The sequence below is a fragment of the Blennius ocellaris genome, assembly GCF_963422515.1.
Source record: "Blennius ocellaris genome assembly, chromosome: 5".
NCBI classification, from domain to species: domain Eukaryota; kingdom Metazoa; phylum Chordata; class Actinopteri; order Blenniiformes; family Blenniidae; genus Blennius; species Blennius ocellaris.
Genome location: NC_137654.1, coordinates 901,105 through 1,045,283, shown reverse-complemented (window position 1 = coordinate 1,045,283; position 144,179 = coordinate 901,105). Strand labels below are relative to the sequence as shown.

Genomic DNA, 144,179 nt, shown 5'->3' with positions numbered 1-144,179 from the left:
CACACCTCCACCTCTAACTGAAGAGTCACACCTCCACCTCCAACTGAAGTGTCACACCTCCACCTCTAACTGAAGTGTCACACCTCCACCTCTAACTGAAGAGTCACACCTCCACCTCCAACTGAGGAGTCACACCTCCACCTCCAACTGAAGAGTCACACCTCCACCTCTAACTGAAGTGTCACACCTCCACCTCCAACTGAAGAGTCACACCTCCACCTCTAACTGAAGTGTCACACCTCCACCTCCAACTGAAGAGTCACACCTCCACCTCTAACTGAAGTGTCACACCTCCACCTCCAACTGAAGAGTCACACCTCCACCTCCAACTGTGTCACACCTCCACCTCTAACTGTGTCACACCTCCACCTCTAACTGAAGTGTCACACCTCCACCTCCACCTCCAACTGAAGAGTCACACCTCCACCTCCAACTGAGGAGTCACACCTCCACCTCCAACTGAGGAGTCACACCTCCACCTCCAACTGTGTCACACCTCCACCTCTAACTGTGTCACACCTCCACCTCTAACTGAAGTGTCACACCTCCACCTCTAACTGAAGAGTCACACCTCCACCTCCAACTGAGGAGTCACACCTCCACCTCCAACGGAAGAGTCACACCTCCACCTCCAACTGAAGTGTCACACCTCCACCTCCAACTGTGTCACACCTCCACCTCTAACTGAAGTGTCACACCTCCACCTCTAACTGAAGAGTCACACCTCCACCTCCAACTGAGGAGTCACACCTCCACCTCCAACTGAAGAGTCACACCTCCACCTCTAACTGAAGTGTCACACCTCCACCTCCAACTGAAGAGTCACACCTCCACCTCTAACTGAAGTGTCACACCTCCACCTCCAACTGAAGAGTCACACCTCCACCTCTAACTGAAGTGTCACACCTCCACCTCCAACTGAAGAGTCACACCTCCACCTCCAACTGTGTCACACCTCCACCTCCAACTGAAGAGTCACACCTCCACCTCCAACTGTGTCACACCTCCACCTCTAACTGTGTCACACCTCCACCTCTAACTGAAGTGTCACACCTCCACCTCCACCTCCAACTGAAGAGTCACACCTCCACCTCCAACTGAGGAGTCACACCTCCACCTCCAACTGAGGAGTCACACCTCCACCTCCAACTGTGTCACACCTCCACCTCTAACTGTGTCACACCTCCACCTCTAACTGAAGTGTCACACCTCCACCTCTAACTGAAGAGTCACACCTCCACCTCCAACTGAGGAGTCACACCTCCACCTCCAACGGAAGAGTCACACCTCCACCTCCAACTGAAGTGTCACACCTCCACCTCCAACTGTGTCACACCTCCACCTCTAACTGAAGTGTCACACCTCCACCTCTAACTGAAGAGTCACACCTCCACCTCCAACTGAGGAGTCACACCTCCACCTCCAACTGAAGAGTCACACCTCCACCTCTAACTGAAGTGTCACACCTCCACCTCCAACTGAAGAGTCACACCTCCACCTCTAACTGAAGTGTCACACCTCCACCTCCAACTGAAGAGTCACACCTCCACCTCTAACTGAAGTGTCACACCTCCACCTCCAACTGAAGAGTCACACCTCCACCTCCAACTGTGTCACACCTCCACCTCTAACTGAAGAGTCACACCTCCACCTCTAACTGAAGAGTCACACCTCCACCTCCAACTGAAGAGTCACACCTCCACCTCCAAATGAAGTGTCACACCTCCACCTCTAACTGAAGTGTCACACCTCCACCTCCACCTCCAACTGAAGTGTCACACCTCCACCTCTAACTGAAGTGTCACACCTCCACCTCTAACTGAAGAGTCACACCTCCACCTCCAACTGAAGAGTCACACCTCCACCTCCAACTGAAGAGTCACACCTCCACCTCCAACTGAAGGGTCACACCTCCACCTCTAACTGAAGTGTCACACCTCCACCTCCAACTGAAGTGTCACACCTCCACCTCCAACTGAAGAGTCACACCTCCACCTCTAACTGAAGTGTCACACCTCCACCTCTAACTGAAGAGTCACACCTCCACCTCCAACTGAAGAGTCACACCTCCACCTCCAACTGAAGAGTCACACCTCCACCTCCAACTGAAGGGTCACACCTCCACCTCTAACTGAAGTGTCACACCTCCACCTCCAACTGAGGTGTCACACCTCCACCTCCAACTGAAGTGTCACACCTCCACCTCCAACTGAAGAGTCACACCTCCACCTCTAACTGAAGTGTCACACCTCCACCTCTAACTGAAGAGTCACACCTCCACCTCCAACTGAAGTGTCACACCTCCACCTCTAACTGAAGAGTCACACCTCCACCTCCAACTGAAGAGTCACACCTCCACCTCCAACTGAAGAGTCACACCTCCACCTCAAACTGAAGTGTCACACCTCCACCTCCAACTGAAGTGTCACACCTCCACCTCTAACTGAAGTGTCACACCTCCACCTCTAACTGAAGAGTCACACCTCCACCTCAAACTGAAGTGTCACACCTCCACCTCCAACTGAAGTGTCACACCTCCACCTCTAACTGAAGAGTCACACCTCCACCTCCAACTGAAGAGTCACACCTCCACCTCCAACTGAAGTGTCACACCTCCACCTCCAACTGAAGAGTCACACCTCCACCTCTAACTGAAGTGTCACACCTCCACCTCAAACTGAAGTGTCACACCTCCACCTGCTGCTACAGCAGCTACACCCATATCTCCTCACTCCATCCATCTTCTCCCTCCTCTCCCTCCTCCCCCTCCTCACTCCATCCATCCTCCCCCTCTTCTCCCTCCTCCCCCTCCTCACTCCATCCATCTTCCCCCTCCTCCCCCTCCTCACTCCATCCCTCTTCTCCCTCCTCTCCCTCCTCCCCCTCCTCACTCCATCCATCCTCCCCCTCTTCTCCCTCCTCCCCCTCCTCACTCCATCCCTCTTCTCCCTCCTCTCCCTCCTCCCCCTCCTCACTCCATCCCTCTTCTCCCTCCTCTCCCTCCTCCCCCTCCTCACTCCATCCATCTTCTCCCTCCTCTCCTTCCTCTCCTTCCTCACTCCATCCATCTTCTCCCTCCTCCCCCTCCTCACTCCATCCATCTTCTCCCTCCTCCCCTTCCTCACTCCATCCATCTTCTCCTTCCTCACCTTCCTCACTCCATCCATCCTCCCCCTCTTCTCCCTCCTCCCCTTCCTCACTCCATCCATCTTCTCCTTCCTCCCCCTCCTCACTCCATCCATCTTCTCCCTCCTCTCCTTCCTCACCTTCCTCACTCCATCCATCTTCTCCCTCCTCCCCCTCCTCACTCCATCCATCTTCTCCCTCTTCTCCCTCCTCCCCCTCCTCACTCCATCCATCTTCCCCCTCTTCTCCCTCCTCCCCCTCCTCACTCCATCCCTCTTCTCCCTCCTCTCCCTCCTCCCCCTCCTCACTCCATCCATCTTCTCCCTCCTCTCCTTCCTCACTCCATCCATCTTCTCCCTCCTCTCCTTCCTCTCCTTCCTCACTCCATCCATCTTCTCCCTCCTCCCCCTCCTCACTCCATCCATCTTCTCCCTCCTCTCCTTCCTCACTCCATCCATCTTCTCCCTCCTCACCCTCCTCCCCCTCCTAACTCCATCCATCTTCTCCCTCCTCCCCCTCCTCACTCCATCCATCTTCTCCCTCCTCCCCCTCCTCACTCCATCCATCTTCTCCTTCCTCACCTTCCTCACTCCATCCATCTTCTCCCTCCTCCCCCTCCTCACTCCATCCATCTTCTCCCTCCTCTCCCTCCTCACCTTCCTCCCCCTCCTCACTCCATCCATCTTCTCCTTCCTCACCTTCCTCACTCCATCCATCTTCTCCCTCCTCCCCCTCCTCACTCCATCCATCTTCCCCCTCCTCTCCCTCCTCCCCCTCCTCACTCCATCCATCTTCCCCCTCCTCACCTTCCTCTCCCCTTCTCTGTCCTTTCCCTCCACTCCCTCCACTCCCTCTTCCCCCTCCTCTCCCTTCTCCTCCTCTCTCTCCTTTCCCTCCTCTGCCTCCTCACCCCATCCCTCTTTTCTTTCCTCACCCCCCCAATCTTTTCAAGGCCTTGAAAAGCTAATCCCATTCTACTGTAGTGAATGCCTTCCCTGAGTCCATGGAGAAAAGGTGTTGAAAACTGGTGTGGTCTGGGTATATAGTATGTATATATACTACTCTATGTAGTATACTAGGTAAGACTTTTTCCAGACGCTCAGCTGGTGTTTTGACTAACATTATGTAATCAGAGTTTAATAAAGGTGCTGGTCTGTTTGCTCTGCAGTCAAAGCGAGCTTCATTCGGTGTTCCTCACAGTAGAACCAGGTTCTACATGCCTGTTTAAGGTATCGAGAAATTATTTTGAGTTCAAGTATTCTGAAAGCGTAGCCCAGGGTGCAGAGGAGGCTAGCAATGGCGTAAGACAGGGTCTACTTAAAAACACAACAAATAATTTATATTGTGATGTACAGCAATCTTTGTATGTGCTTTCATTCATTTGAAAAGTTTGTAATGTTTGCTGTTGTTTTAAACACAAATAAATCTTAAACACCAACCTGTGGCTCCTTATTGGCCCTCAGAAAACACACTGCGTTAAGGTCTTACTGTGAGGCTCCACACCTCCTCCAGCACCGGAGCCTCCTGCAGGGAATCAACTAATTGATTGCTCCTCCTCTTCAGCCCTGCAGTGAGGAGGTCTGGTGCCAGAGGATTGTGTCTCTGTTCAGTCACCAGCTTCTCTCATGAGCTCCACGACTCCCTGCTTCCAGCTTCCAGCTTCCTCGGCCTCCCCGCCTCGCTGTGCAGCTCCTCCTGCTGCAGTCTCCTCGCCTGCTCACTCTGCATCCCAGAGTCTCCGTTCCCTCGTCTCCCAGGTCTTGCAATTTAAATAAACTATTGCTAATTGCACCTGCTCTGCTTCTGGGTTCCAGAAACTCCACACACCGGCTCTCAGCCGTAACACTTATAACATTATCTTACTCCTTTCACAATGTACGGGTTGGACACACGAGATCCCTCATTCTTGTAGCAATTAAATTAATAATAAATATTGTTTGTTTTTTTATTCTACTCGATGCATATAACTATTTGGTATTAATCCAAAAGGCTTAATGAAATTCAAGATATTTTTTATTTTAAAGGCTTTACTAAAACATATGTGATGCAAAATTTAGTGAAAAGTCTTAAAATCACAGATTCCATGTTGAATCTGCTCACATCCAAAAATGCAACAAATCATTAGTTTTTGGGGGGTAAATCTGCAGAAAAATGTCAAATTGTCACAGGATTTGCATGAAATAAATGTTTTTCTTGTACTTTTTCCACTCTGACAGTCAGTTTGTATATGTGTTGTACCAAAATGATGAGAATAAAAATCTAAATATTTCTTTTCACATTGGGCCAAATTACAAACAAATAAACAAACAAAACTAAACAGATGTCAAATTATCTGAAGTGAAGACAAAACCAAAAGAATCACATTGAAATAAAGTCAAAATTACAACAATACACTAAAATAGTTTGGACAGTGAAACATCACAATTCAAAGTAAAATGCTAAGACGAAGATGAAACTTTAAGTCTGAATATCTTACAATGTCAATCATACATTTGTGATTGATAAACAAATGTTGATAGTTAAGCTGCTTTTGCCAAATGATTGCTCTTTATGTGAAAACTCTTGCTGTGTGAATGTGAAAGAATGAAAAGCAGCAGTTATTGGTCAGATTCAGACCTTCTGAGGGATAAAGAGCTATTATGTCTTGTTAGATCACTTTAACTGTCTGAACAACATCATATTAGTTTGCAAAGTCCTTAGTTTGATGGTTTTAAGTTATTTTACAAAATTACAGCAATGAGGTCACGCTAGCTTTTCACTCAATTTCTAAGTCCCCTTTTCAAGCACATTTAGTGATTTCTATATTTCTTCTCATAACCTTATAAACAACAATAATAAATACATTAAAAAATATACTGCAAAAAGCTTTGTGCTGTATCTTTGGATGGGATATATAATTAATAATAATTTTACCACATAACACTAATGATTGATTTTAGATATGCATGCAAATATTTGTGAAATGTGAAATATCATAGTGTCCGGTTTGACTTGAAAGTAATTTCTATAAAGAGTTCAAATGCATTTTGAACATATCCTCTACACACCTGGATGTGCCAGTATAAAATGAAATACGGTGTACCTGTGGGTACACCGCTTTGGCCTGACACCAGTTCTGCAGTCTGCTGGCCTGGAAGGTTCCTTCATACTGAGAACAAGAACATATTAGCCCCGTCTCCACCGCACAAAAAGTACCAGCCTAGACGGGTTTAAACCGCTCCGGCTCGCGTGTCACCACATTAGTACAGCTGATCTGAAAGAGAGAAGAAGAATAGGGGTGGAGCTGGGGTCAACTCCCGTTCTATCAATCCAATCCGCTCTGGCCCTTTTAACAAATGCCAGTGCGTCTTCTCCTTCCTGGGGGCGATACTGACACTCTGCAATAGGAGCAAGAGAAACACCATATTAGGATCGATCCGCCCACCCGTAGCTCACAGACTCTCTCCACTGTCAGACAGGAAGTGCTCATTCAAAATAAAATGTGACAATTCAAAATAAAATGAGACAGAATGAAATGCTTGAGGAAAATTCAGAATGTGTTAATTAGTCAAAATCGCAACATTAAAAGCTACTTTCTTGAATGTAGTACAGTATATATCATTTTGACTTTTTTTTCTATATAGCACATGTAGCCTGAGTATTGATGCCAATAAATGATTGTATTGTAGCGACGACTGTGGAGTGAAGGGGCGGCGGCACAAAGGACCATGGGAAGTGCCTCTGGTAACTTTGTTTATGTGTTGCCTTAGTTGTAGTTCCGTGTTTTAGTTTTACTGTCTCAGTCAGTTATAGTTTGTATATTTGTGTCCGTTCTTACAGTTACAGTTTGTGTATCCATGTGTCTTTGTCTTACATGTGATTCATGTGCATTTTATGACACCCTGAGTCACCGGGGGGTTGAAACTGAGCGCACCCCTCCAAGCAACACATGTATGAGTGGTTCATATAAAGTAATTCATGAGTGTCCTGGTCCTGGTGTGTGCACAGCGGCACTGCAGTAGATTATGCTATTTCTGAATGTATAATATAGGAGCTTTTATGGCCACAAATGATTGTATAATATACAACTATGGTCATATTTGTGTGTGTGAGATGTAATTATATGTAGTGCTCCAGTCCCTCCTGGGCTGGGGCTTAACAACAATCAGTAATAGTATCTTCCATGCAGTATTTTTCATACGAGAATAAGTACTTGAACAGTTTATGATTATGATATGAAAAATCATTGATCTATACTCTGGCATTTTGGAATTTAATCTTTTATAAATTGTGTTGTTTATTTTAAACATGCGCAAAATCAAATAAACAGTTCATAATCAAAAGATATCTCACCTAACAAAGAAAAGAAAGAAGTATAACTTATCAAATCCCACCCCTATCCATAAATAAAAGAATGTTTGTTTGTATTGTATAAAGATGGGTGATATGTGCACTATCTCACAAAAGTGAGTACACCCCCACACAAGGCATTCCTTGTCCTCGAGGTCCGTAGTCCTCGCATCAACACAACTGACTGCAATGACTCGCTCATTATCAAGCTCTCTGCCGAGCCTCGTCATGATAACTCAGGTGTGTATGAGCAGGAAACATTGAAAACATGCAGGACTGCTGCCCTCCAGGACCAGGAATGCCTAACCCTGCCCCAGGCTCATTGAGCGTATGTGACATTGGGGATGGTGCAGACAACGATGGAATCCCGGCCGCATACTGTGAGTACAAATCAATAATTTAGCACTTTTTATAATTAGTGAGGCGATTGCTGGGTCTTCTATAAATATCATATTCCAGGTGTATGCAAAAATGTAAGTTGTTTTTAGTGCCGACTGATGGCTGGCAGTTGGTAATTACTGAAGCACAGGGCACAATGAAGGAGCCTGTGAGCCTGAGCTCAGGGTAGAATCCTTCACCGGCAGAAGTGCAGCAAGAGTCACTTCAAAAAACAACCAATTGTGAAAATGCACTACTAGCAACTGGTGAGTTGTCTGTATTCTCAGCACTTGTATTTGAATGTGTAGACTTTTCAGGTTCAGGTTCACATTGACACATTCTTTTACACATTAACAACACTAACTTCAGACAGACAGATTGAATTACAGACAGACTACGCTCCATAAACGTAGACAAATAGTTCTGCTACAATACTACCCCCATACACTGAGATCAGATCATTTAATGATCCTCTACTAATGATCATAATTAGTAGCAGACAGGAGAATATCCTAATTAATCATAGAAACAAATAAAAAGATCACCTCACAATTATCAAGGCCATGCACAGACCTCACTCTGCAAATCCTACTTTTGATCCACAGCAGGGGTCTCAAACTCAATTCACATGGGGGCCGCTGGTGGCAGAGTCTGAGTGAGGCTGGGCTCCATCAGGGATTCCACAATCAAAGTTGTACAAAAGATCCTCCAACATCATTAACAATTTTAAGGATTTCTTCTCAACATGATGTGTCCTGAATATAAATGAAACATTGAATGAAGAGCATGAACACTTTTTCTTAACATGGTTTCCCTTGCCTATTCCTTGCTGCCAGAAATTTGGCAGCACTTCTCCTCACATATTTGGGCCACATTTGTCTTGAGAGAGGAAGCAGTACAAAACCGCACAATATTACAAAATATTAGCTATAATGGAAATAATTCACTCGAGACATGGTTCATGTTAATGAGCCGGTCAAAAGATTTGGTTCATTTGTGAACGTCACAACTCCATCGCACTCCACCATCCGAGATCCGCTCCCTGAGAGGGCCGTTCTAATGTTATACTTTCATATCAAGGGGGGGCCACAAAATATAGTGTCATGGCCTGCGGGCTGGGCGCTTGAGACCCCTGTCTTAAAAATAAGCTTCTAGATCGAGAGGTTGATCAATGTTATCTGGTTTCATCGATAAATAGATTTGTGTATCATCTGCATAATGATCATGTATAAGTAATATGTTTTTGAAGTCTCCAGAGACTTTTTTGTATTTCAAATAAATGTTGTCCAAATCCGGGATAAACTCTTTTCCAGAGGTCCGTTTCACGAAGCAGGTTTAAGGATTACCCCAGGTTAATTAACACCGAGTTGAGGGAAATGCGGGGTTTTCCGTTTCACGACGGGAGGTAACTCAAACCAGAGGAAGCAGGGTAACTCAAGCCTGTTTCACGAAGCGATGTAACGTCAACTCTCGGTCAGTTACCGGGGCAACAGACGCTCCAGAACTAACCTGGTCGGGAGCAGGTTTTTGTCAGTGAACACAGAGTTTTGCTCTGGCTCCGCCCCCTTTCAGACGGACACGGGATTTCATTTCCTCATTCAGCGGGGGAGTTTTGGCGAAACAGTTCTGCAGTGCCTTATTCCAGAGGCAAATTAGACGTCAACTTTATTCCCTCAATGTGGAATGTGCTTTTGATAATGATCCGATTGATGGAGGCGCAGCATTACTTCGCCGAGAATTTAATATTCGCAGATAATATTCGCATCATCAGACCACGCATAGATGTACTGGCATTTGCAGACACCTTCCTTTTTGAGCGGTACCGTTTTACTGCCGAGACCATTATGTACATCCACAGTTTAATCGCTCTGTACATTAGCAACATCACCAGCTGAGCCTTGCCCTGACGTCATAGCAGATATTGTAAGTTGCGCTGCATTTCCTCGCAAATGGCAGAGCTGTTAGAGACACCATATGTCATCATCACTTCGGGGTCTGATCACCACCACCACCACCAAATAAAGACATGATGCACAATTCATTTGGTCTTTTTTAATTCCTACAAATACAAGAGCTAGTTTAGTTAATGTAGTTAGTAGTTAGCATAATTCACCTGGGACTGTACACCCACCCTTAACTTGTGCTCCAGTAGTTCAATTTACAGATCTGAATTTCCTTAGCAGTTTTTTCCATCTTCTGGGGCAGGTGGAGTCTATAGATCTGTTTTACAGATAACTGGGAGGACATAAGGAGGACATTCAATTATCACAGTTGGACATGAATTCCACAGAATGAACCTCTGGTGTTTACTGAACATCTGTCTCACTGTGTCAGTCCTTGCAGTGGATGTTGAGGGACCCTCCTGCTGCTGCCCAGCCAGGCCCTGTTAAAAATAATGTGTCAATACTTCAGTGTAGACAAAATATCACTCTTTATTCCACCACAATGTTTCAGAAATGTAAACGGGATGAGAACTATCATACCTCTACAGGCCTTTGTGGATCCTCCTCTGTAAAGGCAGCAGACAGGGTTTCCTCGTACTCTTCATCCTACATGAATATGTTTCAGTATATTTAAACTACCATTTTGCAAGATCTTTGGAGCGTTGCCTACTTACAAGGTCTGTTGTGGCATGAGGGGGTCCAGCAGGCAGAGAGCACCATCACAATCTGTTGGGTGACAAAAAAAAAAAAAAAAAAAAGACGTGATGGGGAAATAAAGATGAACAAAAATAGGCTTAAAGAGATATATATATGTCATGACCTCCACCTCTGGCTCTGCCTAGTGGCAGCATTTTTTCCCTTCCCCCTCCCTCCTTTCCTTTTTCCCAGGTGGGCATGTGCTGCATGTTGTGTGAGGTGTGGAGGAGTGCAGTGCTAATTTCCTGAGTGCTCTCACCTGCAGCAGTGTGTGGCTTCACCCAACAATACACCTTTTCCTCTATAAAGCTGGCATCAGATGAAGACTCGGCGTCGGGCTTATTCAGGTTGGAGGCCAGCTGGTCAGGTGGGAGTGTTGGTGGAGAGACGGACGCCGGTCGTGAGTTACTTCTGCATGATTTTCTGCATTAATACATCCTGTAGCCTACTTTGAGGTGACCGTTTGAATGGCCTCCTCCTCGGGAGGTAGCAGTAGTAGTGGGAACCGGGTAGTGACCAAAAAGCACGATAGATCGAGCTCCTTGCCTAAGAAAGGAGACAGAGTGCTCAAAATGTCTAAATCTGTGGAAGACTATAAAGTTTTGCTTAAGATCAAGGATCAAACTGCGGATGGGTTTAGAGCAGTGAACCCTTTGAAAATCGCAGAGTCACTGAAAGTCTTCGGTGAGGGGCTAGATGCGCGTGTCCTGTCAAATGGGGCAATTATTGTGATATGTAAATCAAAGGAACAAGTGGATAAAGTGAGCAAGGTCACAAAGATCGCCGGTAAAGAAGTGGTTGCTTCTCTTATTGAAAAAAGAGACATAGTGCAGGGTGTCGTGTATGGTGTGTGTGCTGACATTTCAGAGGTCGAAATAAAGGGTAACATCAGAGGCGGGATAGTGAGTGAGGTTAGGCGATTTAAAGCCCGTGAAGGAAGCAACCCCAATGCCCCAGTCTTGATCACATTCAGTGGCACTGTTTTATCGGAACGAGTATTTCTAGGATGCTTGTCATATCCAGTTAAAACTTATCAGAGGCCCCCAATATGGTGCTTTAAATGCCAACGCTTTGGACACATGGCTGCGTCGTGCAAAGGCAGCAGGCGATGTAGAAAGTGCGGAGGAGAGCATGATATTGGAGAGTGCACAGTGGACATTCCTAATTGCTGCAATTGCGGTGGCTGCCATGTGGTGTCCTCAAAAGAGTGTCAGCTTTATGCGAAGGCTAAGCAGGTATTGGTGGTAAGGGAACAACACAAAATCTCCTACGCAGAAGCTCTAAAGAAGGTAGAGGGCAAATCCACTCAGGCGGGAATGACTCCCCCGAGGGGAACAGTGGAAGTTACAGAACCACGTTGCTCCACAGATCATGATTTAATTACTGTGAGTAAGGAGTGTCTCCTGGCGTTTATTGTGGATGTTGTACATGGTTCTCGGAGCAAGGTTTCAAGGTCTGACTTAATTAAGTGCGTTGTACAATCTGCTGGCAGATTCTTGGGTCTAAGAGACTATGCTCCCCAGTCACTGTTCAACTATATGAGGGAGGGCCTCGAACCGCCAGTGGTATCTAGCCAGTCCTCGAGAGTAGATTGGGCAGGCACAGATGGGGCAGAAGGAACAAGTGACATGGAAGAGGGTGATCCCATCAAGGATTAGTTAATGGTCTGCATTCTGCAATGGAATGCTAGGAGTCTCATTGCAAATGGCCAGGAGATTAAAAAGTGTGTAAAGGATTTTGATGTGAAGCCGGATGTCGTGTGCGTGCAAGAGACTTGGTTGAAGCCATGTCTTGATTTTTCAATTCCTGGGTATGACTGCTTGCGTGAGGATCGAGGTGAAAGAAGAGGGGGTGGGTGTGCCACGTTTGTTAAAGTAGGGGTTCAGTATAAACGGTGTGAATGTGACGTCTCTCTAGAATGTTTAATCACTGAGGTGTGGAGCACTGAGGGGAAAATTGTTATTATACATTGTTATAATCCATGTAAACGTCTGGATTTAACAGAGCTAGAAGGGATGGCTGGTTACACTGACTCTTCAGTTGTTTGGGTGGGGGATTTTAACGCCCACAACCCCTTGTGGGGAAGTCAGGAGCGGGACACAAATGGCTCTGTGATTGAGGAGCTTCTAGACAGAGGTCATTTTGTTATTTTTAATGATGGTTCCCCCACTCGGATTGATATTAGCACAAATAAAACCTCTTGCCTTGACCTCACCTTTACAAGCCCGTCGCTAGCCAGGATAGCTGACTGGAGAGTCCTGGATAGTTCATTAGGTAGTGATCATTTTCCAGTAATGTCTATTTTTAATAAAACGCTAGCGACAGAACCATTGGGTAGACCTCTCCGACTAGACTTCACTCGGGCAGACTGGGACAAGTTTAGGGAGGGCACCAGGGCAGGGCTGGGTGATGTAAATAGCGATGGGTCTATAGATGAAATGGGGGACTCATTAGCAGCTTTGATCATGAGAGTTGCTTCAGAGACCATTCCCTATAAAAGGCAGCTTCCAGACAGAATTATTGTCCCATGGTGGAATGAGGAGTGCAGTATCGCTGTGAGAAATAGAAATAAAGCATTTAGAACCTTAAGAGAATATCCTATACAAGATAATGTAATTGAGTTCAAAAGGTGTAGAGGTGTGGCTCGGAAAGTCATAAAAGGGGCAAAGAAGACGTCTGGGAGGGCATTTTGTGGTACTTTGGGGCCTAAAACCCCAGTAAGACAAGTTTGGGCACAGAGTCATAGGATGGTCGGGAAAGGGGTTAATACCTCAGTTGCAGTATTAAAGGATGATGGCATAGAGGCTATCTCTAATAAAGAAAAGGCGGATATGTGTGTGAAGGTGTTTCAAGATGTTCATAATTCAATACTTTTAGAGGAAGAAAGTATTAGAATTAGAAGGGAGGTCGTGGAAGATAATAAGTGGAAGTTAACATGCACAGAGGGTAATGATAAATCATTTAACATGTATTTTTCCTTTAAGGAGCTCAAAGATGCCATAGAGGCCGGAGCAAACACCCCGCCAGGTCAAGATCAAATAAGTTATACGCTTCTGCAGCATTTGGATGACCCAGTGTTGGAAGATATCCTGGTCTTGTTTAATTATATTTGGGAGGCTGGGTCATTGCCAAAGACCTGGAAACATGCACTGGTGATTCCCATCTTGAAGCCTGGAAAGGACCCGTCCTCTCCATCGTCTTAAAGACCTATAGCCTTGACCGCGGTGCTCTGTAAGGTGATGGAGAGGATGGTTACAAATAGACTGATGTATTTTTTAGAAGTTAATTGTTCTTTTGTAAATTTTCAGAATGGCTTTAGAATTGGCCGAAACACAATGGACTCTGTTGCAGTGCTGGATCAAGATATTTGAAGAGCGATTATTAATAAGGAAGCAGTGGTGGCGGTTTTCATTGATATTGAGAAAGCCTATGACAGTATGTGGCGGGGGGGTCTGCTTTTTAAACTTTTTGATGCCGGCATTAGGGGCAGGATGTTCCATTGGATAAATAATTTTCTTAATGAGAGAACGAACCAGGTAAGGGTAGGGCATGATCTTTCAAGGATAGTTGCTATTTTGAATGGCACCCCACAGGGTTCAGTAATCAGTCCGGTTTTATTTAATGTGATGATAAATAATATTTTTCAAAGTGTGAGTCCAGCATTTGGAAAATCCCTCTTTGCAGATGATGGAGCCATTTGGCATAAAGGCAAGAGTATAGACTTTTTAATCAAGCAAACACAGAAAGCCTTGGGTCAAATAGAAAGCTGGGCAAACACATGGGGTTTTAAAATTTCTATATCAAAAAGTAAATATATGGTCTTTGGTCTCAAAAGGAAACTCCCTCGTCAAACTCTGCAGTTGTATGGGCGCCCAATAGAGAAGGCTAAAGAGTTCAGGTTTCTTGGTATGTGGCTGGATGAAAGGTTAACTTGGAGAATGCATATTGAAAAAACTATTGGCAAATGTGAGAAAATAATTAATGTTCTTCGCAGTTTGGCTGGCAGTGACTGGGGAGCAGATAGATCCACGCTCCATATGATCTATAGAGGAATGATAAGGCCAGTACTGGACTATGGCTGCTTTGTATTTGGTGCAGGGGCAAAAACTGTATTGGGAAAACTGGATGTAGTACAAGCAAAAGCCCTAAGAGTCTGTAGCGGAGCGTTTAAGACCACACCTATTCCTGCTCTGTTAGTTGAGATGGAGGAAACTCCCTTAAACCTTAGGAGACAAAAGTTGGGTCTCCAATACTGGGCTGGATTAGCTGGCCTATAGCATAACTCTGCGGCCAAGTGTCTCTTGGAAGATTGCTGGGAGTTTGTGAAGAGAGAGGATAAAGCCACATTTTTGAGATCCACCTGTCAGACAGCAAGTAGGATGGGGTTGGAGAAGGGAGGTGTGGTTGGAACAATGTGGTCTCCTGCCCCATTCTGGCTTTTACCAGAGCCTGAGGTCCAGCTGGACCTGGTGGGGCACGACAAGGGGCAGGTCAGGGCCCAAATTAATGAGTTTGTGTGTCTCAACAAGAATAGTGCACATCACATATTTATAGATGGGTCTAGGGATCCAGACTCAGGAAAGGCTGGATTTGGAGCTTACATAGTAAACAACAAAATTGGTAAAAGTATGCGAGTGTCCGATAATACAGCTGTGTTCACTACCGAGTTGCTAGCCATCTGGTGGGCACTAGATTGGGTTGAGAGAAACAACGGTGAAACATCTTACATCTACTCAGATTCATTGTCTGCTTTACAGGCTGTTTCTGCTGGTCCGTCCGGGGCTCAAGCAGACATCATCTTGGAGATTTTGTGTTGTCTTCGCCGGATAGAGTCAATGGGGTCTAGTGTTGTTTTGCTGGGTCCCAGCCCATTCAGGGGTAGCGGGGAACAAAGCAGCTGATACTTTGGCTAAACAGTCACTCCTCTGTAAAGAAGTAGAGTACAAAATCTGTGTGGGAAAACTTGAGTACTTAAGTATTATAAAAAGTTCGATGTATAAACAGTGGCAAGTAGAATGGGAGAAAGAGAGGAGACGAAGGCATTATTTTAATTGTCAGCCTCTGGTGAGGAATACCAGGCCCTTGTGGACATGTTGCCGGACAAGCCAAGTAAAGATAACTAGATTGAGACTGGGGCATTGTGGGCTTGCAGCATATTTAAAGATCCTTGGCAAACACCCTGATGGACTGTGTGCGTGTGGTCAGCTTGAGACAGTGCCTCATGTACTATTTACTTGTTCCCTACACTCTGCTGAAAGACAGGTTCTATACAAACGGTTAACAGATCTCTCGCTATCAGTGTTTTCAATAAAGTCATTATTTTCTTCAGGAGCGAGCTCGCGCTTGATAGATAAAGCAGTTATAACCTTCCTTCTCTCCACCAACATGTACTCACGAATCTAAAGTAAAGCAGTGTGACACCCTGAACGGTAGAGGCAGCATTACGCTTATGTTAGTGTACAGCCTGCCGGAACCTAAAGAAGAAGAAGAAGAAGACTCGGCGTCGGACCGTAGAACTACCAACAGTTAGTGGTACCCTGCTCTGCCTTGCCTCAGTCTGTGTGCCTCTGTGTTAAGTCTGCCTCTCTTCTGCTACAGTACCGGACCCACCCTGCTGCACCAAGCCCCTGCCTGTGACTCCGTTCTTGGCCCACTCCAACGGCTTCAGCACAACGCCACCTCCCGTGTCCTCCAGCGCCAGCCACGCCACTCCGCATTTGCCGCTTCATTCCAGGCAGTGTGCTCCTTAGTCTCCCGCTGGGTCCTTATAGTTTTGTTTGGGTTAAGTACCTGGGTAGTCATTAGTTCTGTCTTGCTAGAGTTTTGCTTTCCTTGGGATTTTGGTTTTGAGTTCTTTGCCTCATCACTTATTAATAAAGTGTTATGAGAGTATTCCTGATTGCCGTGTTTCTGTCCGCACCTGAGTCTCAGAGTGAACCGTGACAATATAGGCCTCGGCATATTATATATTATGAAGGAAGTGGTATCTTGAGGGGTGAGCTCTGAAGAGGAGCTCCTCCAGGGATTCCCTCAGCCACTGGCCTCCCAACATTCTGGCTTAGGGCTCCTCTTCCTCTGTAAAAGGTGGAGGTGCTGGGCCACCACCCGTTTTACAGGCATCTGCCTTCTTTCTGTTGGCTGAGTAAAGTCTGCGTTAGTTTAGCCTTAGTTATTTGACAGCACATGATATGGGTGAGAAGACATTTATGTGTTTGAAAACAGCATTATGTTGGGAATAAAACACCTCACAGTCAAATGGCCACTTGATATTTACTGTACAATGTCACACATGATCGAAATTACCTTAAGAAATGTATTGATTAACAATTAAATTGGCAGCGGTCTCACCCGATTGGACAATGTTTTTATATTTCATTTAAAAATGATTTCACTTCATTTTCATAAGTTTTTATATTTCACCTAAAAGAAATAAATTAATAAGCTACCATCCAAGCAGTATTCCCTTGCAATAATGTTGCGATGACAAAGACGTTTGAACTTACGCATTCACGTGAGCAGCAATCTTCTTCTCTGTTTAGCAGCCGCTGCGCTGTTGCATATTTTTTTTTTTTTTAAATATGTTCATATTCGCCATATGATGGGATCAATACTTCCTGCTCCACTGGCGTAAAAAACTCCGCCCTCCGCGTCTCAGTTGTCATGGTGACTGGTTGAATCGGGGCTCCATTGATGCGGTCTTTTTAGAGTCGTGGTGCACGCGCTTAACTCCAGGTGAAACTACTCTGACTTCATCAAACTGATCATAATCCGGTGTCGTGAAACCAAAAACTCCACATTTTCTGTCTCAGTGTAACTCAACTCAGAGCTCGGTGTTAAGCTCATGGCTTCTTAAACCTGCTTCGTGAAACGGACCCCAGGTCGATGATATTCTGTGATGTGAAACAAAATGTTCCTCTGAAAAACCTAAACCTGGGACAAGAAAATCCAACAATTCAAGGAGTTCCAGAAAAGTTATATGATTTTAAAGGCATTGTTTGAATATTCTCCTGTGTCCAGTTTGCAAACATGGAAAGGAGATTCTACTTTTGACTTGATTGAGAAGAAACAATCATTTGTTTTGAACATAACCACTTTTACTTTTAAAACTCAGACCAGTGCATTCTCTTAAACAAGAACATGGAGAGCACTGATGACATCTACATATTACGTATTTGTGATCGCACATGTGATTGGATCACCCAAAACGTCAGTTGTGAACGAGCCCAAAGAGAAAATATGACATACCATGACAGATGGACCAAGAGTAAGCAGCTCCGATTTTAACGGATTTACACCAGCCACTACTGCAATTCCTACATACAAGTGGCGATTCACAGCAATTCTATTTTGAGAAACTAGCATCACGCTGTAGTTCAGGTGTGTCTGATCCACAGAGCAGATGTGAAGCCCCCCCCCCCCCACCTGCTTGAGGGACTGCCAAGACTCAGTCAATACTGGTGAACATAAACAAAAGCCACAATCACACAGAGGTCCAAACTCAGAATGAGCTGGAAAGCAACTAAAAACAATTAGCCACATAAGCCATATTTAAAGTGTTAAAATTAACCGACAATGTGCCGAGGCCCCATGACAGGAAAACTCTACTCGCCTCAGAGTAGGGAGTGAGAAACCACATGCACGCAAGGACACGGACATTAGATACAAATAAGTAACTTTTATATGACATGGAAAGATACAAGCAGAATAGAGAGAAGTGAAAACTTGCCCAGCAACAGGATTAGGTCATGCCACTCGTGACGAAGCGAAGGGCAGATCCCAGGAGGAGAGGTAAAACAGACAGCCCTGCAGCAGTTTGGGGCTCTTGGGCCATTCGTTCTCTGCTCGTATACGTACGGTTCAGAGACGCAAGATCCATTCGTGGTGACCTGCTCCGAGAATCCGGGAAATTTCCTGTAAGGCTTGGTATTTACTCACTGTTTTAATAAACCTCATTGTTAATCCACACTCAAGGTTTGCTAAACTCACTCATTTTGTGTTCGTCCCCTTCCTCGGGAGCTGGACATCCCCTCCCTGGGGCAGCGGGCCCCGAAAGCGGACAAAAGGGAAACTAAAGAACCAACTCCTGGAGAATGATGCACATGGTTTACATGCGACTTAGTACTCTCAGGTGTAAACTGCTTTCCCTCTGAATATGATCAATTTAAGGTAGAAGATAATAATATATGTATGTAAATATGGTCATGTATTGTTTTGTGCTGTGTTTAAAACAACACTTGTAGGAAAATGTTTGTTTATTTATATACATATTTTGTTATTGCAGACAAATCTTTGTCATTATGCATCCACAAACTTTGCACAAATTAATGTGCACAGATCACGGCTCACTAAGGGGGCTTTTCCACCGGAAAGAACCAGGGGCTCGTTCAGAGCCAGGGCCAGAGTTAGCACCAGTTCTTTGTCTTTCCACCGCCAAAGGTGGTTCTTAACAGGAGATAAACCGGTGCTATGCTGGCTCTACTGTGAGGATCCACACCTCGCTCCAGCACCGGCTCCGCCTTCATTGACGCTCCTGCAGGTAATCAACTGATTGATTGCTCCCACTTCTTAAGCCCTGCAGGGAGGTGGGTCCGGTGCCAGAAGATTGTGTCCCTTGTCGGAGTAACATGTGTGAAGGCATTCCACGGCTTCCTCTACAAGCGTCCTCGGGCAGCCTCCTCACCGCGCAGCTCTCCCTGCTGTGCTCCTCGGCTTCCTCTACGAGCGTCCTCGGCCAGCCTCCTCGCCGTGCAGCACCTCCCTGCTGCCGTCCTTCTGCCTGCGTACTCTGCATCCTGGAGTCTCCACTTCCTCTTCTCCCAGGTCCTGGTTCACAATAAAACCACTGTTACTTGCACCTGCTCTGCTTCCTGGTCTGCTTCTGGGTTCAAGCCCCACGCACCGGCTCTCAGCCGTAACATCTACTTCTTTCCTGGGCCAGCAAGGAACCAGGCTGGAGCCAGACACGTCATCAGGTGGGGGCGGAGTGATCGCTACTCACCAGGCGAAAGAGAAAACTACAACAAATATCGAGCCCCGGAGTGGTAATCAAAAGAAAATAGAAATAAAGCGTGGTGTTGCAATCCCCCCCCTGATGGGCAAGGTGGGAAGAGCCTTTTGTGATGTGACGTGTGAGCGCGGTGTATTGTGGGTGGTCTGCAAGAGGTAAACAGAGAGCAGCGTGGTTGTGCCAGGAGAGAGAAACACAATACTTGTTAGTTTGGTTATAATATTATACCGTGTTGAGACGGGAATAAAAGCTGAGTTCGTCTATTGAGTCGCCGCCTCGCTCACTGGTTCTTCAGCGTGTTGACCCGGACCACTGGACGAAGGTTACCACTACGAGCCGAGGAATATTGGCGCGCTCCCAACTACGGTTCGGAGCGGGAAGCCAGAAAGGTAACACTGGGGGCTCGTCCGGGATTTAAACAAAGACTTAAGCCAGAATAAAAGCGGGGAAGAGTTACTTCAGACGGCCATTAGCAGGCGGCCAGTGCTCGGAGCCAGAGTTTGAGCTATCGCTATTGCTAGCACTCGGATGAAGAAGACTGTTGTGATGGAAACCCCAAACGTGAGTAAGAACCCATTCTTGATGGAAGCAAGAGACACTAATATGGACTCAGTTAATTGCATGAGTGGCCATTATAGCCGCGGCACTAATCCTTTCGCCACTAGCATGGAGCTAACGCTGGGCGGAGACGTAGCGATAATGCATGGCCGGATGCCGGCGTTTGACCCAGTTTTTCCCCCCATGCCACCGCCATCAGGGCCTACTAACCCATTCCTAACGCCCGTGGAACCACGATGTAATGCTGAGGGTGAGCAGCTGCATTCCCCTCAGCAAATCTGTGACTTTTTAAACAGTGCAGCAGCTCGTCCGGACGCAGCTTCACTTTATGGGCTACCAAATTGCCATGGTCAACCATTTGCCCTGCATGCCGCTAACCAGCTTGCTAATACGTCTACCCCTGCACGCTGTTCAGTCCAGAACCCTTTTGCCCCGTCCCAATCATTATATCCCTCGTTCATGGCCTCACCGTTTACACCCTGCATGCTCCCAACCGTGGAATGTTGTGGAGATATAAATTATGATGATAATGACTATGCACCACGTTGTGACCCTTATCAATGCAGCCAGTCGGCAGCGAGGAGGTCCAAGTCGGCACCACGTGTCCGGTCGTCGCTCTCAACTCCACGTGTTGAATTAATAGATGCTAGTGATGACGAATATTATGACTCCAGAGAGAGAATCCCAATTTTAAAGCCCGGTCATTTTGATGGGACTGGCTCCTGGAGGGACTTTATTCATCGGTTTGAAAGCTGTGCAAAGGCAAACTATTGGTCAGAGGCAACAATGGCGGTGCAGCTAAGGTTCAGCCTGACTGGTGCAGCTGGAGCTATCATCCATAAAAGCCCAAAATCTGACCGTTGGAGTTACCAAAGGATTGTGGCTGAAATAGGGAGTGCCTATGGGCCGTGCTCTAAGCATGCGGCTGCCATCAGCCTTGAACTGAGACAGAGGGTAAGGGGGCAGAATGAGGCCCTGCACCTTTTAAGGGATGATATCTACGAGAAGGTTTCTATTGTTTACGCAGACCATACAGAGCTGGAGCAGGATGCCATCAGTGTTGAAATCTTCACAAACGCCCTCGCTGATGCGGAGGTGGTGCAAAAACTACTGGAGCAACAGCCACGTACCCTGGCGAAAGCATATGACATCGCGCACAGCTATGAGGCCACCAGGAGGGCCGCTAGGATGGTTACACATTTTATGCAGCCTCGCCAACAGGGTTTTACCCATCAGAGGGCCAGGGCTGCCACAGTACGTGAGAACAGCAGCATACCATCTTGTGGAGAGCCGGTGGAGGTAGCTGTTTGGGCCATCGACTCGCCAGAGAGGACGCAAAGATATAACCAGCTGTGGCGCCAGAAGAAAGATGGCAATGTAAAAATGCGTATGGAAGATATCCAATGCCACAACTGTTCAGGTCTAGGGCATATGCAGAGAAACTGCCCTTTTCCCCGCCGTCCCAGGCAGCAAGCTCGGACCGTAAATAAACATCCGGCCACTGATGCGGGTACTGTAGTCACCTGTACGATGAACCAAGAGGATGATATGAATGTTAAAATATCAGTATTTGGACAGGAAATGTGTGCCCTGCTTGACTCCGGTGCTCGAAGGAATGTATTACCCCTCCATCTTTTTAACGCCATTCCCACAGAGTTCAGACCCCCGGTTGAACCATCTGTTGCACAGGTCCTGCAGGGCCTTGGGCCTGGTGGTTTGGCGGTACTGGGGGAAGTTCGTCTACCAGTCCAAGTAGGGAGCCGAACTCCAACTGTGAACTTCATCATGGCAGACACAGCAGCAAGCACAGAGGTCATCCTGGGGCATCCTTTCTTACGGCAGACAAACGCCCATCTGGACTATGGTCGGCATGAAATCACACTCCTCGGAGAAAAGATACCTCGGTTTAACCCAAGTGGTCAGCCTCAGGTGCACATCGTTAGGGTGGCCCGCACTACTGTGTTGGAGTCGGGATGTGAATATGTAGTTCCAGGCACCGCCCGCCTTCGCCGTGCTGCTGACAGAGACCTCATGCTGACACCGACCAGAGGTTTCATTGAAAGGCACCATGTCCTGGTGGCTCACATCATCGTACAGGCGCAGCGGTCCACAAGCATCCCCATCAGAGTCTTCAACCCTGGTACTTTACCTGTTACTTTGAAGAGGGGCGCCGTCGCAGGGATCCTGCAGCCAGCTACGGTATTGGAAAAAGTGGAGTCCCAACCACCAATGGCCCAATTGGGCCCTGAACCTATTGACTCTGTTTCTGTTTCTGTACCCAACCATCTGCAGGTGCTGTATAACGAGAGCTGTGCTAATCTGCACCAGGATGACCATGAAATGTTGGCCCGCCTGCTACGTACATACGGCGAGGTCTTCTCCACTGGGCCTACTGACCTGGGGCCTCATTTATAAACGTTGCGTACGCACAAAAGAATGCATACGCCACTCTCTATGCAAACCGTGGGATTTATATAAAGAGAACTTGACGGGAAAATGTGCGGTCCACCACGCCAACTCTGACCCATGCGTACGCACATAACTGGGGTAAGGAGAAACTGCGCCACCGATGGCAGAAGAAAGAAACGGGAGAAACTGTGTCAAACTGATCGTGTAAAATAAATAGTTATATGACCTCTCATATATGGACAGTTTATTTGCAAGAAATGGATAGTAAAAAATTACATTTCTACAATGAATAAACAAACATACTCCTTGGAGTGCGCACGGGAAACATAAGACAATAAGATAGTAAGACAACAGTAGGGCAAATTATGTTTACACTGATATGAATGCCGTGTAATATCCTATATAGCCCATTTCGTTTCATCTCCATTTTCAATGCATAACGCATAAAACACTTTGTAACTGTGTTTTGTTGCCATACAAATAAAGACTATAATTATCTTTTATTGTTAGTCTGAAGAACTGTTTATCAATCGGGGTAATTGTCACACGTGTAGCAGATACCACCTAACAGATGGGTATATAAAGACAGGTATTCACAATGCGTCATGGCGCACAATGGCTGCTTTGGCACTATTAGAAGATGTGGCAAACGGAAGGATACGGAGGGAACGGAACTTCCGAGACCAGCAAGATCCACTAGCCAACAGTGATGAGTGGCTGATGAGCCGTTTCCGACTCCCACGAGCTGTCCTCTTGGATCTATGTTCAGCATTGGGCCCAGCCTTAGAGAGGAGCACCCGCAGAAACCACGCCGTGCCAGTCCCGCTTCAAGTGCTCACAACACTCGGGTTTCTGGCAACGGGCACATTCCAGAGGGAATTGGCTGACAGGTCAGGGATATCCCAGCCAACCTTTAGCCGTGTTATGCCAGACGTGCTAGGAGGTATAATTGGGTTGTCTCATCAGTACATAAACTTTCCTTATACGGTGGGTGAACAGGCAAATAAAAAAGTGCAATTTGCAGCAATGTCCGGTTTCCCAAATGTAATCGGTGCAATTGACTGCACTCATGTTGCTATACGAGCACCGAGTGAGAATGAATTTGCTTTCATTAATCGTAAGCATTTTCATTCCCTCAATGTCCAACTCGTATGTGACGCGGACATGTTGCTTACAAATGTAGTGGCTCGGTGGCCCGGGTCAACCCATGATTCATTCATACTGAGACACAGCAGTGTTGGGCGCAGACTGGAGGCCGGCGCTGTACGTGATGGGTGGCTTCTAGGTACGGATAATTAATGTGGAAATCCTGAGACTTGCAATTTTGTACTAGTGTTTAACTCGTTCACCAACCTTGCAGGCGACAGTGGATACCCCCTCAAGCGATGGCTGCTCACCCCTTTTCCTAACCCACAAGGCGCAGAGGAGAGGACCTATAATCTGCGCCACCGCCAGGCGCGCAGTATTGTGGAGCGCACCATCGGGCTCCTGAAGGGAAGGTGGCGGTGTCTCGACAGCACAGGAGGAATGCTAGCCTACAAGCCCGAGAAGGTCTGCCGTATTGTCAGAGCGTGTGCTGTGCTGCATAACGTGGCAGAACTGAATACTGTGGCCTTGTCCCCCGACGCTGATCGTCTTGGCCCCGACTCAGACCCATATCCCCAGGCATTTGAGCCAAACGCTGCTGCCGTGCGCCAGCGTTTGGATGTGATTCGTCGTTTATGAAAAAACAGGTATGGAAACAAATTCCAAACAATCATTTATTGATAAACTCTTTGATGGTGGTGTTGAGCTCGGACAGGACATGTTTTATGTCCCGCAGTTCTCTAGCCACTTCATGTGTTGCCGCGACGGTGTCTCTCTGCGTCTGCAGGACTGCATCTGTGAGGACACGGCTGCTGGAGGGCTGGATGCACGAGGTGCAGTGGAGACGCTGGGCGCACACGGCTCAGCTGCGGCGTCACTGACCTCGCCTGGACCCGCAGCAACTACAAGAAATGTTGAATAAAGTCACTTGTTTTGTGAACGGAGTCTCAATCGTTTCTGTACATAAATGTGAACACAACCTTGGTTTACACTCATTTCAAATATGGGAATACAAATTGCATACCTTGGTCTTCTGCTTGTGGGCCGGCATCGGTGTCCCCCTCCACCTCCGTCACCACTCCACTCAGGAGGGATTCCCCGATGATCCCCGCCAGTTTTTCCTCCAGCGGGGTGAGCTCCGGATGGCCCGTTCCCCCGCCCGGGGCACAGACGCTCTGCCTGTGTGACGCCAGGCGCTTTTTTGTGTCTACTTTGATGTCGGACCACTTCTTCTTCACGTCAGCCACACTCCGACCTTCTGAGGCCACAGCATTGACACCATCCGCCACATGCTGCCACTCTACAGCCTTTTTGGCGTTGGTGACCCCAACACTGTGTCCACCAAATAATATCGCCTTCCTCTTCTCTACCTCCCCGACCAGAACTTCCACCTCACACTGGGTGAAAAATTGCGCTTCTTGGCTTTCCTTTCTGCTTTCGGCATGCTGTCAGTCGTGAATCAATATTCATGAGAGGCGTTTCTTTGAATATTTATAGGCCAATATGGGCGTGGTCTGACCCGCACACAGGTGCGCCACATTTAGAGTGGATTGTGATTTACAAAGGGAAATCGGCGTAGGACATGCGTGCGCACTGTTTTATAAATCAGGATATTTTTGTGCGTACGCACTTTCTGTGTTTCGTGCGTACGCCAATTTTGACGTCAATCCTACGCACAGTTTTATAAATGAGGCCCCTGGGCCGCACTGGCCTCGTGCAGCACGACATCCTCACAACCCCTGGCCCGCCTGTGAAACAACAACCACGCAGGATGGCTAGAGACAAGCAGGCTGCAGCAGACCAACAGCTGCAGCAGAGCCTGGACGCTTGTGTGGCCCAACCCAGTAACAGCAGCTGGGCTGCACCAATTGTTATGGTGAGGAAGAAAGACCAGACATCACGGCTATGTGTCGACTACAGGCCCTTAAATGAAAGAACAATAAAGGATGCTTATCCACTGCCCCGCATCCAGGACACCTTGGATACACTGTCTGCTTCCAGGTATTTCAGCACGCTGGATTTAACATCCGGGTACTGGCAGGTGGAGATGACGCCGAGAGCCCGAAAAGCAGCTTCTTTCTGTACCCGCGAGGGCCTGTTCGAATGGAATGTGATGCCTTTTGGACTGTGCAATGCGCCAGCCACATTCCAGAGGCTCATGGACCGCGTCCTGGCTGGGCTACAGTGGGAAACCTGTCTGGTGTACCTTGATGACATCATTGTCCTGGGGCGAGATGGCACTGAAATGGTGGAGCGGCTCAGTCAGGTATTTAACAGGCTACGCTCGGCCAATTTGAAACTTAAACCTTCCAACATCTGTTGCCTGTTCCGAGAGCGAGTTTCCTACCTGGGGCATGTCGTGTCCGCCGAAGGTGTCGCCACTGACCCCCGGAAGATCCAACAAGTGACAGAGTGGCCCACACTGCGGAACGTCTCCGAAGTACGGCAATTCGTCGGCCTGGCTTCGTACTATCGACGTTTTGTTAGAGATTTCGCCGCAGTTGCTAAGCCACTGCACGAACTCACCAAGAAGTATGCACGTTTTAACTGGACAAATGAATGCCAGCGGGCGTTCGAACAACTGAAAGATCGGTTGACGTCAGCTCCCGTGCTGGGTTATCCGCTCGACAGTGGTGAGTTGCTTCTTGACACGGATGCCAGTGATTATGGTATCGGAGCAGTCCTCTCCCAAGTACAGGAAGGTGAGGAGAGGGTGTTGGCTTATGGGAGCAGAAGGATGTCAACCACGGAGCAAAACTACTGCACCACCCAACGAGAACTGCTGGCAGCCGTTGAGTTCACTTCTCAGTTCCGACAGTACCTGCTAGGGAAATCATTCGTCATAAGGACCTACCACAGCAGCCTGCGCTGGTTGACTCGGTTGCGGGAGCCCCAGGGCCAGTTCGCTCGTTGGCTCGAGAAACTGGCAGAGTGCGGTTTTCAAGTGATTCATCGTCCAGGGGGACACCATCAGAACGCCGACGCGCTTTCCAGGAGGCCCTGTCCAACGCTCTGCACCTGTAAAATGCCGGAGCCTAACCTCAGTAACCAGTTTCAGGATAAAGGGATCCAGTGTAACATGGCTGGAAATCAGGTTGGAGAGTATGTCGGAAAGGGTCCTGTAGAGCAACCTCTAGTGGGGGTAGTAGTGCCCGATGAAAGCGTTGTCGAGCCTAAGTTTTCTCCAGTGGGGGTAGTGGACACATGTAGTAATGACAAAGCTGATTATCTGTCTTGTCCAAGTATCTACAGGGTGAGTGAGCCGGCCCAAACTAACTTGTTTGGCGGCTGGACCCAGGAGCAATTAATCAGTGCCCAAGAAGCGGATCAGGATAGAGCACCAGTGAAGAAGTGGATGGATGAGGGCGGTTGCAGGCCACCCTGGGCTGATGTAGCACCGTACAGCCCTGCCACAAAAGCCTACCGGTCACAGTGGAAGAGGTTGTACCTGAAAGATGGAGTTTTGCTCAGGAAGTTTTATTGCACAGATGGGAAGGTGTTCTATCCCCAGATCCTGCTGCCTCAAATGCATCGTGCTTCAGTTACAGAGCAACTGCATGATGGTCCAGTCGGTGGCCACTTTGGAGGAGAAAGAACCCTTGCACGTCTGAAAGCGAGGTACTACTGGTACAACATGAGGGACGATGTAACGCTGTGGTGCCGTACTTGCACCAGCTGTGCTGAAAAAGCCCGCCCGAAGAAAACACCTCAAGCTGCCATGGGCACCGTGCGAGTTGGTGCCCCCTTTGAACGGATCGCAGTCGATTTAATGGGACCGTTAAACGAAACCGAACGTCGCAACCGCTATATTATAGTGGTACAGGACTATTTTAGCAAATGGGTGGAGGCTTACCCTGTCCCCGATGAAAAAGCAATAACAGTAGCTGAAAAGATTGTTGCCGAGTGGGTGTGTCGTTACGGGGCGCCACGGTGCCTTCACAGCGACCAGGGAACTAAATTCGAGTCAGCTGTGTTCCAAGGAATGTGTGAGTTGCTGGGAATCGATAAGACACGTACCACGCCATTTCGTCCACAGTCAGACGGCCAAGTGGAACGCTTCAACGCCACCTTACAGAAGATCATAGCCACCACTGCAGAACGATGTCACTGGGACTGGGACATTATGACTCCATATGCGCTCATGGCTTACCGTGCCACCAAACACAGCTCCACGGGACTGACGCCTAATATGATGCTGTTCGGACGGGAAGTCACAGAGCCGGTGGATCTGGTTACCGGGTTGCCGCCTGGCGGAGACAATGCTCCTACTCCTCCATCTTATGTTGTGCTGCTTAGGGAACGACTGGCAATATCTCATCAGTTGGCGCGTATGGCGCTTGGAAAATCTATTGAACGCGCTAAACGCCAGTATGATAAAAATGTTTGCAGAGCCCAGTATCAGGTTGGGGATGCCGTGTGGTTCCTGGTCAAGGGCACAAAAAGAGTGAAAAATAAAGTGCGCAAGTTCCTGCCTTCCTATGAGGGGCCGTACTTCGTCGTGGGTGTACTGGACGATTTGGTTTACCGGATTAAACGAGGTCCGAGAACAAAGATGAAAGTCGTTCATCATGATAAGCTTAAAGCTTATCACTCCAGGACAGCGTTGGACAATGGCTGGGTCTTTAAGGAGGTTGAAATGCAGGCACTGGTAGAGGCCCCAACCCCGGTGCCAGGCCTCGGCTCTTCAAACATGGACATCAGTTCCCTCGACATTTGGGACACAGCCCCAGAGACGGAGGACCCCACAGTGGAAGCCATCCAAGGTCTCTTTTCCTCATCACCATCGTCGACAACTTCACCAAGTAGTGGGCCGTTTTCTGGCCAGCCTGCTGAGTTTTCACTGGACCAGACAGGAATCCAAGCTGCTCATCCAGTTTTGAACTCTACTCCTTTGCGTCGACCCCGGAGGGTCCGCAGAGCCCCTGTCAGGTTTGGTGACTGGATTGATCACTGAGTACACGTGCCTGAGGTTGGGTGCAGGCGGATCGCTGCCCTCAGAGAAAAAAAAAAGAGTTCCTGCATTGTGAAAACCAAAAGAGTTCCTGCATTGTAAAAAAAAAAAAAAAAAAAAAAAGTTCCTGCCTTTTGTAAACAGAAGAGTTCCAGAGTTGTATTATTACTAATGTATCTTGGCATTGTATGGTTGAATGCGTAGTTTCATGATAATGGCCTTGTAGTTTTGTTATAGCATCCGGACATGTTACTGCTAACTATGCTAGAGAGCAGGGGGTGAAAGAATTAATTCGTGTGTCACAGAATGGACCTGTTTGGGACTGCATAGTTTGATGGTGTAAGTGTTGCGTTGAGATGTGTGTTTATGTGTACTGGTGGGGGGGGAATGTGCAATATGCCTAAATTGATGTTTTATGGTTGCCGCCCCCTTATTTTCACTTTTCGCTAAAAGACGTCAAAGACTTTGGAAACTGTGGGTGATGTGCATATCCTTCTTGTGTACTGTACCATGATGCTGGAGGAATGTTAATGTTTTAATCATCCTCCAGAGTGGGGGTAGTGTTGCAATCCCCCCCCCTGGTGGCCAAGGTGGGAAGAGCCTATTGTGATGTGACGTGTGAGCGCGGTGTATTGTGGGTGGTCTGCAGGAGGTAAACAGAGAGCAGCGTGGTTGTGCCAGGAGAGAGAAACACAATACTTGTTAGTTTGGTTATAATATTATACCGTGTTGAGACGGGAATAAAAGCTGAGTTCGTCTATTGAGTCGCCGCCTCGCTCACTGGTTCTTCAGCGTGTTGACCCGGACCACTGGACGAAGGTTACCACTACGAGCCGAGGAATATTGGCGCGCTCCCAACTACGGTTTGGAGCGGGAAGCCAGAAAGGTAACAGTGGGAACGATGTAATAAGCCATTCCCTGAATTTAATAATTCGAGGGAACAAGATAATTTAATCCTTGCTCGCTTTGCCGCGGCTCTCGAGGTGCAGAGCTCCTCCACTGCGCTCTCAGCTGTGTGAGATATAGAACTTGGAAGTAGTTTTCCATTGTATTCACGCCTTTCATCGTAACATCATTGTGACTAACTTCATCTCCATGTCTTGTTTGGCGTTCTGACTGCAGGCTGAGGCGAAGCAGCCGCTGCACAATGCAGTGTGAGGCTGTGTTGCGCTCCGCTACGAGACACTCCAATATTATTTTGTAACCCACAGATATGTATAATGAAGCAATACTTTTGGTTCATCAATAACTAAAAAACAAACTACATATCACTGTAAATGAAAGCTTGGAGTTTTTAACCATAAAATGAGCCTTTTAATGGCTTCATGTGAAAGAGAATTTTAATCAGTGTGTGTTTCCGTAGGTTTCCATTATAAACGGCTGAAGAGCTGCGATCTATCATTCTACACCTCCATTCCTCTTGATGTTGAAGCTTTTGATTCAGACACATCCAGAAATAAAGTGAAAGAAGCAGAAATTCACTATGTAATGCCCAAATGTTGAAAAATAAGCCGAGAGCTCATTCATACATTATTTAAATGTCTTTCTCTCTGGCCACTCCGAGGCTCTGGACAGAGACGGCGTGAAAGAGCACCAACAGAGCGATGAGGAGACTGTTTTGTTTCTCTTAGGTCTGAATCCAAGGTTCAGGCCAGACTAGATGGAGCGACCTGGACCAAACAGATGAATACAGTCCGTCTCCTCGTTCTTCTATGAGTGCCGTCAGCGCTGATCGGTGAAATCAGTGACGTGTCACATTTTGGAGTGACGCAATGACGTGGCTCTCGCTTGGCTCCGTTAACGGAGGAAAGAGAATCAGTTTGTTGGCGGTGCTCATTTAAGACCCGGCCCTGAACTAGAACCTGGTTCTTTCTGGTGGAAAAGCCCTATAATGGTATCAGTGGGATCTCGTTGTAGTCGAGCCATCCTTGGTTAAAATGTGCAGAGGAAGTTGCCGTGGCGATGTGTTGGACCATAGCATGATGAGCGCCAAGCTTTTTTGGATGTCCATTTTTTGACAGTTTTCACATTTTTCATGCACGGGTCAAAATCCCTATTTGTATGTGTAAAATGTAACAATTAAAAAAAAAAAAAATATATATATATATATATATATAAAAAGGTGACTCCTGAAATTGGGCAACAGAGAGACAATGAGAATAAATGAAGTTACATGAAGTGGGCACCACAAGAAAGATTTTGTTCTACAAAAGAACTGACGATGACACAACTGCCGAATTACACAAATTACACATACAAGAAGAAGTGGAAACGAGAAAGGGTTAGAGTTGCTTAACAGAAGCACAAAAAAAGATCAAGTCGACTTCTTCCGAAAAAGCAAGCGACCTTCTCAAAGTGAATAATTATATTGTGCCTGGAGATCCCACCTCATCATCAGGGTGCAAACTGCATTAGTGTGTTTGGGTGTGTCCCATCATTTTAATTCTTGGCCCAAATGGAAGTAACACATGTGTTATGCTACTCGAGTACATTTCTTTGTTTCTCAAAGCACAATGTACCCCAGGGCTCTGCAACCTTTATGACCAAAGGAGATATTGTTTTAATCTTTTTCAGCAATTTGTAGACAATTTTAACATATCAGCTGTTTTAACCCTTTTGGCCACGTTTGAAGTAGTTTTTTGTGCTCTTAAACCCATCTTTATACTTTTTTTTCATTTAGAACTCCTCGTCACAAAGTTCTATTAGCAGAGTTTTGCTTTGGGGTTTTTCCCCATTTCTTGTGGTTTTAGCTGTTTTTCTACTGTTTTAACAATTCTATTAGCCCTTTTCAGACATAAATAGAACAAACATACATTAAAATGTTTGTTCTGAAAAGTTCACAGAGAGGCTGAAGTCATATGCATAGATTTAGAAATATTATGCAGAATTTCTTTTTCACTTTGCTTTGTCATAAAGTTTTTTCTTTCAATGGAATATTCCTGCTTTATATTATGTGCCCATAAAACTAATGATCTTCCCAGGTTTTTAATGAGTTTTGAGAAAACTTCTCTGGCCATATGTGTTTGCTGCTATCGAAGTATCTCAATTCAGCCTTACACTTTTTATTTTGTATATTTGATTGTGTAAACTTCCAGTTGTCTCCTGGTATGATCTATGCAGCATTCAGTCTTATCAAAAGTCGAATTTCTTCAAAAAAAAAACTTGAGTAGAAGAATCCTTTCTACGTTCTACTCTGAGCTACTAAACTCTTATGATTGAGTACAATTAAAGTATTTGTTATATTGCCTTAAACCTAGTTTAAATTTGGTTGGTTTATTCAATAAATTCTGACTCTGAAATGTTTCAGATTCTTGAAAATCGCAGTTGATAAAGCAATAACATACTTATGACATGGTGGTGAAACAAAAAAATTATTCAAATAGCACGATAGACATGCCTCAATCTACAGTTTTTTTTTTTTTTTAACTACTTTCGCTGTTTTGATGTGTGTTCACTGCATCTTGTCAATCTTGCCAATAAGCAGCCTTTTCTTTCAGCTAGTGCTCAAACCCAGTTTGGGATATATTTCCTGAAGTATCTGCCACCAGAAACCAATTGCACATCAGTGAAGAAGAAAAAAAAAGATCCTTGTGAAGGAGCATGCCAGCAGCATTATGCAGAAAAGCCTGAGATGAGAATCTTGGTGCTTGGTAGCTTAAATCTGACACCAGCATAAATGAATATGAAGGGATGAAATAGGATTAGCCCTATTTTGCTTTTGTCCAGGAATGTCTAACTCACTCGCTCTCCCTCCCTCTTTTCAGTTGTTATTTCTCTAAACAGTTATTTTCTGTTTGTGTTATCATGTCACTGTGTCGCTTTGTCCTGTCCTGCAGCCGTTTTTCTTTATTTCTGCAGCTGTTTTACGTGTCTTTTTGATTATGTTTGTGTTTCCCTTCCCTGCTGGGCATATTTGAACAGAAATAAAAGTGTTAACTTCATGTGTTTCTGCTGTGAAGGAATGTTCATCTTTTGTGCTTCCTGAAGCCACAACAAGCTGAGCTAATTGTCTCTAGTTCCAGCTTCTCCATTTATAATTCTATCGCTGTTATCTGTCACCCAGGTCAATGGAGAAGCAATAACACTGAGTCCCTGTTAACAATGGAGAAGTGTGTACTGCAGTGGTAGAAATACATACTGCACACTCCTCCGAGTAATACCCTTTTAATTAAAAACAACACGGAGAAATCGGTGGGCAATCTTCAGACGGATATAGTTGAGTTTGTATACAGAGAGAAGAGGGGGCCCTCTAGTGGTCGAGCTGCAGAAGTACCACTGTCTTCAATCTAATTCGATTAGAATGTTATTAATACGCGGTAATTTCAAGGCTGTTTTACTCCAACAATGGCACATAATCAAGTAGAGGTTCCCGTTTAACAGGAAAAATCAGACCCAGAAGAGGAGACTTTCTGCTGTTCGGTTAGATTATAAAAAGAGAAGAAAAGAGAGAGCCAGAGAGCAACAACAAAACAGACTAAATCCACGAGCTGCAGGCTCTTCATAAAAGTGAGAGATTTCCAGACACCAGGTTGGATGAACAAGCTGCAAAGAAAAAAACAAAACAACTTCAAAGTGAAGCAAATGAATTACAAAGTAGCAAGAAAAGCTAATGCAGGTGTGAAGCACACAAAGTGTGTTTGTCACATTTTCATTTGGGGACTTGTGAGTGTCCATTCTGTATCAGTTTGGGGGTGACTGTAGTTATTTAAATTAGACAGTAGGAGGCAGTGTGGCATAACAGTGACTCATCCAGCTGCGGTCACGGACTTCTGAGGAACAAACTCTCGCTAGGCTTCTTCAGTCTCCCTGTGGAGCTACGTGAAAACGGAAGTTCAACGCTGCATGACTCAGTCATGTCTACTGTTTTACAGGTTTGTAGAGTGTTTAAAACACATGAACTGTATATATGTATGTTAAGAAGAAGGTGAATGAATGTTTGGAGTGTATTAGTGGCGATCGTGTGTGATGAATATATATGAGTTTGTTGTACAAGTCTTTCCCACGTTCAGCTTGAGCAAAATGGCGGTGTACTAGTTCAATCTCTATCGTTGGCTCCCAGACATGCCCTCTTGTGTTGTGTTTATGTAATCAGTTACAGTGATTTACCCATTTGGTTATGGTGAAATGTCAATGTGAAATATCTTTGTGAATATGCTATTCAAATGCAGAGATTGTGTATGGATTTGAAAGTCGTCATCGTTGCAACAAAATGCGAGAGTATTGTTTGATTTATTGATCATTTATTGTTCACATATTAAAAGTCTGCCTGTGGAGCTACGTGAAAACGGATGTTCAACGCTGCATGACTCAGTCATTTCTACTGTTTTACAGAGTCCACAGATCGGACCTGTAACACAGAGCTGCAACCCTTACACCCCCCCCCCCCCCCCTTCCAAGAAAAACAAAAACCGATTGAGATGTGAACCACAGCAAAAATGACAAACATTAAATTAGCACAAAGTGACATAAACAAGACAATGACACATTTAGCATCTATTATAGAGCAAAAAAAAAAAGAGAGAAAATTTGTGTCCACCAACAAAACGACAAAAGGACAATCTGAAAAAGACAATAGATATCCACAAAGTGATTAAACAAGACCAAGAAGAAACATAAATCAGACATAAGGGTTTAAAATCAACCACTAGGACAAACAAAACAACCAGAAAGAGAAACAAAATGAACACAAAAGCACCAAAACACACAATAAAACAACAAATAGTGAAATAAACCAGAAAGATGACGGGGCCCTGCAGTTAAACTGAGATTTACAGAACATTGTGAGTCTCCACAGCTCTATTAGGATGCAGGACTGGCATTGCATGTTGTTTTTGGTAACAAGAACTGAGATTTACTCTGCATCACTGAACACCTCTATGTTCATCACACCTAGTTTGCATGGAACGTTTGCAAAGCATCCAGGGCACAGCAGCACACAGCAACACATGATGCAGATGTATTTGTTGGTCAGCGTGCATGCAGCATCGTGGAATCCGTTTGCATTTTTCACCAAGGTGAGGTGGAGCCAGTGATTTCTTGTGCCAAACTGGACCTGACTACCTCTACTTTGGTGTCTGCTCTCCGCTTTAGTGAGGATCAAATTTGAACGAATCGTTCAAAACCCGCGAGTCACTTTACTGAACAGTTACTCACGAGTTTTCACGTTCATTAACTCGTTCACTGAGTCATTCTTGCTATAGCCTCCTTGTAGCTGGGCCGCTGAGCACAGCAGCTTCCGGCTCCTGACATTCACATGCGGCAGTTTCAGCACACTGGAGTCAGCTTGTCGGTGTAGTTCAGCACGAATGACCGACTCCCCTCCCTTCAATCGTTCAGCTCACATGACCGACTCACCTCCGTTCAGTCGTTCAGCTCACATGACCGACTCACCTCCGTTCAGTCGTTCAGCTCACATGACCGACTCACCTCCGTTCAGTCGTTCAGCTCACATGACCGACTCACCTCCCTTCAATCGTTCAGCTCACATGACCGACTCACCTCCGTTCAGTCGTTCAGCTCACATGACCGAGTCACCTCGAAACTCGAAAGAGTCGTTCACTGAATCGGTCAGTAGCACTTCTGCCGTGTCGTTCACCTCATGAGCGGTGAGCGGTGAGTCCTCCCCCCCTCCCTCACCTGAAAATCTCCGAGTGACGGCGGAGAAAAAAAAAATACATTGTTTGTTTCACAAAGCTTGTAGCGATAAATACATGAATAATACATGGCTAAATACACAATAAACAATGTTAAAATACCACTGTAGCGTGCATTGTGTTACATTTAATATTGTCCCCTATAATTAGTTCTGCCCTATGAACGTCACATTATTTATTGATACTAGTAAAAAAAGAAAATCAGAATGTTGGAAGAAAAAAACCATAAAAACATATGTATACATTAATATATACTGTATATCTGCCATTCTGGATGCCAGGTATTTATTCAGTTTAATAATTTATCTAATTTATTTTCTGATTCAACTAAACCTCAAAAACAACACACATAATCTAGAATAAGGAGACCAGGATCACTAAAAACTAATGTGTACTTATTGTTTATTTTCCTCAGAAGTGTTTCAGCATTTTACTATGAATACATGATTCTCCCCCTGGTTCATGTCGCAGTTCAGCCTCCAGGTCCTGGAGCGGGTGGAAATAGTGCGCATGCGCAACTGAATCAAATGACTCAAATGACTCAGACAACCGATTCACTTGGATGAACGACTCAAAAACTCGTGAGTCCGTTCGAGGAGTCGGGTTTCTCATCACTACTTTGCTTCATGTGTGGCGGGGTCCCACTGGGTCTTCCTCTTTTGCTTTGCTGACGGGGGCCACTATTCGCAGGAAGCAGCCATATTCCATGTAGGTACTGACTCCCACCAACAGTGGCGCTGTGGTGTTGATTCGTATCAAAATGGCAAAACAAGATGGCGGCGGTCGTCCGGAAGCGGACATATTGTCGGACATTTTGGATTCTTCAATGACGACTTCTCTGCGTGTCTGTGTGCGTGTGTGATATTAACTCAGCGATAATAACTGCAAATAACATATTTCGAAAATAAATATTTTTCACATTTGCTGTTATGTGTCAGAAAATGTCAAAAATCTACTATTCAATGAGAATCTAATTGTTTGAATACAAGAAAATTACTATTTTTTTTAATCACACCCATATGGCTTTAAAATGATGACTTAACGGAGTTCCGTCTGTCTGCAAGTCTAACTTTAAATATTGCTCAATTTGAGAAAAAAGATGCGCAAAAAGCATCATCATGCATCATGATAATTCTGTTTTATGCGTAAATGTTGCGCAGTTTTGAGCAGACTAAAACATATTTCGGCAGTTCAGCCGTCACGTGACAGTAAGGGTGTTGTGTTTAAGTGCAGTAGTTAATTAGTTTGTCCAACGTATTTCCGATGCCAGAACACGTTTTAGACAGACTTTTATGCCATATTTCTATTCTTGAGACTTTTATTTCAACTTTTGCAGGCTGTGTACATTTTTGTTATATTTTATAGGCGATAGTCCTCCAAACAGAAACCACCCATCCTTGTTTTCGTTGGTTCTTGAAGGCAGCGAGACAGGAGCGAAGATGGCGTGCTGTGGGAACTGTTTTTGTTGTCAGTGTTGCTGCAGAGAAGGAGAGAGCCGGACACCAGAGGAGCTGGTGAGGACACACAGACCGAGGGCGGTTATGGTGGTCACAGAGAGTTTTCTAGGTTCACAGAAAGGTGGAGTGGTGAAAGCGGCAGACCTGCTCTACCCTCATCTTCATCATCATCTTACCTCCATGCACCACCAGCACCAGACCCTCTCATTCCTCCTCACGCTGACCCTGCATCACGGAGAGAGTTTGTCTTATATTGTGCAGGAGAGAATAATTTTAGATTTTCCCCTAAAAATTACACTTGATCCGGAGTGTCAACCATAAATCTTGCGTTCCAAAACAGGTCCGTCAGAAAGTTCAACCCGGTCCAGAGAGAAAACCTTCCAAACCACGTAAACCAGAAAACACTGACAACACATTACCGTGTGCCCTCTTGGGTCAGTTTTCTAGTTTACTGCAGCTTTTCTTTCCTTAATTTGGTTTTTATTTTGGCTGTTGAAATCTATTAACTAGAAAGGTGATACATTACATGCTGAAAGAGAACTGTAATAAAATAACACCATTTATTAATTATTGTTCATAAAATCCATTAAAACAATATCAGCTACAATTTTAGTCAAATAGTGACACTTAGCAACCTTAAAGGTTGAGGGTTGTTTTTTCCACACTTTGATTCAGTAAAAAGTAAGATTTGAACCAAGATCATGTGATTCTCCAATCACCCTTGTCAAATGTATCATAGCACAAACACTTGGTCTGGTTTGTATTTGGTGAAGAAGTCCTGTCTGTGTCCAAGTTGTGCTCCCTCCACAGAAAAATTAATTTTCATCGTCTTGTTATTTTATCCATCTTCAACATTTCCATTTTTGTCTCATTGCATGCTCGGCTTTTTGGCTGAAGTCATATTTGATCCTTTCAATTCTACTGAAGACTGAAACACTGACTGGAGAATTAACTTTCAAAATGTCTGAGCTTCAGTAATGACTTCATGAGATTGATCTCTGTGCCTTTCTTAACTGACAGAGGTGTATTTTGTTTCTTAATCCAGACAATCCTCGGGGAAATCAGAGACGAGGAAGATGACATTTTACCCAGAAAAGACTATGAGGTGAGGAACTGTTTGAGAAGAAAGCGAGTGATGTGTGGTTGTGTTCATGGTGACATGGGATGTGTTTATGCTTGAACAGAGTTTGGATTATGATCGCTGCATCAGCGAACCATATTTGGAGGTTTTGGAAGCGATGGACAGCAAAGTAAGACACACAACACAAAATCGCACACGCAACACTTATCATTCTGTAATAAGATATTACACTATTGAAGTGGCTTTAAACATTTTGATATATATTTACTACATCTAACACCTTAATAATACATAGAAGATTACAGCATATCTCGGGAAAACATGTTTTTTTGCACTTTGCATAAAAACAACATGTACAGTGGATATGAGAGAGTCAATGAGGATACACATTGCAGCCAATTTAGACATTATTAAATGTACAGAATCTTTGTATTATTTATTTGCTACCATATATAAATATATTATTCAATGTCAGTATTTCTATTTCTCTGTTGAACGTCAAATACATTTACCCCCCAAAAAACATTTTAAAACATTTGCACAGAAATTATTAAAAACTGTTTTCAATTAAAAAGATATTCAAACCATTTGGCTGACACTATAATGGCATTAAATCTAATATACAACATACATAACCAAAGGAAGAGGTTCAATCATTTATTTTAGGAATGCACCGATACTGATATCGGTATCAGTCTGATAGAAGTCATGAGTATTCGTACTCGTACTCATAAAATTGCTACCGATACCACAACACCAGTACCACTATACGGCAGCGCGCAGTTTCCAGCACTTGTGGGCAGTGAGGAGCGCACAGCTTGCTCAAAGCCATTTAAAATGTTAGAACGCCTTTGAGCAAGCTGTGCGCTATTTTTTCAGCTGTCTTTTTAGAAAAACGACTGTCCAAATAATGGTTGGAGCTTCACTGCCTAAAACAGTGCACCGAAATGGAGCTGCTGCTACTTAAACTGGGTTTGAGCAGCCAAAATAATGCCTGTGTTTAGTCTGTTCCACTGAGGGCCTCCATGGGAGTACAAGCTCATGAGAACCGGACCTAGTACAGGGCTCTGCTGTGAAGGTGGAGACATGCAGCGGTGTGTATAAGCATCAATTCAAAAAAAGGTAACTTTGAAGCAGCAGTGGCAAGGATTTAGGAATGGTGGCCTGCCACGCCAAAATGAATGTAGAGGAAACAATGGAGTTTCTGACAAATTTTTATTGAAACGACTTTTGTTAAAGTTGACATATCATGCAAAATTCCCTTTCTGATTGTTTTCCTACCATAATATGCATCCCCATACCTGAGAATGACACTCCAGAAGTGAAGAAAGTCTGTCGTCTCCTTTCTCTGGGCAAATCATTTCAGCCTCCTATGAATCAATATCATGATATTGATTCATAAATTGGTACCCTTTAAAGTGGAAAATATCATCTGTGATATAGGGAGTAGGTACCTAATTGTCCAGGGTACATTGATAAATGAAAAGATAAACATGATTAACATATATGCCCCAAACAATGACGACCCCAATTTCTTTGAACTTTTATTTTTATTAATTTCTTCTCTCCCAGAGAAGGCTCTCATAGCAGGGGATTTCCATTGCCTTTAGACCCTAAATTGGACCAGTCAACTGAGGTGGACTTCTCTCATATACAAAGTAGGAAGAAGCTGTTGCAGTATATAAAAAATTAGAATTTGTGTGACCCCTGGAGGAGATTGAGCTCAAATAAACTAGAATTCTTCTGTTATACTCCTCGATTTAAGTCATACTCACGTATAGATTATTTCCTGAATTCCAGCTCTATGTTCTCCTCTGTGATAGAACGTAGCTATAACAGCATACTCTTGTCAGACCACTCTCCTACTTAACCCTGCTGGGCCGGAAGTATTTTGTGCCGTTTTTCACAACAATTGATTTTTCCTTTATATCTCAAATATAAAATCCATAAACCTTGCCTTTGGTGTCACTTTGTTCATGACAACCTCATAAATGCACCTCTGAAGTATTGTCTTCAGTTTGGCATACTTTATTAACACAGTGGATCTAAAAACACCATAAAACTACAATTTTGGGTGATAAAAACTTAGATTTATTCACTAGAAAATTCACAGACATGCTCAACGAATCATTTGGTTTACTTGTGAAGTAAATCTAAACTATATTTTTCAAAAAATTATCAAAACAGGACTGAAAAAATAGTTATATACAAATATTTACAGTGAAATAGAAGCAATGCCTCAGGCGTTTTTGTAAAACTATTTACAAAAGGTCACATATAATGTCAGGTGGAGACAAATTATTTGTGCTACTCAAAAGAACAGTTTCTGTCCAACACAACACAGAGGGACACATCACACAAGGCATTTCCATGGAGTGTCTTTCCTTTTGTTGTGTTCCTGCAGGCAATGTTTAATTTTTTTAGCCTGCCTTTGGCTGTTGCGGTGGAGGCTGGAATGATGGAGGCTGGAATGATGGAGGCAGGGATGATGGAGGCTGGAATGATGGAGGCTGGAATGATGGAGGCAGGGATGATGGAGGCTGGAATGATGGAGGCAGGAATGATGGAGGCAGGGATGATGGAGGCAGGAATGGTGGAGGCTGGAATGATGGAGGCAGGGATGATGGAGGCTGGAATGATGGAGGCTGGAATGATGGAGGCAGGGATGATGGAGGCTGGAATGATGGAGGCAGGAATGATGGAGGCAGGGATGATGGAGGCAGGAATGGTGGAGGCTGGAATGATGGAGGCAGGGATGATGGAGGCAGGGATGATGGAGGCAGGGATGATGGAGGCAGGGATGATGGAGGCAGGAATGGTGGAGGCTGGAATGATGGAGGCAGGAATGATGGAGGCAGGGATGATGGAGGCAGGGATGATGGAGGCTGGAATGATGGAGGCAGGAATGATGGAGGCAGGGATGATGGAGGCAGGAATGGTGGAGGCTGGAATGATGGAGGCAGGGATGATGGAGGCAGGGATGATGGAGGCAGGGATGATGGAGGCAGGAATGTGGTCAGCTCTCCTGGTCTGGGGGACACCTGCTGCATCTGTGTCGCCAAGCTGACAGACCAGCTCCATCATGAAGTTTTTGTGGGACATTGGCTGCACCTCCTTCGCACTGCACAGCTCTCGATGAAGAATGTAAGCATTCGTTGTTGCAATGTTGAGGAAGTGGAGCAAAACAGTCTTGTACCACCGGGCAGTTTTGCAACGAGCTGATTAGTACTGCAGCAGCTGGTCTGACAAATCAACTCCACCCATGTGCTTGTTGTATTCTGTTATCGGTTTGGGGCAGGGGATGTTTCTCACCACCTAGTGTCCATCACTGTCCTTCACAGCAATCCCAGTCAGGTTGTATACAATGTAATGTAGTATGATAAAACAAATACCTGTACAGGTGTAAATCAACCAACACATGGAACAAGGATAAAAAGAGCAACATAAAGTTCGAGCTGATCTTACTTGCATTTCTCCTAACATAATCATATGACTACTCTTACTCTCATTAATACTGATAATTACACCTACCAAACATGTCCTACTGTCCAACCATGGTTTTTCACCCATGTGACAAAATGCAGTAATTCTGGACATAAACACAACTATGAAACTGCAGTGAGCAGGAGTGATAAATGAAGCTGTTCACAACTGTGAGTTGTCTGGACAGAGAAATGTAGCAGCAGAGATATGTGGACAGACTGTTTATTGATGTTGTGAAGTGTGATCTGGCTACTGTCTCGCAGTACCAATATTGCCATCTTTACAACTATGCTGCTCATTTGGTGATATGCGTGGACAAAACACCAGTATGCGCAGTGTTATCAGTGTTAATACAGTATGGAAAAAAAATACCGATAAGGGTCAATGTTAGCCTATATGTCCCTTAACACAGCAAAATTTACTTCCGTAAACGTAACTTCCTGTATGTTCAATCCACCGCATCACTTCCTGTGTGTCGCGTCTGTTTACGTCACTTCTGTGTGCGTCATTTCCGGCCATGCTTCCACCCTGCACCATTTCCAGATGGCGGTGACCGAGAAACAAGTATGGTGGTGCCTGCAACACCGCCATCTTCGATTTCCCCACTGGCATCTCTTGCCAAATCCAGCTTGTCCTTGATTGTCAGCCAGTTGAATATTCGATCATTCAAGCTACATTCAGAACCTGCTGGGATTCAGGGAGCTGGACTGGCGCTGCCCCACATGCCCATTTTGGGAAGAGGAGGAAGTGCTTCCTCTTCTTATACCATGTGCTATTGTTTACATTCTATCTGTCGCTAAGTTATGGAGAAACCCCATTCAACTTCAATGACAAAATGTAATTTTGTAGCGCTTCAGTGGACAGTGACAATAAAGGAATTCTGATTCTGATTAACTAAACCAATATGAACCAGAATCTGCCCCAGAAGGAGAAACTCCTGAAGAAGTTGTGACTCTGCTGCTGCAGCAGGATGTTTCAGAATGGTTAGTAAAACATATGTGTCTGAATATGTTAATCAGCTGCACTGAATATTTTGTTTACAAAGAAACGTGCTGTTTTAACAGCTAATAAATGACTATTCAGACCAGCCTGAATTACTATGCACTTATCTAACTATGTGCATGCTACACCAAGATTGGATCATTTAATTATCGTCTACTCATGATCTTAATTGGGAGCAGACAGGAGAATATCCTGAGCCCTCTTTTAATCATAGAAATAAATAAAAAGATTATTATGAAGCCCATACACAGACCTCAGACTCTGCAAAGCCTTCATTTGATCTACAGTCTCTATCAGCACAACTTTCCATATATAAACAATACCTCACAATAAACAACCCCCCCCCCAAAAAAACCAAACAAACAAAAAAAAAAAAAAACATGGCCTCAGCTGTTGCAAACTAACCAGCGTGGTACTTCAAAAAGTAATATAAAAGCATATAAATCAGAATATTTAACTGACACTTCCCACATTTGCTTTCTTAGAGGTTTTGCAGGAAATCCACTCTGCTCTGGCCGATGTTATGAAAACACTCCTCCGTGAAGTGCTGGGAGCGACATATAAAACTTTGTGAAGTCTTGTTGGTAGATTCCCATTAAAAATAAAATGAATCCACTGGATCTTCACAGGCTCAGATGAAGGCAGTAAAAATCGACTCCTCTGCTCGTTGATACAATTAATAATGGTGCATATCTCCTGTTTTGCTCATATCTTGCTTCCACTATAGCTGAACACCTGCAGCTGTCACGAGGTGAAAAAACGTAGCGCATGCGGAGCGTGCTGCTTGTGGGCGGGTCAAAGGGAGGGTCTATTTGGATTGGGTTTGACTAAAAACTGTGATGATGACACCAAGGGTTTGCTTTCCAATTCACTCGTTGGAGCACACACTTTACAAACGATTAAACAAGCCAGAGAACGAGATGACACACTTTCTTCACTTGTGGAGTGACATTTCCAGGTATGGGGATGCATGTTACTGTAGGAAAACCATTAGAATGTGAATTTTGCACGATATGTCCCTCGGCCTGTCACGATAACACATTTTGTTGGATGATAAATTGTCCCAGAAATTATTGCGATAAATGCTAATATTGCCATTTTGATTGCATTTTTCCACTAATATAATAATAATGGTATAATAATGCATGTACACATTTTTAAAGATAAATAAAGTTGTATTTCTTAATAATATTTAAAATTTGAATTGTATTATGAAAAAAGACATTGTAAATATCCCAAATACATAATCAAAACAGCCAGAAACAACAAATAAAGTGGACTGTCTCTTTTAACAAAAAATGCACTTGAATACAATCCACACATAACTGAAACAATAAATAAAGTATAAAGTCTCTGTAAATAAAATTGCACTTCAATATACACTGCTCAAAAAAATAAAGGGAACACTAAAATAACACATCCTAGATCTGAATGAATGAAATATTCCTATTAAATACTTTGTTCTTTACATAATTGATTGTGCTGACAACAAAATCACACAAAAATTATTAATGGAAATCTAGTTTATTAACCCATGGAGGTCTGGATTTGGAGTCACACTCAAAATTAAAGTGGAAAAACACTACAGGCTGACCCAACTTTGATGTAATGTCCTTAAAACAAGTCAAAATGAGGCTCAGTAGTGTGTGTGGCCTCCACGTGCCTGTAGGACCTCCCTACAATGCCTGGGCATACTACTGATGAGGTGGCGGATGGTCTCCTGAGGGATCTCCTCCCAGACCTGGACTAAAGCATCTACCAACTCCTGGACAGTCTGTGGTGCAACGTGGCGTTGGTGGGTGGAGCGAGTCCTGATGTCCCAGATGTGTTCAATTGGATTCAGGTCTGGGGACCGGGGGGGCCGGTCCATAGCATCAATGCTTTCATCTTGCATGAACTGCTGACACACTCCAGCCATATGAGGTCTAGCATTGTCTTGCATTAGGAGGACCCCAGGGCCAACTGCACCAGCATATGGTCTCACAAGGGGTCTGAGGATCTCATCTCGGTACCTAATGGCAGCACATGGAGGGCTGTGCAGCCCCCCAGAGAAATGCCACCCCACACCATTACTGACCCACTGCCAAAGCGGTCATGCTGGAGGAAGTTGCTGCAGCAGAACGTTCTCCACGGTGCTGGAGGAAGTTGCTGCAGCAGAACGTTCTCCACGGCAGCTCCAGACTCTGTCACGCCTGTCACATGTACTTAGTGTGAACCTGCTTTCATCTGTGAAGAACACAGGATGAATGTGGCGAATTTGCCAATCTTGGTGTTCTCTGGCAAATGCCAAACGTCCTGCACGGTGTTGGGCTGTAAGCACAACCCCCACCTGTGGGTTTTGTGGCCTGCTGGAGGTCATTTTGCAGGGCTCTGCCAGTGCTCCTCCTGTTCCTCCTTGCACAAAGGTGGAGGTAGCGGTCCTGCTGCTGGGTTGTTGCCCTCCTGAGGCCTCCTCCACGTCTCCTGATGTACTGGCCTGTCTCCTGGCAGCGCCGCCATGCTCTGGACACGACGCTGACAGACACAGCAAACCTTGCCACAGCTCGCATTGATGTGCCATCCTGTGTGAGCTGCACTTCTTGAGCCACTTGTATGGGTTGTAGACTCCGTCTCATGCTACCACTAGAGTGAAGCACCGCCAGCATCCAAAAGTGACCAAAACATCAGCCAGAAAGCAGAGGAACTGAGAAGTGGTCTGTCGTCACCACCTGCAGAACCACTTCTTTATTGGGGGGGTCTTGCTAATTGCCTATAATTTCCACCTGTTGTCTATTCCATTTGCACAACAGCATGTGAAACTGATTGTCAATCAGTGTTGCATCCTAAGTGGACAGTTTGATTTCACAGAAGTGTGATTGACTTGGAGTTGCATTGTGCTGTTTAAGTGTGCCATTTATTTTTTTGAGCACTGTATATTAAACATTAGGCTCCGACATTAAGATATTTAACAGTCAAAACTGTCAATCCAGTTAAGACCTTTGTAAACAAAAAGTGCACTTAAATGAAAACAACACACAACCAAAACCAATATATAAAATAGACCTTGCTGCTGATAAGAAAAAAAATAAACTGTTATATCTTTCAAAGCTCAGAATAACTTAATTAGTTCCTGGGTAAATTATTTAGCAAAGCAGAACAAATGGCACATTTTCCAGCACTATCGCATTACGAATGATTGGGACTATTTTCAGGGAGTTTAACGTGGAGGAGGACGCAGCTTCACGGAGGTGTGATTCGCCTGCTACAGCGTGGAGGAGCTGCTGTTCACTGTTTTGAAGTCAGTGCCGTTCTCCTCGGCAAGCTGGCGTTTTAAAAAGCTGACGTCTGGTGGCAGAGCGCCGCCTGGCTGGACAAGGCTTTGCAAACATCCATGTTGATGCTTCGTGGTGCTTTGAGCAGAAAATATGTCCAAACAGAGACATGTTGTCATGAAAAGTTGGATAGCTGCAATGCAACTTCCGTAGCCTCCTCGCTGGCTACAAGCTGTGGAATGGATTTCCTGACTCATTACTCCGTGAACTAAATGAAAGATTCGGACATGAAACCGGTTTTATATTAACCGGACCAAGGGTATTTTTTATAGGTAATGACCAACTGTCCGACTATCACTGCTCTGCTCCTCACGGGGCTCTCATGCTGCACTCGCGGTGTGCCAGGTGCCCTGCCTCCCCTACAAGAGTGACAGACCGGAGGGTTCACTCCTCATTACGCTAAGGAACCGAGAGGTGTCAGTCAAGACAGATACAGCGAAGTTCATTCATTATCCAGTATCTTTGGTAAATGGAAAATTATCGAGCCTGGCAAAATTATCGAGCTCATTTTAAATTATCGTGCAATTAATTGATTTATTGAATATCGTGACAGGCCTATATGTCCTCTGTAAGGCCAATCTGTGAAAACATTGCCTGACATTAAACCAGTCCGTGGCGCAAAAAGTGTTGGGGACCGCTGCTTTGGGAGACAAATTAAACCCTTCATTTAAAAACTGCATTTTCGTGTTTACTTGTGTTATCTTTGACTAATGTTTGAATTTGTTTGATGATCTGAACCATTTAAGTGTGGAAAACGTGCAAAAAAACAAGAAATCAGGAAGAGGGCAAATACATTTTTCACACCACTGTACATTCAGTAAAAAAAGTGGAAAGCAAATTAAATAACATTTTTGAAGTCTTCAATAACTTTAATGCTTTGATTGTTTCATCGTCATTTAGACTGAACTGAGCCATAAAGTTCCCAGAATACTTTAAAATCTGACTCTCTCTGTCTGTTTCACCAGATTCTTCACCACAGTTTCTGACATTACCCTGGTTTATTATCAATTCATTCATGTTTGGGATCATTGTATGTTTTATCTGTTATTGTTTTTTTATTTTTATCTTATCAAAAAACCCCAAATAAAACATGATGATCATCTATTAGGTATTGTAATTGGAATGTTTGTCTCTGTTTGTTGCTAATAGAAAGCTAAAAAGTACGAGGCCGTGCGATGGATGATGGTGTTTGCTATCGGGGTCACTGTTGGTCTGGTAAGTTCTTTATAGATGTCCTTGATTTAAAAAGAAAAACCTTCCTACTTGTTTATGTGTTTCTGCTGAAACGTCACTCTGCCCTTCTCCTTCAGGTGGGCTTGTTTGTGGATTTCTTTGTACGCCTCTTCACCAAAATCAAATTCACTGTGGTTGGTGATTGTATCCTTAATGTGTTTCCTTATATCTCTCAAAATGAATCAAGTTGGTTGAATTGCACTGAATTGAATATAACAGAAAGCCTCTCTTATTATCACTGTATTTGTAAAACAACAAATGTTCACCAACCATACTGCCACACAGCTCAGATACTTGCAACACTTCTGCTGATGAATGAGAGAAGTTTGTGTTAATCAGATTTGTATTCAAGTGTTAGTATAGATGAGTCAGTGTTTCTTCTAGGATTTTTTTCTGCAGTGGGGATAGGCTTCCCGCTGGGTGGGTGGACGGTGATCATTACACCACAATACCCTGTGTGTGTTAACAGTTTAAACTTGTCCATCCACACTGATTTGTCCACTCAGTACAGGATGTTCACTCTTTTTAAGATAGTTATTTTTTGTTTGCCTCAGCACTCACAAGCAGACCAGTCCGGCCTCTCCTCTCCCCTCCCCTCCCCTCCCTGTGTCTGATCATTCTCTGATCAGCCTGCTCAGACCCTCCGACGTTGTTCAACTCAATATGTTAAAAGTAATCGGGTATAAATGCTGACATTTCAGTTCTCTTTCATTGGTTGTGAATGCTGTTCTTTTTTCACAGAAAGTGTTGTTTTGATAAATGTGCTCATTTTACCTTGACTGAATGTGTGAAGCTATAGAAAGGTGCAGTGACAAAGGCTGTCTCATTCTGTCTCTGCTGGAACTTCTGGCTTTCAACATGACCTTCGGCTTCATTGCTAGTGTGCTCGTCCTCATTGAGGTGAGGCTACTCACATAAAGTACATCTTTTTACTATATTCCCATCTCAGGAAATCCTGCACGTCATCCAAAGATGTATTAGAAAGAATATGACCTGGAATATACAGTGGCTTGCAAAGGTATTCATACCCCTTGAACTTTTCCACATTTTGTCACATTACACGCCACAAACATAAATATATTTTATTGGAATTTTATGTGAAAGACCAACACAAAGTGTCACACAATTGTGAAGTACAAACAAAATTATACATGACTTAAAATTATTTTCACAAATAAAAAACTGAAAAGTGCAGCGTGCAAAAGTATTCAGCCCCCCCTGAGTCAATACTTTGTGGAACCGCCTTTTGCTGCAATTACAGCTGCAAGCCTTGATACATACCCCAAGTATGTATCTACCAGCTTTGCACATCTAGAGACTGAGATTTTTGCCCGTTCTTCTTTGCAAAACAGCTCAAGCTCAGTCAAATTAGATGGAGAGTGTTTGTGAACAGCGGTTATCAGATCTTGCCACAGATTCTTGATGGGATTTAGGGCGGGACTTTGACTGGGCCATTCTAACACATGAATTTGTTTTGTTTTAAACCATTCCATTGTAGCCCTGGCTTTATGTTTAGGATGGTGGTCCTGCTGGAAGCTAAACCTCTGCCCCAGTCTCAAGTCTTTATGTTTAGGATGGTTGTCCTGCTGGAAGGTGAACCTCCGCCCCAGTCTCAGGTCTTTATGTTTAGGATGGTTGTCCTGCTGGGAGCTGAACCTCTGCCCCAGTCTCAAGTCTTTATGTTTAGGATGGTTGTCCTGCTGGAAGCTAAACCTCCGCCCCAGTCTCAAGTCTTTATGTTTAGGATGGTTGTCCTGCTGGGAGCTGAACCTCTGCCCCAGTCTCAAGTCTTTATGTTTAGGATGGTTGTCCTGCTGGGAGCTGAACCTCTGCCCCAGTCTCAAGTCTTTATGTTTAGAATGGTTGTCCTGCTGGAAGCTAAACCTCTGCCCCAGTCTCAAGTCTTTATGTTTAGGATGGTTGTCCTGCTGGAAGCTGAACCTCCGCCCCAGTCTCAAGTCTTTATGTTTAGGATGGTTGTCCTGCTGGGAGCTAAACCTCCGCCCCAGTCTCAAGTCTTTATGTTTAGGATGGTTGTCCTGCTGGAAGCTAAACCTCCGCCCCAGTCTCAAGTCTTTATGTTTAGGATGGTTGTCCTGCTGGAAGCTAAACCTCCGCCCCAGTCTCAAGTCTTTATGTTTAGGATGGTTGTCCTGCTGGAAGGTGAACCTCCGCCCCAGTCTCAAGTCTTTATGTTTAGGATGGTTGTCCTCCTGGAAGGTGAACCTCCGCCCCAGTCTCAAGTCTTTATGTTTAGGATGGTTGTCCTGCTGGGAGCTGAACCTCCGCCCCAGTCTCAAGTATTTTGCAGACTCCAACAGGTTTTCTTGCCCTGTATTTGGCTCCATCCATCTTCCCATCAACTCTGACCAACTTCCCTGTCCCTGCTGAAGAGAAGCACCCAGAGCATGATGCTACCACCACCATGTTTGACAGTGGGGATGGTGTGTTCAGGTGATGTGCAGTGTTAGGTTTCCGCCACAAATAAGGTTTTGCATTTAGGCCAAAAAGTTCAATTTTGGTGTCATGTGACCAGAGCACCTTCTTCCACATGTTTGCTGTGTCCCCCACATGGTTTCTGGCAAACTGCAAACGGGACTTCTTATGGCTTTCTTCTTGCCACTCTTCCATAAAGGCCAGATTTGTGGAGTGCAGCCCAATAGTTGTCCTGTGGACAGATTCCCCCACCTGAGCTGTGGATCTCTGCAGTTGGTCCAGAGTCACCATGGGCCTCTTGGCTGCATCTCTGGTCACTGCTCTCCTTGTTCGGCCTGGAAGTTTAGCTGGACGGCCGTGTCTTGGTAGGTTTGCAGTTGTGCCATACTCTTTCCATTTCCGGATAATGGATTGAACAGTTCTCCGTGAGATGTTCAAAGCTTGGGAAATCTTTTTATCGCCTAACCTGCTTTAAACTTCTCCACAACTTTATCTCTGACCTGTCTGGCTCCTTGGACTTCATGGTCCTGTTTGCTCCCCAATATTCTCTTAACAAACCTCTGAGGCGTCACAGAACAGATGTATTTGTACTGAGATTAGATTACACACAGGTGGACTCTATTTAGTCATCAGGTCAACATTCAATCATTCAGCAGTCATCAGGCAACTTCTGAAGGCAATTGGTTGCACTCAGAGAAAAGGGGGCTGAATATTTTTGCACGCTGCACTTTCCAGTGTTTTATTTGTGAAAAAAAATTTAAGTCATATATATTCTTTGTACTTAACAATTGTGTGGCACTTTGTGATGGTCTTTCACATAAAATTCCAATAAAATATATTTATGTTTGTGTTGTGTAATGTGACAAAATGTGGAAAAGTTCAAGGGGTATGAATACTTTTGCAAGCCACTGTATTGTATTTATGTAAAACATTTCTTCCATCCTGTATATTGTATTAGTGTTAGCAAGGCAAACTATCCAGATCTTATCTTTACCTGCCAAATGTACATTTAGAAAATATAATGGAAAATAGGAGCAAATTAATATTTTGTGCAATCGGAATATTGAGGCACTATTTGAATTAGGACTTTTTCAAACATACTCCATTCATAAACAGTGTTGCCACAGTTACTTTAAAAACTAATCTGATTACTGATTATGAGTTACTCCTTTAAAAAGTAATTAGTTACTTCACCAATGCTCCCACAAGAAACTTGTCCTGCTCGATGCTACAATAGTAATGCAGTGACTTGGAGAAGTAACTTTAATCTGATATATGATTTGTCATATGAGAGTAACACATTACTAATTAACGCGTTATTAGCAGCGCTGTTCACAAATATCTAAATTTCCATGCAACACATTGAAAATGAATCAAATTAAGATAAAAATGCTTTCCACTGCAGATGTTTCAGAGAAATCTGTAGAAGAAAGTCACAGCCATAAATGTAGAGAATAACGGGACTGTCAGTTAAAGTTCATGCAGTAATCATACAATATAGCCTAAAACCCTAAGGTATCAAAATGTTACATCTAATTATTAGTATGTATATTTAGTAATATACTAGTAGATACTCTAAATGCTTCCAAATAATAATCTTAACTGCGGAGTGCTCTGTTTTTAAATATGTTAGGAGTTTGATCATTTAGAGGTTTTCAAATCCTGTTTTGTCTTTAATCACAACTAATGCACTAAATCTATTTCTAAAAACAGGCTATTCTCAAACTTAGAATATAATATAGAATAGACATTTATTTATCCCATGTGTGGGAAATTCACATGTTACAGTCGCAGCCTTAAGATAAAAAAATAAGAATATACATATTAAAATGGTACAGTAGAGAGTGTGGCGGAGGTAAGTCTAATAAATAACAAGAATTTGACTTGGGTTTAAAATACAACACTGAAAAAGGAAATAGTGACCTGTGCAAAAAGTGACATAGTTATTATTAAGTGACGATAGACTACTGTGTCCAGGTTATTGTTGGCTCAGGCTGGTGTTGTACAGCCTGATGACAGATGGGATGAAGGACCTGCAGTAGCAGTTCTTCTTGCATTGTGGGAACCGCAGTCTGTTGCTGAATGAGCTGCTCAGGGCTCCCACAGTCTCATGAAGGGGTTGAGTGGGGTTGTCCATGATGGATGTCAATTTGGCCAACATCCTCCACTCACCCACCTCTTTAATGGAGTCCAGGGGACAATCCAAGACTGAGCAGGCCCTTCTGACAAGCTTGTTCAGTCTCTTTCTGGCCCGCACTGCGAATCCACTGCCACAGCAGACCACAGCATAAAGGATGGCTGATGCCATCACAGAGTCATAGAAAGTCCTCAGCAGATTCCTGCACACCCCGAAGGGCCTCAGTCTTCTCAGTAGGTGGAGACGACTTTGGCCCTTCTTGTACAGTATGTCCATGTTGTGTGACCAGTCCAGTTTGTTGTTGAGGTGAACACCCAGGTACCTGTACTCCTCCACGATCTTGATGTCCAGGCCCTGGATGCTCACTGGTACAGGTTGTGGAGGTTTCCTTCTGAAGTCAGTCACCACCTTCCTTGTCTTTCCAGCATTGATGCACAGGTAGCTTTGTTCACACCAGCAGACAAAGGAGGTGATGACCTCCTGTATTCCTGGTCATCCACGTCTGACACACATCCGATGATGACTGAGTCTTTCTGGAGGTGGCAGAACTTGAGAACTTCTTGAGGTGGCAGCTGTCAGTATTGTGAGTGAAGTCTGATGTGTAGAGTGTGAACAGGAACGGAGACAGCACTGTACCCTGAGGAACCCCCGTGCTTCAGACAACCACATCAGACACACAGTCCCAGAGCCTCACATTCTGCAGCCTGTTGGTGAGGTCGTCAACGGTCCATGCAGCCAGGTGATGGTCGACTCCAGCTCCCACCAGCTTCCCCCTGAGCAGTTCTAGCTGGATTGTGTAGAACGCACTGGAGAAGTCAAAGAACATCACTCTCACAATGCACCCCGGTGTCCTCCAGGTGCGAAAGTGACCGGTGTAGCAGGTAGATGACACACCTACGCCTGGTCTGTATGCGAACTGCAGGGGGTCCATCTTGCTGTTCACCCGGTGTAGGAGGTGGGTGAGCACAATCGCCATGGTCTTCATGAGGTAAGAGGTCAGAGCTACTGGCCTGAAGTGGTTTGGCTCCCTGAGGTGCGAGGTCTTAGGAACAGACATGATGTTTTCCAGAGGAGTGGCATCCTCTCCAGGCTGAGGCTGAAGTTAAAGATGTGCATCATAATTTCACACAACTGGTCTACACACTCTTTAAGCAGTCTGTAGTGGATGCCAGCAGGGCCAGTGGCTTTCCTTGTCTTTGTTCCCCTCGGCTCCCTCCTCACCTGCTCCGTAGTAATGACTAAGCGGGGGATGGAGCCATGGTGGGACTCCTGCTGAGTGTGGTCAGAGTATGGTGATTCATCTGGCAGGGGGTGGAGGTGGAGGGGGTGACATGGTGTGAGGAGGCAGTCGTTAGTGACATGGGTGTCTCGGGGAGGTGGGACGTGTAGGTGTGATGGCACGGACAAAACAGGGCTCTGGTGGGTGGGAGAGGGTGGGCTGGTAGAGTCAAATCTGTTGAAAAACCGGTTCAACTTGTTGGCCCAGTCCTGGTCTCCAGATTCTGGGCACCTCCCGCTGACCTTGGTGTGGCCAGAGATGGGTTTCAAGCCCTTCCAAACCTCTCTGCGTTGCCCCCCTCGAGGCGCACCTCCAACTTCCTCCTGTAGCTGTCCTTGCCTCTCCTTGTCTCCCTCTCCAGCTTCCTGTTCACTCTTCTCAGCTCCTCGTTGCCTCCAGATCTAAAAACCCTCCTCTTCTGGTTAAACAGGGCTCTTAGTTCTGGTATTAGCCGTGGTTTGTTGTTGGGAAAACACCGTACCTTCCTAGTAGTAATGGTGTTTTCCACACAGAAATATTAACTTCTGTGACGCACGTGTTGATGTACGTGGTCAGGCTATTGATGTCATCCCCATGAGGTTCACGCAGCACATCCCAGTCCATTGTGTCGAAGCAGTCCCTCAGTGCCATGCTGGTCTCCTTAGACCAGCACCATACATCCTTCTTGGCAGGTGGTTGTTTATTCACCATTGGTATGTATACGAGGGACAGATGAACCACGTTGTGGTCAGAACGACCGAGCAGGGGAAGGGGTGATGAGCTGTATGCATCTTTGGTGTTTGCATACAGTAATTCCAAAGTTCTATTGTCTCTGATGTGACATTTCACATAGTGGGTGATGTTTGGGAGAATGGACGCATGATTGAAGTCACAGAAGATGAGGATGAGGGACTGGGGATGGGACGCCTGAAGCTTCGACGCTGTGGTGTGTAGGATCTCACAGGCTGCAGCAGCGTCAGCCAATGGAGGAATGTACACAGTTATAGCAATAATGTGAGAATTCCCTCGGTAGGTACTATGGACGTATGCTAACCGGTACCACCTCAATGTCCCTACTGCAGAGCTGCTCCTTCACCCTGATGTGTCCCGGGTTACACCACTTGTCATTCACGAACATCGCCAAGCCCCCTCCCTTCCTCTTACCACTTTCCTTCACTTTCCGTCCAGTGTGATGTGTATGTCTGGTGAAAGCTCATTCAGCCAAGTCTCTATGAAGCACATAAAGCTTCACTCCCGATACTCCCTCTGCAGCCTGGTTAGCACCGTTAGCTCATCCATCTTATTTAGGGAGAAATCTCACATTTCCCAGGATGACAGATGGTATACAGAGTTTGTACTGTATTTTCTTCTCACAGCGCATCTTTCCAGCTCTGCATCCAATTCTCCTTCTCCTTAGTTTGGTGTCTTTCTACAGGGAGTACCCCCGTGCGGCCCAGTGCTAACATCTGCTCCTGATTGTAAACAGCGGAGGCGTGGCTGAATGGGTTTGCTGATGTCCGTCAGAGCTTATACAATTGGCAGTTTTTTCTCAACCAAAGAAGAATTTCTTATATTTTTTATAATATTTCTGTGTTGCTCTGTTTTGCAGCAGGTGTAAACAGCTGTAAGCAGCAAACATTTCAGCTCCCAATGAGGTTTTGGCTGATTTAAAAGTCCCATATTATGCAAAATTTCCTATACTTTACTTTTACAATAATGTGTGTCCATAGCCTGTGTATGACGCCTCAGAAGTGATCTCCCTCGCTCGCTTGCTCCACTTCATAGTGAATACAGGCAAATCATGAAGATTTCCCTTCATGTTGTCACCAGGGGAAATAACCTTTGACCCTCCCACAGGTGGATGAGCTCTGCCCTCTTAAAGTATGACTGGGTCCAATTTCTTTTCTCCGCGCAAACACTACTGGAAAACAGACGTGGAGTAGGCGTGGACAGACACAGCTCATTAGCATTTAATCATAGAGACACAAAACAAGCCTGTTCTCAATAGATGTCATTAGAGGGACTTTCATGCTTCTGTCCTACTGTGTAGTACGTGCCGGATGGAGGTGGACCAGGACGGTACGCAAGACAAAGCACACACAGACCAAACTCTGTTGGAGGTCCAACCACTGAGAGTACTATAAAATGTAGGCAGGGTTGTGAATGACGCAGGTATGTGACGTCATCACGCAAAAGTACTTGCTGCACCAATGCGGATGTTGCTCCCACAGCTGAGGTGATGTGAAGCTGTCCATTCTCTGTGACAGAGTGCAAAATGTTCTCAATCTGAGCAGCACCGTCTCCCTGTCACTCCCTGCATCTAGTGGATGTTACCCCTGCGACTGATCTTGGGGTGAGTTGGTCTTTCCCCAGCACATGTCTTTCCTCCTCAGCCAGAGCCAAAAGCTGCCCTTTTCCACCTCCTCGTCCAGTTCTTTCTCTGCTTTTCTTAGCTTTCCTCGGTTCTCTCCTGCGTCCCTCAAGAGGCGAATGGTTGACTTCCCACGAAGCCTCAACATCCCACCTCAACAGGATAGACAGAGTGGTGTTCCAGCCAGCCTCTCGATACTCGGCAGCCAGTTCTGCATACTTGGCCTTCTTTCGTTCAAAGGCAGCCTCAATCCCATCCTCCTGTGCAATTGTGAGCTCGATGAGGTATGCCAGCCTTGCATTGGTCGACCAAACGACAACGTCAGGATGGAGGGATGTAGTGGTGATCTCTGTGAGGAACTAAAGTTGTCTGCCAAGGTCAACCCTCATGTCCCACTCCTGGTCAGGGAAAAAGGATCTTGCGCTTTCTCTTGTCCTGAAGTAGCTTCATCCCCTGCCTTCTGTGACAAAAATGTGTTTCACTGCCAGTGGTGACTTTTGGTTATCCTGGCGACACCTCTCCAGCACCTCGGCTCACTTCCTCAGAACTTGGTTGTGGCGCAACTTGTAACGCCCCTGAGAGAGTGCAATCTTGTAGCTTGACAGGGTGTGCTGGAGGCTTGCATTCTGGGCATTGCAGAGGTGCTAGCATTCCTCATTCCCAAACCACTGGTGGGTGTTGTGAGAACAGGGGATTGTGTCATCGGTAGCGTGAATGAGGAAGCTGAGTCTTGCCTGCGGAATCTACCACAGGTCTGACCAAGTTAGGTTTCGGTTGGTCACTCCCTCCCAAGTTTTCCAGCATCCTTGACGGCCCTGTGACACAGCCTTGATCTTTTGGCGCTCTTCCCCCATTTTCGTCACCTTCACCACAACTATATTTTTCCTCTTCTTGTGGTTGGCTTTAGACCAGAAGTGGGGGGCCTCTCCGCAGCCGAGTCCTGTTCTTCCTAGCTGGATCTTGTCAACAATCTCCTGATGCTGGAGTCTGTCGACGGCACGGTAGACTTCAACTTAAGTATTCCACTCTCGGCCTGTAGAGACTTTGATGTTAGCCTTTCTTACTGACTGGTTAGTGGATTCTCTCAGCTCAAGGATCAGCCTGAACTTCTCCTGCATATACCCCTGCCTCCAGGGGCAGTTGAAGCTTGTTTGTAAGCCATAATCATCACAGTTGCAAGAAATTTTATGTATTTCAATCTTTGTGTAATGATACATATAAAATAACAGTTTCACTTTCTTAAATGACTGTCAAGGAATATTGAACTTTTCATTATCTTATATTTTTTTTGTGATGCACCTGTACTTAAATTATTCTGCAGAGATTCGGGTAATACTTACAAATGTACGCTAAAATCTCTCTACACTGCAATAAAAGGGCCATAAAGATCATACATAAAACTCGAGTTATACAGAGCACACTAATCCACTATTCTCACAGACAAAAATATGAAAATTCATTTTTTCATCATTCATATTTCAAATTCACCGGTATGGCTCGGTTGGTAGAGCGGTTGTCTCCCAATCGGAAGATTGCAGGTTCGATCCCATCTCTGCCTGCCCACATGCCAAAGTGTCCTTGGGCAAGACACTGAACCCTGAACTGCCTGTGTGAATGCAGTGTGAGAGTGAATGGTTGGTGGTGGTCGGAGGGGCCAATGGCGCAAAATGGCAGCCTTGCTTCCGTCAGTCTGCCCCAGGGCTACAGACGTAGTTTACCAGTATGGAATAAATGAATAATGCAATGCAATGTAAAGCGTCTTTGAGTGCCTAGAAAAGCTCTATATAAAACCAGTGCATTATTATTTGGTTCAATTTGTGTTTGTTTACTTATTCAGTTCATTTACTTTCACTTGAAGCTGACATGTCCATAGAGACTATACTGAACTGTGGTTATAGGGCATCTAAAATAGAGAACAGCTGAAATGGCAAAAGAAAAAAAAGAACAACAACCTAAAAAATACTTTAGAGAGGTTTACAGTTCTAAATTGTCCTTGAAACTTGAAAAAGGAAAATGGCTCTTTGGGCCACATTTTGCAGACTTCAACACGCTCATTTAGTTTGAGAGTGAGAGATTGTTTCAGCATTGGCCTGAAACTGCTAAAGACACTAGACTCCCTGCTGCTCTGCATCAGATAGAAGAACTAAGAAACTGTAAATCCTCTTATTGATTTTGAGATTTTAGCTCCTGACCTCTCCAGTAGTCTGAAACTTAACGCAGAAATTCTCATCTTCCATTGTTGAACAGAGAAGCTGGTATTACCACAGCAGAGGCCTCGAAGCAGCTTTAGATTGTGTTTTGTTCCTTTTTTAAAGCAGTTGTGTGATCTTATTGCTAACCTACAGCATCATGAGCTAACCTGGTCTTTATGGTCCTTTAGCCAGTGGCTGCAGGTTCGGGGATCCCAGAAATCAAAAGTTACTTGAACGGTGTGAAGATTCCTGGGATTGTGCGTCTGCGAACGTTTCTGTGCAAGGCTACGGGGGTCCTCTTCAGTGTGGCTGCAGGTAAGGGGATTTTATTTTAAAGCTGCTGGCATCAGCATATATTTAGAATATAATAATAGAATAGAACTTTATTAATCCCCGGGGTAAATTATTGTTATTATTATTATCCAGGCTGGGAAAAAGTGAATCGACACGAACAACCAAATTTATCAACTCTGGGTGCTTCCATTCTTCTTGGGAACAGCCTCCACTGACCCACTTCCTGTGCTGCACTCTGAGCCAATCACAATGGACACCTGGTCTCTCAGCCAGGGTCCAGTTTGCAGTCACTTCCTTATTTACAGCTATGTTCAAAATAATAGCAGTGTTGTTAAAAAAGTGAATAAAGCTCAAAATCCTTATAATATTTATTATGTTCTTTCATTAGGAACGCTGCACATGGTATTGCACAACAAACCATGAAGAAAAAAGTATCAATATTTAATTACTTTACAGAATATGAAGGAAAAGGTGATATTTCTGTGTTCAAAAAAATAGCAGTGTCGGCATTTCTCATTACAAACTCAAATATTTACTAAATAAACTGAAAAAATATTAACATTTAGCAATCCTGACAATTAGTTAACTAATATTTCGTTGCATAACCCCTGTTTTTGATAACTGCTGCACATCTGTGCTGCATGGAGTCAACCAACCTCTGGCACCTCTGAACAGGAAGATTGGACAACCTTCCACCATTCCTCTGCATTTTTGGGTTTTGCCTCAGAAACAGCAAATTTAATGTCACACCACAAGTGCTCAATCAGATTAAGGTCCGGGGATTGGGCTGGCCACTCCAGAACCTCAATTTTGTTGGTCTGGAACCAAGATTTGGCTGCTTACTGGTATGTTTGGGGTCATTGTCCTGTTGAAACACCCATTTCAGGGGCATTTCACATTCGGCATAAGGCAGCATGACCTCCTCAAGTATTGTGATGTATCCAAATTGATCCATGATCCCTGGTATGTGATATAAAGGCCCGACACCATGGTAAGAGAAACAGCTTCAGAGTGTGCTGTGGCTTGTATTCAGGGTTTGGGGGTCGTCTGACAAACTGGATCCAAAAAGAACAATCTTACTTTCATCAGTCCACAAAATGTTTCTTCATTTCTCTAGAGGCCAGTCAACATGATGTTTGGCAAATGCAATCCTCTTCAGCACATGTCTTTTTTGCAGCAGTGGGACTTAGCGGGGGCTTCTTGCTGGTAGATTAGCCTCACATAGCGTCTTCTAATGGTCCCAGCACTCACAGGAACCGTCAGACCGTCTCTGATCTCCTGGAGCAGACCCTTGACTCAGTCTTTCCCATTCTGACTATCCTTCGGTCCATTCCAATGGTAGTCTTCCTTGGTTTGTCTTTCCATTTGAAAGCATTGGAGATCATTTTAGCTGAACAGCTGATCATTTCCTGCACTTTTTTATACGTTTTCCCCTCTCCAATCAACTTTTTAATCAAAGCACGCTTTTCTTCTGAACAATGTTCGGCACGACCCATCTTTCGTCAGTTTTCACAGAGAATTGCCTGCACAACATGTGCTGGCTTCATCCTTAAATAAGGGCCACCTGATTGACACCTGTTTCTTTCACATAATCAATGATCTCACTGATTGACACCTGTTTCTTTCACATAATCAATGATCTCACTGATTGACACCTGTTTCTTTCACATAATCAATGATCTCACAGATTGAACTCCACACTGCTATTTTTTTGAACATGCCCCTTTTATTTAATTAGTCAATTACACAGACCCAGGAGTATTCATATCATCAAAGTTGGGTCTGTTGGTTCCTCTGACTTTACTACACCTGCTGGTAAATTATTTTCCATTTATTATTATGTTTTATACCAAAAACAGTGATTTATCTGGTTAGTCATGTTGGACTGCTATTATTCTGAACATAGCTGTACATATCAACAGGCTATTGTTTTTTTCTTTTTTCTTTTCCCATGTCCTGTTCAGCAGCATGGGCAGACGATTTGATGTGATTGAGAGTGTTGGGATCTCACAAGACCACAGAAAGTTTGTTCATTCCTAGGGAAAGACAATTTTCACATGTCATGATACACAGTCATGACATATGAATTCTGACCCAGGAATGTGATTGACCATCACACCCAGTGGGGGGATCTTTTAACCCTCCCCCGTTTTCTGCTGAAAAGATGCTTCCCCCGTTCACTCAGCCAGTCACTGCTTGGTTGAAGCTCTCAGGATTCAACACCTTCAAAGCCACACACTTGCAACGAAAGCCTGAAAAAACCAGTCTTGCAAGTGAGTCTGGCAGCGAGCTTTCTCCTGTGAACACTGTTGGAAGAGCTGCTTCCCGGCAGCTCAGCTCACCCAGCGTTAGCATACAGCTAACACCAGAGGCCTGCAACCAGGGGCCTTCACTCCTCAACTCCTCTGCTCAGACCTTCCCAGGACCCAGAGACCAGCACCCAGAGTCTGATCTCCCATCAACCAAGGAAAACCAACCGGTTTCTCCAGGACGGGACCAGGGAAACGACGCCTCACAGAACTTCTTTGTGTTTTCCTGAACCAGCAAGAAAACCATCACAGACCTGAGCGACCAGCTCCTCAGTCTGGACAAAAGGAACAACCAGGAGCTGCAAAGAAGGACTCCTGAAACATCAACTTCATCTTCTTCTCCTCAGCCTGCAGAACCAGCAACCACAGTTAGCAGGAGGTGCTAACTACAGGAGAAGACACAATTACACACACGCACCTACACACACCCAGCTGTATATAGGTAGTTAGAATCTGTGCTTTATTTGTTTTCATTGTAAATAAATATAATTTTTGGAATCATACTTGCTGTGTTATTAATGTGCACAAAGGTGAATGAAATGTCGACCTCTTCTGTGTCAAGAACTCCAAAATCCTTCAAGCTTCATAGTTAATTCTGGTAATTGTAATTAATTTAACTATTCATTCAAATTCCTGATTAACTGTTTAGTATATCTTTTGAGACTGATATAACTGAATTGGCTATCATTTCCTGTTACGACAGGTGGAGCTCCGAGGTATCTGATACAGATTAAATTTCAATAACATTATTAATAACTATCTTTGATCATTATTAATAATTATCGATAGCCAACCACAACATAACTAGTGATCCTTATGAGGTAAGAAATCCCTACAAGGGCCTTCTGATATCAGAACAGTTATTGCTCTTGCATTAAGAGGAGACTAAGAGTCTCCCCATGTCGCTGCCTTTTTTAGAAGTTGGCATGGCTGCCGTACACGACCGGAGTGGAATGCTATGAGACGAGAAAAGAAAGAGAGAGAGAAAGAGAGAGGTGGTAGGGGGATGGGTGGGGGACAACATACAATACCCTTGATTACAAACCAATGCCAATTACAAACCCCGCCCCCTTTCCTTTACACTGCACAGGCATGCGGCTGCAAACAACAACAACAAACATGTCAGCTGTGTGGAACTTTAAGATCTCTGAGAGTGATGTAAAGTTTGCATCCTGCAACAGAAAAATACCTGGCGGGAGAAGCAAGTTAAAAGGCTGAAGCCTTTTAACTTCAACACAACAAACTTGATCCGACATTTAAAGAACAAACACTTGATGGATTATGGTGTGTTTTCAGATGGTGATTAACACAGCTCACGCTGGGCAACACTCGTCCTCATGAGCATGACAGTCAGAAGGCTCAGCAAATAACCAGGGAAATTATTGAATTCATGGGACGAGATGACCAGCCTCTCTCAGTGGTGGAAGACACCGGGTTCTGCCGGGTCTCTCATGTATAGCCCCGCTACGTGCTACCGGGACGTAAACATTACACAGACGTAGCCCTGCCAGAGCTCCACACAGTGTACTGTCACATTGAATGTCTCCTTAAAGGTCTCTCATACTCTGTAACTTTCACCAGTGATATATGGAGCTCGGACGTCAGTCCTGTGTCAATGCTGAGTTTAACAGTTCACTGGATTGATGCAGATTTAGACATTTCTTTTGTAAATTATAAGAAAGGTAAGCATAAAGATGATTTTTTTCTTTGACATTATTTGATTTAGGCAGTGTTGAGATATATTGCCTTGTATTTTTTTGATTCTTTTGCACTGTTTAGCCTGTTTAGAGCCTAAACATTTTCAACCTGTTAAAGATTGCATTACTGATAGCAGGTAATCTTAAGTGATTTTCAGTTGTTCTTTGCAAGGTTTTTGTATTTTTTCTCTTGAAAAAGTAAAACCATCCTTTTGTCTAAATTAAAGTGATTTTATCATTCCTTTTTTCCAAATCATCTATCCAGTGGCGCTCATCATAACTAAATTGAAAAATTTCAGCCAATCCATGTGATTGATAATGGTGATCGGCAGCGATTGGCGATTGGCAGCTGAGGAGCTCTATCTAGAGAGTAACATGATTTTGTAGATTAACAAACATGCATGCATACGCACACGTGCACACACACACACACACACAACTTAGGGGGAGGGGGATGGTTTTCACCCCCCAGACTGCCTGTCGGGCCCCCACCAGGCCACTACAAGATCCCATCCTCCACCAATCCAACAGTAAAAGGAAGGGAGAAACACAACCCATCCCCGCTCGGGAGCGCCATGCCTTTGCGAGCACACCCCCCGCACTCATCTCGGACTCACCGCTAAACTCCAGGACAGAGCCACCACCCCCCCACAGGGCTACATGGTGTATTTAATTATTGGGGACCGTGTCAACTCAAATTGTGCCAAATGATTTTTCCTACAAGCATTCTCTCCAATGTGATGTTGTTTCGAAATAAGTCTTTAAATAACTATATATTCATATTACTTTTGGAGCCAGTTCATGAAGATCGCCTTTTTTGCAAAGCTATGGGAGGCCAGGAGCATGAAGGACTCATTTTCTTCTCTTTTAATTTCTGTGGGTTCACCTAACAGGCAAAGTGCAGGTGATACTGGAATGGGGTGGCCCAAGCATTATGATAAGTCTTCACAGATCTTTTGCTAGAATGTTTGGACTGGTGTACACAGCCACAGTGCATGTAGATTGGTATCAGGGAGATCACAGTGTAGACAGGTATCAGGGAGATCACAGTGTAGTTACGAAGTTACGAAGGACCTTGTATTGTATGAGCTGTATATTGGTGGTTTTGCTCATTTTGAATGTACTTTTACAGCTTTATGACCAAAGCATTGGGTCTGTGTTGATGTTGAGATCTTCTTCCCATTTGGAGGTGGGAAGTGATATTAAGATATTTGAACATGACAAGATTGAAACGATATTAGAAAGTGGTTTTGGTGCTTCAGGAGGTTTGTCAGTGTCTGAGGTAAGTTTATAGTGATACCATATGTTTCTATTAGATCATTAAATGGAATAAAAGTTATTCTAAGTTTGTTATTCCTTTGTTTTGCCATCTTGGGAAGTTTATTGGTTTCTTTCTTCGCAGGATGTCAGGATTGTTCCAGATGGGTTTGAAGGGGATGAGTGAATATCCATTAATTTTAAGACATTCCCACCAAGCTGTCAGAGATGTGTTTATATTGATGCTTTTAAAGCAGCTGTGTTTTTTGAGAGGACTGGAGAAAGGAAGATCTCTGATTTGTAGAGCTTCACAGAATGTTTTTTCAATGTCTATCCAGCCTTCATCTAAGGGTTTCTGATTAATCTATTTTACAACAGAGTAATTTACTGGATAATAATAATAATTATTATTGTTGTGCCTTGTGCCGCGTGTGTTAACTGACCGAGATAAGCTCTCACATTTGGCATCCGAACCGCTAACTTGTGCCACCGTATCATCACTGGAGTTTGACTACATGTCTCAACATCCAGTTAAACTCCAGCGTTACAGTAATGATTTTGCCTCGATGAGACTACTTGCTCCGAGCGTCCCCCGCGCATGCTGGTGATGGACGTCTTGTTTATCTGGTCGCCAAGCAACCGCCGTGCCCTCAGAAAGAATGAGTCAAACACCCCTCATGGCTGTGTGGGTCATCGCAATCTCTCTTTACGCCCAGCTGGTGGTCACATTGAGTCATCACGCTCTCCCTCCATGCGCGCCCCTTGTGGTCACAGTCACCGCCCCGAACCAGACCCCTGCCTCCCTTCTGGCGTCCGTTCAAGATCATTACACCCACTCGCACTGACCCTCCAAGGTCAGCCGCCACCTGGTGGACACTTGTGGTCATTGTATCCCCACTCAGACTCCCAAGACACACACACAATCACACACACACACACACACACACACACCCTCTTTCTTTGTACATAGTGTTTGCTGTTTAGTAGATTAGATGTCCGTGTTAGATGCTGTTTGTTACTTGATTGTGTTGGTTTAATAAATAATTTCTGAATTATTTACGAATTAATGCATTTTTGGTTAATAAACACCTTTTAGCTGAATTGATCGATTCCTGGTAATTATTGTTGACAATTCACTGGTTTGTAGCAGTCTGTGCTCGAATCTCACACCTTTCTTGTTATTTAAGATTGTTATATTTTGCACAGGGTTAGATATTAACTAACTTAAATAACCTTTTGAAAAACGAGACTGATATTTGGTATTAGCTATTTCCAGTTTAGCTGGTGGTGCCCCAATTCCATTAGTATTTGACAAATAATCAATTGATTCAAATTAATAATTTTTCATTAATAATTTTTGATAATTTATTAACTTTTGAGTAATTACTCAATTACTCTAGGAGTTGTTAATGAGTAAATTACCATTTACTTCCATTAATAATAAAAAAATTTCCTAAATTACTTCCAATAATCTATTACTTTCAGTAATCTATTACTTACAATAATTTTTAATGCTAATTATCAACCATAAATCCCAACAAGTAGTCAGAGACACTGCGTGCTTTGAGCAGAGACTCCTCGGGAGCCACATGACCCAGCCCTGCAGACTGTGGTCGCTGGTCTCCTATGCCTCTCCACACAGGAGAGAAGAAACCTCAACAGCTACAGTTCAGAGACTCGTGAAGCAGAGATAAGGCAGCTGTTAAGCTATGTGAGGAACCCACATCTCAGGTAGAGCTCACCATTCCAGATGTGTTAGGCCACATTGCACTGCTCTACCAGTGCAAGGCCGAGCTGCAAGCTTTCGAAGCTCAAGAGCAGCTCTCTCAGCTGCAACTTTACAGTTCACAGCTGAGGATTAACTCCCGCCTGTGACAGGAGGTCCAGGTCAGGGACGATCAGGCTCCTTAAACGGAACCTATTGGGTTACAAACCCGAACTTCTGAGAAAGAAGTTAAAACAGACACATCATCTGATGGTTCATCAGAAGATGAGTTTCCAGTCAGATGGACAAAATACCCCAGATATGTGCATTCTTGAAGCTGTCCAGTCAGGTGGACAGCCTCCAGATCTCTACAGTCCTGAGGTGGTCCAGTCAGGTGGACCGCCTCCTCCAGATCTCTACAGTCCTGAGGTGGTCCAGTCAGGTGGACCGCCCACCACATGTGAGTACAGACTTGAAGCTGTCCCGTCAGGGGAACAGACAGCATCAAGCTTCTGAGACCAACAGGCCCGGGTTGGGAGTGGTCAGTGTCAACTTGTGATGGCTTAATTTATAGGCTAACTGGAAATAATAGTGAAAAAAATAGGTAGCAAAAAACATCCCGAGGGGTGGACCTGGCTCCCGGCCTATTTGTCTTATTTACACAATCAACTTTTGCAACATACATATTGTGAAAGACTGAATGAGCCACAATAAATTTTATGTGTTCACGCAATGAGCATTCAAGCTCTGCATGTCGGAGCCCGACTGACCTGGATTATCTTTACAACAGATCGCATTTCACTTCATTATTTCAACTTCACGCCATGTAGTGACAACAGGACAGAAGTCCAAAAATTTTTAAAAAAATACCCCAGTTGACAAACCTCTCTTGAAACCTCCAGACTGGAGTTAAAAGGTCCAAGAAGGGGGTCACGTGATGGCGGTGGTGTGAGCAGACGCTTTTTTGTAGCTCTCCGCCACTCGGTGGCAATTTATGGCTTATCCTGATAAAAATTTTTGGACGACATAGGCTTTCCAAAGAGTGTAGTAGGTTATGTCACTGGAAAACTTCTGGCCGGAGTCGTTTGACAGTATGGGAAGAACAAGAGGAAATAAAGACAAAAAGGACACGCAGTCTGGCGACGGAGGAGACGCACAAGATGGCGACCAGCCGCCACAGAACACCTGGGAAGGCGTCGATCCAGCTCTTGCCAAGGCATTTAATATAATGACTGCAAATATCGTTAAGGTGATTGATGAAAAACTCAGTCCCTTAACCGAGGCTGTCAACAAGGTCACCGCGGGACTTCAATCCGCGGTGAGCCGCCTGGAAAACGCTGAGGCTTGGCTGTTAGCCACGGAGAGCGCCGCTGCCGCATACGAGCCAAGGATTGTGTCCCTGGAAAAGCAGGTTGGCGCTCTGACGGAAAGTCTGGACATGGCCGAGAACTACAACAGGTGGCTTAACATTCGGCTTGTCGGTCTGGTGGAAGGCACAGAGACGGGTGATCCGGTGGAGTACTTTGAGACTTGGCTGCCCCGTGTCCTTAAAATGGAAACTAAAGCCGGCCGGATCAAGCTGGAAAGAGCGCACCGGACCCTCGCGCCGACTCCGGACCCGGATAGGAGACCCAGACCTGTGTTACTATGTTTCCACGCATTCAGAGACAAGCAGAGGGTGATGGAAGCTGCCCGACGACTCGGCCAGAATGGAGGTTTACAACATAACGGAGCCAGGATCTCATTGTTCAGTGATTTCTCCGCAGCGGTGACGAAAAGGCGCAGGGCATACGACACAGTGAAACAGCAGCTGCGGGAGCGGGGAATACCTTACGCCATGCTGTTCCCGGCCACTCTGCAGGTATCCCACGGAGGCTCCAAGAAAAAGTTTTCTGTCCCCGAGCAGGCTCGGGCTTTCACTGACTCCCTGCCTAAATGACTGCTACTGCACCGACTCATCACTGGGGGTGACTGATGCTCCTTTAATTCTAGCCTACAAATGATTATTTCAATTGTCTAAAGTTTATTATTTGCCTGTCACTGGGTGGCGAAGTGACTCTTTTTTGTTATTTTTCTTTATTGCACAACCAGTCTGCTTTCTGGTATGTGGTTGAAAAGTGTTGGTAGTGTGTGTAGCCCCTGTTTAATTGGGGATTGGCCCTTAAGGTTTCTGTTTTACTGGCTGCTGTTGCGCCAGTTTTGTGTGTTGTTTTTGTTTGGCTCAAAGTATGGCATTACATATAGAAAGAAAATTACTCAATTTGGTGTCGGCTCAACTGTTCTCATCCTTTTATGTAAAATGATTCCTAAATATGGGTAAGTTTGGTAATATTCATTCTTTTGACTGGTGTAGACTGAGAGTTGTGGACTGTATTTTCCACCTCGCTTTAATTTACTCAGCATTTATAGATCATGTCTAATCTTAATTATCTTAAAATCTGCTCCTGGAATGTTCGTGGTCTTCAAAAACCTGCTAAGAGGACAGCTATGTTATCCCTTTTAAAAAAGGAAGACATATCTATTGCTCTCCTACAAGAAACACACTTGGAGGACAAGGATATCAAGAAATTGCAGAGAGATTGGGTGGGGCAGGTATTTTCTGCATCATATTCCTCTTTCAGTAGGGGTGTTGCCATTCTGGTTAATAGGAAGCGAGCATTTAGAGGTCTCAATTGTGTTAGGGATAGTCAGGGTCGTTACATAATTATTAAAGGAGTGCTTCATGGTAAAGAGGTGACATTTATGAATGTATATTTTCCCCCAAGCCACTCCCCTGATTTTTTATCCAAATGTTTCACAGAATTCACAGAACTGATGTCTCATGACTCCATTATAGGAGGTGATTTTAACTGTCACCTTAATCCCTCCCTGGACAAACGTCCACCAGGCTCTCACCCTCCCTCAAGACAGGCAAGGTTCTCACCTCTGTTTGTCATGATGTTGGCTTCTTGGATGTGTGGAGGTCACTTCATCCCTCAGACCTAGGCTTTACTTTTTTTTCTAAATAAAAGTTACACAAGAAGTTACACAAGAATAGACCATTTTTTTCCCCTCATTGAACATGTCTAATGTTAAATCATGCGCGATAGGCAATATAATTCTATCAGACCACGCACCTATCTATCTTACTTATTCACTCTCGGAAGATCAAGTTTGTTTAAAGTATTGGACATTTCAACCCCTTCTCCTTAAAGATAACTAATTTCTCTCTTACTTTCTCTCTGAATTAAAAATATTCTATTCTATTAATTCAGCTTCTACAGAAAATCCCTCTGTTCTGTGGGAGACTTGCAAGTTGTATTCCCGCGGACTGGTCGTGTCATTTGCTGCATCAAAAAAACATCGTAAAAATGAATAGTACAAGCTCTTGGAGTGCAAATTGGCAGATTTGGAGAAAACACATGTCTCACGCCCAGATCCAGAGGTACTTGAAGAGACTCTTAATACTCGAACTGCACTTAACACCCTCCTCATTCAGGACTCTGAACGTTCTCTTAAATTTGCAAGACAGAAACTTTATGAGTGGGGAGACAAACCTGGAAAATACCTTGCCAATCTTGTAAAGAAAAGAGCCGACTCCCAAAATATTGTTTCTGTTTTAGACCCCAATGGTGCTAGATCATTTGATACTAAATCCATTAATAACCAGTTTGTGCTATTTTATTCTGATTTATATAAATCGGATCAACCTGATAATGCTCACATCCTCATGCAGCACTTTTTTGCAGATCTTAATCTTCCTAAAGCCACAAGGGAACAATGTTTGCAGCTTGACCAGAGAAGAAGCATTGTATGCTCTGAAAAACATGCCAACAGGAAAGGCTCTTGGGCCTGATGGATTCGGGTGTGAATTTGACAAAGAATTCAGTAATATTCTATTAGACCCATTACTATCTATGCTCAACCACTCTTATGAAAATGGGATACTTCCCCAATCACTTAGAGAAGCTAACATCTCTCTCATTCTCAAAAAAGGAAAATCTCCAGACTTGTGTTCATCCTATCGCCCGGTCGCATTGCTCAATTCCGACCAGAAATTGCTTTCTAAGATACTGGCACTGCGCTTGGAGAAGATCTTGCCTTGTATTATTGGAGCAGATCAAACCGGTTTCATCAAGGGTAGGAACTCAGTAGATAATATGAGAAGGCTCCTTAACATCATCCAACTAACCCAGAGCGGCAGGGACCCAGCCATTGTACTTTCTCTTGATGCTGAGAAAGCATTTAATCGTGTTGAGTGGCAGTACCTGTTCCATGCTCTTGGGGAATTTGGGTTAGGGGGTAACTTTGTCAGGTGGGTCAGGATCCTTTACAACTCACCAACGGCAGCGATCCTGACTAATGGGCTGAGATCTAACAACTTCCCCCTCCACCGTGGCAATAGACAGGGTGACCCACTTAGTCCCCTGCTTTTCCATATTGCTATTGAGCCACTAGCACAGGCAATAAGGCAGAATGTATTAATATCTGGTGTCTTTGTTGGCGATAGGGAGCATAAAATTACATTATATGCAGATGATGTACTAATTCACCTGTCCAACCCCCAAATATCTATTCCCTGCTTGATCGGGGTGATTTCATCTTTTGGAGTTTTTTCAGGATACAAAATTAACTTTGAAAAATCTGAAGCCATGCCCCTGGGCTCTTTAACATGTGCTTCCAGTATAATGATGTCCTTTCCATTTCGCTGGTCTCCTGCAGGTTTTGTCTATCTGGGAATTAGGATAACACCTGTACTGGATGATTTGTTTAAGTCCAATTTCCCTCCCCTATTGAATAATATAAAGGCGGATCTAGACCGTTGGGCCCCTCTTCCCCTCTCTTGGTTAGGTAGGGTTGCCCTTATTAAAATGAACATTCTACCCAGACTATTATACCCTTTCCAAATGATTCTGATTTTACTCTCAAATAAGGTTGTTAAAGTACTTGAAGGCTGGCTGAGCTCCTTTATTTGGAGCAAAAGGAAGCCCCGTCTTAAGTTGTGTCCTGTTTGGGGGCCCGCTCCCCCGAGGAGGGACTGCTCGCTCCCCGTGTAAGGAAAATGGAAAACCACAGTGAGTTGACGCCACCAAACATGAAACTTGAGAATGAAATCAACACATGGCGCGACCGTGGCTCAGGTGGTAGAGTGGTCGTCTTTCGGAGTGAGAGGTCGGAGGTTCGATCCCAGTCTACACTGGTCTATGTGTCGAAGTGTCCTTGGGCAAGACACTGAACCCTAAATTGCTCCCAGTGGTCGACTAGCGCCTTGCATGGCAGCTCTGTCCCATTGGTGTGTGAATGTGAGCGTGAATGGGTGAATGACTGATATGTGAAGCGCTTTGGGACTGCACTCAGTGTGGTTAGAAGACGCTATATAAATCTAGACCATTTACCATTTACCATTTACATGAGTGTTGATTACAAAGCAATCTACCTAAAAACACTTACAGAAATATTTCTGGGTTCAAAGAGCCTTGCACCACGGATGGATCTTGCTTCTCAGAACCAAAAAACCGGGCCCAAGCGAATACAGCGGAAGAAAATGGGAAAAGAGCCCCGGCTCAGAATTACTGCCTCCTTTTCTCTATCTCCTCCAAGGTCTTCCTCCTGTCCCCGCCCGTGCTTTTCCAGTCACGGGACATCAAAATGGAGGAGTAAGCTGGTTTGCACCTGTTCTTATCAATTTTAGCAGGCCCCAGCCAAGACAACTACAGCCCAAAAACAAAACAATTTTAACAGTTGGCAAAACTTCAAATGGCAGGTGCGGATGGTGGCCTTGATCTGCCAAATTTGAGACTCTATCAGCTGGCCTCACACCTTCGAACAATCTCAAACTGGTTTAGGAGTGATTCCAACTCTATATGGCTCAACATCGAGTCCTCCCTCTGTAAGTGCCCCCTTCTGAATTAGTTGTTTCTGAAGACCCCTGTCTCTATTAACAACTTTTGCACCAATCCTATTACTTTAAGTACAATTAAAGCGTGGAGGCTTGTTCGTGCTCTTGAAGGCCGTGCTCAGCTAACATCCCCCTCACTCCAATAACAAATAATCCAGACTTCCTGCCTGGTTGTAATGACCAGGGCTTTGTAGTCTGGAGAAAGCATGGGCTGATAAAACTAGGTGATTTGTTCAGAGGGGAGACACTGTCCTGCTTTCAACAACTGGAACAACAATTCAATCTGTTCTGTAAGGGCGATTTTTTCAGATTCTTACAGATTCTGGACTTTATAATTTAAATCACCACATTAAAAACCAATAACACCAAACCACCCCTATGGATACACACACGAGGAGCACGGAGACGTCGCCCGGTTTGGCGCAGCCGGGGCCTCACCCTGGAGCCAGGCCCGGGGTGGAGGCTCGCACGCGAGCGCCTGGTGGCCGCGTTCTTGCCCGCGGGACTCGGCCGGGCTCAGCCCGAAGGGACGACGCGGGCCCCTCCTCCTCACCCTCCTGTGGACCCACCACCCACAGAGGCTGCCGTAGGGGTCGGGTGCAGTGTGGATTGGGTGGCAGTCGACGGCAGGGGCCTCGACGACCCGATCCCCGGACACGGACTCTGGCTTTTGGGACATGGAATGTGACCTCGCTGGGGGGGAAGGAGCCCGAGCTTGTGAGGGAGGTTGAGAGATACCGCCTAGATATAGTCGGGCTCACCTCCACTCACAGCTTGGACTCTGGAACCCAGCTCCTCGACAGGGGCTGGATACTCCACTTCTCTGGAGTTGCCCGCGGTGTAAGGCGGCGGGCTGGAGTGGGCTTGCTTATTGCCCCACAGCTCAGCCGCCATGTGTTGGAGTTCACCCCGGTGAACGAGAGGGTTGCGTCCCTACGCCTACAAGTAGGGGACAGGTCTCTGACTGTTGTCTCGGCCTATGCACCGAACAGCAGTTCAGAGTACCCAACCTTCTTGGAGTCCCTGGGAGGGGTGCTGGATAGTGCCCCAACTGGGGACTCCATTGTTCTCCTGGGGGACTTCAACGCCCACGTGGGCAATGACAGCGAGACTTGGAAGGGGGTGATTGGGAGGAACGGCCTCCCCGATCTGAACCCGAGTGGTGTTCTGTTATTGGACTTCTGTGCTAGTCACAGATTGACGATAACGAACACCATGTTCGAGCACAGGGGTGTCCATAAGTGCACATGGCACCAGGACACCCTAGGCCGGAGGTCAATGATAGACTTTGTGGTCGTGTCATCTGATCTCCGGCCGTGTGTCTTGGACACTCGGGTAAAGAGAGGGGCAGAGCTGTCAACTGATCACCACCTGGTGGTGAGTTGGATGCGCTGGACTGGGAGGAGGCCGGATAGACTCGGCAGGCCCAAACGTGTTGTGAGGGTCTGCTGGGAACATCTGGCCGAGCCCTCCGTCCGCGCAGCCTTCAACTCCCACCTCCGGGAGAGCTTCTCACAGATCCCGAGGGAGGTTGGAGACATTGAGTCCGAGTGGACCATGTTCTCCACTTCCATTGTCGAAGCTGCTGCTCGGAGCTGTGGCCGCAGGGTCTCTGGCGCCTGTCGTGGCGGCAATCCCCGAACCCGGTGGTGGACACCGGAAGTAAGGGATGCCGTCAAGCTGAAGAAGGAGTCCTACCGGGCACTGTTAGCTCATAGGACTCCCGAGGCAATCGACAGGTACCGGCAGGCCAAGCGAGCTGCAGCCCGGGCTGTGGTGGAGGCAAAAACTCGGGTCTGGGAGGAGTTCGGAGAGGCCATGGAGGAGGACTTTCGGTCGGCCTCGAGGAAATTCTGGCAAACCGTCCGGCGCCTCAGGCGGGGGAAGCAGTTCTCCACCAACACTGTTTACAGTGGAAGTGGGGAGCTGTTGACCTCAACTGGGGATATTGTCGGGCGGTGGAAGGAATACTTCGAGGACCTCCTCAATCCCGCCACCACGTCTTCCATTGAGGAAGCAGAGACTGGGTTCTCAGAGGTGGACTCGTCCATTTCCCAAGCTGAAGTCACCGAGGTTGTTGTGAAGCTCCTCGGTGGCAAGGCACCGGGAGTGGATGAGATTCGCCCAGAGTTCCTTAAGTCTCTGGATGTGCAGGGACTGTCGTGGTTGACTCGTCTCTGCAACATCGCGTGGCGGGCGGGGACAGTACCTCTGGACTGGCAGACCGGGGTGGTGGTCCCTCTCTTTAAGAAGGGGGATCGGAGGGTGTGTTCCAACTACAGAGGGATCACACTCCTCAGCCTCCCCGGGAAAGTCTATTCCAGGGTACTGGAGAGGAGGGTCCGGCCGTTAGTCGAACCTCGGATCCAAGAGGAACAATGCGGTTTTCGTCCTGGTCGTGGAACACTGGACCAGCTCTATACCCTCCACCAGGTGCTTGAGGGTTCGTGGGAGTTCGCCCAACCAGTCCACATGTGTTTTGTGGATCTGGAGAAGGCGTTCGACCGCGTCCCCCGAGATGTCCTGTGGGGGGTGCTCCGGGAGTACGGAGTCCGGGGTCCCTTGTTGAGGGCTGTTCGGTCCTTGTATTCCCGGAGCAGGAGTCTGGTTCGCATTGCCGGCAGTAAGTCGGACCTGTTCCCTGTGCACGTTGGCCTCCGGCAGGGGTGTCCTTTATCACCGGTTCTGTTCATCATATATATGGACAGAATTTCTAGGCACAGCCGGGGGCCGGAGGGGGTCCGGTTTGGGGACCACAGAATCTCATCTCTGCTATTTGCGGATGATGTGGTTCTGTTGGCCCCATCAAGCCTGGACCTTCAGCGTGCACTGACACGGTTCGCAGCCGAGTGTGAAGCAGCTGGGATGAAGATCAGCACCTCTAAATCCGAGGCCATGGTTCTCGACCGGAAAAAGGTGGCTTGCCCCCTCCAGGTCGGTGGAGTGCCCTTGTCCCAAGTGGAGGAGTTTAAGTATCTTGGGGTCTTGTTCACGAGTGGGGGAAAGATGGAGCGTGAGATCGACAGGCGGATCGGTGCAGCGTCTGCAGTTATGCGGACGTTGTACCGGTCCGTCGTGGTGAAGAAGGAGCTGAGCCAAAAAGCGAAGCTCTCGATTTACCGGTCGATCTTCGTTCCTACCCTCACCTATGGTCATGAACTATGGGTCATGACCGAAAGAACGAGATCCCGGATACAAGCGGCTGAAATGAGCTTCCTCCGTAGGGTGGCTGGGCGCACCCTTAGAGATAGGGTGAGGAGCTCAGTCACCAGGGAGGAGCTCGGAGTAGAGCCGCTGCTCCTCCACATCGAGAGGAGCCAGCTGAGGTGGCTCGGGCATCTATTTCGGATGCCCCCCGGACGCCTCCCTAGGGAGGTGTTCCGGGCATGTCCCTCCGGTAGGAGGCCTCGGGGCAGACCCAGGACACGCTGGAGAGACTATGTCTCTCGGCTGGCCTGGGAACGCCTTGGGGTGCCACCGGAGGAGCTGGAGGAAGTGTCTGGGGCGAGGGAAGTCTGGGCAACTCTGCTTGGACTGCTGCCTCCGCGACCCGGCCCCGGATAAAGCGGTAGCCAATGGATGGATGGATGGATGGATGGATGGAACACCACTTCACATGTTGAAAAAGCGCTCTCTCTCTCTCCATAGATAGGAAGCATATCACAATCTTTTACAGAGCCCTGAACTTAAACTCACCTCTATCATCACAGCCCACAAGGCAAGCCTGGGAGAGGGATTTAAACATCACCATCGGCGAATTCCAGTGGCAAAATGTTTGGTCCAATGCTATGAATATTTCTGTGTGCAATCGGACCAGGTCAATATATAATATATATAAGGTGCACCGTATCCATATAACACCTGGCATTAAGACAAAATGGACCCCAACGTTTCACCACTGTGCTGGAAATGTAAATCTGAGATGGTTAGTTATGTTCACTGCATGTGGTCTTGTGTTAAATTGCAGCGATATTGGTCCAGCATTGTAAATGTACTGTGCTCTATTTTCAATATCCCAATCCAGCTGGACCCTAAGTGTCTCTTACTTGGTCTAACAGACAAAGGTATCACCAACAGAGATCACAAGAGGCTTTATAATATCCTGACCTTTGCTGCTCGGAAAAATATCCTATCTTTTTGGATTGGTGAGTCTGCCCCAACTTTAAGATCATGGCACACTATAATCAGGGACTGCATTCCAAGTGAACTAATTACCTGTATGTCTCACTCAAGATTGAATGCATTTTACAGAGTCTGGGATCTTTATTTACAACATGTTGGTCCTACTGTATCATCAACGCTTTTGCGGGGATTCCCGAGGTCAGCGTGATATGCTTTGTGTACAACCTGTTCATCTTCTTGTACTGGGATGTCTGTGTTCTGAGCTGATACCTTATGTGGTTACTGTCAACAATTGAGAAGTATCTTAATCTAGACAAATGTATATAGTGCTGTATGTGAGCTATTGTGTTGTTGTGTTTGTCGTTTGTTTGAAAATACAATAAAAATATTATAAAAAAAAAAAAAAAAAGGTCCAAGAAGAAAAAGAGCACTGTTATTCCAAAGCACAGACATGGTTCATACCACGCAGGCCTCAGGAAAACACCAAAGAACAGCCTGCTTGGATTGTCCAGCTGCTTCACACTGTTTTTCTGTCTGCTCAGGTCTGTTTGTGGGGAAAGAGGGTCCGATGATCCACAGTGGAGCCATTGTGGGAGCTGGACTTCCTCAGGTACACCTGCTCATCCTTCACTCACTAAACATTGATTTTATTCTTCCATTTAACAGTGAAACTCAGAGAACTCCCACCCTGATCTGACTTGGAGCAGTTCGTTTAATCAACTTTTTCTCATATGAAGAGAGAAAGAGGTCTGAGGCCAGGCTGGCTCAATGTAGAATAGTGTAGTATGTAAAATGTAGGAATAAAACCTGAGTGCCATGACAAACATCACATTTAAACTTAGTTTTTCTTTGTTGTGGTGCAGAACATACAAATTGTAAAAATGTCTACATTTTCACAAAACCCAACAATTACCACAGAAAATGACTCCAATCTCAACAAAAAAGCCCATTTTAATGAAACTGTCTGGTACAAAATACAATGAAATATTCAAGAGAACTTCAATAGTTGTTTGCTTGGTGGTTTGGCAGCTATTTTTGAGCCTCCTGTGGGCCGGTCTTGGCCCATGGGCCTCATATTTGACACTCGAGCTGTGTCTCAAAATGAACATTCACTTAGTTTCTTCTGATGGAAAAGAAAGTAAATGTGTTTGAATGACGTCTGAGTAAATTTATGTGCAGCAATGTGTGTTATATTCGTGTATTTGACTTGCTGAAGTCGTTTTTATTTTCCTTCCTCAGTTTCAGAGCATCACTTTCAAGAGTATCAAATTTGATTTTCCATACTTTCGAAGTGACAGGTATGGCAGTCAGGGCGAAGGTTGTCCTGTTAATACATCCTATTTCATGTTGAACGGTTTTTCTAATTTTGTCTTTCCCCTATGATGTTAATTTACTGGCAAAAATTTAAACACAAATAAAAGTTAATATTGTTTTTATTTTGCTCCATGAATGTATTTCTTATCTCAACTTCTTCTTGTTCCATTTCTTCTTCTCTTCCTCATCTTCCTCTTCCTTCAGGGACAAGCGGGACTTTGTGTCAGCTGGAGCAGCTGCAGGAGTTGCTGCAGCCTTCGGTGCACCAATTGGAGGAACTCTCTTCAGTCTGGAGGAAGGTTCCTCCTTCTGGAACCAGGCTCTGACCTGGAAAGTGGTAAGGGATATTTAATCTGTGGATATAGTAACATTATAACTACGTAAATAGTAATGATATAACTACGTAACTTTGCGATACAGAAGTAGAGCTTTAACCACCACCCTCTTGTAGATTGAAGGATTAAAAAGTAATTTGTATTTTTCTGGACTGAACATCCAAACATTTTGCTCTAGATTATAAAATAATCAGATAATCTGTTTGTTCATGAAGTAGTGCATTGAGTTTAGTAACAATAATTCAAAAATAATTAGGGGCTTTGTAATTGATTGCGTATTTTACTCACGGCCACACTGACACTAAACACACACAAAAACCTTTTATATCCAACATATGAACTATACTGTTCTCTCTGTGTGCTATGTCTGCTGTAGTGTTGACATAGATGAAACAGTCAGCCAAACTCTTTTGAGAGCCAGGGAAGTGAGCAGCCTTGCTACTTTAATGACCTGTTCCTGGTAAGTCACTGACAATCAGAGTTTAAGAAAAAAAACCCACCAAATCTCTGTTACAAAGATACAACACTGGTACACAGGTAAACATGAGGATAAACATGGCTAAACTAGCACATAGCAACAACTGGCACATGTAACTGTCATAACATAAACTGCCTACCTCAGTGCATATGCTAATTAGCATGGAAGCCAATTAGCACAGATGCTGATGAGCACAGATGCTACTTACTACTGATGCTAACGAATTATCTCATAAATTATTGTCATACGAGGTCAAAACACAGTCAAAACTTAGTTATTGCTCCTTCATGGATTGGGCACATGAAAACTGAACAAACAGGATGTGGGAAGAACTTATACAACTTTCACTGAATGTGTGTTATTACTTCCGGAGAATCACTTCCTGTGTCAAAATAAAGGCACTCTGGCAATGAACAATCAACAACATAAAATACATTCTGAACTCCAGGAAGTCTGAACCTATCAATTTACAATCTAATTTTTGAACATTTATTACTGAAGGCAGAACACTCCCTGTCTAGCATTGACTGATGTCACTTAACCACCGTCCACTCTCCTTTTACCTTCAGTCGACCCAAGCAAAACTACTTCAGAGACAGGTCCTATCTTTTTCCTGTGATATTGTCCTGACTTCTATTTTTCGGACCTTTCCATCATTGCTTGAGAATGTGGAGGTGACCACGCCCATTGACCACTAGGTGAGAGATTCAGTTTGATCAGCACCATGTCCCCGGTTTGCAGGTTTCAGCATTTGTTGTGCCACCTGCGATGTGGCTGAAGAGTGTGAAGGTATTCACTTCTCTATCATTTCCAAAACTCATTTGCCAACTGTTGGGATCTCACAAGACCACGGAAAGTTTGTTCATTTTTAGGGAAAGACAATTTTCATTTGTCATGATACACAGTCATGACATGTGAATTCGGACCCAGAAATGTGATTGACCATCACACCCGGGCGGGGGGACCTTTTGCCACGGCAGACCCATGCGTATCCTCACCCCCTTTCTGCTCAAAAGACACTTCCCCCATGCTCTCAGCCAGTCACTGATTGGGTGAAGCTCTCAGGATTTGACACCTTCAAATCCACAAACGTTCAATCAAAAGCCTTTGGAAGAGAGTCTTCAGGCAGTCTTGCAGAGAGTCTTGCCCCAAATCTTCTCCTGTGAACACCCGGGAGGAGCTGCGTCCCAGGAGCTCAGCTCATCCAACGTTAGCATACAGCTAACATCAGAGGCCTGCAACCAGAGGCCTGCAACCAGGGGCCTTCACTCCTCAACTCCTCTGCTGACCCGACCACGAGGTCAGACCTTCCCCTGAGCCAGAGACCAGCACCCAGAGTCTGATCCCCCATCAACCAGGGAAAACCAACCAGTTTCTCGAAGACGGGACCAGGGAAACGACGCCTCACAGAACTTCTTTGTGTTTTCCTCAACCAGCAGGAAAACCATCACAGACCTGAGCGACCAGCTCCTCAGTCTGGATAAAAGGAACAACCAGGAGCTGCAAAGAAGGACTCCTGAAACATCAACTTCATCTTCTTCTCCTCAGCCTGCAGAACCAGCAACCACAGTTAGCAGGAGATGCTAACTACAGGAGAAGACGCCAGCTTCCCTCCAGCAGGACAACAACTGAACTCCTTCAAGGAAGTGGGAACAACAACTGGGCTTTACCTGAGATTAGTTAAACCTGATGCTATGCATAGAACTGTTTAACTTTATGAAGATGTGTTGATACTATTACATTGATTGAGTTCTATAGATAATGATATTAGGAGCAGTTATCAACCTGTAAACTGTTAGCTCTGCCACAGACACAGGGTCTGCATGCTAATCTTTGCTTTACTAACTTGTTAACTCACAATCCTACACATATCACATCAAAGACAACATCACACAGTAACTGAACACCATCTGATGACTCCTGACGTTTTACAAAGCAAATCACATTCACATCAAGTCATTCTAAAAATGGTTCTTTAGCAGAGACACACAGGAAGCAGACGCTAAAGACTAGTTTCCATGTTCCATTGTTCTCCCAGCACATGGTGGAGACCCAGGACAGACTTCCTGCTCTCTGATAACCTCCATTTGGAATGTAGTATCTTGTGATCCGCCATCTTGTTTTGTAGTTCCATCACACATCTCACACACGCACTCCCACCTCTCAACTCCACCTCTCTCTCTCTCTCTCTCTCTCTCTCTCTCTCTTCATACACACACCATGCTGTATATAGGTAGTTAGAATCTGTGTTTTATTTGTTTTCATTGTAAATATATACAATTTTTGGAATCATACTTGCTGTGTTATTAATGAGCACAAAGGTGAATAAAATGTCAACCTCTTCTGTGTCATGAACTCCAAAATCCTTGAAGCTTTACTGTTAATTCTTGTATTTGTAAGTAATTTAACTATTAATTAAAATTCCTGATTAACTGTTTAGTATATCTTATGGGACTGATATAACTGAATTGGCTATCATTTCCTGTTAAGACAGGTGGTGCTCCGCGGTATCTGATACAGATCAGATAAAATTTTCAATAACATAATTAATAACTATCTTTGATCATTATTAATCATTATCGATAGCCAAATACAACATAAATGGTTCCTAGTGATCCTTATGAGGTAAGAAATCCCGACACAACGCTTTGCACTTGAACAGATCCTTTTCAGTGAAACCCTCAGCTAGAGCAGGCACACCTGATTTTTGAGTGACTCCAGCTTAGCTGGAGTCAAAAGCATCAGAGAAGTGGGATCGGAGGAAACTGGAACTAATGGTCTTGCAATGACAGTGGCAGACACCTCTGTCAGTAAAGTAGAAAAGGACCTCATGAGTCAGGTAGATATATTTGTTTTTCAGCAGCATGTGTTCCGGTATCCTGTGGGTTTTGCCAATCATGCATTCCCACGTGCCCCCATGTGGGATGCGTGTGGAGGATTGAACTCCCATGTTGTCAGGTATAGGCAGTGGTGTGCGGAGGGACCCAAGCGCAGACTCAAAGAGTTCCATAAAAAGCAGGTTTATTGCAGTCCAGGGAACACGAGGAAATGCAGGAGACACAAGGGCAACGAAAGGAGCGACAAGGAGACAAGTTGACCAGACATGTTGACAAGACAAACCGACAAAGACGACTTCGGGAGAGTAGTTTAAATACACAAGTAAGGGTTGGACACAGGTGGAAAACAACGATAGGAGCACACAGAGGGAGAAGGCCATTGGTTAATTTGAAACACAAGGTGAGACACAGGGGCAGACACAGGGCACCGGCGCCTGACGGCCCAAAGACAAGGGGTGTGGGGACTCCAAAGCCATGGAGGCCACGGGAAACTCGAAAGGCATCGCGGCAAGCTGCCCTCACTGCTCCCTCTGTTAACAGTGGCCCCTGGTGTTCTACCTTTACATGATGATGTCTCAAGCAGTTTTGTAACATGGCTTTGTTTTTGAAGAATGACTGGGTTTCTCACCTCAGGTTCCGTGGCAGTCGTCCACCAGTCTGCAAGAGACCGTCGCACATGAAAGGGTCGAGGTTCAGGATTGCACCTGATTTTGAGATGGCTCTGTTCTTTTTAAGTGCACCATACTCTTCTTGATATGCATCTTTTTGCACACATTGAAGTATGACTGACTTTGCTGTGCCCAGCTCTTCTGGAATACAAGATCTGTTGCACTTATGCCATCCTTTGCACTCTCAATTGTCTCACTTGAAATAATTGGCTTAATGGACCAAGAAAGACATAGCTCTCAGCAAAGACTGCCATGTGGAAAACCACTGAAACCACTCTTAGGTGAGTTTGTCTTCGAATGTATGGGTAGCCTGGAATCTCACATGTTTCAGACTGAAATGGCTTGTGTACAGTGTTGCCACAGTTACTTTAAAAAAAAAACCCTAATCTGATCAAGGATTACTAGTTACTCCTTTAAAAAGTAACTTAGTTACTTCAAGGATTACTTGTTTTTAAAAGTAACTAAGTTAGATTACAGGTTACTTTTTTAGTTACTTTCAGCAGCTGCCAACGCTACCCTCCATCGTCTAAACATAAAAATTAGAACCGGTTTTACCCAAAACTCTGCTGATCCCTGCCTCCTGCACCTGCACATGTTTGACTTTTGTCCTTCATTCTTTGTTGTATTTATATCTGACTCATGGTCTATGCGACTTTATTTGCCCCCCTCCCAGACAAATAAAGTATTTCATTCATTGACTAATTTAAAAAGAGGGGGGCTTATTGCAATGTCAAGGTTTATTGAAGACAATGGTTGGTTCCAATTCTTTTCTGTTACCTGAATCAGCTGATACCCCTGTTAGAACGGGTTGGCCTGCGATTGGCTGAGAGTGGAGAAGGGGGCAGGTCAGATGACTGCATGCCCTGTATGTGTATGTCTCAGTTCGACGGAGAACAGAGGAGCAGCTGGTTCTGTTTAAAAATAAAGCAGCTTTGCAGACAAGGAACTTGTCTTATTGGATGCTACAATAGTAACGTACAAAGCCCCGAAAGCAGTGGTCCCCAAACTATGGCCAGCGGTCCGGATATGGTCTGCCTCCACATGTGGCCCGGCCTCCTGAACAATACCAGAGACGCATTTTGATTTTTTTTCATATACAGTCAGGGCTCGACCTTAAGGCTTGCTCGAACGTCCGGGGCTAGTAAAAGCTTTGCTCGGGCAAATAAATCCTCTACCCAGCTTGCCTGAACGGACTAGTGGTTTTTTTGGCAATTATTTTTAAGTGTTTTTGGCAAAAATCACTTGGTATCGCCAACAGCTCATGCCACTGCTGGGGGCCACCATTTCTCGCCCCAATAGTGCGATCACGTGATTCTCACGTGAACACTGATGGGAAGACACTTGGCGACAATCTCGACCGCTATTTTTTCCCCGATTCGTGATCCCCATTCAGGTCAGTGATGTTGCGTCTTGCCTGTAAAACATGCATTTTGATTGGATAGCGTCGCATAATTCCTCAGGATTCCCTCGGGGAAACTCCCCATCGTCCGCCATTTTGAATTTTTAACTTAACCATAAACATTCAGATCGTCGCCCGAACGTATTAAAAACCCACTCGAATTCAATACATAAAAATAACTTCTACTAAAACAAGGTATTTTTGATTATTTTGACTTTCTAATCCTGAAGTTTCATAACTTTTTATGGTTCAGAAAAAAATTGAGTGAGCAGGAAGATGAAGAGGAACAGGGACAGGACTTCATTTGTTATTGACCAATATAATAGAGAACACTTTTTTCTGTGAAGAACTCAGAGAGGGTTATTTGGTTATTGTTTATTTCATTAATCGTGTTATTATTTATTTCCTGACGTTTTTTTCTGTGAAGAATCCGGGTGCACGCGGTGTGAGTAAAAGAGGGAGAAAAGAGAAGGAGAGTTCTGGTGAGAAAGTTCGGTTCTGATTCCCAGTTCTATCACACAGAGATCGGGGTGCAGCTCATCTGGATCTATGGTGTCTGAGGTAAATTAATGGAGTATCGTACTCATTGTGGTGTGTATGAATAAACAGATGGCAGCTTCATTGCTGGCTGCATTATCTGTGACACAGTAAACACATTGCATATATTGGCTTCAGGCTAATTTGACAACGCTGCCCAGACAAAAGCTCTCTCAGTGTTCGTCCGTGATGTGTTGTTCAATTCCATGAGGCCATGGTAACTTGTCTGTTGTGAGGTCTGGATTCAGCATCCCGAATCCGGAACCATTGGGCATTGCTTTCAGCTACAGCAGAGTGAAGCCCTGGGCAGAGGGGAGGAGAGACATTCACTGTGTTCCGAGGAACCCAAAAACAGAAGAAAAGTGAAAATATTTCTCACGGCTTTCTTAACTTGGCCATTCAGTTAGAATCTGGTCCTGGGGGATCCACGTGGCTCTTTGTGGCTCCATGCTGACCTGATCTGTTACGATCAATGTTTTTATCCAACTTAGAGATAACAGGGGCTTGCACCATTGGGGTTTTATACCTGACAGTCATCTTCAGGCACCCTGTGGCACCAGGCCCTGTCTTAACCAATCTCCTTGTCTCAGGTTCCAAGAGCAGCCTGCTCCTCTGGGTGTGACAGAGTTGGTAGAGACCCCTGGTGGTGAGGGGTGCACCTTACACCTTGATGTTTCTTTGTTCTCAAATACACATTTAAACATTTAAACCTTATCATTCTAAACATTACACATTTAACACATAAATACTTAGTAATGTGTTTACTCTGAAACTTAAAGCTTAAGCAGGCATTAGCTTCTTGCGACTCAGACTCTTCTGGTTAAATCTCCCTCTTCCCCTCACTGCACTTGCTTGGCCTATGTAATCAGTGCGATGGGTTTCTTTCTGAACCTATCCAACACTCCGAGGAGAGAGTGGTTTGTCGGGGCCCAAAAGTAGAGCGCTGTTTCGGGAGATGCCACTCAAGTTAACTACTACTCTGATTTGGCCCGTCTTCTGGGGGTGGTACACCCTGAAAATTGGCAAGTACCAACACTCCGCATTTTTGTGAAATGGTGTTGCTTCCTCTGCGCATACATTTTGTTGTGTTGGTCATCAAGGATTGCATACATCTTAACTGTGTATGTTCTCTTTGCTTGTGTGGGAACATTCGTACCAAGCATATTTTGCACACGGCTAAGCTGGAAGACTTTCACCACAAACTTCAGTGCATCTTGAAGTTACCTCTGGTGGGATGTTGTCATGATGCTGCGTGTTATGCTCCACCGCTGGAGAGCCGTTCATGGGGAGGTTGAGTCTGGATGCATCATGGTTGCAGAGCAACATCTGAAACACCCTCTGTATCCTCTCAGTAGCTCTTTGCATTCCATCAGAGGTTTCATTTCAGAAGCTCTACATTTGTCCAGGGGATGCGGTTTGTTGTGAAGTGGACAGTGCTTTGCTGGGTCACAGCTGTTTTTCTTACCTAATTCTTTTCTTTCCATGAGGCTTGCATCAACTGTTGTGTGCACCTCAGTCTTATGAACAGAGATAGATTACTTTGGCTGATCATGCTTGTGTGGGCCTTTCATTGCAATAAGGAGTACGGTCGATGTTCGACAGAATGAAGCTGGGGTCGTTTCTGGCCTTTGCCTGACAAAATCAGCGAAAAAAGAGGAAAGCAAACTCCATATTGTCCCTTGTAGTTTGAACTAACAGAAAGCCATTTGTCTTGTAGGTTTGGTGGCAACTTTTGGACAGTGGGGTTAATGCCTCGGGGTGTGTCCAGGTAACCAGGCAGGTACTCATCCTCTTTAGCTGATTGTAGCTCTCAGACGAGGTCACGAAGCTCTCTTAATTTGATATTCTCCCTTGAAGTGAGACAAGGGAAGTTGTCAAGCCATTTAAACATTGCACTCTCAATCACTTCGGGGGTGGCATAGCACTCCTGGAGTCTTGACCATGACAGCTGAATCCTCTTTATGTGTTCAGCCAATTTGTTAACAAGCCAATTTGTTAACAAGCCATCTTACAAGCAGGTCTATCTGGCAGTTAGCTCTAAACCCTGAATAATGTTGAAGAAGGAGGGTTGCCATGCTCTGAAGCTTTCAGGTTGATCATCAAATTTAGTGAGTAGTGACACGCTCTTTTCGGGCCAGATACTTAGCAAAGTCTATCATATGAGGGGCTGGAGCAACAGGTGAGTGGTCTGGATAGCTGCTGTGTTTGCATGATGAAGGGCCCTGATTCAGGGGTTCCCATTGCGGTGAATCTTTTACAAAGAGAGAGGTTGGTTGGTCTGGAGGGAGTGCATTGGTGTTAAAGCTGACTTGAGCTTGGTGTTCTAAATATGAGTCAACTTGACTACTTTTTGTTTTTGAAGAGATGCTGCTCTTTGTGCTGCACATGTCTTGACTCTCTCTCCCTGCTGCACCTTCTAAGATTTCAGCTTCTGTAACAGCAGCAGTAGCTGCTCTCTCCAGTTCACGCACTTGTAAATCTACTTAGAGAGTAGCTTTTTCTAAAACTTAGCTTTCTATTTTTTCAGTTCCAGCTCCCTGTGTGCAAATGTGACCCTGGTGCATGCAGCTTCAGCTGTAGCTCTGGCTCTTGTGGTGAATCACTTCCTGAGTCAAAATAAAGGTGCTGAGGAAAAGATGAACAATCATCAACAACATAAAATACATTCTGAACAACAGCAAGTCGGATCCTGTCAATTTACAATCTAATTATTGAACATTTATTATTGAAGGCCGAACACAATAATTTTTAATGTGTATGATATAACATTTACACAGAATTTTAAAAAAATGTTTCTTCAATAGTCAGTTTCAGTTAAAGTGTGAAACAGTCTACTTTTAAGGCGAGACTCAAAACGTTTCTATTTACTAAAGCAGTGGTTCCCAACCTTTTTTGACCAGTGTACCCCTTGAGCTGGTTTCCATGTGAAAAGTACCCCCTCTCTCGTGTGTGATTATTCGCCTTAATGTGTACTTATATTTAACCCTTTGTCTTTCTATCTATCCAACTGCTCATTTAAATAAAACAATTATTGTGAGTGTAAAAACATACCTTTTAATGAGACACTTGCGCTTGCTTGTCTTTCACAAGTCTTTCATAATTCCTTTTTTCACTGGGCTCCCCTGTGCCTGCGTCCGAGGCGACGGTAGCAGTAGTGGTAGCTGGACGTTTACTCCTGCCTAGCCATGCATCCATGTTTACAGTCGGTATGCAGCTAGAGATAGCTAGCTTCGCGAATCGTGCGCGCCCGCAGCAAGAACGTGAACCTTTTTTTTTTTTTTTTTAAAGCGCGCCACTTTATAGTCTTTTCATATTATGTGCATTGTAGTGTTACAATCACTGTGGACGAACTGCTACTCATGGAAAATAAACGTATGGCCTTACTAAAATTCATGATACAATACAATATAATATAGTATAAAAAAATTTTTTGTGTGTGTGGATACTGTAGGCTAATTTATAATCTTTCTGCGTACCCCCTGCAATACCCTCGCGTACCCCTAGGGGTCCGCGTACCCCCGGTTGGGAATCACTGTACTAAAGCTTACAGTTAGGGCTGTTTCAAAACATCTCCCACCCGGCCTCTCTCTACCTCTCTCTCTCCCCGCTACCTGAACCAAGGTCTGTTTCTCGCTGATTACCCAAATCAAGGTTTGTATCTCACCCCCAATCTATCTCTTTGTCTATTCTATCCTTTCATCTTCCCTATCCCCTTACCCCAACCGATCAGCAGAATGCCGCCACCTCTGAGTCTGGTTTCTGCAAAAGTTTCTTCCTGTGAGAGGGATTTTTTTTCCTTTCTACAGTTGCAAATAAATCGGCTTGCCCACATAGATTCATTGGGTTTTTCTCTTTTCTCTGTTAAAAGCACCTAGAAATGACTGTGTTGTATTTGGGGGGTATATATATATATATATGTGTGTGTGTGTGTGTGTGTATATATATATATATATATACACACACAGTGGGGAGAACAAGTATTTGATACACTGCTGCTTTTTAAAGTTGTCCCACTTACAAAGCATCTAGAGGTCTGTAATTTGTATCAAAGGTACTCTTCAACTGTGAGAGACAGAATCTAAAACAAAAATGCAGAAAATCACAGTGGATGATTTCTAAATAATTAATTTCCATTGTATTGCATGTCCTAAGTATTTGATACATCAGACAAATAGAACTCAATATTTGGTACAGAAACCTTTGTTTGCAATTACAGAGATCAGACATTTTCTGTAGTTCTTCACCAGTTTTGCACACACTACAGCTGGGATTTCGGCCCACTCCATACAGATCTTCTCCAGAGCGCTCAGGTTTCGTGGCGGTCGCTGGGCAACACGGACTTTCAGCTCTCTCCAAAGATTTTCTATTGGATTCAGGTCTGGAGACTGGCGAGGCCACTCCAGGACCTTGAGATGCTTCCTACGGAGCCACTCCTTAGTTGCGTTGGCTGTGTGTTTCGGGTCATTGTCATGCTGGAAGACCCAGCCACGACCCATCTTCAATGCTCTTACTGAGGGAAGGAGATTGTTGGCCAAGATCTCACGATACATGGCCCCATCCATCCTCCCCTCAATACGGTGCAGTTGCAGTTGCAAAAGTTGTCCCTTTGCAGAAAAGTATCCCCTGTTGTAGAATATCTAAGATCTGTTTGATTTCGGGCCTACATATTCACTGATATTTATGACATCTGTCAGGTCACTGCCCCCCAGGCCAGTTGCGTGTTGTTAGATTTGAGCCATTTGAGTAATCAACGTTGTTTTTACTGGTGGCGCCAGCAACTGGCCTCGGAGGATGAGATTACAGGGAAACAACTTTAGATACAAGGGGGAAGAGTTTGTCGGTGGGGGGCAGATTGTGCATGCCTGTGTGTGTGTGAGGATGGTTTGGGGAATGTGTCTTTGTCTGTCAGGTGTGGGAGCGCTCCGGCTTTACGTCTGAATAAATTCCACTCTGCATCTTAAGCCTTGAGTCTCAGTTTCATCTTTCCGAACCTCCGGCCATCACTGAAGAACAGAAAACAAATGCTCAACAGATTGGCGTCACGAACAGGATTTCAAGAGAACAACAAGCATGGTAAGAGCAAAATGTTTTATTCTGCCTTGCCATGTTATTGTTTGACGAAAACAAAGAACTAATTGAGTAAATGTTATGGATAATTGAAAATTGATTAAAGTGTTAAAAGTGAGGCCGTGAGTATGGAAGTTGAATAATTGGTTAATGAACAACAGTCGCACTCTGTTGGGATTTTGTTGGTGATTGATTATTGAAAGTTCCTCTCGGGACACTGACTGAAGTCTCCTCGCGCAGTTCGGGCAAGGACTCCTGAGAGATGCCCCAGTTGTGAGCGTTGCTAGCTGGGAGGTTTTGTGTGAATAACAGTTGTGAGCGTGCGGCTAGCTGGAGGGCTTGTGGAAGCCTCGTGTTCAATTGTCTGTCTTGTTTGTGTGAATTTATGTCCGATCTGCTCAGCACGTCACTCAACACTGTGGTGGGCTGGTGCAGGATCGATGAGTTTTATACCTGATCTCTGATAGGAGATCACTTTCTGTGAGCCTGTTGGTCTTGTCATTTTTTTGAGTGACGAGTTACGGGTGATCAGAAAGTCTTGAGGTCTTATCACTGCCGGCGAGCAGTAACAAAGTCTGTTATGAGAACAGCCCAAGCTGGCGCCACCAATGCTGGTGCCAGGACTGTGGAGTATTTAGGCGAGGACTCCACAGGAGGAGAAATTGGGATGCATACCATTCTCCATTAATACTGCAAATAATTCTTCACCAACGCACTAAAATTCACTATTGTTTGAAACTTTATTATTTAAAAAAAAAAAAAAAAAAGATGCTCTGGGAATTGTTGAGACGTGCAGCGTGTCTTGCTTTGTGTTGTTTTGTGTGTTGTTGCATGTAACCCCCGTTTTACTAACATTTTGTGAATTGTCTGTAAACATGGGTAACACACAGTCAAATCAGTCCACAAAAGAGTTGAAAAAGGTCAAAACATAAAGATTGGAAACACGAAAATGTCAAACAAGGCAAAAAATAAACGCAGTAAAGACGCACACACATTGAATGCAGATACAACTGACACACAAACTGAGCATGCAGACCCACAGGAGGTTTTGGAGAAAAAGTACAGCCGATCCACGCCAGCAGGGCTGATTGGCAGAACTAAAGGATGGCATCATGTGGTTCCGTTCACGGTGTTGATTAACTTGAGAACTGGAGGTTCTTGGCCCGTGGGAGGGTCATTTCTGGATTGTTTATTGGATTTGGCAGAGAGAGTTTTTCAGCCGTCCGTTGATTTATCTGCTTGGGATGCAAACTACATGTCTGAGTGTGTAACAGTTTGGAAACAAGTTGCTGGAAACATGAAATCAAATGAAAAACAATTTGACTGGGCAACTCCTGATCTAAAAAATATGATAGAGGAGGAGTCTGCAAAATGTAATGACAAACACATACCGATTCTGGAATCTGTGCTTCAAACACGATCTTTGGAAATGATAAAAATCATGAACAAACACCCTGATTGTGCTAAAAAGAGAGTTAAGGCTATGCTGTTTGGATGGTTGAAGCGCCAACCTGCAAACTTACAAACGACTGAACACATGCGACAAACTTTGGGATTGTGTAATCTGACGGTCTTTGACAGCGCAGCCGCCGAGCTGACGCATCCATTTGCGGTATCACCGGAGTGTTCACTATTTTCAAACAAGCAGGCATTGCAGTGTCCGCAATTGAGTGAGGGACAGATGCAGATGGAGGAGAGAGAGAACCAGGAAGCCGTTCAGAAGTTGCAGTGCGAAGTAGAAAAGGTACAGACAGAAAAGAGCAAGATCATGGACAGAGTAGAGGAATGCAGAAAAGACACTGAGTTTCTGTTAATGGCTGCCGCTGCCTCAGGTTTGTTTAATAAGTCAGGGAAGAGGTCCGGTCAGAGCGCAGGACATGGACAGAGTGCAGATTCAGGAAAAGCCAAGGGGCGGTCCAAAAAGGAGGAGTCACAGTCAGAGGAGGAAGAAGAAGGCGAATCAGAGGATGAGGGTGGTGACGGAGGGCTCTTCGCAGGAGCCTCAGCCCCCACCCTCCCTGTGAAAGATGAGAAGCCACAACAGGGAAAGAAAAAAGAGAAAGAGAAGCACATGGGGAAAACCGTAAAAACAACGTTGATTAAGGGGCTCAAATCTAACAACAACGTAACCGGCCTGGGGTGGCAGTGACCTGACAGGTGTCATAAATATCAGTGAATACGTAGGCCCGAAATCAAACAGATCTTAGATATTCTACAACATCCCCAAAGAATGATGTTTCCACCTCCATGCTTCACAGTTGGGATGGTGTTCTTGGAGTTGTACTCATCCTTCTTCTTTCTCCAAACACGGCGAGTGGAGTTTAGACCAAAAAGCTCCACTTTTGTCTCATCACACCACATGACCTTCTCGCATTCCTGGATCATCCAGATGGTCATTGGCATGCCCGTTAACCCATGAAAATCCTTAAATTCGCCGCGTCTTTTTATAAGCCGCAGGGTTTAAGGCTTGTGAAAAAATTTGCGTCTTATGATCCCGAAATTACAGTAGTTTCATGGCTAGAAAGTTACTTCATTATTGTCTTTATTACATCTAAATGGCCAAAGTTATCACATTATTGGTTAATAGATACACATGATGTGGTCTTCAAACTGGGTGTTATTAATTGTAAGTTTATATTGTAGGCACTTTGCTCTCCATCAAATCTTTCTGTTGCAGCCATGCATATCTTCTGAGTTATGCACAAACTGAAAGTACTCTGTGCTTGTGTGAGCATGAAACTCAGTGTTTGTGATCTTAAATCATTATCTCTATGTGCTGAGAAAAACAAAGTCAGATTTACCCTCAGCTATGATCTGTAAAATGGGTCCTTAATTTCTCCGTTTTATCTGCACGATCTTGTTTTTACGGCTTCTCGCTGTGTGTGGGGGTGAACTCTGATTGAATCTGTCTGTTTTATCTCCTGTTTCAGCTGTTCTGCTCCATGTCAGCAACTTTTATCCTCAACTTCTTCCGGTCGGGGATCAGCTTCAATAAGTGGGGCTCTTTCCAACTGCCTGGCCTGCTCAACTTCGGAGAGTTTAAAGTAAATACGGTTTTTCCTTCTTTTTTTTCAATCAGCAGATTTGTGTTTCTGCAGCACTCTGATTTACTTTGTTCTGCTACATGAGTTGCTGTAGTTTCTGCAGCAGTCTGATCTGATGTTGTCAGTGAATAGTTTTCTGTTCATGTGACAGTGTGAGAATATAATCTGAGTGATGTGTGACAATATAATCTGAATGGTGCGTGGTGGCCCCCTGTGGCTCCTCAGTGTTCAGATGGACATAAGAGCTGCCACCTGTGGACTGCGGTGGATCTGGCCTTCTTCATCCTGATGGGGGTGGTGGGGGGTCTGCTGGGCGCACTCTTCAACTGCATCAACAAGAGCATAGCCAAGTATCGCCTGCGACACATCCACCCGAAGGCTAAGTTCATCCGGTCAGTGCCTCCACTCAAACACAGCCATCTGTCTTCACAGCCTCCCCTTGGTTCTGACCCTCTTCTTCTTTCAGACTTCTGGAGAGTCTCCTGATCACCATGGTCACAACTGTGGTCGTATTTGCTGCTTCCATCCTTTTGGGTGAATGTCAGGAGCTTTCTTCTCCTTTAGCTCATAACAGCACGGTAACCAGAGCTCCTTTTTCATTATTCCATGCAAACTTCTTAAACATTCTCCCTTTCTTTTACTCAAACTCCAAGTGCTAAATGCTTTCTGTTGCTTGATGAAGGAAGGCACCTCACTAAAATACTTGCAAAAACAACTCTTTTTTGAGTATTTTTACATTTTTAAACTTCAATATCTTCAAATTATACAAATCTTCTGTTGAATTTCTGCAATGAGCATAGCTCATCATGGCCACTTTGGAGGCTACAGACAGAAGTGTAGAAGTTATTGAATGAGGTCACTTTCCTGATGGAAACTTAATCAGAGCTGTATCATGAAGTGCAGGTGCTGCTGCTGCTGTGTATCATCCAATTTAGAGTTACCATGTAATAATGTGAACACCAGGCTCCTGTAGAAACTGCTTGAATCTTACTTTCTAGACCTCGGGTCTGCAAACCGGAAGTTCTGGAGCAACATGTGACTCTTTGGCCCTTTTGTAATGGCTCACTGAAGCTTTCACTCGATGATACTGAAACAAACATTTTACTTTATTTAGACAACCGAGATATTTTGTAAATTATTTTTATTTTTTGGATTAAAAAAAAACTTTAAAGAAAGACACAGTAAGTAAAGTGTGAAAATTTTTCTTTAAATAAATTAGATTTCTCAAAAGGAATAAAAAGGTTAAAAAGAAAAAAAGAAACAAGCAAATGCTTACAAAAGAAATTAATTGGTTAAAATGGCTAAAATGTCCTATTTTCAAGTGGCATTGAGACTGTAACTCCTCCCTGTAAATAGTGTTTACTGTGTTTTGGTTAATTTAATCATTTCTATATTGATATTAGTCATTGTTAAGCCTTGTACATATAAATATTCAAAATGTTTCATTTAAAACTTTTTAAATTTTTATCCTGTCTTATTATATATTCAACTTTCTATTTATTCTGTGTGGAGCAAAGTTAAAGGAATTTTCCTCTGGGATTAAGAAAATATCTATTTGTTTCCAATTCTAATCTTTTCTATTCTATAATGCCAAGATTGTCTGAAAAAAAATGCTTGTGGAAGCTGGTGGAAAAACACAAAAGTGGCTCTTTTGGTCCTGAAAGTTGCAGACCCCTGTTCTAGATCCTTAGTGAAACACGATTCAAAAATTCAGATGCACATCATTGTTCTCATAATTAAAATGATTGCATTATAGTCTAATTTTATGTTTTCCAAGGCAGAAACTCAAACAAACCTGTAGCCAGATAGACTGAAGCATCACAAAATGCATTAGTTCTGTACAATTATGATAGATGCATTTTTGAAGACTTTGTCTGAACCATCAGCAGTCTTTTAAATATTTTTTTTACACATCCATGGATCTGAAAAATGTATTTCCACATTGGTCATAAAACTGAGAAAATGGTAAATCAACTGTTATTGGAAAGGTTTAGCCTCACCAATAACACATTAACAAGTGTTGAGATCTCACAAGACCACGGAAAGTTTGTTAATTTCTAAGGAAAGACTATTTTCATTTGTCATGATACACAGTCATGACATATGAATTCGGACGCAGGAATGTGGTTGACCATCACACCCAGTGGGGGGATCTTTTGCCACAGCAGACCCTCCCCCGCTTTCTGCTGAAAAGATGCTTCCCCCATGCACTCAGCCAGTCACTGATTGGTTGAAGCTCTCAGGATTCAACACCTTCGAATCCACACATTGCAACAAAAGCCTGCAAAAACAGGCCAGTCACTTGCCAGTCTTGCAAGTGAGTCTGGCAGCGAGCTTTGTCCTGTGAACACTGTGGGAAGAGCTGCTTCTCAGCAGTTCAGCTCACCCAGCATTAGCATACAGCTAACACCAGAGGCCTGCAACCAGGGGCCTTCACTCCTTAACTCCTCTGCTGACCCTACCACGAGGGTCAGACCTTCCCCGGACCAAGAGATCAGCGCCCAGAGTCTGATCTCCCATCAACCAAGGAAAACCAACCGGTTTCTCAGGACGGGACCAGGGAAACGACGCCTCACAGAACTTCTTTGTGTTTTCCTCAACCAGCAGGAAAACCATCACAGACCTGAGCGACCAGCTCCTCAGTCTGGACAAAAGGAACAACCAGGAGCTGTAAAGAAGGACTCCTGAAACATCAACTCCATCTTCTTCTCCTCAGCCTGCAGAACCAGCAACCACAGTTAGCAGGAGGTGCTAACTACAGGAGAAGACACCAGCTTCCCTCCAGCAGGACAACAACTGAACTCCTTCAAGGAAGTGGGAACAACAACTGGGCTTTACCTGAGATTAGTTGAACCTGAAGCTATGCATAGAACTATTTAACTTTTATGAAGATGTGTTGATTCTGTTACAGTGATTGAGTTATATAGATAATGATATTAGGAGCAGTTATCAACCAGTAAACCAATGTTAGCTCTGCCACAGACACAGGGTCTGCATGCTAATCTTTGCTTTACTAACTTGTTTCCCATGGTTCATTGTTGAGATGTTTGCTTCTAATCTTTCATAGGCAAACCGCCCTCGCCTGTAAAACTAAAGCAGACATAGAAAAGGAAGTAGAACTTTTAAAAGTGCAAAATGCTTCTCTCTTCCATGAAGCTGGAACAGCGAGTAGGAAAGCATTACACTACCTAAAAGATCTACACACAGCAGAGTTAGAACTCTGCTCACAAAGAGAACTGTTCAGGCTTAGATCAGAGAATCTAACCCCAGTCAGATCTTCCAGCCAATGTGACTCTGGTTTTTCAAATTCATCCTCTGTGGAAGAGGAGCAGGGATCCCCACAGATGGTGAAATCTGTCCCAACCGAGCCAATGTCTTTGGGACTCCAGTCATCTGCAACCTGTCTGTCAACAGACACAGTCAACAATGACTTGACTTCCCAGTTTTCCGACTCAGATTTTGAGGAGACAGTTAGATTATCTTCCAGATTCTTTGATCCAAGTCTCTCTCATCCAATTTCGGACTCCCAGGTCCACAGGAGAAGGGGGGTCAGCTGCTTCACAGCTCCCCCCGATACACCTCCCAGACCTGAGGTATGCGAGTCAAGCCATACCTTTTCAAATGCTAATTTGGTCCTGTCTTTATCAGAGAGGAAATCCAAGTTCCCTCGGTTTAAAGAGCTGACATTTTTATCAGAAGACATGCCAATATTTGATCCAGACAACTCTGATCAACATGTTGAGGATTATTTGAGAGAGTTAGACACTCATCTAGTTGATCTTCCACACACCAGTGACAGGGAAAGGATTCTCTTTTTGCAGAAAACCAGCTCACAAGCGGTCCATAAGTTTATCCAAACACAACCTCCCAGTGTGCAAGACAACTACACTCAGCTTCGCCAAGCGATGACGGACGAATTTTCTTCTGCCGTTGATGAAACCGACTGTATAGTTGCAGCTCTCCAAATTAAACATTCACGTCTTGAAAATCCCAGGGATTTTTATCAACGTTTGAGACACACGTACTTTCAGGGTAGAAACGCACCGGGCTTAGAAGAGAACCCAAAGCTCAAATCCATGTTCTTCCGTAACCTGCAACCTTCCATACGTGTTCACGTTGCACTCATGACACTTAAAGGTATTCCATCCATGCATGAGCTCAGGAAGATCACACAAGCAGTCTGGGACACTTCTGTCACTTCCAAAATCATTGCAAAACCATCTGAACCTGCCAGTTCCAATCCTACAGTGTCAAACAGATCTTCTCCCCCACAGCCCTCTCACAACAGGCGAGGGGGGGTGTGAAAAGACAACAGGGAACCCAGAAGCGTAACCACTGCATCCCACAGCTGTCTAGAGATGGTCATGCTCAGAACAGAAGCTGCAGAAGACCATACTGGGAGATTCTGACTTAAAACCAAGACGTGCACAGTGACCGGTCTGACAGCGACGCCCACTCTGACAGTTCTGACAGTTCCAGGCACAGTGAGGACTTCTCAGACAGGGACAACGCCTCCGACCGTCTCTCTGTCTCCCACAACCAGGAGCGTTACCGCCCGGAGCCCCGAACAAACCACAGACGGTCCAGAGCTCCTCATAGTCCATCCCTGCACTGACATCAACATAAATGCTAATCCAATGTAGCCACCTTGCTTCCTGCAGTTAGGCAGACTTGAGTTGTCAGCAGCAGCAGAAACTCCGTCCCTAAACAGTAATAGCAAGACACCTTGCTATTAACTTGGTAAGCCTAACTTCTGATTGGACCCAAAACACCACTGTCCACTTAACAAGTACACTTGGATTATATTTTGTGCACAACCTTGTCAGACACATAGCTAGTTTGAAACACTAGTTAGGACTCAGTATGACTTACACATAGTCATATACATGCATTTCCATGCAGCTCTCATCAAGGTGACACCTCTCCTCCTTCTCACCTTAACCCATTCTAACTACCAACCCTGTGTCTCACTAACACCTAGTGGGAAACAAGTTAGTTATTTCACATCATGCCAGTGTTATTGTGGTTTATCTGAATTGTGTTCCATAACCTGAAGGATTCTTTGTACTTCTCTTGCATAGCAGAGACAGATAGTACCAACAATGCCCAGTTGGTTACCAAATGTCCAGATGTTACCACATGAATGAACTGATGAATGAACTTTCTTATCTATGGCCTCAGAATCACACATCGAGTCTGCTTCTGAAGACACAAGGGGGATGTTGGGATCTCACAAGACCACGGAAAGTTTGTTCATTTCTAAGAAAACACAATTTTCGTTTGTCATGATACACAGTCATGACATATGAATTTGGACGCAGGAATGTGGTTGACCATCACACCCAGTGTGGGGGGCCTTTTGCCACAGCAGATCCTCCCCCGCTTTCTGTTGAAAAGAAATGCTCTCAGCCAGTCACTGATTGGTTGAAGCTCTCAGGATTCGACACCTTCGAATCCACAAACTTTCAACAAAAGCCTGAAAAAACCAGTCTTGCAGAGAGTCTTGCAGTGAGTATTCCCCGAGTAGGTGGGTTGCTGGAGGCAGCTCACCCAGCGTTAGCTACAGCTAACACCAGAGGCCTGCAACCAGGGGCCTTCACTCCTCAACTCCTCGGCTGACCCGACCACGAGGGTCAGACCTTCCCCGGACCAAGAGATCAGCGCCCAGAGTCTGATCTCCCATCAACCAAGGAAAACCAACCGGTTTCTCCAGGACGGAACCAGGGAAACGACGCCTCACAGAACTTCTTTGTGTTTTCCTCAACCAGCAAGAAAACCATCACGGACCTGAGTGACCAGCTCCTCAGTCTGGACAAAAGGGACAACCGGGAGCTGCAAAGAAGGACTCCTGAAACATCAACTCCATCTTCTTCTCCTCCGCCTGCAGAACCAGCAAACCACAGTTAGGAGGAGGTGCTACCTACAGGAGAAGACACCAGCTTCCCTTCAGCCAGGACAACTGAACTCTTCCAAGGAAGTGGGAACAACTGGGCTTTACCTGAGATTAGTTAAACCTGATGCTATGCATAGAACGGTTTAACTTTTATGAAGATGTGTTGATTCTGTTACAGTGATTGAGTTCTATAGATAATGATATTAGGAGCAGTTATCAACCTGTAAACCAACGTTAGCTCTGCCACAGACACAGGGTCTGCATGCTAATCTGCTTTACTAACTTGTTAACTCACAATCCTACACATATCACATCAAAGACAACATCACACAGTAACTGAACACCATCTGACGACTCCTGACGTTTTACAAAACAAGTCGCATTCACATCAACTCATTCTAGAAATGGTCCTTTAGCAGAGACACACAGGAAGCAGACGCTAAAGACTAGCTTCCATGTTCCATTGTTCTCCAGCACATGGTGGAGACCCAGGACAGACTTCCTGTTCTCTGATAACCTCCATTTGAATGTAGTTTCTTGTGATCCGCCATCTTGTTTTGTAGTTCCTTCACACGTCTCACGCACACTCCCTCCACCTCTCTCTCTCTTTCTCTCTCTCTCTCCACACACACACACACACAGCTACACACATTACGCTGTATATAGGTAGTTAGAATCTGTGTTTATTTGTTTTCATTGTAAATAAAAATAATTTTTGGAATTATACTTGCTGTGTTATTAATGAGCACAAAGGTGAATGAAATGTCGACCTCTTCTGTGTCAAGAACTCCAAAAGCCTTCAAGCTTTACTGTTAATTCTGGTAATTGTAATTAATTTAACTATTAATTCAAATTCCTGATTTACTGTTTAGTATATCTTATGAGACTGATAGAACTGAATTGGCTATCATTTCCTGTTAAGACAGGTGGTGCTCCGAGGTACTGATACAGATCAGATTACATTTCAATAACATAATTGATAACTATCTTTGATAATTATTAATCATTATTGATAGCCAACCACAACATAAATAGTGATCATTATGAGGTAAGAAATCCCTACAACTGATTTTACTCACTGCTCAAACTGCTCTTCAGCCAGTGTGGGGCCATATTGGAGATCCGAGGCCTAACAGTCCAGCATCAGGAAAGTCTTGCTTGAACTGCAGTTGCCAGTAGCTCATCAAGCTTGGCTACTGAGATTCGGTTTGCAGTGACTTCTTTCGAGTTATTTGTCTCCATTCCACCTCTGAGAGGTCCATTTACTGCCCAGCGTAATATTGTTCTCACGATGTATGGTCCGTCATCCACGCTGCTGATCACCTGTAGTGGCTCCATCGCCTTGGGAACATTTGCTCCGATGAACAATCCAACCTCTGCTTGGATAAGTGGGAAGTTTCACCTCTTTCAGATGAGGCCAGCTGTTAACATCTTCTTGACGTGGAATATTATCTTTGGTCACAGGGATGTCCTTTTGTGAATACACCTCGGAAAGTTTGATGAACTCGTCCTCTTCCAGGCTACTGATTTCTAGTCCGTTCACAATACATGTGTTCACAATGAGTACATTTCCCATTGTTCGCAACGAGATGCTTGCATTGCATCCCTTCATGTTTAGTAGGTTTATCAGTGACTCTGTAGCAAAAGTAGCCGAGCTACCTGGATCCAAGAAAGCATACGTTGTCACTGTCTTGGTTCCCTTTTGTGCCTTGAAACACACTGGAATGATTGAAAGAACACAATCTTCCTTACCGGCCCCAGTGACTCCAAAAGTTTCCATCATTTGTACAAGAGCACTAGATACAGATTGTTGCTCACAACTTTCTTTTACTGCTTCTTCCTGTGACTCTTTAATGTTCATGTGCAGCAGTGTAGGATGTAGTCGAGAGCAATCCTGACACTGAACTTTCTCTCTGTAGCTGCTACTCATGTGACCATGTGTCAAACACATAAAACACACACCTTTGCTTCTCAAGAAGTTGATCTTTTCCTTGTGTGGTTTGCTCTTGAGTTTTCTGCAGGCTGCGTTGCTCTCCTTTGCAATAAACACATGGCTTGCTGTTGGCGTCCACTATGAAAGGTTGAGTTTTTGATGTTGCTGGTTTGACATTTTCCATCTTGAATTTGATTTTGGTTCTGGGTGTAACAACTGCTGTTGTGAATAATTTCTTAGGCTTGAATGTTTCTGCATATTGCAGTCTTGGTTTCTATCAGACTGGGTCTTTAGCGCTTGTGCTGGTTTCTTTCAGGTTTCCATAGAGTGGATGTAATATATACTTGACTTGTTTGTTGACTAAGTCAACAAAATCCGTGAACCTTGCTCTTTTCTTTTCTTTTTCTTGCAGGTCACAGGCATACTTTCTCCAAGTTTCTTTGAGATTGTAAGGAAAATTGTTAGCCAGTGCCTTTATTTTAGCTGTGTTGTCCAAGTCTTCCATTTAGCTAACATCGTGTTGGAGCAGCCTGTGAGGAATAACGCAAAGGACTGAAGAGGAGCGCCATCTTCTGGCTTGATTATGGGCCAATCCAAAGCCTCCTTTATAAAATCACCATAAAATTCCATTTGCTTCGCTTTAGCATAGCCTACTGAAGGTTCCATGTGAATGCAGCTTTTAACCAGCTCATGCGCTTGGCCACTTGTGTACTGCAGCAAAAACTCTAGCCGATCATGGTTTTCACTGGTGCAGCCTTTAACTCCATGTTCAACAGATTTGATAAAGGATTTATATTTAAGTGGGCCACCCTTGAACGTTGGAATCAGGAAGTAATGAAGCTTTATGATTCCTCACAGGGTACTCTGTGACATTGGCTTGCTGAGTGATGGCTTGACATAGACTGTCAAGCACTGGTCCACCAGTGGCTTCCATTTTTGGTGCAGGTGACGCTCTTTATGGTGCTAATTATCATTATCGATAGCCAACCACAACATAAATAGTTATCCTTATGTGGTAAGAAATCCCTACACAAGTGAGCTTTTTTCTTTTTAAAGTTTCGATTTGACTCCTCAGTTTGAATGTAAATATCTTCATGGTGTCAATATTATCGATACACTCCTTGAACACAAATGGATATTTTCTGGTCGAAGCCTTTTTGCTTCTGTGGCAGAGAGGTGATTAAGCCCCAGATGTGTCAGGGTATATCAGGTATGCTGCCTCATCTCTCCTCTCATAAAGGAGGAGCCGTTGGACACGTAGGGGTGCCAGGCGGGCGATAACAAACAGACATGCAAATGACCCTGAAAGATACAGCAGTGTCTGGTGTTTGAGTAGTTGCAGAGACCCCTAAAACCCCTAAAAACAGGCTGATACTTGTTTTTGGTTTTTTTCCAAAACAGTTTTTATTAATTTTTATAACATAACACACAACAACAAAACAAAAAACAAATCACAATGCCCGTTCAGAAAGAATTAACAAAGGTAAAGTAAACATCACACTATTACTCATGCTCAAAGGTCTTTAACATACAACATGAAAGGCCCCCAGACACTCACAAAAACATTCTGTCTGCCCTTCAACACATAGGTGATCTTCTCCAATGGGAGTGTTGACAACATCTGCTGCCTCCACTGTTCCACAGAAGGTCCATGACTCTTCTTCCAAAATAATGATATACATCTCTTAGCATTCAACAGGCTTATATTTATAAGCATTTTTTCACTCTTTGTATATGTACATTTCTCTGGGTATAGACCAAATATGAATAGCCTTCGGTCCAATATAAATTTCTTAGAAATTTTTTTTTCAATGACACCTCTTATTTGTTCCCAAAATACTGCAATCTTCCTACAATACCACATGCAGTGAGCCAGTGTTCCCCTACAGCCGGTGCATTTTGGACATAGATCAGGAATGTTACCATTATATCTATGAAGATCTACCGGTGTTACATAGACTCGCATTAACCATTTAAACTGTATTAATCTGAGGTGTACATTAATACATGTGGTATGTGCAAAGTTACATGTAGCCCTCCACTCCTCCACAGATAAATCATTCCAAGCTTGGAGTCTCTGATACTTGTTTTTAAAGCACTGCCTGTGAAATCGAGCCTCTTCAGCACAAAGTGTTTCACCTGAACTGAGACTTACTCTCAAACACAACCATAACACATCAATAATAGAAATATACCAAAAACATTAATTCTGAGTCATTTTCACAACCTTTCTTAGTTGTTTTTCTTTTCCTTTGTCACATCAGTGTGATTATTTGATTTTGTGTCATTATTGTTGCAATTAGTTTCCACTAAAGCTGGACACCACAGTTCATATTCTTTCCCTTCAGTCTCTACATTTAACAATATTTGTGTGTATTTTCTCTTGCACATATTCTGCTTTCAGCCAACCAGCAGTGAAGACATTAATTCAACCATTCGTCAATACTTCTGCTCCAACAAGACATACAATGACATGGCGACGCTGTTCTTCAACCCACAGGAGGCTGCAATTCACCAGCTCTTCCACCAGGATGGTAAGATTATAATATACAGGACGACTGTCTCAGAAAATTAGAATATTGTGATAAAGTCCTTTATTTTCTGTAATGCAATTAAAAAAACAAAAATGTCATACATTCTGGATTCATTACACATCAACTGAAATATTGCAAGCCTTTTATCATTTTAATATTTCTGATTATGGCATACAGCTTAAGAAAACTCAAATATCCTATCTCAAAATATTAGAATATCATGAAAAAGTATAGTAGCAGGCCATTTAACTAATCACTTGAATCGTCTAATTAACTGGAAACACCTGCAAGGGTTTCCCTGAGCCTTTAAAAACACTCAGCTTGGTTCAGTAAACTAAATCACAAGTATGGGGAAGACTGCTGACCTGACTGCTGTCCAGAGGACCATCATTGACACCCTCCATCAGGAGGGTCAGACACAAAAAGACATTTCTAAAAGAGCAGGCTGTTCACAGAGTGCAGTTTCAAAGCACATTCACAAAAAGTCTGTTGGAAGGAGGAAATGTGGCAGGAAACGCTGCACAACCAAGAGAGAGGACCGCAGCCTTAACAGCATTGTTAAGCAGAGCCGCTTCCAGAATTTGGGGGAGCTTCAGAGACAGTGGACTGAAGCTGGAGTCCAGGTATCAAAAGCCACCGTTCACAGACGTGTCCAGGAAATGGGCTACAATAGCCGTATTCCCATGGTCAAGCCACTCCTGAACTCAAGACAACGGAAGAAGCGTCTGACTTGGGCTCTGGAAAAGAAGCACTGGACAGTTGCAGAGTGGTCCAGAGTCCTGCTTTCAGACCAAAGCAAGTTTTGTATTTCATTTGGAAGTCAAGGCGCTAGAGTCTGGAGGAAGGCTGGAGAGGAGCTTGAAATCCAGTGTGAAGTTCCCACAGTCAGCAATGTTTGGGAGCCATGTCAGCTGCTGGTGTTGGTCCACTGGGTTTCATCAAGTCCAGAGTCAATGCAGCCGTGTACCAAGAGATTTTAGAGCACTACATGCTTCCATCTGTTGAAAAGCTCTATGGAGATGATGATTTCATTTTCCAGCATGATCTGGCACCTGCCCACAGTGCCTGGTGTACTGACCATGGCATTACTGTCCTCCATTGGCCTGCCAACTCCCCTGACCTGAACCCCAGAGAGAATGTGTGGGGTATTGTGAAGAAGAAGCTGAAAGACACCAGACCCCATAATGCAAATGAGCTAAAGGCCGCTATTGAAGCATCCTGGGCCTCAGAACACCTCAGCAAGGCCACAGGCTGATTGCTTCCATGCCACGCCGCATTGATGCAGTCATCCGTGCAAAAGGATTCCCAACCAAGTACTGACTGCATTAATTGACATTTTCAAATGTTTGATTTTGTTTTGCTGTTATAAATCTTTTTTTTTACTTGGTCTGAGGAAATATTCAAATTTTTTGAGATAGGATTTTGAGTTTTCTTAAGCTGTATGCCATAATCAGCAATATTAAAATAATAAAATGCTTGCAATATTTCAGTTGATGAGTAATGAATCCAGAATGTATGACATTTTTGTTTTTTTAATTGCAATACAGAAAATAAAGGACTTTATCACAATAGTCTAATTTTCTGAGACAGTCCTCTATTTCTCTGATTACTTTATCTGCTTTATATAAATGAGGATTACAGTTCTGTCCATCTCAGACCTTTAACTACGAGAAACAAGCATGCAGACATTTTAGAGCCTCAGATCAACCAAATGAGCCTGTTTGGAGGTTGCTGGGGAATCCAGTGAAGAAAAGAATGTCTCATGCTCAATTGCTTTTCCTAAATTATCTCCTTTTGGATCACAAAATGACGTTAAATTCCACATTTTAAATCCATTGTGTCACATGAAGCTGCATTTTAATTATCATTTTTTTCTTATAAAAGAACATTTTAGTGAAACTGGTGACACCTTTATATATTCAAACATTAAGATTGATCTGACTGTCAACAAACAACGAACACTATTTGATAAGACATTGTTCTGCACAAATCTGGTGTATGTTTCCATCATAATTGTTGATCACTTATACTTCTCTATTTAAAATGCTCCCGCTCTAGTGCTGCTTAAACTCACCATTCAAGGCACCCATCCATCCATCCATCCATCCATCCATCTGTATGGCATTGCTGTTGCAGTACAGAGCCAGACCAAACCAGAGTTTCATTATGCCATTCGAGGAAAGGCAAATTTATTTAGAGAGCAGCATTGACCTCAGGCAATTCACAGTGCTGTTCAAGGAGTTGAAGGGATTAAGAATAAAAATAGTCTATTGTTTATCCAAAAGCCTGTGCAAATGATAAGGTTTTAGACCCTGATTTATAAGAAGGGAGTTTGTAAGCAGTCTTCAGGTGTTCAGGAAGTTTGTTCCATGGGTGAGGAGATAGGCTGCTTCGCCTAGTTTGCTTCTGACTCTGGGAAAACTTAATAAACCTCTTCCTGAAGACCTCAAAAGTCTGGATGTTTCCTATTCTACCAGTAAATCTGAGATGTACACTGAACAAAAATATAAATGCAACACTTTCGATCTTGCTCCCATTTTTCATGAGCTGAGCTCAAAGATGTAAAACATTTTCTATAAGCACAAAAGACCCATTTCTCTCAAATATTGTTCACAAATCTGTCTAAATTTGTTAGTGAGCAATTCTCCTTTGTCGAGATAATCCATCCCACTTCACAGGGGTGGCATATCAAGGTATTGATTAGACATCATGAATATTGCACAGGTGTACCTTAGAATGGCCATAATAAAAGGCCACTCTGAAATGCGCAGTTTTGCTTTATTGGGGAGGTGTCAGAAAACCAGTCAGTATCCGGTGTGACTACCATTTGCCTCATGCGGTGCAACACATCTCCTTCACATAGAGTTGATCAAGTTGTTGATTGTGGCCTGTGGAATGTTGGTCCACTCCCCTTCAATGCCTGTGCCAAGTTGCTGGATATTGGCAGGGAGTGGAACACGCTGTTGTATACACCGATTCAGAGTACCGTATTTTCCGCACTATAAGGCACCTAAATACCTCAAATTTCCTCAAAAGCTGCCAGTGCGCCTTATAACCCGGTGAGTCTTATATATGGAAGAATATAAGGAGAGAGGTGGCTGGCGTCCTGGTGCAGCCACAACAACCTGGAGCTGAACGCCCAGAAGACAGTGGAGATGATCGTGGACTTCAGGAAAGACACAGCCCCTCCGTCCCCCCTCACCATGACAGACTCCCCCACCCCCATCTCCATTGTGGACTCCTTCCGTTTCCTGGGTACCACCATCACCCAGGACCTCAAATGGGAGCCAACCATCAGCTCCCTCATCAAGAAGGCCCAGCAGAGGATGTTCTTCCTGCGGCAGCTGAGGAAACTTAAGCTGCCGACCAAGATGCTGGTGCAGTTCTACACGGCCATCATCGAGTCCATCCTCACCTCCTCCATCACAGTGTGGTACCCCGGGGCCACAGACCGGGACAAGTACCGACTGCAGCGCATTGTGCGTGCTGCTGAGAAGGTGATTGGCTGTCAGCTCCCATCTCTCCAAGTCCTGTTCATCTCCAGGACCCGGAGGCGTGTGGGTCGGATCACTGCTGACCCTTCTCACCCTGGACACGGACTATTCACCCCTCTCCCCTCAGGCAGGAGGCTGCGGTCTATCAAGACCCAGAGATCCCGCCACTTGAACAGTTTTTTCCCCACCGCCGTCAGACTCATGAACAATACAGAGACTTAATGACTCAGTACAGACTGTAACCTGCTCTATTGCACTAAGATCCACTGCACCACTTATCACTGTATCACTTTTTATCACTCCATCACCTTATGCACCGTAAGTAATTCCATCCTGTTGTCCTGCTGTTCTATGTCCATTGTTGCCGTGTACCATATTTTACCTCTTATTTTTAGCTTATTTATTTTTATATTCCTAAAGCCTTATAGCTTAAAGTTTTTAGCTTTTCTTTTATCTAAAACCGAGTGTATGTTTTTATGTTTAATGTTGCACATCTCACCAAGAAAAATTCCTAGTTTGTGAACCTGTTTACAAGCAATGGCAATAAAAAGGATTCTGATTCTGATTCTGATTCTGAATTGCTCTACTCTAGACTGCTATTTGACAGCTGAACAACCAGAAGCTTTTATTTTGACAACTCTAACTTCGCAACCAGATCTTCAGAGCGGACGACACTCCACACAACACATTCATCACTCATGGTTGCACAACAACATTCTAACAAACCAAAATAAACTACCGTATTTTCTGCACTATAAGGCACCAGAGTATAAGGCACACCTACATCAATTGACATAATTTACAACTTTGTTTGTATATAAGGCACACTGCATTATAAGGTGCATGCATAGACCAGTGGTCAGCAACCTTTATAGCTCAAAGCCATTAGGTTACATTTTCCACTGACTCTAACACCCAGAGAGGTGCACACACTTTATTTTGATAGTCCTACCTGCAGCCTATGCCAGGACGACACTACACACAAAACCTTCTTCACTGCTGGTTGACAACTTACAACTACCGGTAATAAACTAAACTACATGAACTAAGCAACAAAAACACAACACAACACAATTATTACCGACACCACAAACCAAATATAACCCCCAATAATTGCATTTAAAACACCACAAACAGCTGCAATGAATTATGGGAGTTTCTATCGGCTGCACTGAGGAGCTCAGGATGAATTTGTCGCTGCAAGGCATGATGGGACATCATGCCTTGCAGCGACAAATTCATGTTTTGTGTTGTTGGAGGTTATTGTGGGTTGTTGTTGGGCTTGGTGTTGTGTTGATTGTGTTTATGTGTTTTTGTTCCCCAGTTTAGGGAGTAATTATTTCATCTAGTTTATTTTGGTTTGTTAGAATGTTGGTGTGCAACCATGAGTGATGAAGGTGTTGTGTGGAGTGTCGTCCGCTCTGAAGATCCGGTTGAGAAGTTGGAGTTGTCAAAATAAAAGCTTCTGGTTGTTCAGCTGTCAAATAGCAGTCTGGAGTAGAGCAATTCTTCCATATATAAGGCGCACCGGGCTATAAGGCGCACTGGCAGCTTTTGAGAAAATTTGAGGTATTTAGGTGCCTTATAGTGCGGAAAATACGGTAGATGATATAATTACTCCCTAAACTGGGGAACAAAAACACAGCATAAACACAATCAACACAACACCAAGCCCAACAACAGCCCACAATAATCTCCAACAACACAAAACATGAATTCCCATCATGCCTTGCAGCGACCACCTCTGGACGGTAAGCTCCTCAGTGCAGCCGATAGCTGCAATGAATTATGGGAGTTTCTGTTTGTGGTGTTTTAAATGCAATTATTGGGGGTTATATTTGGTTTGTGGTGTCGGTAATAATTGTGTTGTGTTGTGTTTTTGTTGCTTAGTTCATGTAGTTTAGTTTATTACCGGTAGTTGTAAGTTGTCAACCAGCAGTGAAGAAGGTTTTGTGTGTAGTGTTGTCCTGGCATAGGCTGCAGGTAGGACTATCAAAATAAAATGCGTGCACCTCTCTGGGTGTTAGAATCAGTGGAAAATGTAACCTAATGGCTTTGAGCTATAAAGGTTATGACCACTGGTCTATTCCATGCGCCTTATAATGCGGTGTGCCTTATATATGAACAAAGTTGTAAATTATGTCAATCAATGTAGGTGCGCCTTATAATCCGGTGCGCCTTATAGTGCGGAAAATACGGTATCCCAAACATGCTCAATGGCTGACATGTCTGGTGACATGCTGGCCATGAAAGATCTGGGATGTTTTCAACTTCCAGGATTTGTGTCCAGATCCTTGCACCATGGGGGCCATGCATTATTATGCTGCAACACAAGGTGATAGTCAGAGATGATTGGCACAACAATGGGCCTCAGGATCTCGTCACTATATCTCTGTGCTTCATATCTTCAAAATGCCATCAATAAAATGCACCTGTGTTCATTGTCTAACATATGCTTACCCATACTATGGGCCACTACATCCACAACGTTGACATCAGCAAAGCGCTCACCCACACGACGCCACACAGTCTGTCTGCCATCTGCCCTGAACAGTGAAAACCAGGATTCATCCGTGAAGAGAACACTTCTTCAATGTGCCAGGTGCCATCCAATGTGAGCCTTTGCCCACTCAAGTTGGTTAAGATGAGGAACTGCAGTCATGTGGAGACCCCAATGAGGATGACGAACATGAAGAGGAGCTTCCCTGAGACGCTTTCTGACAGTTTGTGCAGACATTTCAGTTATGCAAAGTGATTATTGCAGCAGCTGTCTCAGACCATCATGGAGGTGAACACGCTGGATGTGGAAGGTCCTGGCCTGTGTGGTTACACATGGTCTGTGGTTGTGAGGCCAGTTAGCTGTATTGCCAAATTCTCTGAAACGCCTTTGGAGATGGCTTATGGTAGAGAAATGAACATTCAATTCACGGGCAACAGCTCTGGTGGAAATTCCTGCATTCAGCATGCCAATTGAACGCTCCCTAATAACTTGCGACATCTGTGGCATTGTGCTGTGTCATCAAATTGCACATTTCAGAGCCGCATTTTATTGTGGCCACCCGAAGGCGTACCTGTGCAATATTCATGCTGTTTAATCAGCATCTTGATGTGCCACACCTGCGAGGTGGAATGGATTATGTTGGCAAAGGAGAAGTGCTCGCGAACATTTAGACAGATTTGTGAACAATATTTGAGAGAAATAGTTATTTTGTGTATATAGAAAACATTTTAGATATTTGACTTCAGCTCACGAAAAATGGGAGCAAAAACAAAAGTGTTGCATTTATAGTTTTGTTCAGTAAATTTAGGCTTGAGAAAATTCTCAGGTTTATAGATCAGAAGTAAAATTTTGAAGTCAATCCTTTGACACACAGGCAGCCAGTGCAGAGATTGGAGCGTGGATATGATGTTCTCCACCCTCTTTGTATTGGTGTAATGTGATCCATCCTCTTTGTGTTGGTGTAATGGGCTCCCCTGGTGTTGGTGAGGACATGAACAAGTTTCTCAGAATCTGGTTAGGTCAGAAATCCTTTAATTCTTACAATATTTTTCAGATGGTAGTAACCTGATTTTGTTATTGTATTAATGTGGTTGTAAAATTGACCTCAGTGTTCTCCATGTTTAGTTGTAGAAAGTTCTGACGCATCCACTCAAAAATTTTATTTATGCACTTACGAAGCAGGTATGAGGGACTGTGGTCATTCATATAAAATTCGTGTCATCTGCATCATTATGACAGGAGATGTAATGTTCTATGTTTTGAGCCAGCAAGAGCATGTAGATGCGGAAGATATTTTCATTTGCTCAGATTCATAAGCGACACAACAGTCACAATCTTGCAAGTAAGTTTTAAACCAACTTAGTGCAGTGCCAGAAATTAAAAGATGAAAGGATGTTTCCGTGAACAAAAGTATTTCTTTGAAAATGTATCTTGTAGATGAATGTAAAATGTAGGAAAAACAAGAGTTGGAAAGAAGAGCAATAGCAAAGCGGGAAGCGAAGAGGACATGTCTGCACAGTAATTAATCCGGAAGCAGTATATTCACCAAAATTAAAGAATGTACTGATGCACATGATAATAAGTCTGTGTTGTTGTCCCCTCAGGTACCTTCAGCCCCATCACCTTGTCCATCTTCTTCCTCCTGTATTTCTTGTTGGCCTGTTGGACGTACGGTGTGTCTGTCCCCAGTGGTCTCTTTGTCCCCTCGCTGCTGTGTGGAGCTGCATTCGGACGGCTGGTTGCAAATATCCTCAAAGTGTAAGAGAAGAATTCTCTTCAAGCTTTCAACACTTTACCAACTCATACGACATGCAGGTAGAAATGCTACCACAAGGAGTGTGGGGTGATACAATGAGTGATCAATGTCCTGGAGGACCTCTGTTGGGAATAGGGTTAAGGTTAGGGGTTCCTGGGATCTTCTTCTTTTGATTAGCTTAAATTATTTTTATGGTCCCGGCACCCTGTTGGAACTCTTCAGAGGACTGTAAAAACACCTTATCACAAACATACCTGTTTTTGAGGGCCTAAATATACATGAAAAGTTGCAAAACATTAAGAACACATCAGATCTAGTGAACCATTTTTTTTTTTGGCAGAAAAACAGCACCACCTGCAGAAGTTTGAAGATTGTGCGCACAGATCTTGAATGTCTTTTGCCTTACACAGTCTTACCATCAACAGTCACATCATAGACAATTACTTGAGTTAAGTATGATGGTGTAACACGGCCTCTGCTACTATATTCTGTCAAATTTCATCTAAAATGTTCTGCAACATGTTTTCTCAAGCTCGAGATTTATCATGTTTGTGCAGACACAGTTGACAGCACATGGCATACTGTAACTATTCTTTTTGATCAAATGTAGGCCAGAGGTGCTCCGGCTCTAATAATTGGGTTGCTCTACAACTGCAACATAATTATCCCCCTGCTTTGTAGACAAGGTAAAACGACTGTTGGACATCTTTGAGCACCTTTGAACACTGAAATGTTGAGGAAGTGGACCATCAGTATGAATGTGCTGTAAGACTGGTTCATTTGGTCCTAATGGAACCTCAACATGTGGCATTTCTGACAGCGATTTGATAACTTGTGTTAGAGGTCGGTGTGGCTTGCGAAAAAGATGCTTTATTTGGCCAAGATAATTCTCTTTTTTTTCTTTTCTTTTTTTCTTCCCTTATCCTGTTCGGCAGCATGGGTAGAAAATACGATGTGATTGAAAGCCTTCTGATGTCACAACAGTTTTTACTCTTGCAACAGGAAGAGACTAAGAGTCTCCCCATGTAGCTGCCTTTATTAGAAGTTTGCATGGCTACCATACACGACCGGGAGGGAGGACGCTCAAAGAGAGAGAGGAGAGAGAGAGAGAGAGTGGGGGGTAGGGGGTTGGTGAGTGGAAACATACAATACTCTTGTTAGTGCTACATATATTATTTACAGTTATCACACTGATCCAAATATTTTCCAACTGTTATTAGATTAAACCAGCCTGCGCAGCTCTATCTAGACAGTAACATGATTTTCAAGATTAAACCAGCCTGCGCAGCTCTATCTAGACAGTAACATGATTTTCTGGATTAAACTAACTTGAGCAGTTCTATCAAGACAATGACATGATTTTCAAGCAAGAGTATAAATTAGCAAGTAGGCAATACAACAAAAAAACAACAACAATAACAAAAACAAAACAAAAACATAATTTTGATAATTGAAAGAATAGCAGAAGACAGGAAAAATCAGCAGCAAATGTCATCGACGAGAAGTGGAAGTGTGTGTGTGCATGTGTGTGCGTGTGCCACCAGGGCCGGACGCAGCACCTGGTGACCCCTCAGGCCCAGAGAGGCCCCGACAAACCACCCCGGAGAGCCATGCCCCAACCCGGGAAGCACCAGACAGAGAGCACAGAGAAGACCCCCCCCCCCGATACCAGCAGCAAAGCCTGCCGTACCCCCCTCAACCCGGCAGGACAGAGAAGGCCCCAGCCGCCGAGCCCCTGACGCTCGTGTGAAACGATTATCCGGCTCAACCCTAATAACACGTTTATGATGACGTCACGCAGACTCCCACATTGTCCAAATGAAATGAAAATAGTTTGTACTGCTTCCTTTTCTGACCTTATATCAACCTCAAGTTGTCTTTCGAGAGAATACAGGCATACGTTCCTACATTTCATATTTGCCTGTAGACAGGAGTTCATTACAGCTTCATATAAAATCAACAATAATGATAATAATAATATTAAAGCAACCAGAGCTCCGGTATTGGAATAATATTGGTATTGGCAGATATCCCCAAAAAAACGGATCGTGCATCTCTAGTCATGATTAATCTGATTAAAAATGTCAATGCAATTAATCTATTTACAGTGCAGAATGATTCCAAAGTCCCTGAAAAATCTTGACAACACATTACAGGAAGCTTGTACAAGTTGACTTGATGATCCAGTAGGGACAGTCAGAAAAACCAGGTGGATAAAGAAGATGCAGTTGGCCCTCTTGATTCAGAATTTGAGTATAAAAAATACCCAAGACGGAAAAGTCGACAGACATAAAGTATTATATACTACACATATCACACTCTGCAGGAAGGCATTCTCTTTTCATTGAATCACTTCCATCCTAAAAAACCAAATTAACAAGAAGCAAACGTAAGTCAGGACTGTTCTCAGCTGTAGCAACATTTTCAATAAGAAGCAGTCAGCTCTCCTGTAGGACAACGTCAACAAGTTAGTTTGTCTCCCACTCTGTTTACATGACAACATTTCATGTGACAAAACCTAATACATTTAAAAAAGGAATGTGTTTACATTACAGCAGCGGACACAGAGACAACGATGTCATTAATATGTCGGGCTACAGGAGGACGCTGTTGCTTGATTTTGTAATGAAACCACAGAGACTGTGCAGAGAACAATTCACGATAAACGTGAAGAGCACCCAAAATCTGTATGGACTGATGACGCATCGGATGCTATCAGGGGAAAGTCTCAACTATTAAACTACTGATATGGACGATAAAACTAGAATATGGACCACGTGCCATACCACTGCAGGGCGCCATGTTTCGCCGGATTAAAAACTGTGTATACAGTGGATCTGCACACTGACACCATGTAAACGGACACCACAAAAGTGAAGAAAGTTTTGTGGATACACTCCTAGTCGTTGTGTAAACGGGGCCTTAGTAGCTGGTGAGAAATGACAGGAACCCATTAATTTCAAAGGTTTGTTTTGAAAAACATGAACTCTTATAGGTGTTTCATAAACTTGTTAAGTGCATAGATATTCCTTTCTTTCTTCAATCTGTTTGCTTATGCAATTTTAAACGTGATTAACATAGATTAAAAATGTATCGATTACTCAAAGTACAGAAACCCTGATTGATCTGATTGAGCATTTTATTCGTCTGACAGCATCAATTCATGCATTTCAGTGACTTCTCTTTAAACGGTGATCACATGCTGATCTCACTGGTTCTGACGACCCGACTGGTGTTTCTTCTTCAGGAAACTGGGAATGGACATCTACTCTGGGACCTTTGCACTGATTGGAGCGGCGTCCTTCCTGGGAGGAGTTGTCCGGATGACAATTAGTCTGACCGTCATCCTCATCGAGTCCACCAATGAAATCACATACGGGCTTCCCATCATGATCACTCTCATGGTGCAGTGATACTCTTTCCCTCTTTTCCACTATTACCCCTGATATCAGTTTTAATTGTTCCTAAGTCACAATTTGAATCTGAAACGTTTAAAACATTTATCTTGATTCATCTGATTAAACTGTTTAGTTGAATGGCTCAAACTCATGTGATGTTAAATTTCCTCAATCTTCCAGAAAAATCTAAAAATCCTGGAATCATCATTTCATTAAACAGAAATCAATGAATGAAATAAAAATAAACAAAACTACAAACAGATCATTGTTTCGGTTATGTTGAATTTTTGATGCTTTCATGAGAATTCGACTTGACTGTTCATATGGCGGTTGCATTGAAAGACATCAGATACATATCTGATTTGGTACTTCATGTGATCGAGGCCTGGGTCTGGTGTGCAAAACTCTGAATTGCAGCATTCACCCTGTCACAAAACAGATGAGATATCGGTCACTTGTGAGCAGAAAATTGTAATTGACTCGCTTGCAGGGTGAACATTGCGAAAATGTGTTCTCTGTTTGTGATCAGGTTGCCAAATGGACAGGTGATTTCTTCAACAAGGGGATCTACGACATCCACATCCAACTGAAAGGAGTTCCTCTGCTGGAGTGGGAGACCGAGGTGGAAATGGATAAGTAAGACTGGCCGTTGGAGCTTGTTTGTCTTTGTGTTGTCGCAGCAAAGTGTTCCTTTGAAGAAGTGTCTCAGCAACACAAACCACAACATTTTGCGCACAAAACTATTTTGCATTGTTTTGTAACAGTACCAACATAGTGTGTTTAAATGTTTCATTTCAACGCTTAAAGATCTTGAACAAATGTGTTCAAACATTTAAAATCAAAGTCATGCTGTGAGACCGAGTTTGTAAAAACATACATGTTAAAAGCCGACTTTTCTTCCGGCTCTCGGTGAAGGCGGACGCTTCTCTCTTCTCTCCTCTCCCCCTCGTCTCCCCCGCTTGCTGCTCCCGTCCTGTACTGTCTCATGTCAGATCTAACAAGTGCCTCTCTTCACACCCCATCCGAATTTAACCGGAACCATGGAATTGATCAGCTGGTCTGTCAGTGATCGACCAAATTTTTACGACACGAAGAAAACTACTCTTCCTATGACCAAAGTCCCTTGTCTTGAGATATGCTGTTGAGATATGTTGTAAACTGTCTGTGCTAATGCTTCAATGGGCCTGACGTGGATTTTTTTTCCAATTACAGACTGTGCTCCTCAGAGCAGTCTGTAATCTGTCTTTTTTCCTCCTCTCCTCACTTCTTGTTGTCCTTCTTTCCCCCAAACTTCTATGTAATTTCGTTGTACCTGTTACAATGACAATAAATGCCATTCAATTCAATTCAATTCAATTCAAAAGGCAACATTCCACATTTTACTCTATTTGGCACCAGTTAAAATTAAAGGGGTCATATTATTCAGCTCACAAGACCCCATGGACACACTCACGAGGAGCAAGGTGACGTCGCCCGGTTTGGCGCAGCCGGGGCCACACCCTGGAGCCAGGCCCGGGGTGGTGGCTCGCACGCGAGCGCCTGGTGGCCGCGTTCTTGCCCGCGGGACTCGGCCGGGCTCAGCCCGAAGGGACGACGCGGGCCCCTCCTCCTCATCCTCCTGTGGACCCACCACCCACAGAGGCTGCCGTAGGGGTCGGGTGCAGTGTGGATTGGGTGGCAGTCGATGGCAGGGGCCTCGACGACCTGATCCCCGGACACGGACTCTGGCTTTTGGGACATGGAATGTGACCTCGCTGGGGGGGAAGGAGCCCGAGCTTGTGAGGGAGGCTGAGAGATACCGTCTAGATATAGTCGGGCTCACCTCCACTCACAGCTTGGACTCTGGAACCCAGCTCCTCGACAGGGGCTGGATACTCCACTTCTCTGGAGTTGCCCGCGGTGTAAGGCGGCGGGCTGGAGTGGGCTTGCTGATTGCCCCACAGCTCAGCCGCCATGTGTTGGAGTTCACCCCGGTGAACGAGAGGGTTGCGTCCCTACGTCTACAAGTAGGGGACAGTTCTCTGACTGTTGTCTTGGCCTATGCACCGAACAGCAGGTCAGAGTACCCAACCTTCTTGGAGTCCCTGGGAGGGGTGCTGGATAGTGCCCCAACTGGGGACTCCATTGTTCTCCTGGGGGACTTCAACGCCCACGTGGGCAATGACAGTGAGACTTGGAAGGGGGTGATTGGGAGGAACGGCCTCCCCGATCTGAACCCGAGAGGTGTTCTGTTATTGGACTTCTGTGCCAGTCACAGTTTGACGAAAACGAACACCATGTTCGAGCACAGGGGTGTCCATAAGTGCACGTGGCACCAGGACACCCTAGGCCGGAGGTCAATGATAGACTTTGTGGTCGTGTCATCTGATCTCTGGCCACGTGTCTTGGACACTCGGGTAAAGAGAGGGGCAGAGCTGTCAACTGATCACCACCTGGTGGTGAGTTGGATGCGCTGGACTGGGAGGAGGCTGGATAGACTCGGCAGGCCCAAACGTGTTATGAGGGTCTGCTGGGAACATCTGGCCGAGCCCTCCGTCCGCGCAGTCTTCAACTCCCACCTCCGGGAGAGCTTCTCACAGATCCCGAGGGAGGTTGGAGACATTGAGTCCGAGTGGACCATGTTCTCCACTTCCATTGTCGAAGCTGCTGCTCGGAGCTGTGGCCGCAGGGTCTCTGGCACCTGTCGTGGCGGCAATCCCCGAACCCGGTGGTGGCAACCGGAAGTAAGGGATGCCGTCAAGCTGAAGAAGGAGTCCTACCGGGCACTGTTAGCTCATAGGACTCCTGAGACAATCGACAGGTACCGGCAGGCCAAGCGAGCTGCAGCCCGGGCTGTGGTGGAGGCAAAAACTCGGGTCTGGGAGGAGTTCGGAGAGGCCATGGAGGAGGACTTTCGGTCGGCCTCGAGGAAATTCTGGCAAACCGTCCGGCGCCTCAGGCGGGGGAAGCAGTTCTCCACCAACACTGTTTACAGTGGAAGTGGGGAGCTGTTGACCTCAACTGGGGACATTGTTGGGCGGTGGAAGGAATACTTCGAGGACCTCCTCAATCCCACCACCACGTCTTCCATTGAGGAAGCAGAGGCTGGGTTCTCAGAGGTGGACTCGTCCATTTCCCAAGCTGAAGTCACCGAGGTTGTTGTGAAGCTCCTCGGTGGCAAGGCACCGGGAGTGGATGAGATTCGCCCAGAGTTCCTTAAGTCTCTGGATGTGCAGGGACTGTCGTGGCTGACTCGTCTCTGCAACATTGCGTGGCGGGCGGGGACAGTACCTCTGGACTGGCAGACCGGGGTGGTGATCCCGCTCTTCAAGACGGGGGATCGGAGGGTGTGTTCCAACTACAGAGGGATCACACTCCTCAGCCTCCCCGGGAAAGTCTATTCCAGGGTACTGAGAGGAGGGTCCGGCCGTTAGTCGAACCTCGGATCCAAGAGGAACAATGCGGTTTTCGTCCTGGTCGTGGAACACTGGACCAGCTCTATACCCTCCACCAGGTGCTTGAGGGTTCGTGGGAGTTCGCCCAACCAGTCCACATGTGTTTTGTGGATCTGGAGAAGGCGTTCGACCGCGTCCCCCGAGATGTCCTGTGGGGGGTGCTCCGGGAGTATGGAGTCCGGGGTCCCTTGTTGAGGGCTGTTCGGTCCTTGTATTCCCGGAGTAGGAGTTTGGTTCGCATTGCCGGCAGTAAGTCGGACCTGTTCCCAGTGCACGTTGGCCTCCGGCAGGGGTGTCCTTTATCACCGGTTCTGTTCATTACTTATATGGACAGAATTTCTAGGCACAGCCGGGGGCCGGAGGGGGTCCAGTTTGGGGACCACAGGATCTCATCTCTGCTATTTGCGGATGATGTGGTTCTGTTGGCCCCATCAAGCCTGGATCTCCAGCGTGCACTGACACGGTTCGCAGCCAAGTGTGAAGCAGCTGGGATGAAGATCAGCACCTCTAAATCCGAGGCCATGGTTCTCGACCGGAAAAAGGTGGCTTGCCCCCTCCAGGTCGGTGGAGTGCCCTTGTCCCAAGTGGAGGAGTTCAAGTATCTTGGGGTCTTGTTCACGAGTGGGGGAAAGATGGAGCGTGAGATCGACAGGCGGATCGGTGCAGCGTCTGCAGTTATGCGGACGTTGTATCGGTCCGTCGTGGTGAAGAAGGAGCTGAGCCAAAAAGCGAAGCTCTCGATTTACCGGTCGATCTTCGTTCCTACCCTCACCTATGGTCATGAACTATGGGTCATGACCGAAAGAACGAGATCCCGGATACAAGCGGCTGAAATGAGCTTCCTCCGTAGGGTGGCTGGGCGTACCCTTAGAGATAGGGTGAGGAGCTCAGTCACCCTTAGAGATAGGGTGAGGAGCTCAGTCACCCTTAGAGATAGGGTGAGGAGCCCAGTCACCAGGGAGGAGCTCGGAGTAGAGCCGCTGCTCCTCCACATTGAGAGGAGCCAGCTGAGGTGGCTCGGGCATCTATTTCGGATGCCCCCCGGACGCCTCCCTAGGGAGGTGTTCCGGGCATGTCCCTCCGGTAGGAGGCCTCGGGGCAGACCCAGGACACGCTGGAGGGACTATGTCTCTCGGCTGGCCTGGGAACGCCTTGGGGTGCCACCGGAGGAGCTGGAGGAAGTGTCTGGGGTGAGGGACGTCTGGGCAACTCTGCTCAGACTGCTGCCTCCGCGACCTGGCCCCGGATAAGCGGTAGCCAATGGATGGATGGATGGATATTATTCAGCTTTTCAACACTTTCACATGGTCTGGTTGGTCCAAAACATTGTTGGGACCATTATGTCCTCATATGGATCACTATTTATGTTTTGGTTGGCTATCGATAATGATTAATAATTATCAAAGATAGTTATTAATAATGTTGAAATTTAATCTGATCTGTATCAGATACCTCGGAGCACCACCTGTCGTAACAGGAAATGATAGCCAATTCAGTTCTATCAGTCTCATAAGATATACTAAACAGTTAATCAGGAATTTGAATTAATAGTTAAATTAATTACAATTACCAGAATTAACAGTAAAGCTTGAAGGATTTTGGAGTTCTTGACACAGAAGAGGTCGACATTTCATTCACCTTTGTGCACATTAATAAAACAGCAAGTATGATTCCAAAAATATATTTATTAACAATGAAAACAAATAAAACACAGATTCTAACTACCTATATACAGCTGGGTGTGTGTAGGTGCATGTGTGTGTGTGTGGAGAGAGAAAGAGAGAGAGAGAGTTGGAGGGAGTGTGTGTGTGTGACGTGTGATGGAACTACAAAACAAGATGGCGGATCACAAGAAACTACATTCCAAATGGAGGTTATCAGAGAGCAGGAGGTCTGTCCGGGGTCTCCACCATGTGCTGATAGCAATGGATCAATGGAAGCTAGCCTTAGCATCTGCTTCTGTGTGTCTCTGCTAAAGGACCATTTCTAGAATGAGTTTATGTGAATGCGATTTGTCTTGTAAAACGTCAGGAGTCATCAGATGGTATTCAGTTACTGTGTGATGTTGTCTTTGATGTGATATGTGTAGGATTGTGAGTTAACAAGTTAGTAAAGCAGATTAGCATGCAGACCCTGTGTCTGTGGCAGAGCTAACGTTGGTTTACAGGTTGATAACGGCTCCTAATATCATTATCATCAGGACGCGATCACTGTAACAGAATCAACACATCTTCATGAAAGTTAAACAGTTCTATGCATAGCATCAGGTTTAACTAATCTCAGGTAATGCCCAGTTGTTACCACTTCCTTGGAAGAGTTCAGTTGTCCTGCTGGAGGGAAGCTGGTGTCTTCTCCTGTAGTTAGCACCTCCTGCTAACTGTGGTTGCTGGTTCTGCAGGCTGAGGAGAGGAAGATGGAGTTGATGTTTCAGGAGCTGTCCTTCTTACAGCTCCTGGTTGTCCCGTTGTTCAGACTGAGGAGCTGGTCGCTCAGGTCCGTGATGGTTTTCCTGCTTGTTCAGGAAAAACACAAAGAAGCTCTGTGAGGGTCCCTGGTCCCGTCCTGGAGGAACCGGTTGGTTTCCCTGGAGAGCAGACTCTGGGTGCTGGTCTCTGGATCAGGGGAAGGTCTGACCCTCGTGGCCGGGTCAGCAGATGAGTTGAGGAGTGGAGGCCTCTGGTTGCCGGCCTCTCGTGTTAGCTGTGTGCTAACGCTGGATGAGCTGCTCTGCAGCAACCCACCTCCTTGGAGCTTGCTTTTGCAAGAGTCTCTGAATGGAGGCTGGGTGAAAGCCTTTTGTCCACGTGTGACTTCAGAGGTGTCGAAGCCTGAGAGCTTCAACCAATCAGTGACTGGCTGATTGCATGGGGGGAGAGTCTTGTGAGCAGAAAGGGGGGGGAGGAAGGTCTTGGAGAATGTCCCCCCCTTCCCCATTCTAGATGTGAAAGGCCATCACATTCCTGGGTCAGAATTCATGTCATGACTGCGTCTCATGACAAATGAATATTGTCTCTAACCAAAAAAATTAACCAACTTTCTGTGGTCCTGCAGATCCCAACAACATTGTCTTCAAAGTATATTGCCCCAATTCCAGCTTTTCCTTTATATTCATCCGTTTGAATATTGGATCATAGTAGTGCATTCAGAATCTGCTCTGTCTGTGTGAGCTGTACTGGCTACGCCCACACATGCCCAATTGGGAAGAGGAGGAAGTACTTCCTCTCGTGGTGCCATGTGCCAGAGCAGAGCTGCCTAATTGTGGGAGGAGTCAAAGAGAGGGCCTACCTTGATTGGGACTGGCTAAACCCCCAATGACACTATAGGGTTTGATTTCTGATTGGCTCGTTGGAGCAACACATTTTTTCAAAACTGACAAAGCAAAATTCCTTCAATTATAACCAGCTGTGGATTTTGCTATGGGCAAAGTGGGCAACTGCGGTGGGTCGGGGCATGTTTGCCGGGGGGGCAGCCAGGTCCGCCACGGATTATAACTCACATTAGACAGGCTGATATGGTACCTTCTTGAAATCAAATCAAATGAAATCAAACTTTATTTATAGAGCACTTTTCATACAATGAAACATGTAACACAAAGTGCTTCGCATAAAAGATTAAAAAGAAAATTTAAAAAGAAAACAGCACGAGCACACACACACAGCCACACCCCCACGTACACACAAACAGCGGGGGGCAGAGCCTTCGTTCCACGCTCACATCCAGGAGAGTTGAAGACAAAACACCAGCCTTGGCGACTGTGTGTCTGAGAGTCCGAAATGTAGATTAGGTTTGTTTTCGTTCAGGCGATTCAGCTTTATCTTTCGACATTGAGTGTCTCTGGTCTCCATGCGTCTCCAATTGTGGCAAGATTTTAGCTTCCCAACCGAGTTCGAATATCCTCCAAGATCGATCCAATTTCGCGTAAACGTTCAAGAGTCGTGACCTGCGTACTCTTGAGTTCGTTTATCACTTGAGTCTGAGCATTCTAAGCTCGGCACAGTCCTTCAGTAACGATAGGCAGCCTTCCCAATGCAGCTGCCAGCATCTTCTCAACTTTGCGATAGATCAGAAAGCCGCCAGCCCCAATCAGCAGCATACCTGCTATCATGCTATCATGTAGAGGTCCTCCACATCCTCGATGGAAAGAATGGCCAAACACAGGGACCTCCAGGAACCCCAGGAATCCAGCATGTATCCGGCTGCAAACATCCCATTGGGACATGCGGGCTCTCCTTTGCCCGATCTTCGTGTCGTAAAAATTTGGTTGATCGCATTTAGAGACCAGTTGATCAATTCCATGGTTCCGGTTAAATTCGGATGTGGGAGTGAAGAGAGGCTCTTATTAGATCAGACAAGAGACAGTACAGGACGGGAGCAGCAATCGGGGAAGACGAGGGGGAGAGGAGAAAAGAGAGAAGCGTCCGCCTTCGCAGAGAACCGGAAGAGAAGGTGCTGGGCCCAGTGCTGGGCTCCACCGCCGTGGCCAGAACGATCCCCAGGACGACGCCCCCCACAGGCAGACCAGACTCAGCTCCCAATGCGGAGAGCCTGTGTGAGGAGACACTGGAATAAAATAAATAGGAGCTAATAAAGTGAATCAATAAATGAAATTAAAAGATAAGAAAGTAAGAACTAAAAATAATCAACCAATAAAATAAAGAAATAGGAGCTTATAAAATGAATTCATAAATGAAGTTAAGGATTAAGATAAAACATTAACTATTAAAAAAAAAAAGGAATAACAAGTAAGTAAAATAGTCAGTGAATTAAATGCTAAATTAAAAAAGAAGGTTTTGAGCCTGCTTTTAAAAACACCAATAGTGTCTGCGGTCCTGATGCCTTCCAACAGGCTTTTCCACAAATGAGAGCCATAGTGACAGAACCTGGTCTTACCATAGGTCCTGGTCCTGGCAGAAAGAAACCCTAACAGACCGGTGCCAGGGGACCTCAGGGCCACGAGGGCTCAAATCGTAAAAGCAGGTCAGAAAGATAAGAAGGCCCAAGACCATTAAGACATTAAAAAACTAATAATACAATTTTAAAATCAATTCTGAAATGCATGGGGAGCCAATGCAGTGACTATAAAACAGGTGTAATGTGCTCCCATTTTCTGGTCTTCATTAGCACTCGTACTGCTGATTTTTGGGGGGAAGACCAGAAAGCAGGGCATTGCAATAGTCTAAGCGACTGGAGATAAAAGCATGCATCAGCACCTCCTGCTGGCCAGAGAGATAAATGGGCGGATTCTGGCTATGTTTTTCAAGTGATAAAATCCTGTTTTTGTTATGTTCTTAATATGGGGAATAAAATCCAGCTCAGAGCCAAAAAGAATGCACAGGTTTTTAACACACTGCAAGGTTTTCCAGTCCTGCAGTGATGGTAAAAGCTTCTCTCTCTGGACTTCAGGATCGATAATTAAAACCTCAGTTTTGTCCTAGTTGAGCTGGAGGAAGTTCTCTGCCATCCATGATTTAAAATCTAAAATACAGTTAAAAAGGGCATCTCATGGCCCTGTGTCATCAGCAGACACAGCAATGTACAGCTATGTATCATCAGCATGTGAAAGCTGATGCTATGTCTCCTGATGACATCCCCAAGCGGCAACATATAAAGATTAAAAAGTGTTTGACCTAAAATTGAACCTTGGGGAACTCCACACTTGATTCTATGGGTTCTTGAGGAGCAAGTATACATACTTCCTAGAATCTGAGAGACAGGAGGTAAACCAGTTAAGAACAGTGCTGGAGAGTCTTACCAGGGTTTGAAGTTTTTTTAACAAGATGTGGTGATCTACTCTGTCAAAGGCAGCGCTGAGATCCAGTAGTATCATGATGGAAAGCTTCTGAGCATCCATAGTATCCCTGAGGTCATTAACAATTCTCACTAGGGCTGTCTCAGTACTATGGTTCATCCTAAAACCAGACTGATTTCTCTCTAAAATATCAATTCTATTTAAAAAGTCATTTAGTTGGATTAAAACAGTTTATAGAAGAATTGTTTTTTTCATATTTGAAGAGATTTTGAATTGCTATAGTCTGCATCTGTCATTACTGCAACACTTTTGCTTTTGACGCAATTAAGCACACTTGCAAAAAATTCAGTCATCAGAATGTATTTTAAGTAGAGTATAGAGCTTTATTCCTCCCCAGGGGGAAACACAAACTTACAACAGCTCAAGGTAAAAGGTGCAGAACTTATAAAACTAAGGAATTAAAATATGTAAGCATCTAAACAAGAGCAAAAAAAGCACAAAAAATATAATATGTAAATGTAAAAATATAAAATAAAACAATCCAGTAAAAAGAAAAATCCTCTAAAATAGAGTGAATTGCCAGGATTGTTATACACACAGTGTGGATACGTAAAGAGCTGTGTACAGTGCAGGTGTAACGGTACATGTAGGACATTTACAGTGAGTTGTTAAATGTCCTAACAGCTGTTGGGATGAATGACTTGGTAGCGTTCTGTTTGACACTGCGGGTGTCGGAGCCTGCCGCTGAAGGAGCTGCTGAGCTCCTCCACTGTCGGGTGCAGTGGGTGGAGTGTGTTGTCCATGATGGAGGACATTCTGGTTAACATCCTCCTCTGTCCCACATCCTCCACCGAGTCCAGCGAGAAGCCCAGGGCAGAGCCGGCCCTCCTCCCTCAGTCTCTTCCTGTCCCGGTCCGTGCTGCCCGCTCCCCAACAGACCACAGCGTAATGGATGGCAGAGGACACCACAGAGTCATAGAAAGTCCGGAGCAGAGGTCTGCACATCCCGAAGGACCTCAGTCTCCTCAGGAGGTGGAGGCCACTTTGGCCCTTCTTGTACAGGGCGTTGGTGTGAGTAGTCCAGTTCAGTTTATTGTTGAGGTGAACACCCAGGTACTTGAAGTGGTCCACCAGCACGATGTCCGAGCCCTGGATGCTCACCGGTTGGTGTGGTGGGGTCTTTTTCCGGAAGTCGATCACCATCGCCCTCGTCTTTCCGGTGTTCAAGCACAGGAAGTTGCTCTCACACCAGTCCCCCCACAGCAGCGCCGGTCGGATGGTGTTGAAAGCACTGGAGAAGTCAAAGAACATGACCCTCACAGTGCACCCAGCAGCCTCCAGGTGAGTCAGCGCCCGGTGCTGCAGGTAGATGACGGCGTCATCCACCCCCATCTTTGGCCTGTAGGCGAACTGCAGCAGGTCCATCGCAGAGCTCACCGCCGTGCGAAGGTGTCGGAGGACCAGCCTCTCCATGGTTTTCATCAGGTGGGACGTCAGGGCGACGGGTCTGAAGTGGCTCGGCTCCTTAGCGTGCACCTTCTTGGGCACCGGAACCCACACCTTGGGCTGATCCCATCTGGTCCTGCAGCTTTCCTGATGTTCAGTCGCCTAAGTCCCCTTCTCACCTGCTCAGTTGTAACGGAGAGGAGGGGGTGAGGGGGTGTGGGCAGCTGGGGCTGTGGTGGTGTAGAGAGGTGGTTTGGAGGTGAGAACGGTTGGGGGATGGTGGCTGTGTCCACAGGAGAGCAGGCGTTTGAGGAGTGGGGGACAGTGGTGGAGGGGGGAGGGGGGCCCTGATCGAACCGGTTGAAGTACTGGTTCAGTTCATTGGCCCATCGCTGGTCGCCCCCTGCTGTGACCCTGGCTCCACTTTGCCCATGACCTGTGATGTTTTTCAGGCCTCTCCACACATCCCTCGTCTTGCTCAGCTCCAGCTGCTTCTCCAGCGTCCTCTTGTACACCTCCTTGGCCTCCCTGGTCACCTTCTTGAGTTCCCGCTGGACCTCTTTCAGCTCCTCTCTGTTCCCTGAAGCAAACACCCTCTTCTTCTTGTTCAGCAGAACTTGAAGTCGAGGGGTTACCCATGGCTTGGTGTTGGCAAAGCACCACACTTTGCGGGTTTTCGCGACGTTGCCCTCACAGAATTTAATGTAGTCCGTTGAATGGTCAGTGTAGGTGTTGATGTCATCACCATGAGAGAAAACATTCCAGATTGTAGTCTCGAAGCAGTCTCTCAGCCTCTCCTTGGCTTCATCATTCAACATCATTACAGTTCTTCTCTGTGCGGGCTGCCTCCTCACCACGGGTGTGTCTTCAGGTCGCAGATGTATCAGGTTGTGATCGGAGCGGCCGAGTGGGGGGAGGGGGGCGGAGGTGTACGCACCTTTTACATTTGCATATAAAATGTCCAGCATCTTGTTCTCCCGGGTGTGGCACTTCACGTACTGTGTGAACGTGGGGAAAATGGAGGAATATGCTCAAACATAAGCAATGCAAAATACATTTAATCTCCACACATGACTTTTTAGAATGATTTTGTTTCAAGATTTAAAAGGGGATAAAACACTGCTAGGAAAAAGCATCATCCCCCTGATCTTTTATCAAGTGATTTAAAACAATCACAGCAAGACAAAATGCTGTATGCAAACTCAATATAAGCCAGAATAAAAGCCACACAAGAAAAACAAAATGAAAAAGGAAAGTACAGAACACATTCAACCTGTAGCATCCCCAGGTGAGGCCTGATCCACACCTTGAGAATTGCGGACTGAGTGGAAGGCAGCAAGCAGAAAATCATTCTCATGTACCATCTTCAAGAGTTCTGAGGAAATCTTTGTGAACCGTGGTCACGTATGGATTGTGATATGAATGGTCGTTTCCAGGCTGACAGCCAGTGATATCATGGAGCCCAACCTGACTTACGTCTACCCTCACACCCGGGTTCAGTCTCTGGTCTGCATCCTGCGCACCACCGTGTACCATGCCTTCCCCGTGGTCACAGAGAACCGACAGAACGAGCAGGACTTCATGAAGGGCAACATCCTCATCAGCAACAACATCCGCTACAAGGTGAGTTTCTCACCCTGAAACCTCTGGACATGGGAGGGGGCCTTTAATGAGCTGATGACCAGCATGAAGCAAGGGAACCATCTACATTCACTTAAAGTCAGACACAGCTTTGTACATCTTATTAGACAAAAAGCAAAAAAAAAAAAAAAAACTCTGTTAATCCACAAATTAGTTTGTTGCATATTTATTACTTTACTTTCATTGTGTATATGTTCTATTTTATATTACTGGTATATTCGTATCATTTTGTTTTTCTTACCCTCGTACTTCTTGTGTTAACTGCTTCGGTTCCCACAACATCCAGAATAACCCCACTGGGACCAATAAAAGGATCTCTAATCTAATCCAATGCAGCTTTAACTTGAATTTGTACATTACAAGCTCTTCTTCTTTATTGTCTGAGCATGTTTTGATAAATATGATGATTTTCTTAAAACATTTTTGTATAAACTGTTTTAGGGCTTTACATCAGAAATGTATGTTCATCAGGATCCTCGCATCTGATCATGTTTCTGTGCAAGGTGCATTCAGGCTCACCATGTCAACATATTGATCCAATCAGATGAAGTCCTGCTGCCCTGGATTATATTTACTTCATTATTTCAAGATCACATCAGACATGTTGGTCACAGGAGCACAAAAATCAAACAAACAAGAACAAACGAAAGTTACATACGTAACTACAGTTCTATGAATCCAGGATGACCGCCAGATGCAATGCTTTAGTACTGGATGCCTACGTCTCATGTACACACTGGTCGAACACCTATACCAACAAAGTCACCTGTGACCCCTGCGTGACCCCCCGGAGTCTATAAGTTCTGGTGTCACCGGTGGATCTTTTCCTCAGGAATCTTCTTGCGAAACCATGGTGATTTCGAGTGACTGAACGCTCTAGCGGTCATCCGGGATTCATTGAACCGTACTTACGTATGTAACTTTCGTTCTGTTTCATTCCTGCTGACCGCCTGGGGCAGTGCTTTAACACTGTATGAGCAATGTCAACAGTGTCATGAGGAATCCGGATACGCACCTCACACACTGGATGCTGAAGGAGTGACAGCCAAGACCACTCTCAGAGGAGGGAGCACAGCCACGTTCACTCTGTAGAATCTGGTAAAGGTGTTCGGTGAGATCCACGAGGCTGCAGCACAGACCAACTCAATGGGTAATGAGAAGTCCATTGAGGTGGATACAGTCCTCATTGAGTGACATCTCACCCCAGATGGTGGGGTAGAGCACTGGCTGTGTAGGCCTGTGTAATGGCACCCCCACCTAGTGGGATAGCCTGCTTTGACCGGGCCCTTCCCTGCCTCGGGTCACCAAAGCAGACAAACAGCTGCTCGCATCGGCGTATGCTTGATGTGGCATTAATGTAAGTCTCCAGTCCCCGAACTGGGCACCCCTCCTGATGATAGGTCAACGCATGCCAAGCGCATCAGCTGGTTAACATATGAGAGCGACAAGACTTTTTGGATAAAAGCCATGTTTGGCCACAATGTGACCCCGCTCCCCCAAGGGTGCCACCTCAGACATGTGTCTTCCACTGACAGGGAATGGAGTTCACCAACTTGCTTAGTGGAGACAATAGCCAGGAGACACCCACTTGAGCTCCACTTGTGCCAAGGGTTCGAAGGGATGTCGACCCAGAACCAGGGGCAGATCCCATGCCGGAGCCCTCTGAATCCTTGGACCCTTAGGGCACCTTTTAGAAAGCAGGTCACCAACCGGTGGGAACCCACCATGGCCGAGGTCACCTGGGCATGTCTGCTGGAAATAGCAGCAACAAAGACCTTCAGCATGGAGAGTGGCCACTGTCCAGAAGGGACTGAAGGAAATCCAGGATAGCAGTCACTGGGAAGTGGACTGAGTCCAGCCGCCTGTCCACACACCAGACAGAGAACCTCCTGAACTTGCTCTCATATTGAGCTCGGGTGGATGTGCCAACGCGTTCAGGATGGTGGCTCTTACGGCATCGGTATACTCATTCAGAAGTGGGTCGGCCCCTGCAATGGCCAGGCCCACAGCGAGAGATGCCCAGGGTCTGGGTGCCAGATCTGACCCCCCAATTCGGAAATTGGGGGGTCAGATCAAAACTCCTGTCAAGGAGTGGCTGACGGTGACAGAGCCTGTACAGCAGGAGAAACCAGGTCCTCCTCGGCCACGAGAAGCCACAAGCAGCAAGCTGTGGCCCTGCTCTGAGACTCTATTTAGTGTTGGCATAATCAATGGCAGTGCTTCGTTAGCGTGAGCAGGAGCACTGCACGCTACTGTATCGAAATAAACAACAGCCGAAGCCATGATACAAAAGCAACAACTGAAGCTGTGAAAACACTGACCGGCTGTAAATTGCCTCATTAGCCTGAGCGGAAACACTGCTCCTCACTACGGACAAGCAACATAAAGCGATGGCCGAAACTGTGAAACCACTGACCGGGCTGTAAATCACCTCGTTAGCTCGAGTGTAAACACTTCTGTTAACTGCGGACAACATAAAGGGACAGCCGAAGCTGTGAAAAAACAAACCTGGGTTGCAACACCTCCTAAGCATGAGTGAAAAACACCGCTGTCAACAGTGTACAATCTCAACGTAAAGCACCAGCCAAAGCCGGGAAACACTGACGTGGGCTGCAATCGCTTCGTTCGCTCAAGCGAAGGCACTGCTGCTAACAGTGGCTATCCTATTGCCACGGTCAGTGTAACACACGGAAACAAACCGGTTGTATGATACCGTAGCGTCCTATTCAGCCCCTTGAGGGCGAACACAGGCTCACAGCTCCAACATATAAGGTCGCAGGGCTGCTGACACCGTGGCTCGTTCCGTAGTTTTCCTTTCCACGATCTTCACGGGACTAACGTCCAATCGACCATACGTGCGCAAGAAGATTTCAAGGAAAAGATCCACTGGTGACACTGGAACTTATACACTCTGGGGGGTCACGTGGGGGTCACAGGTGACTTTGTTGGTATAGGTGTTTGACCAGTGTGCACATGAGATGTAGATATCCAGTGCAAAAGCACCACCTCTGGCGGTCAGTATGGATGAACAAGAATTGGTTAAAACTGGGTCCAAGAAGAGAAAGACAAAGCACTGGAAGTATGAAAGATTAATACTCAACAACAGTTTGGCATGTTTTACTAAAGTCATTCTTTGTTATTATTCTTTATAATATAGATGAACTGTTAATGCTTAACTGTGACTGCTAATGACAGTTCTGTAGTTGTTTGTTAGTATTGGTATTTTAATTATTAAGTTTTGTCTTTTAATTTAACAAGAAGCCTTCTGTGTTTCTAATAGGTTTTGTCAGTGAACCATTGAATTGGACCCAGCACCTTTTCTATGATGTGTTAATTTATACATGATTCAGTATATCATGATCAATATATAAGCCTTCCTTCAGCTAAATTTATATTTTATACTTTCCATCACATATACTGTGTAGACCAGGGGTGAGCAATCCTGGTCCTGGAGGGCCACAGCCCTGCACGTTTTAGATGTCTCCTCACATCAATACAGCTGACAGCAATTAGTGGCTCCTTGTCAAGCTTTCTGCAGAGCCTCATCATGATAACAGGGGTGTTTGAGCAGGGAAACATCTAAAACATGCAGGACTGCGGCTCTCGAGGACCAGGATTGCCCACCCCGGTGTAGACAATAATGTCTTTGGTTAAAGTTACAGAATTTCACTGACATCAGAAGTGTTGTGAATTCTTCTGGAAAGCCTGTGTGTTTGACTTTCCTCCAGGTAAAGAATGAACAAAATAACTAACTAATCATACTATTTTAATCCCCTTGGGAAGATTTCTTTTTCCACATTGACCATTCTATTTCTAGGAGGTGGAGGGGGAGCCACATCACGGCGCTTGGGGAGCTGATTGGCATCAAGGGTGTTGCTTGGATTCCTTTGACTTTGTTGTATTGTCAGACTTGTTAGCTTGTCTTATTCCAAATGTAGAAGTCCAGTGTGGTTTCCCGAGCGGGTGAACAGTGGCGTCGCTGCCAATCCATGAAGTCGTACCCGTCCAGCGAATTAAGAAACGTTTGTGACGAGCAGAGTGCCATGACGAGACCAGCAGAGGACGGAGGGGATATGCTGCAGGTCATGTTAGAGAGGAGGTAATGCACGCACACACACACACACACACACACACACACACACACACACACACACACACACACACACACACACACACACACACACACACACACACACACACACACACACAGGACTTTAATAATATAATCTACCTGAACTTCACTGTGACTGTCACCCTATAGCTCCTCAAATACTTTATGCACCAAAAATCTAATACTTTTAACACCAAGTACCACCCCAGAAAATACTTGGCTCTCCAAGTACTGCCATAATGACCAACACTAAGCGTAGTAGGCCTAGTTGGAACTGTTGTGGGGGGGCCTGCATCACCACCCAAGAGACCCCGGCAAACCACCTTGGAGAGCCACACCCGGAAAGCACCAGACCGAGAGTGCAGAGAAGACCCCCAGGCAAGTGTGGCCCACAAGAGAAGGATAAAGGGCGCAGAGCCCCAGGCCTCAACCCAAGCCGCCAAGCCGGGACCAGCCGGAGCATGGACCCCAGGCTGCGCGGGCATAGTACCGCCCCTATCCCGGCGGCGAAGCTCGCCACACCACCGCCCACCGCCCACTCCCCCCCCAGAGAAGGCCCAGCCGCCGAGCCCCGGACCCACCCCTGGTGTCGCAGCTAGCACCCCCACCAGAAAAAGCAGGGAACCCAATCCCCAGGGCCCCAAAGCCCCACACCGGCCCGACGCCATCGAGTCCTCCATCGAGTGACGTTCTCTTCTATTGGGGAGTGTAGTTTAAGTGCACTAAGGGGGCTTTTTCACCAGAAAGAACCAGGGGCTCATTTGGGGCCAGGGCCAGAGTGAGCACCAGTTCTTTGTCTTTCCACCACCAAAGCCTTTTCTTTACAGGAACTAATTCAGTGCTACGCTGGCTCCACTTCTTTGTTGGGCCAGAGAGCTGCCGGGCTGGGGCCAAACGCGTCATCAGCTGGGGGTTGAGTTAACGCCGGAGTTATCGCTACTTACAAGGCAGAATAGATGTGAACCGTCTTTCTGAAAACTACAATGAACATGAAGCCCCGGAGTGGTTATCGAGAAAAAAATAAAAATAAAGCATGGGAACGATGTAACTAGTCGCTCTCTGAAGTTAATAATAGCAGGGAACGAGATCATTTAATCCTTTATCGTGGCACCGCAGCTGTCAAGGTACAGAGCTCCTCCACTGTGCTGTCAGCTGCTTGAGATATATAATTTAGAAGCAGTGCTAACTTCACATTCATGTCTTGTTTCGTGTTATGACCGCAGGCTGAGGCAATGCAGCCGCTCCGCAATACAATGTCTTGCAATACTGTGTTGCGCTCCGCTAAGAGACATCCACTATTTTCTACCACAGAACTTTGTAATGAAGCAATAATTTTGGTTCATCAGCAACTATAAAACAAACTACATACTACTGTAAATAAAAGCTTGGATTTTTAACTATAAAATTAGCCTTTTAATGGCTTCATGTGAAAGAGAACTTGATTCAGCGTGGGTTTACGTAGGCTTTAGAGCTGCGTTCTATCATTCTACACCTCCATTCCTGCTGATGCTGAAGCATTGGATTCAGAAACGTCCAGAAATAAAATGATAGGAGCAGAAATTCACTATGTAATGCCCAAATGTTGAAAAATAAACCCCAAGCACATTCACGCATTTTGTTTTTTCTCTCTCTCTGGCCACTCCGCGGCTCCGGACTGAAACAAGACGGACGTGATAAAACAACAATTGAGATAAGAGGATACACATTGTTTTCCGGCTCTTTGGTCTGCATCCGAGGTTCAGGTCAGACGAGATGGAGAGACCTGGTCCAAACCAATGAATACGGTCCATCTCCTTGTTCTTCTATGAGCGCTGTCAGCGCCAAATTTGTGACATTAGTGACGTATCACGTTTTGGAGTGACGCAATGACATGGCTTTCACTTGGCTCTTTTTTAACTGTGGAAAAAGAACCACTTCTTTGGCAGTGCTCATTTAAGAACTGGCCCTGGCACCAGCCCTGACTAGCTTCTACCCTGGTGGAAAAGCCCTAAAAGTCTGACAGCTTAGCTGATATGTTAATGCAGAGGTTTTTGATGTTTCCTGGTTTTAGTGGGGTATTTTGTGTGTGCTGAAACATCGAGTTAATAGGCAAGATGCTTGATTTATTCCAATTTTTAGAATATTCTGAAATTGCGGAGAATCTGTCTATTAACTGTATTGTTTCTGGAAGAGAGGTCTGTCTGTTTTGCAGGAAAAGTAATACATCATCTGCATAAAGGCATATTTTATGGGTTGCATTTGCTGTTCGTATTCCTTTTATGTTATTGTTCTGTCTAATGGCTGCTGCTAATGGTTCAATAAAAATTGCAAAGAGAGATGGTGAGAGTGGACACCCCTGCCTGGTGCCTCTCTCAAGATTGAAGCTTGAAGAAGTTTGACCATTCATTTTAACACAGGCACAGGGTGAGGTATTGAACACGTATTTGCCCAATAATGTTTCATCTAGTCTATAATCTATATAATATAGTCTAGTCTATATCATGAATAATAATCACACCAAAATCATAATCTCTTATGTTTTGTTATTAATAAAAAAAAATATTGACTTCATTTACAAGGCTCAGAATTCACAAAGTTCTCAAATTCACTGTCTCTATTTGTGACATGGGAATCACATTATGCACACTGTAGAGCAGTGGTTCCCAACCTTTTTTGACCAGTGTACCCCTTGAGCTGGTTTCCATGTGAAAAGTACCCCCTCTCTCGTGTGTGATTATTCGCCTTAATGTGTACTTATATTTAACCCTTTGTCTTTCTATCTATCCAACTGCTCATTTAAATAAAACAATTATTGTGAGTGTAAAAACATACCTTTTAATGAGACACTTGCGCTTGCTTGTCTTTCATAGGTCTTTCATAATTCCTTTTTTCACTGGGCTCCCCTGTGCCTGCGTCCGAGGCGACGGTAGCAGTAGCGGTAGCTGGACGTTTACTCCTGCCTAGCCATGCATCCATGTTTACAGTCGGTATGCAGCTAGAGTTAGCTAGCTTCGCGAATCGTGCGCGCCCCCAGCAAGAACGTGAACCTTTTTTTTTTTTTTAAAGCGCGCCACTTTATAGTCTTTTCATATTATGTGCATTGTAGTGTTGCAATCACTGTGGACGAACTGCTACTCATGGAAAATAAACGTATGGCCTTACTAAAATTCATGATATAATACAATATAATATAGTATTTTTTTTTTTTTTTGTGTGTGGATACTGTAGGCTAATTTATAATCTGTCTGCGTACCCCCTGCAATACCCTCGCGTACCCCTAGGGGTCCGTGTACCCCCGGTTGGGAATCACTGCTGTAGAGAACAGTTTCCCCTGCTGGTGGCATGTTGAAATGGAAAAAGTAAAAGGAATGAATGAATGTGTATGTTAGTAATACATATGAGCATATATTCTCCAGGGTAAATAGTTTTAATTCAAATGTTTGCAAATTTTAGTGATATATTCAACCAAATTCACACAACTGTGTCTGGATAGCCTATTAATGCATCTATTTACTTCACACCCCACACAAGCCTGAGCATTCTACTACCCCTGAAACAATACAACCAACCTCCCCCGAAAACATGTACAACCTTTTTTCTTTGCTAATAGAAATTCAACAAGCAGCTATTTGGGCAAAAGATAAAGCCCAGAAAAAAGCCTGGGCTCAGTTAAATGATCTATTTCTTCTACAGTTAATTATTTTTTAATGACAAGCGATAGATAGGATTTTAAATGCTGCAACCAAAAATACATTATTCAATCATGGTTTCAACACATTTAGAGTAAGTTATGACAATAATCACGAAAGACATTGTATTTCTATCAGTATATTCTATCAGTTCACATATATATGTGAACATGTGAGGAGAAAGTGCCCAGCTCATGTGTAACTGCTGTTTTGCTTCCACACTCACCCAGCAGTGTAGATTTACAACATAGGCACGACATGTTCAAAATCAACTTTAATGAATGTATTTGGTAACTAAACATCTAAATGTTATAGACATTGTAATCATCATTAAGAAAAATATTGAAGACATTTTACTTACTTGAATCTTGAGAAATCCAATGGAATAAGTCAAAGAGATGAGTCTGAAGATAAGTTTGCAGGTTGTGTGAGTTTGTGGCCTGAACACTGGACCTGTGTTTCTTTTCTTTTGGAAAAGAAACAACGAAACAAATGCTGTTTTTTTTTTGGGGGGGGTACCGAAACCTGATAGATAGATAGATAGATAGATAAATACTTTAATAATCTCCAAGAGAAATGTAGTTTTACAACATTGGGTCTTACTGGGTTATGTGGATAAAACAAATCTATTAGATGAAGCAAATCATGTTTGTCTACTTAAACAACTCCAAGGCAGATTGGAGTATTTTGTTTTTTCTGGTATTTCTTTGAGAGGTTTTAGTTATGAACTGGGTAAACAAACAATATTTCCTTGATGTGTTCAAAGACTGAAGCCTTCCTAGTTTTTTGTTACAAATTGTTATTCTGCCATATATATGAACGTTCTGTCTGTTTTAAACCAGTATGTTGTTCTCAGATCATAAATCTGTGCTCTGACCTGGACTTTGTGTACAGGCAGGCGCCATACCCAAACCTGTATCCAGACCAGTCTCCCAGTGAGGAGTGGACCATGGAGGAGCGCTTCAGGCCTCTCACCTTCCACGGACTCATCCTGCGCTCTCAGCTAGTCAACCTGCTTGTACGAGGTGTCTGCTACGCAGAGAACCAGTCGGTCAGTCACACATTCACATATCAACATGAACATCTGAAAAAGCTATATTCACACGGGATGTTCCTGCATCTCTAATGACAGAACACCATGCAGCTCAGACTGTCGTATGAAGAGATGACTGAAGACTATCCTCGGTACCCAGACATCCACGACCTGGACCTGGCCCTGCTCAACCCACGCATGATAGTGGTACAGCTCACCACACGTTTGCACTGCAGACTGGTAGCTGCCATCCCAGTGTGTTGAATAAAGATCTGTGTGTTCCTAGGATGTTACCCCCTACATGAACTCCTGCCCTTACACTGTTTCACCAAATACCCGCATCTCCCAAGTCTTCAACTTGTTCCGAACCATGGGCCTGCGACACCTCCCAGTGATCAACGCCACCGGGGAGGTGAGTCCTGAGGGAGGGTTCCACCATGCTCTTCTGATACAAACTCTTCATCATCACGTGTCTTTTTCAGATTGTTGGAATTATCACAAGACATAATCTGACCCACGAATTCTTGATGGCCAAACTGCAACAGCACTATGTCACGATCTGACCTGTGGACATCGTACCGAGCCTCATCCTTAACTTTGGAAAGGTTTTTAAGTATTTCTCTGTCTCTGATCTCATACAGCCATTTCTTTAACATCAAACTAACTCCCCGCTTTACAGAACATCCAAGATCTTGATTTGGTTTGAAAAGAAAAGGAAGGAAAATACTTTCTATTAAAGCTTTATTTCCCACATCAGACTTTAATGGAGACCATTAAAGATACATAATAAAGCGATACAAGTCCTCAGCTGTTCTTCGAGGTCTGATGTTGGGTTAAGTGACCAGTCAAAGTTCAGAGTGAGGACTAATTAGTCTGAGGGAGATGGAGCATGCTCGACCTGTACGAGGGAATCATTCTATTTCTAAATGTAGATCCTGTCAGGACTTTAAGCAAAGCTTGATCACATGTAGACTGCAGCAACCAGTGGTAAACATTTATTCATGAAATTAATAAATTTTTGTAATACATTTTTGTCATATTCACACACACACCACTGCTCAAGGACAGACAAAGATGGGAATCAAACCGACAACCCACTTCAGCTGTTCATGTTTTCTTCCTCTCCATCTCCTTTTGCTGGGAACCAGTTTAACTATTGATAATTTATCATTTTCTCACACAATCTTTAGTCAGGTTTTCACTTCGTCTATGTTTCAATGCACTGCACAGAGTGTCTGCTCTTGCTGCTTCTGTATTTTTGAGTTAAGTTTGACTTTTTTTAGTTTGACTTTGCTCTGGTGATTGTGTGAAAGTGACCTCATGTTTCTGCTCACAGGCCAAAGTCAAACTTCTCACACAGCATTTGTTCCTCACTTCTTGCATTCCCAGGACTTTTCTTTTCATTGTCACTGTTGCACATTTGTCATTTGTCGGTTTTAATTTAAGGTGTGATTACTGAGTTATAAATGCAGTAAAAGTAGACAGAGGTATCCTCGTGACCTGTGTGGACTTCTGCTTTTTGATCACAAGGTCATCTGTTGTCTTTTGTCCTGGTGACTATTAAACTGCCCGTTTTTGTTTAATCTAACGGATTTTTGAAGATTAACAGTAAAAATCCACCTTAAGAACACCTAAAATAACAGATATTTTGTGTTTGTAATGTTTTGAAATGGTTTTCAGGTCCAATCCTCTGGTACCTCATTCCAGTTATTTTCCTCAAATGTGAATTAAAGACAGTTCTTTGGTGTGAAGGCCTTTGTGTGTTCAAAGAAAGTGCAAAAGTACATATCTGTACAGAAAACTGATGTTAATAGTGCAATGCATGCTGTCTCTATTCTGTGTATTTATTTTTTCTTCTTGAAAATTATTTTTCAGTTTCTGACCAAAATGTTACCATTTGATTCCCCAACAAAAAGCAGCATTGTAGCCATGAATTAAAGCATTTTTTAGAGTTTAAACAGGTATCTGAACATGGCTTTATTAGGTTGGGGCTTGTTTTATTTTTTATTTCCTTAATTTTGAATTACATTTCAATAAGATCTTAGATTGTTTTGGTTTTTATAATGATTGTGTAATGCCATAAATGTTCAGTACAGAGAGGGACAATGTCTTTCCTATTTATTGTCCACCTGCTGTCAATAAATCAAACGTTTAAGCTCATTATCAGCACCCAAACAGAGAATACTTAAAATTGATTGCATTTCACTGCAGTGTGACCCACGTTATCGTCAACCTCCAACAGAGAGTGCAGACACTTCTTCTCCTTGTGATTTTGTTCAAGGTGAAATTTACCCTGCAATCCAAATTCTCCAAACAAAAGTATGTGAATCTCGTGGAATCTTGAATATCTGCGTTATTTTACAATAACATGTGATTTGACGTTCATTAACCAGTGACTCCTTTTTAACAGAGTCAGTAAAGCAACCCCAAACCATTACGTTTCTTCCACCGTGCTTCACTGTTTCATGCAGTATCACTTTTTACATCATACGTAGAGCTGCATGTTGTTGTCAAAATGTTCAATCTTATTTTGTCTGGACTAAATATTTTTCTTCTATTGACATGAAGCCTGCTCAATGTTACGAGATGTTTGCCCGTTTAGGACAGAGACACACACACACACACACACACACACACACACACACACACACACACACACACACACACACACACTGATTCATATAGGGACAGAAGAGACCCCCCCCCCCCCCCATGTTACATTTTAAAAGGCATTAAAACAATAGAAATTATAACAGGAGACGAACCCCTCTCAAAGGTGTCAGAAGAAAAGTTATGAAATATAGTGATTTGGTGCTTTTTCTCTAGGTAGCTTCCAGCGAGCAGATGTAGGGGAAAAAAACAACGCTGAAAACTTTGTGAACTCTGCTTTTACAACTCTATAACTTTTCCAATCGAACACAGTACAACAGTGGTGTTCGCGTTCAATTGAGAACCACAGTCTAGTATTGTTATTTATACTGTATTGGAAAAGCAGGACCCACATCATAAGATCTGGGGGAGGACAGAGAGGCTCCAGCAGCAGTAAATATTTCCAAAAGTTCCCATCGTTATTGTCAATGTAGATATTTTGACCTAAAGAATTTTGACAGGCTGATACTTTACATACTTAAAACACTTTAAACGGAGGCTATAGCTGGCACAAAAATCATTCGGAAATCTTCACTCTTCTAGTTACTTGTTGTTTAATTTAACTATATTTTGCTCATGTTATTTTTGCTGTCTGTAATATAATTAATTTGAGTTATGTGAATGTTTTTTGAATTGGACCATAGCTGTTCTCGATTTTATTTGTTTCCAGTCTTGACAGAACTTACTGTTGTTGTTAAGAGAACATTTTTCTTCTATTTGTATTTCCTGTCAGACAAGATGCAGAATGTGAGATTTAAAACAGTACGAGGGCCTGTGTAACCATACATCAAGAAGTTTGTTACTCTGCTCAAATGTCAAACTTTCAGTAAGACAAACAGTCTGTGCCTTTGTTTAAATAAAGGTTTAATGTTTCAGCTCACTTTGTGTGACTTGAGAGATCAGAAATGTGCTGGGAGGATTACTTATACACATTAATGAAAAGAAACCGGACAGATTAAATGTATGTATTCCTTTTAAAAGAAATAGTTCAGGAGCGGCACACAGTGATCATTTTTAGATGATGACAGAAGCAGAAAATGTTGTGGTATAAAGCAGCACTCCCCAACCTTTTTTGCACCATGGACCAGTTTAATGTGAGACAATATTTTCACAGACCGGTGTGGCGGATAAATACAACAAAATAAAAATGAATGATAAGACAAAATAAAATGATAAGGTCAACACACAAACTGTGGTATTTTGTAAATATAATAATACATGTGAATCCACTGTGTGGAAGTAAGTATGTCCTCATACTTACTTTTATGTTTTTTTATTTTCCTCTTTGCAAAGAAACTTTCCAAAGATGACTGTTTTTTACTCATTTTGCAAGCTTATGGGTTTAATATCAGTGCTAATGTATCACGTGATGGAGACAAGCGCGAGTCATAGACAGATGTAATGGAGAGTTCTGTCATTTTTCTAAATAAAAGATTGTTCAGACTCAAATAATTAATGAAACGTAAATAATGTAAGTTATTTTTTATTTTTAAGCATTCGATGAGCTGAAGGGTGGGGGGCAGTAGGTCATATTTATTTAAATGTAACAGTTACTTTCACACTCAAAGTTCATTATACACCGCCTTACTGAGATGTTAAAATGTGGTGAAGTAGTGCTCGTCACAGTGAAGTTCAGGTAGATAACATTATTAAAGTCCTCTGTGTGTGTGTGTGTGTGTGTGTGTGTGTGTGTGTGTGTGTGTGTGTGTGTGTGTGTGTGTGTGTGTGTGTGTGTGTGTGTGTGTGTGTGTGTGTGTGTGTGTGTGTGTGTGTGTGTGTGTGTGTGTGTGTGTGTGTGTGTGTGTGCGTGCGTGCGTGCATTACCTCCTCTCTAACATGACCTGCAGCATATCCTCTCCGCCCTCTGCTGGTCTCGTCATGGCGCTCTGCTCGTCACAGATGTTTCTTAAAGGAGTCATATCACACAACTTTTCAACACTTTCACATGGTTCTTATTTTTTCAAAAAACATTGTAACATTTGTATTCAAAGCTTTTTGCCCCAAATCCAGCTTGTCCTTGATTTTCACCTCTGCATCCTAGAAATAGGATGGTCAATGTGGAATAAGAAATCTTCTAACCATTCAGCGATTTGCAATACTGCAATACACTATTTCTAGGAGACTGAGACACCACCGAAAAATCTAAAACCCTTCAGTATGATAACTCCACACAAGAGGGTCTTTCACACAAGATTTCTTTCTCACCCCAGCTGATTCTGGATCTGTCTCCATTTGTTAACTGTTGTTCTGATTCCGTCACCTTCTCTCCTCCAGAGAAACTGGCCTACAACAATTCAGGCTTTTTGTAGGAAAAGCCAGAATGGCCTTTCCCCCGTGCACGTTTCAGCTCCAATCCTGGCGACGAGAGGGATGTTGGAATCCGACTCGAAGGACCAGATTGTCAGGAGAATTACCTGGTAAAAGCCTCAGGAGATTCTGTAAATACACAGGAAATCAGTCTGAGAATGATTGAAAAGTTGAAGACAAAGTCTATTAGAATATTCTTGCGAGACCAGACAAAATATCACCGTACAACCTGAGAGGGTATCCAGGAGATTAAGCCTGCAATTGAAGTTGAAGATCTGTTTTTTAAGGAACTGAATTGTTTTTGAAATATGTCAGGTGTATGAGGTGCATGTCTACTCCTAAGATGTTGAAGGTTACAAGAGTGGAATGGACATCACAGCATCCTGGGTCCCTGTTTGTTTACTTTGTAAATGACAAAACAAAGAGTGGTGTCACAGCACCCTCGGAACTTTGGACATTGTTCTTATCAGACAAAACAAATCTCTCCTAACAATAGTAAATATATGTATTGAGACACACCATTGTGTCTTCGTTCCTCCCCTCACCTATGGTCATGAACTATGGGTCATGACCGAAAGAACGAGATCCCGGATGCAAGCGGCTGAAATGAGCTTCCTCCGTAGGGTGGCTGGGCCTCACCCTTAGAGATAGGGTGAGGAGCTCAGTCACCCTTAGAGATAGGGTGAGGAGCTCCGTCACTCTTAGAGATAGGGTGAGGAGCTCAGTCACCCTTAGAGATAGGGTGAGGAGCTCAGTCACTCTTAGAGATAGGGTGAGGAGCTCAGTCACTCTTAGAGATAGGGTGAGGAGCTCAGTCACTCTTAGAGATAGGGTGAGGAGCTCAGTCACCCTTAGAGATAGGGGGAGGAGCTCAGTCACCCTTAGAGATAGGGTGAGGAGCTCAGTCACCCTTAGAGATAGGGTGAGGAGCTCAGTCACCCTTAGAGATAGGGTGAGGAGCTCAGTCACTCTTAGAGATAGGGTGAGGAGCTCAGTCACCCTTAGAGATAGGGTGAGGAGCTCAGTCACCAGGGAGGAGCTCGGAGTAGAGCCGCTGCTCCTCCACATCGAGAGGAGCCAGCTGAGGTGGCTCGGGCATCTATTTCGGATGCCCCCCGGACGCCTCCCGAGGGAGGTGTTCCGGGCATGTCCCTCCGGTAGGAGGCCTCGGGGCAGACCCAGGACACGCTGGAGGGACTATGTCTCTCGGCTGGCCTGGGAACGCCTTGGGGTGCCACCGGAGGAGCTGGAGGAAGTGTCTGGGGCGAGGGAAGTCTGGACAACTCTGCTCAGACTGCTGCCTCCGCGACCCGGCCCCGGATAAAGCGGTAGACAATGGATGGATGGATGGATGGATGGAGACACATCATACTGGGAATTAAGGGGAAAGTATTTGTTTGAAAAGATCACGGTGAGATCTCATCATCTGATTCTATGCATGTTTCTTTAAATCAACTAGTCACAAAACAACTAAACCACAAGAAACTTCATTAAATTAAAAACTCATCACCACAATTACAAAAGTCTAAATGTTTGGAAACATGTTGCATTGGTGAAGTGTGCTGAACTAAATGACGCTTGTCCGTGAATGTAGATTCTGCAAGTTTTCAGCCTGCAACTCAGAGATAATGAAGTGTCCACCTCTTCAACTCACTCAGTGAAAAACAACTGGAAAAGAAAACATGTCTCATTTTGCGCAGGATTTAGAATGAGCAGCAATTCTTTACTTGATGAGACACCACCTAAATATGTGAACATTATGTGAACAACAGGCTTTAACTGAAACAGTTTATTACGTATTAAATGCTGTATAGTCCCCAATAGACGTGCAGTGTGTGAGAGCAAGCTTCAGGTTAAGTGTCTCCAGGGAACATGTGAGCACAAGTTCAAACATTTAGTGAAATACAGTAAATACATGTGCCCGTGTTGACAAGTATTTCTGTAAACCGTGTCAGCGCACTTCTGCCTGGCATATCTGCTTGACATCGGTTCTGTGGATACCAAAGCTATTTTCAATTTTACTATTTGTGGTTTTCATGTATACAAAGCTTTTTGGAAGCCTGTTATTGGTGGATAATTAATGTGTAGTTGAACAACAAGCAGATTTGCAGTGGCAGTCTTGAAAGACAGTTTTGTTTTCGGACACATCCAGCGTGAAACCAGTCAGCTCACTTACCTTTTCCTTTGATGCAGAGGCAAAATCATTCCCAAAGTGAATGGTAAACAACAAAACTGGGGGACTGGACAAAGACTTGAAGTAAGGAAAGACTGTCCAATCTTTGAAAAAAGTAGGGCCTGACAACCCATTTGCATTATGATGAACTCTCACCATAAGGACAGAAGAAGTCCTATGACAGTTCTTTTAAACTGAAGGCTGTGAAGGAGGTCAGTGGTGGTTCCAGAAAGAAGGCTGTAGCCAAGAACTATCATGTACACAGAAGGCAAATACAAGAATGGTGCCAGTAAAAGAGTGAACTGATAAAACTGTCAAAAACATAAACTCTGGAAAGGAGTCAGGAGAAAAAATAAATACCTAGACATTGAGTAAAATCTGATTGATTGGTTTGAGGAAAGAAGATGAAATTGAAGATGAGTCTGGTGTTTCATAAAGCCAATTGTCACTTTCAAAGGAAGCGACAATTGGCTTCAAAAGTTCAAAAGAAGATACAGCCTGAGTTTCAGGAGAGTTACCCATGTGGCTCAGAAGTTACACAGTGTAATTCACAGCAATGATGACCATTTTCTTAAGACTGCCATAAGGCACAGGAGGTTGCAGAATTACCCTGAAATTTGTTTGTGATTATTATGGTGGTATTTGTGATTTGGACGAAACCCCAGTCTGGCTCGAAATGCCGAAACACTTGAACACAAGGAGACAAATTGTGTTGCCGTCAAAACTGCTATGCAGGAAAAGAAGCACTACACTGTCATCTTGACATCTTGTTCTCCTGCCTGGAGTAAGACCACCCCCACAGCAAGGTGTCCTGCATGGTGCCATCATCCATATATGTGTGAAACCAGGAAGAGCTGAGCAAATCAGGAAACGACATTTGTGTACTTGAACTGTGTTTGGAGACGCAACAACAAGAAAAGGGGGCCGTGGTTTGGGACAATTTCCATGGCCACTGAACCAACAGGGTGAAGACATTTGCCCAAAGAGAAGTCAATACTGATGTGTGTTGATCCCAGGAGGCTGCACATCAAAAGTCCAAGAATCCTCTGCAAGACCAATACAACGAGTGAATGTTTTCTGGTGGGAAAACATACACAGCAGCTGGTAACATGAGGGATCCCACTCTGAAATAATTTTTTCCGCTGGATAAAAACCTGCTATAATAACCACCAGGGAAGTTAAACCAGAGGAAAAGAGCTGGAGCAGTGATCACAACTTTATTTTTCCTATAGGTATTTGTCATCACTGAGGATGGTCCTCCTCTTATCCAGTGACTCCTGGTGAGATCTTTTCATTCCTACACAGCCACTCAGCCCTTTTCAATTGCCCTGTTTCAATTACCCTGGGGGTTAAATGTGGGGTTTTTTACTGGCTGGATCAAATTGAGGTAATGACAGCATGACATTCAACCCACTCAGGCTGCATCACAAGAGCCTCATAAACATCATTATGTCTGATCAAATGTTTGATGGCTGAGCATCGTGGTTACTGTAGCTCTCTTCATGACTGTGGACACAGGTTCTTTTCTAACAGGCATTTATTTTTTTAACAACGTATTGTAGGTTAAAAAATCCCAGGATACCTTGAGAACTTCAACCATCGCAAGATGAAAAGTATAAACATGTCAAAATGCACATTGTATGGCTCAAATTGCGTTAATATATAAGCATATATGATGAAATAGCACCTTATTCACTGTATGTCATAAAAAGAGTCTTTAGTTCTTCTTATGTCTTAATAACTTAAAAATATACAATAGGTTGTGTTGGGATCTCACCAGACCACAGAAAGTTTGTTAATTTCTACGGAAAGACAATTTTCATTTGTCATGATACACAGTCATGACATATGAATTCAGACGCAGGAATGTGGTTGACCATCACACCCAGTGGTGGTCACCTTTTGCCACAGCAGATCCTCCCCCGCTTTCTGCTCAAAAGATGCTTCCCCCATGCACTCAGCCAGTCACTGATTGGTTGAAGCTCTGAGGATTCGACACCTTCGAATCCACAACCTTTCAACAAAAAGTCTGCAAAAGCAGTCTCATAGAGAGTCTTGCAGTTAGTCTGCCCCAAGTAGGTGGGTTGCGGAAGGCAGCTCACTCAGCGTTAGCATACAGCTAACACCAGAGGCCTGCAACTAGGGGCCTTCACTCCTCAACTCCTCTTCTGACCTGACCACGAGGGTCAGACCTTCCCTGGACCCAGAGATCAGCGCCCAAAGTCTGATCTCCCATCAACCAAGGAAAACCATCACAGACCTGAGCGACCAGCTCCTCAGTCTGGACAAAAGGAACAACCAGGAGGCTGCAAAGAAGGATGGCTCCTGAATCGTCAACTTCATCTTCTTCTGATCAGCCTGCAGAACCAGCAACCACAGTTAGCAGGAGGTGCTAACTACAGGAGAAGACACCAGCTTCCCTCCAGCAGGACAACAACTGAAGTCCTTCAAAGACACAAAGGAAGTGGTAACAACAACTCTGCATTACCTGAGATTAGTAAAACCTGATGCTATGCATCAAACTGGTTAACTTTGTGAAGATGTGTTGATACTATTACATTGATTGAGATCTATAGATAATGATATTAGGAGCAGTTATCAACCTGTAAACCAACGTTAGCTCTGCCACAGACACAGGGTCTGCATGCTAATCTTTGCTTTACTAACTTGTTAACTCACAATCCCACACATATCACGTCAAAGACAACATCACACAGTAACTGAAAACCATCTGATGACTCCTGACGTTTTACAGAGCAAGTTGCATTAACATAAACTCATTCTAGAAATGGTCCTTTAGCAGAGACACACAGGAAGCAGACGCTAAAGACTAGCTTCCATGTTCAATTGTTCTCCCAGCACATGGTGGAGACCCAGGACAGACTTCCTGCTCTCTGATAACCTCCATTTGAATGTAGTTTCTTGTGATCCGCCATCTTGTTTTTTAGTTCCATCACACGTCTCACACACACACTCCCTCCACCCCTCTCTCTCTCTCTCGCCACACACACACACACACACACACACACACACACACACACACACACGCATGCACCTACACACACCAAGCTGTATATAGGTAGTTAGAATCTGTGTTTTATTTGTTTTCATTGTAAATAAATATAATGTTTGGCTATCATTTCCTGTTAAGACAGGTGGTGTCCCGAGGTATCTGATACAGATCAGATTAAATTTCAATAACATAATGAATAACTATCTTTGATAATTATTGATCATTATCGATAGCCAACTACACCATAACTAGTGATCCTTTTGAGGTATGAAATCCCTACATACTATATACATACTGTAGGATTCCTCCTACAGTAAGCAAGCTGCTAACTCAACGCTTTTTTCGAGGTGACTGAAAGCACGTACAGAAACCATTATTCATTCACAGCAGTCAGGCAAGTGGAGGTAAATTGTTTCTTTTTCTGCAGGCCAAACTCCTGAAAGTAGCAGCGCATCTAGTTGTCCATCATCAGCACCTCATCCATCCCTGGAGTCCATGTCACCAGGCAGTTCATCTTCAGCATCTGTCAGCAGTGGCCGAAGCCCCGTTGCTGACTGGGTGGATACATACCAGGTTCCATGGGGCAAGTTCCCTGAAGAACTCATTCAGACTCTCGAGAGGGGAAAACGGCCGAGCCCTCGTCTAAGAAGGGAGATGGTACGCATTGTTGTTTCTGATATGATGCGAAGAAGTTCTTCAGTGAGTAAGAGGAACTCAACAGATATTGCCAAAAAGATGGTAGCAAAGTATCCAAAAGCTTTGCAAGACATTATAGAGGGAGATGTTATAGGCATACATGGTATATAGGATACCACTCTCTTGTGAAACACCTGCAAAATAGAATAGAAAATGTGAAGAGATCTACTACTCAAAAAATAAGAAAAAGAAAGAGTCGTGCAGAGGATTCTGACACAGATGAAGTCCCTCCAGAACAAAGAGCAGCGACCCAGGACACCTATGGGTGCATCAAGTGGGATGTAAACTTCCTGCCCCTTGGAGAGACCCTGGAGAGCCAGCAAGAGAAGCAAGAAAAACTGAGGCGGATGTCCCAGCAAACCAATGCGAATCCAGAGGAGATCAAACAATTAATGAAGTCAACATTCTACACACAGCGTAAAGAAGTAAACCAAGGGAAAAATATCAAAAGCCTCCTGGAAGCCTGGCCATCAGTGAAGTTGGCATGAGTGTGCATTTCAAGGAGCTCACAGGAATAGCGCTTAAAGAAACTCATACAGAACGTGGACCTGAAGGGGAAACGGCTCCTGAACTACACGAGCACAGTGTGCATGAGCAAAAGCAAGAAGTTCCTGCAGGCTGCAACAAGGGTGAAAATGTTGAGAGATGCTGAGCTGAGCGGCTGCTCTGAAAATGTAAAAGAAATGGTGCTGCTGCTGATGGCCTATTTTGAA

General features: G+C 44.6%; 1 protein-coding gene across 1 annotated transcript; it reads left to right on the top strand.

Annotated features, from left to right (window-relative positions):
- Positions 1-36,575: 36,575 nt before the first annotated feature.
- Positions 36,576-136,024, top strand: clcn6 (chloride channel 6; the record flags this gene model as incomplete). Its single annotated transcript, XM_080495964.1, has 23 exons — positions 36,576-36,650; positions 37,639-37,698; positions 37,778-37,843; positions 46,620-46,685; positions 46,781-46,847; positions 47,497-47,603; positions 57,286-57,412; positions 74,902-74,969; positions 75,599-75,657; positions 75,878-76,010; positions 89,925-90,038; positions 90,264-90,430; positions 90,505-90,616; positions 100,269-100,398; positions 107,997-108,150; positions 111,396-111,552; positions 112,076-112,182; positions 123,612-123,798; positions 127,755-127,915; positions 132,490-132,646; positions 132,728-132,835; positions 132,915-133,040; positions 133,111-136,024. 23 exons carry the CDS (start codon positions 36,576-36,578, stop codon positions 133,189-133,191), a joined length of 2,589 nt encoding a protein of 862 aa, XP_080352090.1. The 3' UTR covers positions 133,192-136,024.
- Between the last annotated feature and the right edge of the window lie 8,155 nt (positions 136,025-144,179).